The 144,179-nt window shown below is 38.0% G+C and overlaps 2 protein-coding genes and 1 long non-coding RNA gene across 6 annotated transcripts; all 3 read left to right on the top strand.

Annotated features, from left to right (window-relative positions):
- Positions 1 to 51,356: 51,356 nt before the first annotated feature.
- On the top strand, positions 51,357 to 121,576 carry LOC104220734 (probable inactive ATP-dependent zinc metalloprotease FTSHI 5, chloroplastic). Of its 2 annotated transcripts, XR_011406781.1 has the most exons (20): positions 51,357 to 52,480; positions 53,038 to 53,509; positions 59,120 to 59,320; positions 59,403 to 59,696; positions 59,796 to 60,065; positions 68,886 to 68,975; positions 69,059 to 69,190; positions 83,132 to 83,305; positions 83,788 to 83,909; positions 93,149 to 93,350; positions 95,836 to 95,964; positions 99,348 to 99,530; positions 102,382 to 102,501; positions 111,465 to 111,650; positions 111,747 to 111,821; positions 112,298 to 112,357; positions 116,966 to 117,073; positions 118,376 to 118,453; positions 120,966 to 121,139; positions 121,503 to 121,576. XR_011406781.1 is itself a non-coding variant. In XM_070172024.1 (19 exons), the coding sequence occupies exons 1-19, from the start codon at positions 51,534 to 51,536 to the stop codon at positions 121,035 to 121,037; spliced, it is 3,915 nt and encodes a 1,304-aa protein (XP_070028125.1). In that variant the 5' UTR covers positions 51,357 to 51,533; the 3' UTR covers positions 121,038 to 121,576. The 2 variants fall into 2 exon arrangements, 1 of the variants encoding a protein (XP_070028125.1); XM_070172024.1 differs by having other exon boundaries at positions 120,966 to 121,576.
- Positions 121,577 to 128,344: 6,768 nt separating this feature from the next.
- On the top strand, positions 128,345 to 137,431 carry LOC104220733 (G-type lectin S-receptor-like serine/threonine-protein kinase At4g27290). 3 transcript variants are annotated; one of them, XM_070172026.1, is made up of 8 exons: positions 128,345 to 128,458; positions 133,909 to 135,099; positions 135,271 to 135,450; positions 135,554 to 135,732; positions 135,953 to 136,163; positions 136,257 to 136,494; positions 136,578 to 136,728; positions 136,808 to 137,431. In XM_070172026.1, the coding sequence occupies exons 1-8, from the start codon at positions 128,434 to 128,436 to the stop codon at positions 137,096 to 137,098; spliced, it is 2,466 nt and encodes an 821-aa protein (XP_070028127.1). In that variant the 5' UTR covers positions 128,345 to 128,433; the 3' UTR covers positions 137,099 to 137,431. The 3 variants fall into 3 exon arrangements, with proteins under 3 accessions (XP_070028127.1, XP_009769963.1, XP_009769962.1); XM_009771661.2 differs by lacking the exon at positions 128,345 to 128,458 and having other exon boundaries at positions 133,418 to 135,099; positions 135,575 to 135,732; XM_009771660.2 differs by lacking the exon at positions 128,345 to 128,458 and having other exon boundaries at positions 133,418 to 135,099.
- A 3,448-nt stretch (positions 137,432 to 140,879) lies between these two features.
- LOC104220732 (uncharacterized) lies at positions 140,880 to 142,198 on the top strand. Its single transcript, XR_709575.2, has 3 exons — positions 140,880 to 141,482; positions 141,604 to 141,665; positions 141,942 to 142,198. It is a non-coding gene; the product is annotated as an uncharacterized lncRNA (long non-coding RNA).
- Positions 142,199 to 144,179: the final 1,981 nt, after the last annotated feature.

Here is a 144,179-nt window from a genome sequence, read left to right as displayed (position 1 = left end):
ATCCGAACATGCGCCCAAGTCCGAGATCATCATATGAATCTATTGGTACCCTCAAATATCAATTCCAAGGTCATTTACTTAAAATTCAAACCTTCGTTAACTCTTCCAACTCAAAGCTTCCAAATTGAGGATTTTCCTTCTGAATCATCTTCGAACTTCCCGAAATCTAATTTCGACTAGCGTACAAGTCATAAAACATGAAGTGAAGCTACCTAAGGCCTCAAACTGCCGAACGATGTACTAGAGCTCAAAATGACCAATCATGTAGTTACGGTGATGATACCCCTACCCCTTTCCTAAAGCTTATACAGTTACACTTTTAGCTTGATGATTATAACACTTTCATTTTGAAATAATATGACTCCCTGTTGAATGTCCCCTGAATATGTTCTTGTGATCTTGCACTCATCTTGATTCTTCAATACTTTTGCTTGCCCCTCATAGCCATGTACATGTCTATGTTGTCCTTAGAACTTCATTGAGCTTACATGGATAAACCAGGCCTAACTTGTGAAAGTTAAATAAACCTTCTATTGCCACTGTTTGAGTATAACGTCATGCTTTATTCTCCAAAAAGATTAATATGAAGTTGAAAACTCTTAGAAAGAATTAATCGTGTCATGGACTTTAGAGTAAAACATGACTGTTAGCTTAAGATTATGTTAATACTCTTTTAGAGGTTAAATCTGAGTTATGAATCTGTAAACTTTGTTAATATCTTTGAGAAGTCCTAATTATAGTTACTTTGTATCTCTGCTAGTGATTAAAAAGTGTTAGACTTAGTAATAGATAGTCTTAATTCGTTAATTACACATTATTTATACTAATATCTACTATCGATTTTTATGAAGTCTTTTGGATCAAAACAGCTTTAGCAAAAGGCGATTATCCTCTCTTTTCAAATATCAAAAGTGGAATCTAAAATTAGTCTTCTAAACTGCGCCTTTATACAAAATTAAATAAATGTCGTCACCTAGTTAAAAGGGGCTTCCAACGATTTCTTTCAAAAATGAAGTTTGAGAACCAAGGTATATCTTAAACCTTATTTATCACAATGTTTTACTTCACTAGAGTTACACAAATAGCCATGATCATTTAAATACAAAGTGTTTACAACTTAACCCTATCTCATATGTTTTATAAACACAAACATTATGTGCAATATCCTAAACTCTTCTCAATTATATATATATATATATATATATATATATATATATATATATATATATATATATATATATATACAAACATTGTCTCAAAACTTTTCTAAATTTATGTCCTTTAAAAACCTCGCACCCTCTTTTCAAGTAATAAGTTTTAAATAGATATATTGTATGACGCATCTCTAACACTAATTAAGTGGAGTATAAACAACTAACCTTTTAAACCTAGTCTAAGTCCTATGGAGCTGTAACGACTCGGCCGGTCGTTTCATGAGTTTTAGTCTCGTTCTCCCCATTTATGCTTCTTTATATGTTGTTCAGCTATATTTCATCATATCGTGTTGGTTGTTCTGTGTTCGGAATGGTCATGAAGTGAAATGAGACACTTAGTCTCTTATTTGGAAGTTTAAGTTGGACAAGTCAACCGTATGTTGACTTATGTGTAGGAGTTCTCAGATGTGAATTATGACGGTTCGAATAGCTTCGTTAGGTGATTTTGGAGCGTGTTCGGAATGTAATTTAGAGGTCTGTGGTAGATTTAGGCTTGAATTGGCGAAATTTAAAATTTGGCATTTTCCGACCGGTAGTGGAAATCTTGATATCATGGTAAGAATGGAATTCCGAAAAATGGAGTAGGTCCGTTGTGTCATTTGTGACGTGTGTGCAAAATTTCAGGTCATTCGGATGAAGTTTGATAGGTTTTTGGATCGGTTGCGAAATTCGGAAGTTTGGAAATCCTTAGGCTTGAACCAGAGGATGATTTGGTGTTTCATCGTTGTTTTGAGTGTTCCGAGGGTTGGTATGAGTTTGAATGATGATATGTGACTTGTTCGTATTTTTAGTTGAGGTCCAGGGGCCTCGAGATGAATTCGGAAGGTTGTCGGAAAGATTGGACTTGAAATTGAGCGGCTTTAGTTGTTGCTTCTGTCATATCCGCACGTGCGGATTGGGAACCGTAGGTGCAAAGTCGCAGGTGCGTGAAGGAGACCGCAGATGCGGAAGTTGGCCATCAGAAGAAGAACCGCAGGTACGGTGTGTTGGGAGCATCTACGGGACCGCAGGTGCGATGCCTGGGCGCAGATGCGGCCTTGAGGAATTAATGAAAACCGCAAATGCGGTTTGCAGAAGCGTGATTTGGGTCGCAAGTGCGGAAATGCCTGGGCAGAAGGTATAAATTAAACCCTTCATGAATTTTGCCCATTTCCACCATTTTTTAGACGTGATTAGAGCTTTTGGAGGGTTTTTAAAGAGGGATTCAAGGGAAAACTTGTTGAGGTAAGATTTTTGAACTTAATATTCGTATCTATGGTGAATTTCAGTTGAATCACATGGAAATTGAAGAGATTAGGGGTGAAAAATTGGGAAGTTAGGTCTTGAAATTGGAGAGTTTAAATTGGGAATTTGAGGGGCCATTTGAGGTCCGATTTTGATGATTTTGGTATGTATAGACTCGTGAGAGTTTAAGGATTATAGTGTTGTGATTTTTATTGGATTCTAAGACGTGGGCCCGAGGTCGGATTTGACCAATTTCGGGATTTTGAGTTTAATTTGATAATTTTCGCGTGGGCTTTGTCCCTTTGGCATGTATTGATGATATGATTCTAATTTTGGATAGATTCAGGGTGATTTGAGGTCGAGGCAAGGGTATTGTGGAGTAGATTTTCGTCCGGTTCGAGGTAAGTAATGATTGTAAATCTAGACCTGAGGGTCTGAAACCCTGAAAATTCGTACAATTTTGATAAATGAGGTGACGCACATGCTAGTGACGGGCGTGTGGGTGTGCACCCATAGGGATTGGGACTTGGTACGTCCTATGGAAACTGTAGAGTTGCATATTTTGGTAAACTCTATATTATATATGTGTTTTAGAAATAAATCCATTAGCTTGGATTGAATGCCATGTTTGGGGCCTTGTGTCGAACTGTTTGGACTCTCGGGAGTATTTTACTACTATCCTCACACTGTTTTGATTCGAAAGCATATCCTCAGTCATGATTTTTACCTGTTTATTTTTTATTCAGTTTTGTTCCTCTGTTTTAAATATATGAACACTGTTTAGGCTAAGTTCCCTGATTTTTCACTAAAATGCCCGAGTGGCTGTGAGGTTGAAGACTAAGAGAGGTCGAGGACATGATGGTGAGGATTATATATATATATATATATGGATCAGGATGCACGCTGCAGCGATATGTTAGATCGGGCTACACGCCGAAGCGATATAGTGCTTAGGTTGTAGGAGCTCCTCCGAAGTTTGCACACCCCCAGTGAGCACAGTTGACTATATAATATGGATCGGGTTGCACGTCGCAGTGGTTATTATTATGAGATATCTATTGAGCAGGAGTGCTGAGTGGGAGTACTGATTGCCGAGAGTTGAGTCACGAATGACTGAGAGGCTGCTCGAGGGGCTATATAAATATATATATATGAGCGATGCTTAGTCCGAGGGGCTTGTTTATGAAATTTCTGGTTCACTCTCCTTTATATGGAGCCTCTATTGAAAATGTGTTGAGAAAATGTTTTAAATAACTTTCATTGAAACTGAAATTTTACGAGTTGTTTGGAAATTGAACTACGGATTTGACTTTGATATTTCCATTGAGATTTTATGTTAGATTATGTATATGATTTTAATTCTCATCACTGCACTCAAGCTTTATTTACTTTGGTTACTTACTGAGCTGGCGTACTCACGTTACTCCCTATACCTTGTGTGCAGATCAAGGTACCAGAGCATCAGAGTGAGATCTTTCAGCAGCTTCTGAGTATTTCCAGAGATAGCAAGGTAGTTGTACGGCGTTCACATCCCTGCTTTTCTCCTTCTTATCCTTAGTGTTATTTATTTCAGTCTTTTCTTCTTGTATTGAGTAGACAATATTGGACAGTATCTTAGTGGCTCATGACTAGTGACACCATGATCGAGCGGTGTGGATGTATTTATGTAGCTATTTTCTTCCACGTATTTTGTTAAATTAAATGCAAGACTTGTGTTCATCACAACCAGGGTAGTTTGGGGTCGTGACAAGTTGGTATCAGAGCCTAGGTTTTATAGGTCTCACGGGTCATGAGCCGGTTTAGTAGAGTCTCGCGAATTGGTACGGAGATGTCTGTACTTATCCTCAGGAGGCTGTAGAACCTTTAGGAAAAGCTTCACATTCTTGAAATTCCTGTCGTGCAAATCTGTTGATTCTGGTACTAAACTTCTGTTATTCTATTCTCCCATAGATGGTGAGGACACGTGCTACCGGTCAGGATGGATGACCACCAGTACCACTCATTGGTGCAAATCTGTTGATTCTGGTAATAAACTTCTGTTATTGTATTCATTGATGATATTCTGGTGTACTCGTGTAGTTAGGAGGAGCACGTTGAGCATTTGAGAGTTGTATTGCAGCGGTTGAGGTAGGAGAAGCTTTATACAAAGTTCTCCAAGTGTGAGTTTTGGCTCAGTTCAGTAGCTTTCTTGGGGTACGTGGTGTCCAGTAAGGGTATTCAGGTCTATCCGAAGAAGATAGAGATAGTTCAGAGTTGGCCCAGACCGTCCTCAGCCATAGAGATTCGCAGCTTTCTTAGTTTGGCGGGTTATTACCGTCGGTTCGTTCAGGGATTTTTATATATTGCATCACCCTTAACCAAATTGACACAAAAGGGTGCTCCATTTAGGTGGTCGGATGAGTGTGAGTAGAGTTTTCAGAATCCCAAGACTACCTTGACCACATTTATAGTATTACTTTTGCCATTAGCTTCAGGTTCATATACAGTATATTGCGATACTTCTAGAGTTAGTATTGGATGTGTGTTGATGCAGGGGGTAGAGTGATTGCTTATGCTTTTCGTCAGTTGAAGCCACATGAGAAGAACTACCATGTTCATGACTTGGAGTTAGTTGTCATTGTTCACGCATTGAAGATTTGGAGGCATTATCTCTATGGTGTGTCTTGTGAGGTGTTTACTGATCATCGTAGCCTCCAGCATTTGTTCAAGCAGAAGGATCTCAATTTGAGGCAGCGGAGGTGGTTGGAGATGCTAAAGGATTATGATATCACTATCTTGTACCATCCGGAGAAGGCCAATGTAGCGGCTATTGCCTTGAGTAGGAAAGTGGTGAGTATGGGCAATTTAGCATATATTCATGTTGGGTAGAGACCTCTTGCAGTTGATGTTCAGGCCCTGGACAATCGGTTTGAGAGGTTGGATAATTCGGATCCCAGTCGGGTCTTAGCTTGTGTGGTTTCTTGGTCTTCCTTGTTTGATCGCATCAGAGAGAGCCAGTATGATGATCCTCATTTCCTTGTCCTCAAGGATAGAGTTCAGCAAGACGATGTCAGAGATGTGACTATTGGTGATGACGGAGTATTAAGGATGCAGGGCCGGATATATGTGCCCAATGTGGATGGGCTTCGGGAGTTGATTCTAGAGGAGGCCCATAGCTCGCGGTATTCCATCCATCTGGGTGTCACAAAGATGTATCAGGATTTGAGACAACACTATTGGTAGAGGAGAATGAAGAAGGATATTGTGGGATTTGTAGCCCGGTGTCTCAATTGTCAGCAGGTGAACTATGATCGTCAGAGACCGGATGGCTTGCTTCAGCGGTTATATATTCTAGAGTGGAAGTGGGAGCGGATCACCATGGATTTCGTAGTTGGGCTCCCATGGAATTTGAGGAAGTTCGATATTATTTGGGTGATTATGGATCGGCTGACCAAGTCTGCGCACTTCATTCCTGTGTGTGCTACCTATTCTTCAGAGCGGTTAGCAGAGATTTATATCCAAGAGATTGTTCCCATGCATGGTCTCCCAATTTCTATCATTTCAGATAGAGGTACTCAGTTTACATCACAGTTTTGGAGGGCCGTGCAGTGAGATTTGGGTACTCAGGTTGAGATGAGCACAGTTTTTCACCTTTAGATGGACAGGCAATCCGAGCACACTATTTAGATATTGGAGGACATGTTGTGCGCTTGTGTCATTGATTTTGGGGGTTCATGGGATCAGTTTCTACAGCTCGCAGAGTTTGCATATAACAACAGTTATTAGTCGAGTATTCAGACGGCTCCATATGAGGCTTTGTATGGGAGACGGTGCAGATCTCTAGTAGTTTGGTTTGAGCCAGGAGAGACTAGACTTTTGGGTACAGACTTGGTACAGGATGCTTTGGACAAAGTGAAAGTGATTCAGGAGCGGCTTCGTACAGCACAGTCAAGACAAAAGAGTTATGTTGATAGGAAGGTTCGTGATGTATCTTATATGGTTGGGGAGAAGGTTCTACTAAAGGTTTCACCTATGAAGGATGCTATGAGATTTGGGAAGAAGCGTAAATTGAGTCATCAGTTCATTGAGCCTTTTGAGGTGCTTTGGAGGATTGGGGATGTGGCTTATGAGCTGGCTTTGCCACCTATTTTGGTGAGTGTGCACCGGGTATTTCATGTTTCTATGCTCCTGAAGTATATTGGCGATCTGTCTCATGTTTTGGATTTTAGCACGGTTCAGTTAGACGGTGATTTGACTTATGATGTGGAGCCAGTGGCTATTTTGGAGCGTCAGGTTCGAAAGTTGAGATCAAAGGATATAGCTATAGTGAAAGTGCAGTGGAGAGGTCAGCCCGTGGAGGAGGCTACTTGGGAGACCGAGCGGGAGATGCGGAGCAGATATCCTTACCTATTTGAGGCTTCAGTATGTTGCTTTACTTGTTTGAGGGAAAACGTTTGTTTAAGAGGGGAGGATGTAACGACCCGGCCGGTCGTTTCATGAGTTTCAATCCCGTTCTCCCTATTTCTGCTTCTTTATATATTGTTCAGCTATATTTCATCATATCGTGTTGATTGTTCTGTTCATAATGGTCATGGAGTGAAATGAGACACTTAGTTTCATATTTGAAAGCTTAAGTTGGAAAAGTCAACCGGATGTTGACTTATGTGTAGAAGTTCTCGAATGTGAATTCTGACAGTTCGGATAGCTTCGCTAGGTGATTTTGGACTTAGGAGCATGTTCGGAATGTAATTTGGAGGTTCGTGGTAGATTTAGGCTTGAATTGGCGAAATTAGAAATTTGACATTTTCGGGTCGGCAGTGGAAATCTTGATATCGGGGTCGGAATGGAATTGTGAAAATTGGAGTAGGTTCATTGTGTCATTTGTAACGTGTGTGCAAAATTTCAAGTCATTCGGATGAGGTTTAATAGGTTTTTGGATCGGTTGCGGAATTTGGAAGTTTGGAAATCCTTAGGCTTGAATCCGAGGGTGATTTGGTGTTTTGACGTTGTTTTGAGTGTTCCGAGGGTTGGTATGAGTTTGAATGATGATATGTGACTTTTTCGTATTTTTAGTTGATGTCCCGGGGGCCTCGGGATGAATTCGGAAGGTTGTCGGAAAGATTGGACTTGAAATTGAGCAGCTTCAGCTGCTGCTTCTATCATATCCGCACCTATGGATTGGGGGCCGTAGGTGCGAGGTCGCAGGTGCGTGAAGGAGACCGTAGATGTGGAAGTTGGCTATCAGAAGAAGAACCGCAGGTGCGGTGTGTTGGGCGCATCTGCGGGACCGCAGGTGCGGTGCCTGGGCGCAGATGCGGCCCTGAGGAATTAATGAAAAACCGCAGATACGGTTGTTTTGACCGTAGATGCGGTCTGCAGAAGCGTGATTTGGTCCGCAGGTGCGGAAATGCCTGGGCAAAAGGAATAAATTAAACTCTTCGCGAATTTTGCCCATTTCCACCATTTTTAGACGGGATTAGAGCTTTTGGAGGGTTTTTGAAGAGGGATTCAAGGGGAAACTTGTTGAGGTAAGATTTTTGAACTTAATATTCATATCTATGGTGAATTTCAGTTGATTAAACATGGAAATGGGAGAGATTAGGGGTGAAAAATTGGGAAGTTAGGGCTTGAAATTGAAGAGTTTAAATTGGGGATTTAAGGGGTCATTTGTTGTCCGATTTTGATGATTTTGGTATGTATAGACTCGTGAGAGGTTAAGGATTATAGTGTTGTAATTTTTATCGGATTCTCAAATGTGTTCCCGGTGGTCGGGTTTGGCCAATTTCGGGATTTTGAGTTTAATTTGATAATTTTTGCATGGGCTTTGTTCCTTTGGCAGTATTGATGATATGATTCTGATTTTGGATAGATTCAGGTAAGTAACGATTGTAAATCTAGACCTGAGGGTATGAAACCCAGAAAATTCGTACTATTTTAATAAATGAGGTGATGGGCGTGTGGATGTGCAACCGTAGGGATTGGGACTTGGTCCGTTCTATGGCAGCTGTAGTGTTGCATATTTTTATAAAGTCTATATGATATCTATGTGTTTTAAAAATGAATCTGTTAACTTGGGCTGAATGCCATGTTTGGGGCCTTGTGCCCAACTGTTTGAACCCTCAGAGGTATTTTACTTCTATCCTCACACTGTTTTGATTCGAAAGCATATCATCAGTCATGATTTTTACCTGTTTATTTTTTATTCAGTTTCGTTACTCTGTTTTAATTATATGAACACTGTTTGGCCTGAGGTCCGTGATTTTTCACAAAAATTCCCGAGTGGCTGTGAGGTTGATAACTGAGAGAGGTCGAGGATCTGATGGTGAGGATTATATATATTTATGGATCTAGTTACACGCCGCAACGAGATATATATATATATATAAATATATATATGGATCGGGCTGCACTCCACAGTGATATGTTGGATCGGGGTGCACACCGCAGCGATATAGCGCTTGGGCTGTAGGAGCCCCTCCGGAGTCTGCGCACCCCTAGTGAGCGCAGTCGACTTTATATTACGAATAGGGTTGCACGCCGTAGTGGTTATTATTATGAGATATGTATTGAGTGGGAGTACTGAGTAGGAGTACTGATTGTCGAGAGTTGAGTCACGAGTGGCTAAGTGGCTGCCTGAGGGGCTATATATATATATATATATATGTATATATGAGTGATGCTTAGTCTGAGGGGCTTGTTTATGAAATTTCTAGTTCACTCTCCTTTATATGGATCCTCTATTGAAAATGTGTTGAGCAAATGTTTTAAATAACTTTCATTGAATCTGAAGTTTTACGAGTTGTTTGAAAATTGAACTACGAATTTGACTCTGATATTTCCTTTGAGATTTTATGTTAGATTATGTAAATGATATTAATGCTGGTCACTGCACCCAGACTTTATTTACTTTGGTTACTTACTGAGCTGGCATACTCACGTTACTCCCTGCACCTTGTGTGCAGATTCAGGTGCCAGAGCATCAGAGTGAGAGCTTCCAACACCTTTTGAGTATTTTCGGAGATAGCAAGGTAGTTGCACGGCGTTCGCATCCCTGCCTTTATCCTTCCTATCCTTAGTGTTATTTATTTCAGTCTTTTCTTCTTGTATTGAGTAAACAGTATTGGACAGTATCATAGTAGCTCATGACTAGTGACACCATGATCGGGCGGTGTGGATATATTTACGTACATGTTTTCTTCCGCGTATTTTGTTAAATTAAATGCAAAACTTATGTTCATAACTGATTTGGAAATGAATTCACAAAAGACCATTATGTTATTTGTATTGATTCGGCTTGCTTAGTACTGTGATAGGCGTCATCACGACCGGGGTGGTTTGGGGTCGTGACAGGAGCTACCTCAGGTAGATTTTAAGAGATGCCTAACACCTTCCCCTTAGAAGAACAAGAGTCCTTACACAAAATCTCACTTGTTAGTTGACCAATAGATAATATTACTTTAGTATTTAAATAGGTACCCTAGTATACATTTAAATATTAGGTGGCTTCTCTTTCATAATAATGGAGAAATCACAAGTTGAATCTTATTTTGACTAGTGCAAAATAGGGTACAATATGGGGTGACATGAGATTACTCGTGGGAGTGTGTATGATTAATTTATTAAGATGACGATTTTGGAATGGCACGTTTGAGGACGAATGTATGTTTACGTGGGGGAGACTGTAATGACCTGATCGGCCATTTTGTCTTTCAACATTTCGTTTTGCGATTCCAGACTTCAAGTAAGTTCATTTGATGTTTTATGACTGGCGCACGTAGTTTTTTTTATTTCTGAGGGGTTCGAGAGAGTTATGGAAGAAAAAATTTTAATTTGGAAGCTTTAAGTTGTTGGAGTTCACCAATATTTAACTTTTGCGTAAACGCTCTAAATTGGTGATTTGATGGTTCTATTAGCTTTATATGATAATTTTGGACTTATACACATATTGGGTTTGGGTCTCGAGTAACCCTAGGTAAATTCGGCACTTCAAATCGAAAGTTAGTTATTTGAGTTAGGAACATTTGAAATTCTTGAGTTTTGATGCTTGATTCCTAATTTTGATGTTGTTTTGATGTTTTGAGATAATGAGAAAGTCTGTGTTATGTTTATATACTTGTTTGGATGTTTGGATGGGGTCCCAAGGGGATCGAGTGATTTTCGTGATAGTTTTAAACAATTTTGGAAAGTTATCCATTGTTGGTACTACTGTTGCCGCAATTGCAAATAATAGTCAGCAAATGCAAGGTTCGCATTTGTGAATTTCACCTTGCGGTCTACCTATCACATTTACGATATCTTTGACTTAGGAGGTCCTTTGCAATTGCTAACACTTGTTCGCATTTGAAAGCTACGCAATTGTGAACAAGAGTTCGCAATTACGATATCTGCAGATCGGTTATAAGGGAAGGGTTCCGAGATTAGCTCATTTAATTCCATTCTTGAGACATAGACTTTGTTAAGAGGTGATTCTTTAGAGGATTTTCTTCCCAACTTCTAAGGTTAGTAAATTTAACTTGCTTTGGTTAATTTTCATTATTCCCCATAGATTTTCATCCCTAAATCTAGGATTTAAAAGAGTAAAGATATGGTTTGGGGGCAGTAACTTAAGATTATGTATTTTGGAGATTACCTCGATTTGAGGTAAGATCTTGAAACTAATTATATATTCGAAGTGGGGGTTATGGTTCATCGGAATTTGGTCTCAATTTCAGATTTAGACCATGTGGGCTGGGGTTGACTTTTTGTTGACTTTTGAAATTTTTTCAAAGATTGAACCTTTATTGATTGGAGATGTTTTCTTTAGCATTATTTGACTTTCATAGATGATATTTGGCTAGGTTTTGATCGTTTTAAGGAGTATTTCTAGGAAAAGCACTTATGGACTGTTGAACTTGTTTCGGAATGAGGTAAGTATCTTGCCTAGCTTTATTGAGGAAATTTTTCCTAATAAATAATATTATTTGCTACATGCGAGGTTGATGCATATCCGAGGTGATAATACATATACACACATATACATATACACATACATATACATATACACATACATATACATATACACATACATATACATATACATATACACATACATATACATATGCATATACATATACATATACATATGCATATGTATATGTATATACATATACATATACATATACATATACATATATATATATATATATATATATATATATATATATAGTGTGTGTGTGTGTGTATATGTGTACCAGGTTATCCATGCTCGGGGTAGATGATATATTTCTTTGTGCCTTGGTGAACTTTTTAATCTTCTTGACTGAAATTTCAAGAACTCTTCGAGGCCAGTCTGCGCACCACCAAGCCATCAAACCTGAACTTCCCCAACTCAACCAAGTCACGCAAACCATCAAACCCAAGAGTATTGCCACAGAATGCTGGTGAAGCATTACCACACCAAAAGAACCAGTTACCTTTGTTGTTATGCTGACCCAACACCACCGAGCTGACCCATTTCTTCGAATCCTCCTTGACTTGTTTTCATGTAAACACTTTCTCTTGTCTGTACACAATGATCCTAAGTCAAATCTCGTTACGGAAAACCCTAGCACAAACCATGTTGTCCGAAAATCCATAAACCGTTGGCTCCAAAAATCTCATCACGCACGTTCCGACCTCCGAATGGCTCGAAACTAATCAAAAACAACTCAAATACATCAAACAATGCTAAAGGAACCAATCCCAATCGAAAAAGGTCGAATCTTTAATTAAAAGTCCAAAATCAGCCAAAAAGCCCAACCTGGACCCGTACCTCGGAACCTGACAAAACTCACAAAGTTCGTCAACCCATTCAATTACGAATTCAACCATACTAGTTTCAATCAAATCCAACTCCGAATTGGTGTTCAAAACTCAAAATTTCATATTATGAAACTTTAGGCCAAAAACCTCAATTTCTTCTTTAAAATTCATCAACCAAAAGCTAAAATTGAAGATAGATTCATGAACTATAACCAAACCGAGTAAAGAACACTTACCCCAATTCATATGATGAAAAGAGCCTCGAAAAATTTCCCAATTCCGAGCTCCCCAACTCAAAATATGTTAAATATATAAAACCCTCGTTTTAACATTGTTCTACCACGTTTCTTATGCCAAAAGATCTCGAAACTCACTTTTGATACCTCCAACGGATTCCTTGTGAAATTCTAGTCAAGTTAGGCTCTTGAATCACTCCATTTGACCTTATATTGAAGGAGAAATGTTGGTTTCAATATTTCAAAATTGTGCAAATTTTTAAATACACAACAGTGGCAATTTCGTAATTAATCTGAAAAATATAGCAACTCAAATCTTAGTAAAATGACCATAAAATCCTCATACGATGTTCAAATTTGATGATTCTTTTTGCTATGGCTCCGTAATTACGATACGGATCTAATGCTTCAATAAAAATAGAAATCGGAGCTCATTTGTTCAACGTGGTACCATTTATGCTTGAAGAAACGACATCGAAACATAAGAAAAACGAGCGCAACACAACTCAAACCTATCTGAAACTCACCTGAGCCCCTCGGGACCCCATCTAAACATACCGAAAAGTTCCATATCAGAATAAGGACCTACTCGAGGCCTCAAAACACACATAACAATATCGAAATGACGAAATGCACCTCAAATCAAACTTAATGAACTTTCGAACTTTCGACTTCCAAAAACTCACGCCGAAACATATCAAATCAACTCGGAATGAACCCAAATTTTGCACATAAGTCCTAATACATCATACGGAGCTACTCGTGCTCCTAAACTACTGAGCAAAGTGCAAATGCTCAAAATGACCAATCGGGTCATTATATTCTCCCTTACTTAAACATACGTTCATCCTCGAACGTACCCAGAGTTGTTTCAAAAGCCATCAAATTGCAGTGTAACCTCACTATGCACATTCCTAGTGATGATCCCACGTCACCCTATCCCATATAGATCTGACAACACAACATGATTGAAATTTCTTAATCCAACGTAGCCCATAAGCCTTTGAATCCAATTTTCACATCCAAAATTTTCTATAAGATTAGAATCTCGCATCTACACAATGTATAAGTCGGAACAAGCTGTATCAAGCCATAGACATAACTCAAGATGAAAGGGCATGATATACCATATAACTCAAACACTCATAACGATAACTTCTAATCACAGTAGCTGCTCAAAACAACCCAATACCAGTAATAAACCTCTTATCAAATAGAGTCTCGTTCTAACACCTTCATATACTGCCAATGATGAAAGAAACACACATAAACTCATAACCATTCGTCAGACCAACAAGTTGTGGAACTTCCTCTCTTTTGATAGGAACTATAGCAAATTTCTAAGCCGATCAACATCAATATCCTTCCAAATATACCGCAGTCTGATCCGATAGCACCCATTCTAGGTACGATGACCTCATCCCATCAAACATAATCACTCTAGTGACATGAAACATTAATACAGTCTAAAGCCGCAACTCGTGCAATCCATGCACCAATAAGCAACATTCCAAATGTACTCAATCATGGAAAATGACTTAGACAAAGGAACTATCTCGCAAGCTCAGCAAGTACCGCACCAAGGCAATGCTAAGAACCTAACACACACCGTATAACCAAAACACACGAATCTAACAAAAAGGATCATGTCTCAACAAAACTCCGCTACAATGTGTGACCCATCCAAACGTTGGTCCATATTATGTACCTCGAGCCACCCTGCTCAAAATCAATAACCACACAAAATTCGACATCAAGCACCCGAAGTGCATTACCATAACCTCGGAGAGCAAATAACGCAATACCACAATCAGGAAAGAACATAGCCAACGTGCAATCAATCATGCAATACACAAATACTCATCTCCCTCAAATTCCGTTGTAAAGCTCAAATAGAACCGCACTATATGTGCATATAACCAATGAATCACAACTCCTCATGGCATAGAAGAGTAACTCATAGATCATTTCAGAACACGAATAAGCTCAACAATACCCAAATGACACATCAATCAGCAATAGTAGTATGGCGCCAACCAATCCGACTCAGTGTAGAATACACATCCTAATTAGGCCTACCAATGGACCGCCAAATCAAATCTGGTCACCCACAAATAGATAAATAATCCTCCGAAAGTCCACAATGATTGAATCATAACACTGTCGCGCCCCCTTTTTTCCTCAATCGGAAATCGGGTTTAGGACATTTTGGATATGGGACAACTCTTTTATTTTAGAAAAGGGTTTTGCAATTTTGAAGAGTCTCCACCTAATGATTTAGGGTGCATTAGAACACCTATAGGGTTCATTTCTAACTATGTTTGATAACCAGAGATTGGGTAAGGGCTTAAAATTATCCCAATAGAAAGGTGTTAGGCACCCCTCAGGATCCACTAGTATGGTTCCCAGCCAAACAGTTTTTGTGAATTTATACCATTAGCAAACAAGCAAGTATTGGCTCAAATAGCAGGGAATTTATGTTTAAATACACAAGTGTTTGAGAAAACAATTAATGAAAAACAAGACTTTAAAAAAGGAATTAAAATCTAAGCATATAAGGGGAGGGGGTCCTAGGTTAGTTCATAATATGGATCACGTCAATGCAATACCCGGTATGATACTCCTCAAAGAGGGGTTACACGTGGCATTAATGCACCAATCATCATATCCATATCTACCCTTTCTCGCCCTGTAAAGGTAATTAAAGCGTAGGTTGGTCTCGACCCCTATTGCATGTTGTTACCTGTCCCTTCCTATCAGTCCCGGAGGAATTCAGGACTCCTATCCTATAAGAAGAAGGTTCTAGGTAGACCCTCAGGTTTAAAGACAAAATACTAAGCGGCATACAAGAACACATAGGACGGCATTTAAAGGGGAAAACACAGAAAAACCGATAGAAGGCTCAGGTATACCTCCACAAATAATGCACATAGACAGCATGACTCATACATAATTAAAGTCTGAATTTAAATCCGCATGGCATCTAAGTGATAACAGCAGAACCAGATTTATTACATGACTTAGAAAAGAAGTCTAAATCAAGCTTGCCTACTGATTTTAACATACTGTCAGTTAAACAAGGACAATTCTATTTTTATTTAAGCAATTACCTAAGGCTTGTCTAGGCGTAAAGTAATGTGCAGCAGTTATTACGAATTATTAAAAGACAGTTTAGAAATTATTTTAACCTAGGAGCATGTTGTTCTAGTTGATACGAATGCAGAGATTATTACCAGTTATTTTAAATAGGATAATCAAGTGTGAAACTGTTTTTACCTCTTTTATAATTAGTAGTTTACACTAAATGTGAATGCAAGTACGAATGATATCCTAAAACATGGTATCTAAGATGCATGTATAATGCAGAATTCCTAGAGCAGGGTTTCTAAATGCACATGGCAGGATTGCAGAATTTCCTAAGAGCAGGATTTCTAAATGCACATGGCAACATAGAACATAACAATAAAGTACTAATTATTAGCAGATTTTAACACATGATTTTGTAAGGGTGCACATGCTGAAACAATAAACATGAGACCTAAGAGCATGATTTCTAATGCATGTATGAACCCTAAGCATGGTTTCTATTGAGCAACTAGGAATGTAAACCTAATAACATGTTTTCTACCCCTTAACAACTATAGCATGCATATTTACCCCATCCCTTTTCCCTAGCCAACCCCAATACTTGTTTATAACAAATTATTATAGACCAACATTGAAATGAATTACATAATGAAAATAAGAAGTTACACTATAGGAAGCCTGATTAGGACTTCCTCTCTGAGTTATGTAAAAAACCACCTCAAGTGCCAATGTTGTCCCATGGCCTTTCTCATATATAAGTGTGTCAGAGTTCCCTAAGGACCTCAAGGGATCCTGAGTAGTGCTCATACCCAAATTGTATAACTAAGACAGAATAAGTGCAGTGTGGAAAGGCCAGCTTTTATGTGTCCAATGTTCTCGGGCTATGACAAGGGTCCCAAGGCAAGGCTCACATAAAAAGGGTAGGACCTAGTAGTCTAAGAGTATATGTGAGAGTGCTTGACATAGATTTAAAAGGGTTAAGTTGGAAAACAGTTTTAAATAGGATGTTTGAAATAAGTTTGCAAAACAACCGAAGAGTTGCTTAGGGAAAAAAATAGTTTTGAAAGGAGAAGGGAATAGGGGCAGCAACAACTTGGAATAGACCAGCACACACAGAACAAATCCAAAGAATAGTATCATTCCAACATTCAAAGGCAGGGAAGTAAGGGGTTGGGGACATAGAGGACCCAAGTCAGAAACACATGAACATGGATAAGAAGAGAAGCATATTGACCAACATGCACAAAGAACAAATAGGGACTAATTTTTGAACACAAACAATTACTTCAAAGAGTTAATAAGGGAATCATGCTTAAAATTAGAAGAGTAATAAGATATAGGGATAGGGTATGGGAGTAGTCATGCAGGGGCTTATTGCACAAAATCAGTCATGACTTAGTGTTAATAAAATACATTAGGAGACATACTAGTTGAGAGATATAAACAAGAACAAGTAGACATGTTGATTACATTTGAACAAGAGGGGGCAGAACTTTAAGCATGCGGAGTAAAGAAATAAACAAGAAATGCAATTAAACAATATGAGCCATTAAGTCAGTGCAAAAAGATACAGGGATTGACAAACAATGAAGCACATAGAGTTGAGTTTCAAAATTGAACTAGAAATATACCAGTTGAGGAAGTAAAGTGCAGAAAATTAAAGCAAGTAGAGTTCCACAGCCTAGCCTTGGCTTTCAGCCGGCTAGACAAGCAGTAGCACAAGTAGTAGAGAAAGAAGAGAGAGTTTCAGTGTGTATGTGTGTGTTCTAAACTGTTGTTCGTATCTTGTTAATGAAAGGCTGAGGGTATTTATAGCTTTGAAAATAGGTAGAAAATAAGGTAAAAAGTAAAGGTTTAGCACAAATATGGAAGTAATCACAATTAGAATCCAATTTAGTACAAGTACTCCCCTTCAATCAAGGACTTACAGCTTAAACAGATACTAACAGGGATAACTAAGGAAAGAAAATTAGTTGAGAAAGGTTGGTTTTTGACATATAAGGGGTAGTAAAAGTATAGAGTATATGATTAAGTCCAAGTACAGAACATACTAATTTGAGGAAAGGATTCAGCAAGAATGAAGCACCACAGCAAGTAAGAGAATGGAATCAATCAACTTAAACAAACAAGTAAAATTTTAGGGGTTTATAAGAAAACCTTGCAATCAAACCATAAATTAAGGGAATTAGGATCAATCAAGAGGGATTCATGATTATGCACTTCGACATATAAATAGAGAAGAATGAATAGGCATATCAGACATGCAAGGTCAGCCATATCGACAAAAAGAAGTAAAAGATGAACAAACTAGATGAACACAATCATACAGAAGTGACACGAGGAGGCTAAGGACTTAGTGGTAAAATGAACCAACTCGAAGCATGGTAATCAATAGAAACTTAGCAGAGTCAAGTAGTCATGGATAACACTTAGAACCAGAGTGAAGAAACCAATCTGACACACAGCAACAGGTAAAGAATATCAGGCTAACACACAGAGACGAGTAAAGAAAGTCTTTAAAACTCACAGTAACAAGTGAAGAAAATCTTTTAAGAAATTAGGGTTTTTAACAAAGTTGAGTTAAAAGCGGTAAGAACTTAGAATCGATCAAGATAAACAAAGAAAAGGGTCTAATCATAAAGAAATCGAGACAGGTATACATACAAATCAAATAAACAAAGACAGTTCCAGAATCCTAGATAAAACCAAAATAATTAGGATTTTCTACACGATGAATCAAGTAGAAGAAAAAATATAAACAAACCGTTTAAACATAGTAAAATCAAATGATAATACTAAAAACAGAGGAGAAGTGATTTTAAAAGGGTTGAGAAACCCTAATCTTGAAGACGAAGAGTCATTTTGGAAAAAATCGGGAAAAACCTTTGAGAAAAACATCAAAACTCACAATATACACAGATCTAAGAGAAATCAAAAAATATTTAGGGTTAGGGTTTCGAAGAACCCAGAGAAGGTGAGAAAACCTTAAAATATTACCGGTTTTAACCGGAAAAGTCATAGATCTTACTCGAATGGCCATGGATGGTCGGAAAATGGCATGAGAAACCATGGGAGGCGTGTGAACCGCCTCTGGTTCACTTTAAGGCCTCAAAACGATGACACATGTTCAAGAGGGAGCATAAGGCTGGTAGGTGGTGAGACCACCGTGGATTCAGGCAGGGAAATGGCCGAAGAGGGTGGATAAGGTTCATCGGAGAGGAGGGGAGAGGATAAGGTTCTAGAGAGAACCATAGATAGAGAGAGAGATATAAGAGACCGGTTGAGAAAGAATAAGAGGGGGAAATGAGAGATGGGGGTAGTCTTTAGGGTTTAATTTAGGAAGGAGGAATGGGGACCGTTGATCTGAATGATCAATGGTCAAGATTGAATGAGGTAGGTGGGTCGGGTATGGCTTGGGTTTGGGCTTTGGTCCGGTGGGGTTTTTAATTGGGTTGGGAATTGGGGTTTGATTTAGGCTACAATTGAAAATACAAATGGGTTGTTATTTAAATAGCCAGTTTTCCACTTTTAATTTGTAAAAAATAGTAAATAGTTTCTAAAAAAATAAATTTAAGTGCTAAAATGATTTACAATACATAATTAGCAATTTAAAAATATAGGATCCAATTTTATGCATATAAAACATAATTAAATCTTAAAAGGGCTAATATTGCAATTATGTGCAATTTAGCTTTAAAAATACTATATGTAATTATAAAAAATATATAAAAATTATCTTAGCCATATTTTGGTATAAATATAAAAATCCGATAGGTGAATATCAATATAATAATTTTGGGAATAATTATTGGGGATTTTATGGATAAAAGGGGAGAAAATAAGTCAATTTAAAACCTTTAGAACTACGGAAAAAAAATAAAACCCTTGGACATGCTTATATATACATGTACATGCTATTTTGAAGGTGTTATTCATTTTGAAAAAAATATAGGGAAAAATTGGGTATCGACATCTGCCCCTCTTTACCCGGGAAGGATGAAAGAGTTTTAGGATAAAGAAATGATGGCCAATTTTGACCGAGCGAAATGGTTTGAAGAGGTCAGGCCACACCCTGGCTTCTGAGCTGTCTACATATCCCTGGTTTCACAGGAATCAGGTTGTATGTAGTCAGGATCCATCGGCGGAGTATACCAATAAAGTGATTCCAAGAACGGACGCAACGTCTATGGCCGAGTGAGTGAGCGATTTACGGGAATGGTTGGGTTTGATATGGCTGAGGGAACTAGAGTAGGATAACTCCTACTGGGGTAGCCGTTGCTCGCCGGCTTACCTGCAAATAGAAATAATACAAGCGTATACTTTGCATAAATTTAAACATGATGCAAATTCCCGTCGGACCATGAAAGTTGTCTTCGAACGATGAGGATGATGTCCTTAGACCATGATGTCTTGGGCCATGAAGCGGATGATGCAGGATTCGCAGGCCATGAAATGATGTTCTCGGGCTATGAGGATGGTGACTCCGAACCATGATGCCTTTGAATAATGATATGCAAGAGATTGAAAGAGATCCTCAGGCCATGACATGGTGTTCTCGGGCTATGAATATGGTGCCTCCGAACGATGATGCCTTTGAATGAGTTGGCGATATTTCAGCCCATGAAGGATGCAGTAGTATGATGTGGACAAGACAGAGCTTAGTCTTGCAAATTGAAGGGCAGAGCTTAGCCCGTAAGAAAAGCGAGATAAAGAGTTCTTGAGATAGCGCTCAGTTTCGAAGAAAATTAGAGGTAGAGCTTAGCCTCGGAAGGTAGAATGATAACCTTATACAATGCAGATGCAGATGGAGACAACGTTTAGTCTCGGAAGGCAGAATGGTAGCCTTATGCAAAGATGCGAATGCAGATAGAGGTAGAGCTTAACCTCGGAAGGCAGAATGGTAGCCTTATGCGGAAATGCAGATGGAGACAGCATTTAGTCTCGGAAGGCAGAATGGTAGTCTAATGCAAATTTGAGGGCAGAATAGTAGCCTTATGCAATGTAGATGCAGATGGAGGTAGAGCTTAACCTCGGAAGGCAGAATGGTAGCCTTATGCAGATTGGAAGGCAGAATAGTAGCCTTATGCAATGCAGGATGCAGATGAAGGCAACGTTTAGTCTCGGAAGGCAGAATGGTAGCCTTATGCAAGTTGGAAGGTAGAATAGTAGCCTTATGCAATACAGATGCAGATGGAGGTAGAGCTTAACCTCAGAAGGCAGAATGATAGCCTTATGCAATGCAAAATGTAGATGGAGACAACATTTAGTCTCGGAAGGCAAAATGGTAGCCTTATGCAAGAAATAAAATAACAAATGACAGTAGAGCTTTTCTTAGCTGATAGCAGATTGTGGCGTCATGATTATTGGGAGCATTGTGACATACGGGACATCACTGGTGTGTGCTGATAGAAAATGTTGGCAATTGCAACGGTTTTGAGAATCGTATTCTTGAACAATGTTTGTCCCATGGGCATACAGTATGTTTAATGATTTCGCGATCCTAGTACCTGCATCCAAAGAAAAATCATGAGTTGTAAGGGGGGGAAGGTTAGCTCGTATCCCCGCTGGCTTTTGCTTGACTCGTTCGGCTTTGATCTGGTGATATCGTTTGTATCATTGGGGTATCATTGCTAAACAAAGCACTTTCAATAATAATCATGAATGATTTTGTAAAGTATGACATAAGTGTATAATAAAAAATAGCTTTTAGATGAACCGACAACTGTGACGTAGCTTGGGACATGGCGACCTCTCCCGCTGTGGAATTTTGAGGATCCTCCTCAAAATTCTACCCCAGTTTGATGGGTTGACGTTTCTGACTGCTGCTCGTACGGTGATCGGCTAAAATTACTTCAAAATTTTGAGGGTCCTCATCAAAATTCTGCCCCAGTTTCTAATTGCAGGGGGAAATAAAATTTTTATTGCATTGTGACCGAACCCATAAGGCTGCCTATGTATCCCCTCTTAAACAGGAATTAGGTCATGTGTAGTTCAATTTACATCATATAAGGAAAGCATAGAGATTACACATAGTAACGCTTGACTACATCTGAATTGATCGGCTTTGGCCAAACTTCTCCGTCCATTTCTGCAAGTATGAGGGCTCCTCCTGTCAAAACTCGGTGAACTATGTATGGACCCTGCCAGTTGGGAGAGAACTTCCCTTTGGCTTTATCTTGATACGGAAGAATTTTCTTTAACACCAGCTGCCCCAGTGTGAATTGTCTTGGCTTGACTTTTTTGTTGAAGGCTCTGGACATTCTGTTCTGGTAGAGTTGACCATGGCAAACTACGTTCATTCTCTTTCCGTCTATAAGGGCTAGTTGCTCATAGCGACTTTTTACCCACTCTGTGTCGTCGAGCTCAGCTTCTTGTATGATCCTTAGGGAAGGAATCTCTACCTTAGCGGGAATGACAGTCTCTGTACTGTAAACCAGCATATAGAGGGTTGCCCTGGTTGATGTGCGAACTGTGGTGCGATACCCCAGAAGAGAAAATGATAACTTCTTATGCCATTGTTTATGCTTCTCTATCATTTTCCTCAATATCTTCTTGATATTATTGTTGGCGGCTTCTACAGCTCCATTCATCTAAGACTTGTAGGCTGTGGAATTCTTGTGTTTGATCTTGAAAGTTTCGCACATAGCTTTCATCAAGTCGCTATTGAGGTTGGAGCCATTATCAGTAATGATTGACTATGGAATCCCAAATCGACAAACAATGCGGTCGCGAACAAAGTCTGTCATGACTTTCTTAGTCACTTCTCTATAAGATGTTGCTTCGACCCATTTGGTGAAGTAGTCGATGGCCACTAGGATAAATCTGTGTCCGTTGGAAGTAGCAGGCTCGACTGGTCCAATAACATCCATTCCTGAGGCGGTGAACGGCCATGGTGGGCTTGTTGTGTGAAGCTCGCTTGGAGGTACCTTTATCATGTCTACATGTATCTTACAGTGGTGGCATTTCCGGACATGCTGGATGCAGTCCGTTTCCATAGTCATCCAAAAGTAACCAGTCCGGAGTATCTTCTTTGCTAAGACAAAACTGTTTATATGTGGACCACAGGTCCCGGTATGAATTTCCTCTAGTAGCCTGGATGCTTCATTTGCGTCGACACATCTTAATAATCCTAAATCGGGAGTCCTACTAGGATTCCTCTGCTATGAAAGAAATTGTTGGATAATCTCTGAAGTGTGCGTTTCTGAGTAGGATTTGCAAGTTCTAGGTACTCTCGTTTTGCTAAATATTCCTTGATATCATAAAACCAAGGCTTTTCATCTGCTTCCTCTTCGACATGGGCACAGTAAGCTGGCTGATGATGGATTTTCACTAGAATGGGATCAATAAAATTCTTGTCTGGATGTTGTATCATAGATGATAGGGTATCCAATGCATCGGTGAACTCATTCTGGACTCTGGGAACATGCTGGAATTCTGTCTTTGTGTACCTCTTTCTCAATTCTTGTACATGATACAGATACGGGAGTATCTTGGAGTTCTTGGTTGTCCATTCTCCTCGTACCTGATGTATAAGTAAGTCTGAATCTCCAATCACCGGTAGCTCTTGAACGTTCATGTCAATGGACATTTTGAGTCCTAAGATGCAGGCTTCATACTCGGCCATATTGTTGGTGCAGGGGAACCTGAGTTTGGCAGACACCATATAATGCTGACCGATTTCTGATATTAGGACTGTTCCTATGCCAACTCCTTTGAAGTTTGTTGCTCTATCGAAGAACATTCTCCTACCGTCATAGGATTCCACAATGTCTTCTCCTATGAATGATACCTCTTCATCAGGAAAATACGTTTTCAAGGGTTCGTATCCTCCATCCACGGGGTTTTCAGCAAGGTGGTCCACTAGTGCATGTCCCCTTGACTGCTTTCTGAGTTACGTAAACAATGTCGAACTCACTCAACAGGATTTGCCACTTGGCTAGCTTGCCAGTGGGCATGGGCTTCTGAAATATATACTTCAAGGGATCCATCCTCGATATGAGATATGTAGTATAGGCGCAGAAGTAATGTCTCAGCTTCTGAGCTACCCAAGTCAAAGCACAGCAGGTGCATTCCAATAGAAAATATCGAGCCTCGTACGGGGTGAACTTCTTACTGAGATAATAAATTGCTTGATCCTTCCTCCCTATTTCATTATGCTGCCCCAGAACGCAGCCGAAAGCTCTATCTAACACTGCAAGGTAGTGTAATAAGGGTCTACCTGGATCGGGCAGGACTAGGACTAGTGGTGTTGATAGGTACTCCTTGATTTTGTCGAAGGCCTTTTGGCAGTCATCAGTACATTTGGTGGCGGCGTCCTTCTTCAACATCTTAAAGATTGGCTCACAGATAACTGTAGACTGTGCTATGAATCGGCTGTTGTAGTTAAGCCTCCCCAAGAAACTCATCACATCCTTCTTGTTCTTTGGCGGTGGTAGTTCTTGAATGGATTTGACTTTTGATGGATCCAGTTCTATTCCTCGACGACTCACAATAAACCCCAGCAATTTCCCAGCAGGAACCCCAAATGCACACTTTGACGGGGTTCAGTTTCAGGTTGTACCTCCGCAGTCTATTGAAGAACTTCTTTAGATCTTTCATGTGGTCAGTGGACTTCTTGGATTTGATAATAGCATCGTCCAAATATACCTCTATCTCCTTGTGTATCATATCATGGAAGATAGTAGTCATAGCCCTCATGTAGGTGGCCCCTGCATTCTTCAGGCCGAATGGCATCATCTTGTAACAGTAAACTCCCCACGGCATAATGAAAGTCGTTTTCTCAGCGTCTTCTTCATCCATCCAGATCTGATGATAACCAGCGAAGCAATCTACGAATGATTGTAACTCATGCTTGGCGCAATTGTCAATCAGGATGTGTATATTTGGAAAAGGGAAGTCATCTTTTGGACTGGCCCGGTTGAGATCCCGGTAGTCGACACAGACTCTAACCTTCCCATCCTTCTTTGGTACTGGCACAATGTTGGCTAACCATGTTGGGTATTCTAGTACCTTGAGAACTTTAGCTTTGATGTGCTTGTTGACTTCTTCCTTGATTTTCAAACTCATATCAAGCTTGAACTTTCTGAGCTTCTGCTTTACTGGTGGACACATTGGATCGGTTGGCAGTTCGTACTCAGACCAGTCATGTCATCATACGACCAGGCGAATATGTCCTTATACTCCTTTAAAAATTCTGTATATTCTTTCTTCTTTGGTGGCGATAGGTGAACGTTGATTCGTGTTTCCTTGACGCTTTCTGCATCTCCCAGGTTGACAATTTGTGTCTCGTCCAGGTTGGGCTTAGGTCTGTTCTCAAAGTTCTCAACTTCTTTGACAATCTCGTTAGGTATGTCATCTTTCTCTAAATTAATGTTCGTTTGTTGCGTTGTCTCATTGCATGTCACAGTCATTAGTTCATCAAGACAAGTAATAGTAATGTTGTATAGGTAGAGTAAAGAGAGAAAATAACAGCAATAAATATTAATTCATAAGAAAAATCAAAAATTCTTTTGATAGATTGAATAATGGTTTTGAACATCGAAGATCTTATTGCGGAAGTTGAAGAATGCAAAAAGAAAATCATTTAGTAAATAAAACAGGAAATAATGCTTGTTTTAGCCTTGGTACCCCGAGGCTCGTCGGGCTTTGGTTGTTCTGATGGTCCAATTCTTGAGATGTGCCCCTCTGCTCACAGCCTGTATGGAAGGGCCTTCCTCCCCCTCCTCCTTGAGAATAACGCAACAATCCATATCATTGTCCTCTAGAAACCTTCCATTTTATTCTTGCCTTTAATGGGACTAAGAAGAGGAGTGGGTGGAGGGCCCCTGGATCTTGTGAAATAAGATGATGATGCCAGAGTGAACGAACTAACCTTTGGGGAGGGGAATAATAAAAACAAAAATAAAACAACGGTAATCAAGTCAGTGAGGATTATAAAAAAATATTATAGTATTTAAACACATAGTGCGGGAATGTAAAGCGTGTCCTAATTTGGGAACTTCTTTGTGCCCGAGGTAGGCCTAGCGACAAATTGATTTGGAGAACTTAGAATGCTAAATGCCTCATTTTATTGATAAAAATAGACGAATCCCAAAATGACACTAAATAAACAAGAAATAAAAGTCACTAATGGCCATTGGCCTTATTACATTCATAAAGCGAAAAAGTAAATTCCTATCTATTTGGTCCCAGAAGGACCTTCCTCAGGTTGAATGCTCTCATTGATCAAATCCTCCAGTTCGCGTAGGCTCACCAGTAAAAATGCCTTTGCCAAATGTTCTCCTTCATTTCCCTCAGCGTTCTGGCAGTCGATGACTTTCTTCCTCACCTTTCCCTCCAATTCCAACAGACTGCATTCTAGATATTCCAATTTTTTGCTAGCTTTGGCGGACCTCTCTTTCCACTCATTGATTTGGTCATTCGATGGAAGACTCCTCCACCAGTCTAGCAAGAGTGGGGGTGTGCTAACCATACAGAAGCTGGGACCTCGTTCTTCATTTCTGCAAAACAAAAAAGTTAAGACCATACCCCCACCAGACTCGACTATTTAACATCAACAATTAGCATGAAGCATTTAGTTCTCCAAATAAATGCACAGAACGTGTGGGGGTATGCTAACCATACCGAAGTTGGGGACCTCGTTCTTCATTTCTGCAAAACAAAAAGGTTAAGACCATACCCCCACCAGACTCGACTATTTAACATCAACAATTAGCATGAAGCATTTAGTTCTCCAAATAAATGCACAGAACGTGATGATGTCCGTTTGGGTTTAGAGAAATTTAGTGGACTTTTGGACAATGCTATCTTAAAAAATCATTATGTGGACAACATAACTGATCCGTCTAGGTTTGACCATGATGCATGCACAATTTAAACAGAGTAAGGTTTCTATAGGGTTTTAGACTGGTACCCTTGAGCGGACAACTCAAGGGGGAAGGCACGGAACTGTCGATTGCACCGCTGATCGACTAGTTTTACCGCAAATATGTCTTTCCGAATTTAGGGGGTAATGATATAGGAAGAGCACAACCGCTCATCAAGCGTTACTATAGTATTTATTTGGCATGAGTGGAGAATGATGTTGAGCATGATTATGCAATAATTAAAAGTACGTTGACATGTATTTGCACGTTAAGAAAGCGATAAATACAACAATTTCATAATTTAAAGCAGTTATAAAGGAAGGAAACAAAAAGATATGGCAGTTTTGCTTTTGAAGAAGAGATTAAATGCTTAAAGGAATTAAATAATTGCACATATTTACAAAAACGGTATAAAATGGTAAAAGCCTAAATATCCCCAGCAGAGTCTCCATGCTATCGCACCCCCTTTTTCCTCAATCGGAAATCGGGTTTAGGACATTTTTGGATATGGGACAACTCTTTCCTTTTGGAAAAAGGTTTTGCAATTTTGAAGAGTCGCCACCTAATGATTTAAGGTGCATTAGGACACCTATATGGTTTGTTTCTAACTATGTTTGATAACCAGAGATTGGGTAAGGGCTTGAAATTATCCCAAGGGGAAGATGTTAGGCACCTCTCAGGATCCACTAGTGTGGTTCCCAGCCATACAGTTTTTGTGAATTTGTACCATTAGCAAACAAGCAAGTATTGGCTCAAATACCAAGGAATTTAAGTTTAAATACACAAGTATTTGAGAAAACAATTAATGAAAAACAAGACTTTAAAAAAAAAGGAATTACAATCTAAGCATAAAAGGGGAGGGGGTCCTACGTTTGTTCATAATATGGATAACGTCAATGCAATAACCGGTATGACACTCCTCAAAGAGGGGCTACACGTGGCATTAATACACCGGTCATCATATCCATATCTACCCTTTCCCGTCCCGTGAAGGTAATTAAAGCGTAGGTTGGTCTTGACCCCTATTGCATGATGTTACTAGTCCCTTCCTATCAGACCCGGAGGAATTTAGGACTCCTATCTTATAAGAAGGAGGTTCTAGGCAGACCCTCAGGTTTAAAGGCTAAATACTAAGCGGCATATAAGAATACATAGGACGTCATTTAAAGGGGAAAACACAGAAAACAGACAGAAGAACAAATAGGGACTGATTTTAGAATACAAACAATTACTTCAAAGAGTTAATAAGGGAATCATGCTTAAAATTAGAAGAGTAATAAGACATAGGGACAGGGTATGGGAGTAGCTATGCAGGGGCTTATTGCACATAATCAGTCATGATTTAGTGTTAATCAAATACATTAGGAGACATACTAGTTGAGAGACATAAACAAGAACAAGTAGACATGCTGATTACATTTGAACAAGAGGGGGCAGAACTTTAAGCATGTGGAGTAAGCAATAAACAAGAAATGCAATTAAACAACATGAGCCATTAAGTCAGTGCAGAAAGAGACAGGGATTGACAAACAATGAAGCACATAGAGTTGAGTTTCAGAATTGAATTAGAAATATACCAGTTGAGGAAGCAAAGTGCAAAGAAGTAAAGCAAGTAGAGTTCCACAGCCTAGCTTTGGCTTTCAGCAGGCTAGACAAGCAGTAGCACAAGTAGTAGAGAAAGAAGAGAGAGTTTGAGTGTGTATGTGTGTGTTCTGAACTGTTGTTCGTGTCTTGTTAATGAAAGACTGAGGGTATTTATAGCTTTGAAAATAGGTAGAAAATAAGGTAACAAGTAAAGGTTTAGCACAAATATGGAAGTAATCACAATTAGAATCCAATTAATACAAGTACTCCCCTTCAATCAAGGACTTACAGCTTAAACAGATACTAACAGGGATAACTAAGGAAAGAAAATCAGTTGAGAAAGGTTGGTTTTTACCATATAATGGATAGTAAAAGTATAGAGTATATGATTGAGTCCAAGTACAGAATATACTAATTTGAGGAAAGGATTCAGCAAGAATGAAGCACCACAGCAAGTAAGAGAATGGAATCAATCAACTTAAACAAACGAGTAAAATTTTAAGGGTTTATAAGAAAACCTTGCAATCAAACCATAACATAAGGGAATCAGGATCAATCAAGAGGGAGTCATGATTCTGCACTTCGACATATAAATAGAGAAGAATGAATAGGCATATCAGACATGCAAGGTCAGCCATATCGACAAAAAAAAAAGCAAGAGATGAACAAACTAGGTGAACACAATCATACAGAAGTGACACGAGTAGGCTAAGGACTCAGTGGTAAAAAGAACCCACTCGAAGCATGGTAATCAACAGAAACTTAGCAGAGTCAAGTAGTCATGGCTAACACATAGAACCAGAGTGAAGAAACCAATCTGACACACAGCAACAAGTAAAGAAGATCAGGCCAACATGCAGAGACAAGTAAAGAAAGTCTTTAAAACTCATAGTAACAAGTGAAGAAAATCTGTAAGAAATTAGGGTTTTTAACAAAGTTGAGTTAAAAGAGATAAGAACTTAGAATCAGTCAAGATAAACAAAGAAAAGGGTCCAATCATAAAGAAATCGAGATAGGTATACATACAAATCAAATAAACAAAGACAGTTTCAGAACCCCGGATAAAACCAAAATAATTAGGGTTTTCTACATGATGAATCAGGTAGAAGAAAAAACATAAACAAACCATTTAAACATAGTAAAATCAAATGATAATACTGAAAAACAAAGGAGGAGTGATTTTAAAAGGGTTGAGAAACCCTAATCTTGAAGACGAAGAGTCATTTTGGAAAAAATCGGGAAAAACCTTTGAGGAAAACATCAAAAACTCACAATATACACAGATCTAAGAGAAATCGAAAATCTTTAGGGTTAGGGTTTCGGAGAACCCAGAGAAGGCGAGAAAACCTTAAAATATTACCAGTTTTGATCGGAAAAGTCATAGATCTTACTCGAATGGCCATGGATGGCCGGAAAATGGCATGAGAAACCATGGGAGGCGAGTGAACCACCTCTGGTTCACTTGAAGGCCTCAAAACGATGACACATATTTAAGAGGGAGCCATAAGGCTAGTATGTGGTGAAACCACCATGGATTCAGGCAAGAAAATGGTTGGAGAGGGTGGATAAGATTCATCGGAGAGGAGGGGGGAGGAGAAGGTTCTAGAGAGAACCAGAGATAGAGAGAGAGAAATGAGAGACCGGTTGAGAAAGAATGAGAGGAGGAAATGAGAGATGGGGGTAGTATTTTGGGTTTAATTTAGGAAGGGGGGAATGGGGATCGTTGATCTAAATGATCAACGGTCAAGATTGAATGAGGTAGGTGGGTCGGGTATGGCTTGGGTTTGGGCTTGGGTCCGGTGGATTTTTTAATTGGGTTGGGAATTGGGGTTTGATTTAGGATACAATTGAAATACAAATGGGTTGTTATTTAAATAGCCAGTTTTTCCCCTTTTAATTTATATAAAATAGTAAATAGCTTCTGAAAAAATAAATTTAAAGTGCTAAATGATTTACAATACATAATTAGCAATTTAAAAATACAGGATTCAATTTTATGCGTATAAAACATAATTAAATCTTAAAAGGGCTAATATTGCAATTATGTGCAATTTAGCTTTAAAAATACTATATGTAATTATAAAAAATATATAAAAATTACCTTAGTCATATTTTGGCATAAATATAGAAATCCAATAGGTGAATTATCAATATAATAATTTTGGAAATAATTATTGGGGATTTTATGGAAAAAAATGGAGAAAATAAGTCAATTTAAAACCTTTAAAACAACGGAAAAATAATAAAACCCTTGGACATGCTTATATATACATATACATGCTATTTTGAAGGTATTTTGCATTTTTAAAAAAATATAGAAAAAAATTGGGTAGCAACAAACACATATTATCACCTGGCTAGCTTCGACCACACTTCATAGTCCACAACCTGCAACAATCTGCTCCTGAGAGCTCCCAGTCTCTAAATCCATAGAACACATGAATCACCATATCTAATCCCAACTCCACCGTTGAATGTCTAACACATCTCTCATACATGATCATCACACGAGGAATACTTCTATAATTCTTCTGTGCCACAAAGCAAAATTTGAACACCAACAGTCGATCAACTAGGAGAGTGCTGCAATACCAATAAAGTATCCATAAATCAAAATACATACCCCCTTCTGAAATGTATACTCTCATCAAGCAATACCAAATAGTAATGTTATTTACCTAGTCATCTGAAATTGTCCATGTTGCCTAAGGACTCATGACCTCCCCTTCAAAACTGAACTGTGATCTTATACATGCAAATCTCAATCCTACACAACACACCGCATATACTATGCCATCATACGAAAAATACGAGAACTTCATAATCCACTCCGAGTCACAAGCAACTACTCACTCAATTAGCCAAGAACTTTTCATTTGATTTCATCTGGAGAAAATCACTATACATCACATGCTCCTCACGCCAGTAGAAAATATACATCTCAAATCGTGGTAGAAACACTACAAAAAAAACTGGATTTAGCTACGAACGTCATCGCTAATCTGTCGCTAAAATGCTCGTTGTTAGAAGAATCTTTTGATAATCCGTCGCTAAATGAGATTAGCGAAGGATTTTTCTGTTTAGCTACAGATTTTGTCCGTCGCTAAACCCTGGTTTTTTTAGTAGTGAAACCATCGAGAACTCTCTAAAACCCATTTGCATATAACCAAACCATCAAAACTGAATCTCTCTAACTCAACCAAGCCACGCATGCCACCAAAACCCAAGAATACTGCCACAAAACACTTGTAGAAACTCACTACCTCATATGGACCAAAAGAGCCAATTGCATCCATTACCATGCCGATCCAACCTACTACCAAGCTATCCTATTTATCCTAGTTCCTTCTTAATTATCTTCAAATTGATACTTCTCATTGCCATAATACCACAATCCTCAACCAAGACTCACCACACTATATCCTAGCATAAACCACACCGCCCTAAGGCTCATAAGCCGTTGAATGATCTCTTAATCACCCCACCACAACCGAGTTACCCACTCTAAAGAGACTTTCTGCGAATCTAAAGTCATTACTTTCGCCTTCCTGATACTGATATGTAGAATCCATAATATAGAAACACCACAAGTCCTGACATCCTCCAATATGAATCTCAGTTTCTAGCTAAATGCACATCCTGAAGATTCCCAATTGCCATGCTCAAATCTTGAATTCATTTGAACCATTCTCAAGTGTCTTACAATCTGCTCAAATCTCAATTAGACTGACCAAATAGACTGAACGACCGGTGCCCCATTAGCACTCCAATACATAAGGAAGTAACTCCACCTTAATGCAACCAAATATATTCCTGCTCCATACACATTACATCCTTCACCAATAATAACTCAAATCGTTCTGTGATTCTCATATAGTCATAAATTTTACCCAGAATTTCCTTTACTCAAGTCATCCTTGATCTCACCCTCTGCAGAACATAACTCATTCACAAGTATACCTCAAATCGAAACCAATACAACATATAACCGTGAAATCAACTTATCAATAGCGGACTCCCTCACTTGGCTCAAAGCCATAGATCAAAATATACCATAACTCCCAATGCACATACTTTATTATGCCATAATATCGCAGTGAGATTCAACCAAATCCTCCATAAATTCATGCAACACAAACCATATAATACCTCAAATCATTTGCAAATCTCGTATTCATCCTCGTAACAGTCAAGCCCACCCTCATAAGCGATCTAAACTCAAATTGCAACACATATTTCACTGGTAAAATAGAACTCCCAACAAACAATCATAGGGATCACACAAACCTCAGGATATCCCGCAGGAGAAATCCCACCTGCTTTGCCTCAAACCGACCTCTCTCTATACCCTTCCACGGTCATAAACATTACACAATCACTTAATCTTCCTGAGTCTGAACTCATATAGCAACATGAAATCTACTTCACTCCTCAACTAATCAACATGAAAAGACCCTTCAACATACCCATAACTCGGGTCTATACATTAAATCAATATGGAAATCAAGCACCAAGTAGTTCTTTCTACACTCTACGTAGACCCTTCTCGTCACATTCAACCATATGAACACATCTCGCAATCACATCATACTCATCACGTAGCCATCTAGCCATAAATACTACAAATAGGGCCACTACCGGACATATAAATCCAAAAGCGCGTGCTCATACAATCAACACCTCTGTGCCCAAACTACAGTCGAAACCCAGCCTCAAGTCCTCCAGACTGGCCCATCAGCAGCATACCAAAATTACATCTCGCACCTCTTCCATGGAATCACAAGTCGTCGATGTACAACTGATACTGAACGCTCACAGGCGCATACGAATGCATGAAAGGAATTCAAAGAGTCACGATTCAAGCTGAATAAATGCCGCACGATAAGAAAAGAAAGATGGGAAGTATATCCTAAATGTTCTGTAGCCTCTCGAAGATAGATATGGACGTCATCATACCGATCTGCAAGACTCTACTAGACACTTGTTCATGACTTGTAGAACCTATGAACCTAGAGCTCTGATACCAACTTGTCACGACCCAAAATCCACCAGTCGTGATGGCACCTAACCCAACCTACTAGTTAAGCCAATTAACAATTTTCCAGTTTATTTAACTTAATAAAATAATTAAATAAGAGAATTATCTAAATCTTATCATTTCCTAAGGACTGGTAGTACAAATCATGAGCTTCTATGAATGGAGTTTACAAAGCAACAATGGAACAATTACATAGTATGTTTGAAAAGTACATAAATAGAATTTTATAGTCTAAGGCTACCGTGAACAAGAGGCAGCTACAGCAGGAACGCGGGTACGCCTTCAAATCCAGCAACCATCGAACGTAGCAACATCGGCATCCGGGATCTGCACGTATTGTGCAGGAAGTGCAGTATGAGTACAACCGATCCCATGAACTCAAAAAGTAACAAACCTAACATCAAGTTGAAAGCGGTGATGAGCTAACACAAGATCGGGTCCAAAGCCAATATTTCCACAACAGTTCATAACAACATAAATGCAAGTATAAAAGAGATATCTCAAAATTAAAATACTCATCTCGTTCACAGTTCCAGAAAATGGTCATGCTTTTCAAATATCTCAGTGAAAGAAAATCCTAGATCTCTTACCAAAAATGCCAAAAGTATGAGTAAGTTTGAAAGCTGTAATTTTCCAAATATCCTTTCCACAATAAATAAAATGTTTCATTTTCTTTCCAAATAACAAGTATAAAGTACCTCTCCATACCCACATATCAATATATATAATAACTCATGAATGACGTGATACTATATAGCATGAGGAAGAATGCATCTCTATGCCTGGCTTTCATGTATGCATGTGAATGCTATGTATCTCAGAGATGAAACATGTACTCACACTCTCAGAGTACTCAATCTCATTACCTTGCATCCTCTCTTACTAAGCTCAATACTCAGCACACTAAATCGCTCAGCGCTGTATAATAACTATTGTGGTGTGCATCCTGATCCTAGATATATAGAGAGTGATGACTGAGTGAGGTATATATTGTTGCGGCATGCAGCCCGATCCATATATATATTTATATCCTCACAATGAGGCCCTCGGTCTCACTCAGTCATCACTCTCTCAAGTCTCGCTCACGGGCTCAAAATGTCATGACTAGTCAGACAACAATGATATGATGCATCAACAACAAAAATTGAGACTAAGATACGATATGAATGCATGAATATGACTGAGTACAAAATATCAATAGAAATCAGTGAGATGACAGCAAAAAATAACCACTTTGGGTACAAACAATATCAGCATAAAGTCTAAACATGATATTTAGCATGATTTACATATCAATTACTTTATCACATGATGAAAATACAAATATCAACAAAATAGGGCCACTATACAGGGCCATGGGAACAACAGAGTCCCATTTCACAGGGTGCATGCCCACACGCCCGTCACCTAGCATGTGTGTTACCTCAATACCAATCATATAATACATAGTTCGGGGTTTCATACCCTCAGCACTAAGTTTAGAAGAGTTACTTATCTTAAACAAGCCAATTTCGACACCGAGCAAGCCAAGTGATGCTCCAAAAATCCCATCACGCGCGTTCCGACCTCCGAATGGATCGAAACAAATCAAAAACAACTCAAATACATCAAACAATGCTAAAGGAACCAATCCCAATCGAAAAAGGTCAAATCTTTAATCAAAAGTCCAAAATCGGCCAAAAAGCCCAACCCAGGACCGCACCTGACAAAACTCACAAAATCCGTCAACTCATTCAATTACGAGTTCAACCATACTAGTTTCAATTAAATCCGACTCCGAATTGGTGTTCAAAACTCAAAAATTCATATTATGAAACTTTAAGCCAAAATCCCCAATTTCTTCTTTAAAATCCATAAATCAAAAGCTAAAATCGAAGATAGATTCATGAAATATAACCAAAACCGAGTAGAGAACACTTACCCCAATTCATATGCTGAAAAGCGCCTAGAAAAATTGCCCAATTTGGAGCTCCCCAACTCAAAATATGTTAAATGCATAAAACCCTCATTTTATCATTGTTTTGCCTCGTTTCTTGTGCCAAAAGATCTCGAACTCACTTTTGATACCCTCAATGGATTTCTTGTAAAATTATAGTCAAGTTAGGCTCTTGAATCACTCCATTTGACCTTATATTGAAGGAGATATATTAGTTTCAATATTTGAAAATAGTGCAGATTTTTAAATACGCAACAGTGGCAATTTCGTAATTAATCTGAAAAATATGGCAACCCGATTCTAAGTAAAATGACCATAAAATCCTCATACGATGTCCAAATTTGACGATTCTTTTTACTATGGCTCCGTAATTACGATACAAATCTAATGTTTCAATAAAAATAGAAATCAGAGCTCATTTATTCAATATGGTACCATTTATGCTTGAAGAAACGACGTCGAAACATAAGAAAAACAAGCGCAACACAATCCAAACCTATCTGAAACTCACCTGAACCCCTCGGGACCCCGTCTAAACATACCAAAAAGTTCCATATCATAATAAGGACCTACTCGAGGCCTCAAAACACACATAACAATATCGAAACGACGAAATGCACCTCAAATCAAACTTAATGAACTTTCGAACTTTTGACTTCAAAAAACTCACGCCAAAACATATCAAATCAACTCGGATGAACCCAAATTTTGCACACAAGTCCTAATACATCATACGGAGCTACTCGTGCCCCCAAACTACCGAGCGAAGTGTAAATGCTCAAAACGACCGGTCGGGTCATTACAAGTGGTTCCTAATAGTTTCGTAGCCTCTCAAAGATAAGTACAAATGTCTCCGTACCGATTTGCAAGACTCTACTAAACTTGTTTATGACTCATAGCACCTATGAACCTAGAGCTCGGATACCAACTTGTCACAACCCAAATTTCCAATCTTAGGATGTCGTGATGGCACCTACTCTCTAAGACTAGGTAAGCCTAACACATGCTGATTTAATAACAGAATTGAACTAATTAATCATTAATCACAAACCATTAAATGACACATATAGCCAAAGGAGGCCAATAGTTATACATTTCCCAAATCGGTAGTACAGAATCATAAGCACTACTAAAACATACTAAAATTTCTAAACACAATAATGTTTTGAATTACAATTAAATAGTAGTTGACTCTGAGGCCTGCGAACAACAAGTAGGTATAACTTGAAGTCTCTCGTTGTGAAGACGCAACTCTCGACAACACAATCAAAATACCTGGATCTGCACAAAAATATGCAGAAGCATAGCATGAGTACACCACAATGGTACCCAGTAACTACCAAGCCTAACATCGGTAGAGTAGTGACGAGGCCAAGTCAAGACACCTACTAGACATAGAAACCTCTTCAAGATATACATAAGCTAACAATGGAAAGAAAATCAATGTAAAACCAATGGTAGAAAAATTATTGATTTACAACCAATAATGAAGTACTAGAAACATAAATGGCAGCAAGTAGTAAACAAGTAATAAAGAAACAACATAATCCGAACACCGATGACATGTAAATGAACTCAAATAAGGAAAAACGGACGACAACTCAAATAATCAAATCGGTTCCCATGTGTGAGCTTACAAAAAGAATTACTCCGAGGCACCACACATCATAAACCACAAGTCATGGACCACAATTTTTAAATCCTACACATATGGCACCTCGTGCCCACAATAACAATCATATTCGTATGGCAAAGCCCACGTGCTACCATGTATTTTGCAACCATTATAAATATCAATTTAGATGAACAAAAGATATATTTAAACACCATAAAATATAATAACAATCTTGAATAAAATAAGGTGTCAAATAAAATAATGAATTTATTTTAGAAATCAAGAAAAGTAAAAAAATTATACAATTTGTATGAAACAAAGTATAAGATGGTTTAGTTTAGAAATCAACAAAATTGAGTAGAAGTGTCATTTTTAAACAAAACAAAAGATAAATTAACGAATTAAATATAGAATTTGTTAAGAAAAAATGTGATAATAATTTTAAGTAAAGTAAATATCTAACAGAGTGACAATTAACTATAATTTAAAAATCCAATTATAGTGAAAGTGCGATAACCGTTTAGAATAATAAGGCATCGAGTGAGATAACGAGTTCTATCTTAAGAGGCACACATAATAAAGCATGTTAATAATCATTTTGTTTAAACCATTATGTTACCAACAACTCAACAGAATATGATATAGTGACTCCATACAATTAAATGCACATTGACAATCAATTCACCAAGTTATAATGGAGGCATAGATTGGCATGTTAAAACAACACAACAAATCACGTAGAATGCAAGACTCACAGAAGAAACCACAGTCGTTCCAACACCAAGATAACAATGAATAACCAAACACAATCAAAATGCGGATGAATGAGTGAAGGAAGAACGACGACCGTTCAAATCAACAAGTTGTTCCAACATGGAATGTATAATGAAAATCACAACCGAGGTTCCCCTCGTATTCATATTTTACAATTTCAATCATAATCTTTTCTTATACTGCCACGTGAGCCTTACATTTGAAATAGGTTTTGAAAATAGTTTTTCCGAAATAGCTACACGCACTTTAGCCCACATTATGATGACGCGTGGCTTCACGTAATTCCCTTACAAGCAACACGCACATAAGTCATATCTTATACCACCACATGCACATTAACCCCAAGTCTCATACCGCCTCTTGCGCGTCAATAACACATCACAATAATAACTCACACCATAAGTGCCCATATATCACAACTTGCCAACAATCAACAATATCAATATTTCCACAACGATAGCCCATGGCTACACCAGAACGGGTACAAGGATATCAACAATAATAATGAATGTAAAATGCTCAACAAGGAAGAGGTTTCACAATAACAATTTTGCCTCAACGTGAAAACGACTTTCACAACTTCAACACTAATAACTCAACAATGAGAGAGATAATGTATAACCACAATATTAGACAAGAATAACTCACAATGGAAGAGATAAGATAGAGCAATAACTTCAAAGAATGGAAATCAACAATGAAAGAGATAACATAAACAATAACTTCAAATAATGGTAATCGACAATGAAAGAGGTAACATGAACAATAACTAAAAATAATGGTAATCAACAATGAAAGAGGTAACATGAACAATAACTTCAAATAATGATAATCAACAATGAACGAGATAGCATGTAACAATAAAAGAGGCAACAAGTTCAACTAAAGCATAAGAGCAATTTATCAATTAAAATGTAGAATGAGTGTTAACGAAATCATTCAAGGCATGTAAGGATAGACTAACACAAATAAGAATAGATTAACTATGAGAATTTAGAACATGATATGGCATTTCAATTAAGGCATGGAAATAGTTTAAGTAGCCTAAACTGGTCAAATACCACATATAACCTATGTACCCACTCGTCACCTTGCGTACGCGGCTTTCACATAGCACAAATGAATTAATCAATACCAATCCTACAAATTTTTGGCAAGATATTTACCTCAACTTGGCCAACTCAACCCTTCAAAATAGCTTTTCCCCTAAAATTCGCCTCCACACGGCTCAAATCTAACCAAAAATGACTTAATAACATCAAACAATGCAAGAGAAACCAATTGCAATAATGTGACGACCCGGTCGGCCGTCTTAAGAATTAATGCCCTGATCCCCTATTAACTGCTTTCCCTAAGTTTAATTCTGCTAATTTGATTCGCCGGGATGTTCGGTAGTGAGTTTCGGAGAGTTTTGAGACACTTAGTCCCTAAATGAGAGCTTAAGTGTTGGAAAATTGACCGTAGTCGGAATAGTGTGAAGACAGCCTCGGAATGGAAATCTGATGGTTCCGTTAGCTCCGTTGGGTGATTTTGGGGTTGGGAGCGTGTTCGAATAGTGTTTTGGAGGTCCGTAACTCATTTAGGCTTGAAATGCCGAAGGTTGAATTTTTGAAGTTTCCAATTCGATAGTGAGATTTTGATACGAGGGTCGGAATGGAATTCCAGAAGTTGCAGTAGTTCCGTCATGTCATTTGGGATGTGTGTGCAAAGTTTCAGGTCATTCGGATGTGGTTTAGTTAGGTGTTTGATCGAAAGCGTATTTGGAGGAAATTGGAGTTCTTAGGCTTAAATCCTTGATTAATTCGAGTTCCTGATGTTGTTTTAGGTGTTTTATGGATTGGTACAAGTTTGAATAAGGTATTAGATGATGTTGGCGCTTTTGGTTGAGGTCCTGAGGGCCTCGGGATGATTTCGGATGGTTGACGGGAAGGTTGAAGAAGTGTTGCAGCAGCTGTAGCATTGTTGCTTCTGATATTTTCGCATCTGCAGCTTGGGGACCGCAGATGCGGCGCCGCAGATACGGCTAAGGAGACCGCATAAGCAGATTTTGGTTTGTTCAGCAAGTTCCGCAGATACGGTGGATATTCCACAGAAGCGGAACCGCAACTGCAAGTGGGAGACCGCAGGTGCGAAAAATTGGCCATTTAATGAAACTCGCAGATGTGACACTTGTTCCGCAGAAGCGGGACCGCAGTCTGCAAATGTGGAAATCGCTGTCCAGAACATATAAATAGTTGCCTTTGCGAAATTTGGCTATTCTTCCACCATTTTCATCCGGGTTTGGAGCTTTTGAGAGGGATTTTTGAGGAAAACAAAGGGAAATCGATTGGAGGTAATGTCCTTGACTTCATAACTCATTTTTATGTGATTAAAGACCTAATTAATGGTGAAAAATTTGGGAAAAGGGGTAATTAGGGCTTGAGTTTAAGAGACCTTTGATTGAGGATTTGAGGGGTCATTTGGACTTCGATTTCAGTGTTCTTGTTATGTACAAACTCGTGAGAGTACGAGGTTTCTGAAAACATAAATTTCACCTGATTCTGAGACGTTGGATTGAGGGGCATTTTGGTTATTTTACATAATTTCGCGTATTATCTTAGAATTTAATTGTAGAATCAGTTACTTGAAGTGTTATATACATTATGCAATTGAATTGAATAGATTTGGGCCATTTGGAGTCGAGTACTCGTGGCAAAGACGCAGTGTTGGGTTGATTTTGAGCCGGTTCGAGGTAAGTAACTTGTCTAACCTTGTGTGGGGGACCTTCCCCTTAGGATTGGTATATTTGGTAATTGAAATGCCTTGTGCGTAAGGTGACGAGTGTGTACTTGTGCTAATTGTTGGAAATCGGGTTTTCTTAAGTAATTACTAGTATGTTTCCTTTCTTGTTTCTACTTCTTGCACTATTAAGCTTGTTGTTAGCTTAGGAAAGCATGTCTAAGTGACTTAATTTGCTTTATTTGATTCAACCTGCCTTACTTAAATTCTGTGCAGCATGCTAGGCTAGAATCACTTGTTGCCTTAATATGAAATTTTGTCATTTCTGGATATCTTCCTGTTGTTGTTGTGTATTTATTTTGGGACTACGGATGTGGGATTCGGTAGCTCTCCCTTGTCTGCTTACTTTGGGACTACGGGTTAGATTCCCGATATATCCCCCTGCACATTTACTTTGAGACTACGGGGTAGATTCCCTGTAGATCCCCCTGCACAGTTATATGGAACTACGGGAATGCACCAAGTAGATTCCCCCAGTACTGGGTACGGATCGGGATTCCGGTATATCCCCGCGCATTGATAGTTAGACTACGGGATGAGATCCCGAGAGATCCTTCGGACATATATATGATGGACTACTGGACGGTATCCCGGGATATCCACTGGACAGTTGTAATTGGGACCACAAAACGGTATCCTGGAAGGCACCCCGGTTGTTATCTCTATGTTGAGTTGTATTTCTTTCCGTGGCTTGTTTTGTCTTTGATCTAGTTGTTGTTATTCTGTCAATTCTATGTTATTTCGTACTGTTGCACTTATTTATACGGTTTTATTCCATACTGTTAACCCTCATATTGTATTTCACCTCAGTAGGGCCCTGACTTTCCTCGTCACAACCCAACCGAGGTTAGGCTTGGCACTTACTGAGTACCGCTGTGGTGTACTCATGCCCCTTCTACGCATGTTTTTCATGTGCAGATCCAGGTACCGCTGATCAGGCCTACTATTGTTGAGGGAGGCGACTGCGTAGAGTTGTATATGATGGACTACTGGACGGTATCCCGGGATATCCACTGGACAGTTGTAATTGGGACCACAAGACGGTATCCTGGAAGGCACCCCGGTTGTTATCTCTATGTTGAGTTGTATTTCTTTCCGTGGCTTGTTTTGTCTTTGATCTAGTTGTTGTTATTCTGTCAATTCTATGTTATTTCGTACTGTTGCACTTATTTATACGGTTTTATTCCATACTGTTAACCCTCATATTGTATTTCACCTCAGTAGGGCCCTGACTTTCCTCGTCACAACCCAACCGAGGTTAGGCTTGGCACTTACTGAGTACCGCTGTGGTGTACTCATGCCCCTTCTACGCATGTTTTTCATGTGCAGATCCAGGTACCGCTGATCAGGCCTACTATTGTTGAGGGAGGCGACTGCGTAGAGACTACGAGGTACATCTGCCGTGTCCGCAAACCAAGAAGTCCCTTTCTATTCCTGCCTTTAGTATTTAGCCCTTCTACACTTTTCTGTTCTTTATTAGAAATTCCGGAGTTAGAGCTATATAGTTTTTCTTTCGTAGCTTGTGATTCATGGGTTTTCGAGTCTTGAATTTATGTTTGGTGTTGAGAGTTAAGCATGGAATATGCCAAGCGGCACATTTACACACTGTTATTGCTTTATTCTATATTTAAATTGTTTTACTTCCGCTAGTTTGGTTATCTTCTGCAAATTTAGACTTACCTAGTCGTAGAGACTAGGTGCCATCACGATGGTTCACGGAGGGCGAACCGGGGTCGTGACAAATAAATAAAATTATGATCTTTACATTTTCCCCTAAAAGTCAATGCCGGTCCCGCCTTGGATTTTGAATCCAAGCTTACCCGAGCAAAACCCTAACCAGTACAAGCTCACACGAATAAAAACTGACTCAATCGGAGTCCGATAGCTCAACCAATTCGCCAATATTTCACTCTTGGGTGTTCATAACCCAAGAGTCCAACCCACACTAGTTGGGTCCCATATCGCCCAAAATACTCTTTCAAAACTCGCCAAATTCGAGTATGTTGTTCTCCTAATATAGGAGAACAGGACCCCAAAATGAATCGAAAAATAAATGCCTCTAACTCATTTTCAATTTTTTAAAATTTAGAACATAATCCTAGGTCTTGATTTAAAGAATTAAATGAGTTTTCAATTAAAATCATGGATTAAAGCTTAAACCAAGTGAATGAATCAAACAAAAATACTTAGATTATGGTTTAGACCTTACCCCATGGAAGAAACATGAAGAACATCCTTGAATTCTCCCAATCCCAAACTTTCAAGATGAAAAAAACTCCAACAACATTAATAGCCAAAAACATCATGCTATTCTGCCTCGTTTCTTATGTCAAATGATCCTGAAACTCATTTTTGATGCCTTCAATAGATTCCTCATGAAATTCCATTCAAGTTAGGCTTTTGAATCACTATATTTGACCTTATAATAAAGGAGATATGTTGGTTTCAATATTTGCAAATAGTACAGATTTTTAAATACGAATTCATTGGCAATTTCGTAATTAATCTGGAAAAAATATGGCAACCCAATTCTTAATAAAATGGCCATAATTCCTCATACGATGTCGAAACTTGATGATTTCAGTTGTTATGATTCCAAAATTATGATACAGATATAATAGTTTAGTCGAAACACGAATCAAAGGCCATTTTCTAAATTGGTAACCTTTATGCTCAAATCGACGTTGAAATCGAAAACAATCACCATGCAACCCAAACTTATCCAAAACTCATCAGAATTTAACCAAACTTTGTGGACATGTCCAAAGTCATCATACAAGCTTATCAGTCTTTTTTGCCACATCATGTATAACGGGAATTGATCCCCATCCGCTGCTGGGGGGTAGATGGAATAATTAAAGTTTGATTTCGAGTCCGTTTACTCAAAAGTCAAACCTTGATCAACTCTTCCAACTTAAAGCTTCTAAAATGACAATCATTCTTTCAAATCAATCCCCAAACCACTTAAAAACTGAAACTAACCATACACGCAAGTCATAATATGAAGCTAATCAAAGTCTCAAACTACTGAATAAAACACTAAAGCTTAGAACGACCGCTCGGGTCGCTACAACCCTAGAAAGTTTTGAGCTTATTTTCCGAATGCTAGCAATTTGAAGAATAAGAGAATTTTTAAGTTTGACTCGTAGTTGACTCTGGTGATATTCGGTTTTGAATGTTGTTCTAAAAGTTGGAACGGGTTTATTTGTTTGTTTTCGAACTTGTGTGTAAAGTTTAGACATAATCCAGTGGTTAGGCTTGAATCGGACAGGTGTTTGGAAGTTTGAAAGTTATTAAGCTTAAGAGAGGTTCAACTTGTGGTTTGATCTTTGATTTGTTGATGTGATGTTTATAGTATGTGTTTGGAGGATTTAGATAGGTCCGGGTAGTATTTATGGACTTATTGGTATAATTGGACGGGGTCTCGGGTGGCTAGGGCGAGTTTCGGACCACCCAGAGTATGTTTGGAGTTGGCTAATGTGCTGGTTCTGATGTTGATCGCGTTCACAAGTGGAGTTTCGTGTTCGGGATGAAGGATTTGGAGCTGAGAAGGATTATTCGCATTTGTGCCGCCATCGTGTTCGCGATGGCTTGTGGCTTTGTTCTTTGCTTTTGCGTTTGGAGGGTCACATTCGTGAAGAGGAGTTGGGAGTTGGGGGCTTTTGCCTCCGCATTTGCAAGGGCTTAGTCGGGTTCGATAAGAGGCTAACTGTAAGGCCTCGTGAAAATTTCTACCCAAAACCCAAAAATTCGTAGTGCCAAGTTAGGAATATGTGTTAGAAATTGGTAAAATTCTTTCAGACCCTTTGGACTGATCTGTGCATTAAAAAGTTAAGGAATAATGCTTTCCAGAAAAGTGTGTTTCCGCGGTCCATTATGCTGTCGCATAATAGCTATGCAGACCGCATAGTCGCCGCAGAGTCAGACAGTTTGATGGTTAATTTTGAGGTCAACTATGCGATTGCATAATCAATATTCGGGTTGCATAGTCATCGCATAATCCCCTTGGAATTTTTGCGAGGGGCAGTTCTACGGTGCATTATGCGACCGCAGAACAAGTATGCGGACCGCATTCTTGCCGCTTACCCAGACAGTTTGTTCAGGTTTTTGGGACTATTTTTGCGGTCCATTCTGCGGGCCACATGTCCATTATGCAATCGCAGAGTGTGTCGGGGCTCCTATTTTCTAACTTTTAAAACCCGACCCCATCCCATTATACCCCTTTTAAGATATTCTACTGCAAAAAGAGTGAGAGAGGAAGTTCTAAAGAGAGAGGGTGATCTTCAACAATTCCCCACTCAATCCTTGCCTAAGCCCTTGAAGATTATCAAGAACAGCTGCTAGGCCTTCACCACAAGAGGTAAGAACTTGAGCCCTAACCTTTGGGTTCGAAATTCACACTAAAATATGTAAATAGCAAGTGGGTTCATAGGTATAAAAATGGATTTTCTTGCATGCATGAGTGATACTGGGGTATGGGAAGATTGTGAGTTAAAAAGATAGCAATTGGGGTGTAAGGTGATGAAAATCTCTCACAAAAGGGTCATAAAATCACAATGCACACTCAGTGCTTGATAATATGCTTAAATGAGCTAGAATATTAATCATGTCTCTAATTCTTGGTTCAATTTGTAATTTTCATAAAATAGATTAAAGTTGCTAAGAGTCCCGGGATTTTGTAAGAGTTTAAGGAAAGCTCTATTGAGGTATGTATGGCTAAAACCCCCTCTTATTAGAAATTGAGCTCCGTTGGTGTTTACGCAAATGTGGTAAGACTATAATTGGTTGATGTATTGATTGTTATTTCACATGAATTGGTTTGCAATTATATATATAGATATACATGAAGGGTGTGACTCAATGTGTGCAATGTACTACTCCTGATATTTAGAGATGTGCCAAGAATATGAACCATATGTTGAAATGCTTAGGCTACAAGCCAAGATTAAAATTGAGATTGTCATGCCAACTATGTGAAGTCTTACTTATGCTTACAATTTGAATTGCTTTTGTATGTGTTTATGATCCCAAATTGCAAGGTTAACATTGAAAATAGAAACGATGTAATAATTGTGGCCCTAAGTGCCTATAAATTCATATATATGAAATAAAGATTGAAACGAGATGATTAATGAGAAAGGAACAACGCCTCAGTAAGGCGGCCTACCCGATCGGACCATGATCGGACGCCATGCCGCATTGAATTTTGGAAAAGGAGAATGAGATTGTGATTTGAGGTACATGTCTCAATTGAGGAAATATAGCCGATCGGGTCGTGATCGGACTCCGCTCAAGAAAGCGGTGGTATTATGATTGATGATGAACAGTATGAAATGCCCCAAACTAAAGCTATAGAAATTATGTGAAAGTTATATGATTCTTTTATTCAATGATGTGGTGTTCGGTTAAAGCTTTCGATTGTCCCTTGTGATTTCCTTGTTCTTGTATAATAGTTCTTTCTAATGAGATGGTGTTTAGTTATACATACTAGTACTATTCTATGGTACTAACGTCCCTTTTACCGGGGGTGCTACATTTTTGAATGAATGTAGGTGGCTCCATATCAGATAGTGCCGATCGCGCGTAGCGGAGTACCCTCCTCTCAAAGTCTTGGTGAGCCCCTTTTTCCTTCAAGGGGTTATGTTGTACATCTTTTGTTGTAGACTTCCACTTTTGAGGTATAGCCGGGGCCTTATTGTCGGCGTTGTCATCATTGTCTTTTGTATCCTTAGAGGCTCCGTAGATGTTTGTGTGGGTTATGTACGAGTGTTGGATGGGTCTATGAACTATGTTTTAGTTCTAAACTCTTGTTTCTCTAAATTGTAACTGTATGGAATCTTGGAACTTAACTACGGTTTAACGTTGTGGTATAAGATGAACCAACAATGTTGAATGTACAACCTTTCCTATTGTCTAAATAAACGAAAGCATGGTTTTCTTAATCATATTGAGTTGGGTAGAAAGTGTTCGATAAGGCTTGCTCAGTTGGGTTCACTCGATTGAGCGCCGGTCGCGCCTCCCGAGGTTGGGGCGTGACACTAATAGGGAAGGGTTGCATTAATGAGACGGGCTTTGCGTCCGGGAAGAGGAATTTCAAGCAGAAGCATTTTTTTGTTTTGTGCATGCAAGGTATGGACCGCTCTTGGGAAGAGTACTCATGAACAGAATATCTAAGTTTTGTATTTCGGGATATTAGTCCATTCTCGTATTTTGAACCGTAGACTTGGAGATGGGCGATTTTGCTTGGAGATTTTCACACAAGACTTTGGGGTAAGTGATTTTTACTTATTTTTAATATTATTTTTAAAATCTACATGCATTAATAACACCTAAAACATGGATTTTGAGGTAAATTTAGGGGGGTTTCTCACAACTTAAAAGAGGAAAAATTAAGGATTTGAGCTAAAATTTGGACTTGGATTTGAAAACGAAATACATATTTGGACTCGTAGGGTTATGGGTAGTTGGGATCTACTCCTTGACTCGATTTTTATCATATAAACCCGAGTTAACTTTTATTGACTTTTGGGGGGTTGATCAAAGATTGAAACTTTATTGTTTGAAATTGATTCTTATGACCTTGTTTGATGTTTTTTAGTTGTATTTGACTAGATTCGAGACAGTTAGAGGTGGTTTCTAAGGGAAAGGTGATTTTTGAAGGTTGATTTGGGCTTGCTAAGGTAAGTTTCTTGTCTAATCTTGTGTGAGGGAATAACCCTTAGGATTTGACCCTATTTGTCTAATTGTAATGTGTGAAAAGCAACGTGTATGCGAGTGACAAGTGTATATGCGTGTGCTATGTGTGATTTATGACCCGATTAGACTTTGATCTTCTATTATGCCTTATTTTGATTGTGTGCTCTATGATATATGTTTAATTGTTTGTATGACTACGTAAACTTATCCTTTCATACTAGAGATCATGTTTAGGATTATTATCTCCTAATTAGCCAAGATGGGCAATTATGAAATTATTGGTATAACTGATTTAGCCGTAGTCATATCTCACATCTTGAGCACATATCCACACTTTATTATTGTTATTATTATTATTATGTCCTTGTGCACCTTATTGATGAATTGTCAGCATAGGTCTCTTTATGATAAATTGGTATCTTATATTGTTATGATTATAGCACATATGAACATATTGAGCGGATTAGTTTGGTGTTGGCACGAGGTCTCTTCCATGCACATATTGTGGTGTTGTGGCACAAGGTCTTTGCCGTGCAACTATAATGATAGTGTTACTGTTTTGCATGAGTATATTATATTGTGCAACGTGTGGATTTGGATCCACCCCTAGGTTTGCCCTCTTATGTTTCTTTCTTAATGGCGTACACGAAGATTATGGTAAATTGACTAATGTTGGTGGATTCTAATATAGAATCCGATGATGGAGAATTTTAAGCATAAATGTGGAAGCTTTGACCATGCAAGTGAATCCTTTATGCCTTATTAGGCATTTTGTGAGCTTTTATGTTGAATTTTAACATGCTACTATATGCCTCTATTATTTGTAGATGACTCGATTGTCAAGGTTGATTTATCTATAATGAGTTGATATCTCTTGGTTTGGTAGTGATGCTATTACATCTTGTTATATTCTTGTTGTGAGTATTATAATTGCACAGATTCTTGATTAGTGAGTATAACGTGATTTTAACCTCGTCACTACTCCACCAAAGTTGGTCTTGATACTTACTAAGTACACGTTATCCCGTACTCATATTACGCTTCTGCACATTTTGTGTAGATTCGGACGTTGGCAGTAGCGGATCTTAGGAGTGAGCATTGTTTGCTAATAGAGAGGATTTAAGGTAGTGTTGCATGATCATTGCAAACCCTTAGAGTCACCTTCCTTTATCTTCATACTATTATTCATATATTTAGACAATATTTTACTATTGAGACATCTCCTTATATTCGGTTGTAAAGCTCATGACTCTATACTACCTGGTTTTGAGAATTTGATATTATGGTATTTGTGTATTAGCTATTGTTGAAGATTTATTTCGCTATTTATGTTATTTTGGCCATGTTATATCTTGTTTCGCTGTTTTGCATCTTTATTTCATGTTGGCTTACCTAGTCCAAGTCTTATATTGGGGGTAATATATATGCGAGGTGACGAGCGTATATGTGTGCACCGTGGTTATTTATGATCCCAGTAGATCTCAGGTTATTATATGCCTTCTTTAGCTATCGTGCTTCTTTGATATCGCATTTTCTCAATTTGTATGACTACGTGAGTTGTTATTCATGCTAGAGATCATATCTAGGCTATTTGCTTATTTGTTGAGGCGTGATAGGGCTATTTTTGCTATGTTGAGCTATTTGCCTTAGCCATAGTCATACTTTTCAGTCATGATATTATATCCATGTGTTATATCTCTATCTCTATATAGTTTTTATATATTATCTCACATGTTGTTGGTATCCTTGTGCGGGACACGAGTTTGAGTTGAAAGGTAACACGTTGGTATATTTCGTGTGGTATATTGAATTATATTTCTGTGAGATGTTGGCATACCGAGACTTGAGCAGATTGATAACTGATCTTGAGTAATAAAGTCGTGTTGATATTGATAGTGAGGTGACATGTACGCTAGTCCCCATAAGAGGTGACGCGTATACTAGGCCCCATATTGGGCTGAGTGATATTGACCGTTGACTTAGATCTGATCAATACTTGGACTAGGATCTGCCTCTCTAGAGTCAGGTGATAACCCATGTTACTTTGCCCCCGGAGTAATATGTGCTTAGTGAAGGGCTTATGCCTCGTACAGTGCTGATTGTGTGTGTGTGTGTATGATACAATCCAAGGGCAATTTGCCAGGCATCGTGAGAGTGCTAAGAGTATGATTAAGGGATACTTGTGTTAGACACTATGAATGTGCTGAGTTTGTGTCTATGTGATGATTTAACCGTGGAATTATTGATTTGGCATGTATATTTGATATGCAGGTATAAAGTTATGTTTTTCTCATGCTATTTGGTGTTTGATGTCTCCACTTGATGTTTAAGCTTGAAAACCATAGTTTATCTTGATAAATCTCTGTCTGAGTGTTTTATATGGAAAAAGCTGATGCCTTAACTGATATTCCTGAAAAGCATGTCTATTTCTCTTTTATTGTTTTAGAGTTGAAGATGTTATTATCTGAGCTACTTCTCCCTTATATGCTTTTATTCTGCTGTTATTGTTGTTGTTGGCTGTGGAAAGTAAGCAACGGACCTTGGCAGGATTGTCACTACTTTCATCCCGATGTTAGGTTTGCTGCTTATTGAATGCATGGGGTCGCTTGTACTTATACTATACTCTACACTTCATATGTAGATCATTGATCGTGGTAGTTGCCCGTGAACCGGATCCGGACTAGTTGGAGATTTCGAGGTAGCACTTCTATTTCGTTCGCAGGCCTTGAAGTTCCTTTCTTTATTTCATGTTATCACTGTTTAGTCTTTTCGGACAATGTTATATTTGACTCAGACTTTGTATTTACTTATTCTATAGAGCTCATGTACTTGGTGACCCAGATTTTGGGACGATTTTCAGTTATATCGCTATTTTGACTTCATTTATTTACATTAATCTGTAGTTGAGACTACTTAATACTGTTATTGAAATTTATTTATACGTATTGGTTGTTGGTTTGTCTAGCAAGCAGTGTTAGGCGCCATCGCGACTCCGATAGAATTTCGAGTCGTGACAACTTTATATTGTCCCTTACCATTTTTTTTGGTAGGAGCTATAAGGCCAATCACTTCATTACCAAATATCTAAAAAATCAAAATATTAAAATCTTAAATTTGTGTTATTTAACAAATCGTAATAAAAGTATTTGGTGTTATGTTTTATTTATTTTTAGTATTAGGTTATAAGGATCTATGGGGCATGATTTCTTTCTTTGTTGAACTAGCAAAATGGGATTAATATTGATCGTTTTTGGAAACTTATTTTTTTTAAATTTATATTAAAACCCAAACACATTGTTTCAATGCATAACAATTATGTGATTTTTTTAACGGCAAAGGGCTAAATATATCCCTTTACTTTCAAATATTGTTTGTTTGTACCCTTCGTTATACTACTGGGTTATCCATACCCCTACCATCATACTTTGGAACAAAAATACCTCTATTGTCATACTTTGAAACAAAAATACCCCATATTGTCATACTTTGAAACAAAAATACCCCTATTTTGGATGGAGTGCCACGTGACAACACTAGATTAAAACGACCCATTTCTTTTTTTTACCCGATCCGTTTTTAAAAAAACCCACAACCCAACCCCTATTTTCATTTTTTTCCATTTTTTTTTTTTTAAATTTCATTTTTTTAAAAACGAAAATATTTTGTTAAAAAACAAAACAAAATAAATTCTGTTTTTACAAATTTGTTTTTCCAGTTTTTACAATACAAAATTCTTTAAAAAAACTGAAAAAATGAAAAAAAAATTCAAAAACGAAAATATTTTGTTGAAAATAATGTTTTCAGTTTTTAAAAAACGAAAATATTTTGTTATAAATAAAGGATTTTTTTATAAGGTATATGAAATTTTATTTAACATATGAAATGAAAAAGAAGGTAGAGAGTGGTGTGTGTGTGTGTGGGGGGGGGGGTTATTTTGGGTAATATAGCAAAATTAATGTGTATAAATATGGGGATAAAAAGAGATAAAACAAAAAAAAATATTTTCGTTTTATAACAAAATATTTTCGTTTTTTAAAAACTGAAAACATTATTTTTTCAGTTTTTTAAAAGAATTTTGTATTGTAAAAACTGGAAAAACAAATTTGTAAAAACAGATTTTTTTGTTTTGTTTCTTAACAAAATATTTTCGTTTTTTAAACACTGAAATTTAAAAAAAAAAAACTAGAAAAAAATGAAAATAGGGGTCGGGTTGTGGGTTTTTTAAAAATGGATCGGGTAAAAAAATGGGTCGTTTTAATCTGGTGTTGCCACGTGACACTCCATCCAAAACAGGGGTATTTTTGTTTCAAAGTATGACAATAGGGGTATTTTTGTTCCAAAGTATGACGGTAGAGGTATGGATAACCCAATAGTATAACGAAGGGTACAAGTAAATAATATTTGAAAGTAGAGTGGGTATATTTAGCCCTTTTCCGTTTTTTTAATAATTGTATACTCATTAAAGTAAATAGAAAAAGTTCAAAAAGGGAAAGAAAAAGAGGAAAAAAAGAAGGATAATTTGCAAAAAAGAGGAGAAGAATGGAGGGGGAAGAAAAAATATGAGCACCCTTTTGCTGTAATCCCCAATTAACTTTGCTCGCCGGCTCTTTCTCTGGTTAAAACCCCAGCGGTCTTATCCTTCTTCTTCAACTTTCTCAGAAATGGTACTACTCTCCCAATTTCATGCGCTATAACACCAACGTCTTAGCCTTCATCACCGCCCTATTATGTATACTACTGCTACTACTACTCCATTCTTCACTTCCCCTACTCCTCAAAATCCATTCTTCTATCGCCCTAATAACCGAATCCGCTTGAAAAAATTTCCTATTAAATCTTCCTGTGAAGGAGATAAACCCAAAAATTCTCTTCCACTTCCTATAACTTCAGCTCCAGCTAGACTTCTTCTAGAGTGTTCTATCACCAAAAAAGACACAATTATACCAGATAGGTATAATGATGACCAAAATCCTCTGAAACCCATTGTAAAGCCTTTAGTCTACACATTATTCTCTATTGCTTTTGCATTCTGCCCCATTCTAGGATTTCAATTGCCTCCTGCTATCGCTGCTCCGCCCGCCGCAGCTGAGCTGATTAACAAAACAAAAAAGAAAGGTAGTAGTAAAGGGGAAGAGAAGGATGGCACTAGACATGTATATTCACATTGTACTAAGAGATTGTTAGAGACGGTCTCGGGTTTGCTTAAAGTGATAGAGAAGGTGAAGTCCGGTAAAGAGGATGTAAAATGTGTGGAGGGAAAGCTAAAAGATGTGAAGATGAAGAGGAAGGAGTTGCAAGAGGAGATCATGAACGGTCTCTATGTGGAACTGAGATTATTAAATGGAGAAAAAGGCGTGTTGGTCAAGCGTTCAGAGGAGATTATTGATGTAGTGCTGAAGATTAAGAGGGAGGAGGAAAGTTTATTGAAGAAGGCTAAGGGCAATGAAGATGCAGTAGTAAAGGGAAAAGCTGCGATATTGGATGAGGACGTGAGACAGAGTGAGGAGGAATATAATGGATTGTGGGAAAGGATTGCTGAGATAGATGATGAGATTATGAGGAGAGAAACACTTGCATTGAGCATTGCTGCGAGGGAGCTTGCATCTATTGAGAGGGAGTGTGAAATCTTGGTCAAGGAGTTTCTAAGGAAAATGAGGCTGGAAAGTATCACGAGGTAAGACAATATTGAAATTTTAGGTCTTTGCTACAAGTAATGATAGCAAAGCAGCTGTGCTTCTTTTAATCTAACACCTGATATTGGCATGAATTTGGCATGGAGCTCTTTTGTTTTATCTGTGCACTCAGGTTCAGGGAAAATCTGGGATGCAACTGCCCCTGTGCACGTACTAATTTAGTTGGCACCTAAAACATATAGCTCTGTTGTGAACTGATTGTTTTTTCTTTCTTTTGAGGATTTAACCTTGTAAATTGTTCTGGTGTTTTCCTGGAATACCTCATCTAGACATTTTATTGCTTAGTTTGCTATTATATTAGCTAGAATTTAAGTCCATCTCCAATTTTACTTGTTCCCTGGTCAGCTATTCTACTTTATGCTGGTGACTAAATAGTTGACATTTAGCACGTTATTCTTGTAGGCTGTAGATATCCTTTTGTTCTTTAGAAGAGGTTAGTTTTGTCTAATACTATTTGTAACAAAACTTGCTATCTGATATTGTTTGTGAACTATATTGTTCCAATCATTTAATATACTTGTGTTCTATGTGTTTGCAGTGTGCCTAAAAACTCTCTCACCAAGCTTTCTAGATCTGAGATAAAAGAAGAGCTGCAAACTGCCCAAAGACAATTATTAGAGCAGATAACTCTACCCAGTGTTTTGGAAAATGAAGAGAATGTACTCCTTTTTGATCAAGACTCTATGGTATTTGCTCAGCGAATAGAACAAACACTTAAGAACTCCAGAGAGATGCAACAGAGTCTCGACAGTCGTATTAAGAAAAAATTGAACAGATATGGTGATGAAAAACGTTTTGTTGTAAACACGCCAGTGGATGAAGTTGTTAAGGGTTTCCCTGAGATTGAATTAAAGTGGATGTTTGGAAACAGGGAGGTCGTAGTTCCAAAGGCCGTTAGCCTCCATTTGCATCATGGTTGGAAGAAATGGCGTGAGGATGTTAAAGTAGAGCTCAAGAGGGATTTGCTGGAGAATGTTGAGCATGGTAAAAAGTACATGGCTGAAAAACAGGTAAGTTTTGCTGAAATGCTTAGATATGCCTGCTTATGTTAGGTAGTGCAATCATCCGCTTCTACTTTTGCCTTTCTATTACTATCAGTTTGATAATTTATCATTAAATTGATCATCTTGGAATTCCTCTTGTGGCTCATCGCAATCCATAGCTTATCTTTTCCTCTGTAGTAAGAGTTACTTTGTATCTAATTAGCTAGTGTTTCTCAGTAACTGTTTGTCTCATATCTTGGCTTCGATTTTGTGATCTTGAAGTGTGAGACTCTACATAAGTGAGGGGTTGGTACATTATAGATTGTGGGGTTGTGGTCTCATGTCTAAATAGGTGCCTGTTAGGTTGGATGATTTTCCCTAATAAAGTTCACTTCTACTCTAGGGATAGCTGTTTTTCCTGCCAAAACTGCTGTATTGGGTATCAGCAATCAGGAGAGAACATGAAATACTGCACCTTTAGAACTTGTATTAACCGATTTCATGGTCTAATCTTGAATGCTCCATTATGTGCCCCAATGAGGATAGACAGAAGAGCAGTCTAAAAAAAATAAGGATAGGCAGAAGAGAATCACATCACCAGTTATTTTTATGCTCTGGAGCAACTTATAATCAGGTTTCAGTGGTAGAATTAGCTGAATATATGGATACTAACCTATGCCTATGCCATCCGGCCCTCTCCCCAGAGGAGAAATAAAACCTAGCTCATTAGGAATGCTTACAGGTTACATTTGTCTTAGCATGAGATCCTTCTGTTTTTAATTTTCCTGTTTGTTGGGCTGAGGGTGGGGACTGCATTCTATGAGATCATATAAATGTGCTCAGAGTGTGACTGGTACATGCTGAGGATCAATCTATAGGAATTTTCTAGTCCTTTTTAAAGATAAATGATGCTCCTGCAAAACACCAATTGACAGAACTAGAATTGCCGACGACAATAGTTCATTTTTTTTTTCATTTTGTTACAGGATTTTTGGGGCTTTTGTTCCTTTGATATTTCACTTAGATAACTCTACAAACCAGGTTTCTTCATTTTGACTAAGTTCACCCTCTAAACCATTGAAGAATCCGTTGTTGTGCGCTAAAAGGTACTTACAAATTTTTGCATCAAGAACCCTCTTTGTAGAGAACCATATTATTTTGTGGATTCGCTGCAATTCGGTGTACAGCTTGCCTATAGGGTTTCCCTAGTTATTTTATTTGCCTTATATGGAAAAAATGAACGTAGCTCAAGAAGGGGAAAAGAAACTTTGCTCTTTTGTTATGACGACTATTAAGTGTTTATGATTACTATTTAACTTGCAATAGACTTTGAACTGTTTATTTTTTAGTTTTTAAATCGGTAAAGATAACTTCTATTTTCTCTGTCCCAATTTATGTGTCATACTTTCTGTTTTAGTCTGTGCCGAAAAGAATGTCATACTTCCTTATTTAGAAATAATTTGACTTTAAAGTTTTTATTTACCCTTAATGAGATGATTTATAGCTGTACATATATCTATGGTTTTTTGATAAGGTAAATTGTATTAATCAAAAGGGAGAGAACTCCCGTATACAAGAAGTATACCAAAAAGTAGAGAATTTACATTAGATCATGATTCTCTACAAAAGACGCCCAATCTTCTATACAAATAGGGGCTATAAGAGTGCCTATGGCTTATTTTAAACCACAAGTTTAAAAAATTTTCACTTCTTTCTTAAACTTCGTGTCCAATCAAACACCACCACATAAATTGGGACAAATGGAGTATATTAAGAACCAACATTGTCATACGGGTACTACTAGGAAACATAAAAACAAGGCAAAATGAGCTCTTTACAAATTATGCAACGAGCAAATGAAGTTAAACATGGTGGTAGGGTCAGAGACATTTATATCAGCCATGTTACACCAAAAATTAAGCCCCCAAAAAATGTGTTTGACATGTATAATAGTTTTCTTTTTGTCGTCAAACAACCTTCTATTTCTTGCTTTCTAGATGCACCATAGCTGGAATAGTCTTCCATTTGTTGTTCGAAGAGCATTGTGTACCTTTCCCGTGCCATCACGGCAAAAATGATACGACTTTTTTGGGCATACACCAATCAATTCCCAAGATGTTAAGAATAAAATCCCAATTTTTTTTGGTAATTTGTAATGGAGGAAGAGATGGGTGTTCAATATGCTCTTCACATAAGAGACATCTGGTACAAAGCTGCAGCCCTTTTCTGCTGGTTGCTTTGCATGAGACAAGCCTCTTTGGCCACCAACCAAGAGAGGCACTTCACCTTGAAAGGCTAAACCTTTCCAAATGATCTTCTAAGGCCATATGACATTCTGAGGGGATGTATGAGTAGATATAGAGTACAAGAACTAATAGAGAAGTTGCTTTTTGGATGCCCATTAAAGATAATCAGAGTTGAAAGAAACCAGAGGATATATGCTTAAACTTAGAATGTCTAATAAGGATAGGTACCTGTATAATTCCCAATTATTTAGATTCCTTTCGACAAACCAGCCATTGCCAAATATCATGCCAAAATCTTGTGCTCCTACCATCGCTTACATTTAGAATAAAGTTCACAAAGGAAAATTCCCATTTGGCTCTAATTTTTGTTTCCCCATACCAAGTGGGGGAGGGGGAGGAACATATTTGGATATTCAGGGATTGAGAAGTCCATAATTAGTGCATATTACGACTCTCTAAAGAGCATTTTCTTCTTGATTGTACCTCTAAATCCACTTGCAGATCAAACTGTTGCGTTGTTAAGTGCCTTCAATTCTCTAACCCCCAACCTTCCTAGTTTCTTGCTTTTTGTGACGGTCTTCCACTCAGCCAAATTGTAAGCCTTCTTTTCTCGATAATCTGGCCATAGGAAATTTCTCTGTATTATATCTAACTCCCTAGAGGCCTTTTGAGGCATAAGAAATAAATCCGTGATACTACCATAATATATATGGGTATAGTATCTGACACACGGTAAATGAGAACTAAGTTACCTCCCAATGAAAGATATTAATGTTCCAGTTTGGCAATTTCTTATTCGAATGAATAGTTGGTAAGATTTAACAAACTACTTGCCATTACATTTCAAGCATTTTGAATGACCTGCTTGTGATATTCTTAGTGCTGGTGGGTATAGAAAGAGGTAGTAGTTAATTAATAGATATGTTGAGCTAGAAGGTTGTCTAGGTCCCATACAGGCTATTACAAGTTGTTGGCTCCTATCATCTTTGTCCCAATAAATACCATTGCCAGATTAGCCATGCAACTTCATCCTATTAATTGAAGATGCTCCATTTTAAAATTTCTCCGAGAAGGGATGGGGGAGCTATTTTAAAGAGGTCAGGAAAAGCCATGTTCTATTTACTTAATGGAGAAAGAAAATTGAATTTCAGGATATTTGGGGAGCTTTTGAGCCTCGAGATCCTTATTGGGTTTTTGCATCTAGTAATTGGTGTCATCAATTATTTCATGACTTATATAATGGAAGTTTGTTGCCGTAATCTTTTGGTTCTATTTGATACTTTTAAAACTTTGTATGAAGAACTGGAGGCCAAAGGTGGGGATAGGAAGTTGTACAGGTTGCTAAGGTGAGAGAAAGCAAATTCCGCGACCTGGACCAAGTGAAGTGCATCAAAGATGAGGACGGCAAAGTATTGGTGGAAGAGACACTTATAAGACGAAGATAGCAGGCATACTTCCATAAGCTCTTGTAGGAACATTGTGTTAGGTGATTTGGAGCACTTTGAGAGTCATCGAGATTTTGGATATTGTAGGCGTATTAAAGTTGAGGAGGTTGTGGGGGCTATACGCAAGATGAGCAGGGGTAGAGCAGACGAATTTCAGTGGAGTTTTGGAAGTACGCGGGCAAGGAAGGTGTGGAGTGACTTACTAGGTTGTTTAATGTCATTTTTAGGACGAAGAAGATGTCTGAAGAATAGAGGTGGAGTATGATATTTCCCTTCTACAGAACAAGGGCGATATCCAAAATTGCAATAACTATAGGGATAACAAGCTGCTAAACCATACTATGAAAGTTTGGGAGAGGATGGTGGAAGCGAGGGTGAGGATGAATGTGTCTATTTTCGAGAACCAGTTTAGATTTATGACTGGGAGTTCGACTATGGAAGCAATTCACCTCGTTAGGAGATTGGTGGAGCAGTATAGAGAGAGGAAGAGGGACCTTCATATGATGTTCATCGACCTAGAAAAAACATATGACAAAGTCCCGGGGAGGTCTTATAGAGATGTCTGGCCTCCAGACGTGTTCCTGTTACTTACATTAGGGTGATTAAGGACATGTATGATGAAGCCAAGACTCAGGTAAGAACGGTGGGTGGGGACTGAGAACACTTCCAAGTTGAGATGGGGTTACATCATGAATCAACTCTTAGTCCTTTTTATTTGCTTTGGCGATGGACGTTTTGACACATCACATTCAAGGGGAGGTGCTATGGTGGATGTTGTTTGCTGATGATATATTACTGATTGACGAGACGCGAGGTGGGGTTAACGCAAGGTTGGAGGTTTAGAGACAAACCCTAGAGTCAAAAGGTTTCAAGTTGAGCAGGATCAAGATGGAATACTTGGAGTGCAAGTTCAACGACGTGACTCATGAGGCGAATGTGGACGTGAAGCTTGACTCACACGTCATCCCCATGAAAGCTAGTTTTATGTACCTTCAGTAATCTAAGATAATGAGGAGACTGATGATGACGTCACATATCATATTGGAGCGAGGTGGATGGAATGGAGGCTCGCATTCGGTGTTTTGTGTGACAAGAATTTACCTCTGAGACAAATGTAAGTTCTGCAGTACAATGATTAGATCGACTATGTTGTATGGGGTAGAGTGTTGGCGTGTAAAGAAATTCCACTTCTAGAAGATGAAAGTGGTAGAAATGAGAATGGTGAGATGGATGTGTGGGCATACTAGGAGAGATAAAATTAGGAAAGAAGATATTGAGGACAAGATGTGAGTGGTCTCCATGGAGGACAAGATGCGGGAAGTGAGGTTGAGATAGTTCAGGCATGTGAACAGAGGGGACACAACTGCCCTAGTTAGTAGATGCGAGAAGTTGGTCGTGGTGGGTATAAGCAGAGGTAGAGGTAGGCCAAATAAGTTGTGGGAGGAGGTGATTAGGTAGGACTTGGCGCAACTTCAGTTAACCGAGGACATGACCCTTGGTAGGAGGGTGTAAAGGTCGAGGATTAGGGCAGAAGGTTAGTAGATAGTTGAGCGTTTTTCTTTGCCATACCATTAGCATTATTGATCTTGTATTCCCTTATGCTTAGTTTTCTATTACCACATGTTCTGGTTTTTTAATACTATCCCTAGTCTTGCCTCTTTCGCTTCGATTTATCTATTATCATGTTGTTGGTATTGCTTGCTGATATTGCTTTTTTCTCATATTTTCTCGTGCGGAGGATCTATCGGAAACAACCTCTTTACCCTCACAAAGGTAGATGTAAGGTCTGCATGCACTCTACCCTTCCCAGATCCCACTTGTGGGATTTCACTGGGTTTGTTTGTTTTTTGTTGTTGTTGTTGCTCATTGCTTGTCTTAGTGCAAGATACCATGCCCTCTCGTAAGGTGGAATTTTTTTAATAATTATTTTCAAATGCTTATTATAGGAAAGGATCCTCCTGGATCGGGATAGAGTGGTGGCAAAATCATGGTACAATGAAGAAAGAAATAGGTGGGAGATGGATCCTGTGGCTGTTCCCTATGCTGTGTCCAAGAAGCTTCTTGAGAGTGCTAGAATCAGACATGACTGGGCTGCCATGTATGTTATGTTGAAGGGAGATGACAAAGAGTATTATGTTGATATCAAGGTATGATGCTCTATCTGCAGTGATTTCTCTTTCTGATGTAAATATCTGTCATTGGTTTTTAACCTCATCATTTTTATTCCAGGAATATGATATGATTTATGAAGATTTTGGAGGTTTTGATGCCTTGTACCTGAGAATGCTTGCTTCAGGTATCCCAACTGTGGTTCAGCTGATGTGGATTCCTTTCTCAGAACTGGACTTCCGCCAACAATTTCTCTTGGTCACAAGACTCTGTCTTCAATGTCTAAATGGATTGTGGACTCTGAGAATTGTTTCTCGCGGAAGAGACTGGATTGTGGAGAAAGTTAGAAACATAAATGATGACATCATGATGATGATTGTTTTCCCTACTGTGGAATTTGTCATCCCTTATCGGGTATTTATATAGCTTTCAACTTGACCCTGTTGATTGTTTAATCTTCCTTCTTGTTTATTAACCGTGTTTTCAAAGCAGTCTCTTGCTGTTGTGGTGTAGGTGAGGATGCGGCTGGGTATGGCTTGGCCAGAGTATGTCGATCAATCTGTTGCCTCAACTTGGTACTTGAAATGGCAATCTGAGGCTGAAATGAGTTTCAGATCAAGAAAAACAGATGAATTGCAGTGGTATCTCTGGTTCTTGATTAGAACTGCAATATATGGCTATGTATTGTATTGGGTGATACGCTTTATGAAGAGGAAAATTCCGCAGCTTCTTGGTTATGGACCTTTAAGGAGAAACCCCAACTTACGGAAGCTGCAGAGAGTGGTATAATTACCTCCTCTACTCATTTATATATCTAGTGTCTAGACAAATGTATGTTTCTGTTTATGCATAGTACAACTTCTTTGCTATGTTTATCTTAGTTATTACTCCCCCATTGATCTCTCCAGTTTATGTGACCCTATTTCTCTTTAGTCTGTTTAAAGAACATGTCCACTTTTAATTTTCTCATTTTACCCGTAACGAGAATCTTTTATAGCCACACAAATGTTATGGCATGTTTAAAACCACAAGTTTCAAAAGCCTTATAGCCGCACAAATGTTTTGGCATGTTTAATACAACAAGTTTTAAAAGTCTTCATTTCTTTCTTAAACCCCGTGCCCAATCAATTAGGGTCATAAAATGAAACAGAAGGAGTAGTATCTTTACTGCAAAAACTGTCATTTCTGTGCTGCTTAGTACCCTCTCCAAACATCATGCTGTCAATGCCTTTCTGTTCTATTTTAGTGGTGCTTTGCAAAAACTTATAGGCAATGAACTTTACTTTATTATTTTATATATATGTATATGTATATGTATATGTGTATATATGTTGGTGGAAGAGGCATGTATTAGGCGCAGGTGACGGACATACTTCCATAGACTCCTGAACGAGGATGGGGACAAGAGCATTGTGCTCGGGGAGTTGGAGAACTCAGAAAGCCAGCGAGATTTAAGGTTTTGTAGGCGTATTAAGATTGGAGAAGTTGAGGAGGCCATGCGGAAGATGAGTAGGGGTTGGACGACCGGACCAGACGGGATTTTGGTGGAATTTTGGAAGGACGTAGGCCGGGCAGGCTTGGAGTGGCTTAGTGGCTTACTGGATTGTTTAATGTCATTTTTAGGACAAAGCGAATGCCTGAAGAATGGAGGTGGAGTGTGATGGTCTCATTGTACAAGAACAAGGGTGTTGTCCAGAATTGCACCAACTATAGGGGTATCAAGCTGCTGAGTCACACCATGACAATTTGGGAGAGGGTAGTGGAGAGGAGGGTGAGAAGGAGTGTGTCTATTTCGGAGAATCAGTTCGGATTCATGCTGGGGCGGTCGACTACAGAAGCCATCCATCTTGTGAGGAGGTTGGTGGAACAATATAGGGAGAGGAAGAAGGACTTGCATATGGTGTTCATTGAGTTAGAAAAAGCATGCGACAAAGTCCCTAAGGAGGTTCTATGGAGATGTTTGGAGGTTAGCGACGTTCCAATAATGTTCATTAGGGTGATTGAGGACATGTACGATAGAGCTAAGACTCGGGTGAGGACCGTGGGTGGTGATTCAGATTATTTTCAAGTGGAGGGATTGCATCTTGATCAAAGTAGCCCAATTTTATTTGCCCTAGCGATGGATGTGCTGACGTGTAACATCCGGGGGGGAATGCCATGTGTATGTTATTTGCATATGATATAGTGCTTATTGACGAGACGCGCGACGGGGTTAATGCTAAGCTGGTGTTGTGGCGACAGACCCTGGAGTCTAAATGTTTCAAGTTGAGCAGGACAAAAACAGAATACTTGGAGTGTAAGTTCCGTGTCAGGACGTGTTAGAGATAGCTATGTAATTGTCCCACATTGGAATAGTAGTATCCTCTTTGTATAGAGTAGCTATAAATAGCACCTCTTGTATTGCATCACATACAATATATCAACATATATCATATTTTCTCCCGTGCCTTCTCATACGGTATCAGAGCTATCGTGAGAGATTTATCGCTGTGCATAAATTCCAGCGATTCCGGGAAGTAAAATCAGTCACCAGAACCCTTTTTTCCGGCGACTTTCAAAGTTGTTTTGCGTCTGCTTTGTCTCGGTCAGTGTTGTGCACAAAATCCAACACTACCACAAGAGTAGTCACTGTCCGGCGACCAAGTCCCAGTGAAAATCTCCGGCGGTACTGTAGCTGTCCAAAGAAAATTTTCCGGCGAAGTTCCAACGTTGCGTGGGCCACCTTCCGGCCATTTTTTGGCGACGACTCTTCAGGACAGATTATTTCCCTTGCAATTCCGAGCCTACCCATCCAGGTTACACCAAATTCCGACCACTTTTTTATTTTTCGGCGTGAATAGTGATTTCAAAAAAAAAAATGGACTTCCGACCATTTTTTGAAAAAGTTCCTTCAGAACAGTTGGGTCTTCTGGTAATTCCGATCCTACCCCTACTGTTTTTATTTCATTCCGACCACTTTGAATATTTTCCGGCTGCAACAGTAACTTTCCAACTGCTACAGTAGTTTACTATTCTGGTTCAGTGTTCCTTACTCTATTTTCAGTGGATTACAGTTGATTATTTCTCTTATTTGGTAATAATTTACAAGATGTCTTTGGGAATTGATGTTTTTGGGTCTAAAAGCATGAGTTCTGGAAACTCTAATGTTATGATTACCTCGGAACCTTTAATGGGAGGTTCAAACTACTTAGCTTGGGCTTCATCTGTCGAGTTGTGGTGTAAAGGTCAAGGTGTGCAAGATCATCTGATTAAACAGTCTAGCGAAGGAGATGAAAAGGCGATAGCGCTTTGGGCAAAAATTGATGCTCAATTATGTAGCATCTTGTGGCGTTCTATTGATTCTAAGTTGATGCCTTTGTTTCGGCCATTCCAGACATGTTATTTGGTTTGGGCAAAGGCTCGTACGTTATACACTAATGATATATCTCGCTTCTATGATGTGATATCACGGATGACAAACTTAAAGAAGCAAGAATTAGATATGTCTACTTACTTGGGTCAGGTACAGGCAGTCATGGAGGAATTTGAGACATTGATGCCAGTTTCTGCTAGTGTGTCAAAACAACAAGAGCAGCGACAGAAAATGTTTCTAGTTCTTACACTCGCTGGACTTCCTCATGATCTTGATTCAGTACGAGACCAGATTTTGGCGAGTCCGACTGTCCCTACAGTTGATGAATTATTCTCTCGATTACTTCGCCTTGCTGCAGCACCAAGTCACCCAGTGATTTCATCACAGATACTTGATTCCTCTGTTCTTGCATCCCAGACAGTGGATGTTCGGGCATCTCAAGCTATGGAGAATAGACGAGGAGGCGGTCGTTTTGGGAGATCTAGACCCAAGTGTTCTTATTGTCACAAACTTGGACACACTCGCGAAATGTGTTATTCCTTAAATGGCCGTCCACCCAAAAATGCCTACGTTGCTCAGAGCGAGACTACAGGTAACCAGGGCTTTTCTGTATCTAAAGAAGAATATAATGAGCTCCTTCAGTATCGAGCAAGTAAGCAAACATCTCCACAAGTAGCCTCAGTTGCCCAGACTGACACTCCTATTGCTGGTAATTCTTTTGCTTGTGTTTCCCAGTCTAGTACTCTTGGACCATGGGTCATGGACTCAGGCGCTTCTGATCATATCTCTGGTAATAAATCACTTTTGTCGAATATTGTATATTCACAGTCTCTTCCTACTGTTACTTTAGCCAATGGATGTCAAACTAAGGCACAAGGAGTTGGACAAGCCAACCCATTGTCTTCTATCACCCTAGATTCCGTTCTTTATGTTCCTGGTTGTCCTTTTAGTCTTGCATCTGTTAGTCGTTTGACTCGTGCCCTCAATTGTGGTATATATTTTATTGATGATTCTTTTATTATGCAGGACCGCAGTACGGGACGGACAATTGGTACAGGTCGTGAATCAGAAGGTCTTTACTACCTTAACTCGCTCAGTCCTTCCACAACATGTCTAGTTACAGATCCTCCAGATCTAATCCACAGACGTTTAGGACATCCGAGTTTATCCAAACTTCAAAAGATGGTGCCTAGTTTATCCAGTTTGTCTAGATTAGATTGTGAGTCGTGTCAGCTTGGGAAACATACCCGAGCTTCCTTTACGCGTAGTGTTGAGAGTCATGCAGAGTCTGTTTTCTCCTTGGTTCATTCTGATATATGGGGTCCTAGTAGAGTCAGTTCAACCTTGGGATTTCGTTATTTTGTTAGCTTTATTGATGATTACTCAAGATGTACTTGGCTTTTCTTAATGAAAGATCGTTCTGAGTTATTCTCTATATTCCAGAGTTTTTGTGCTGAAATCAAAAACCAATTTGGTGTCTCTATCCGCATTTTTCGCAGTGATAATGCCTTAGAATATGTATCTTCTCAGTTTCAGCAGTTTATGTCTTCTCATGGAATTATTCATCAGACATCTTGTCCTTATACCCCTCAGCAAAATGGGGTTGCAGAAAGAAAGAATAGGCACCTTATTGAGACTGCTCGCACACTTCTAATTGAGTCTCGTGTTCCGCTGCGTTTTTGGGGCGATGCAGTTCTCACAGCTTGTTATTTGATTAATAGGATGCCTTCATCTCCCATCAAGGGTCAGATTCCACATTCAATATTGTTTCCCCAGTCAGCCTTATACCCTCTTCCACCTCGGGTTTTTGGGAGCACATGTTTTGTTCATAACTTAGCCCCGGGGAAAGATAAGTTAGCTCCTCGTGCTCTCAAGTGTGTCTTCCTTGGTTATTCTCGTGTTCAGAAGGGATATCGTTGTTATTCACCTGATCTTCATAGGTACCTTATGTCAGCTGACGTCACATTTTTCGAGTCTAAACCTTTCTTCACAACTGATGTCACTTCTGCTGACCGCCATGACATATATGAGGTCTTACCTATACCGACCTTTGAGGAGTTTAGTAATCCTCCTCCACCTTCAACCACAGAGGTTTCACCCATACCAACTTTTGAGGAGTCCAGTGTTATCCCTCCTAGTTCCCCAGCCACAGGAACACCACTCTTGACTTATCATCGTCGTTTGCGCCCTACATCAGGCCCATCTGGTTCTCGTCCTGCACCTGACACGGCTCCTACTGCGGATCCTGCTCCTAGTACACCGATTGCACTTCGAAAAGGTATACGGACCACACTAAACCCTAATCCTCATTATGTTGGTTTGAGTTATCATCGTCTGTCATCTCCCCATTATGCTTTTATATCTTCATTGTCCTCGGTTTCCATCCCTAAGTCTACAGGTGAAGCATTGTCTCATCCAGGATGGCGACAGGCTATGAGTGACGAGATGTCTGCTTTACATACAAGTGGTACATGGGAGCTTGTTCCTCTTCCTTCAGGTAAATCTACCGTTGGTTGTCGTTGGGTTTATGCAGTCAAAGTTGGTCCCGATGGCCAGATTGATCGACTTAAGGCACGTCTTGTTGCCAAAGGATACACTCAAATATTTGGGCTAGATTACAGTGATACCTTCTCTCCAGTGGCTAAAGTGGCATCAGTTCGCCTTTTTCTATCCATGGCTGCAGTTCGTCATTGGCCCCTCTATCAGTTGGACATTAAGAATGCCTTTCTTCATGGTGATCTTGAGGATGAGGTTTATATGGAGCAACCACCTGGTTTTATTGCTCAGGGGGAGTCTCGTGGCCTTGTATGTCGCTTGCGTCGGTCACTTTATGGTCTAAAGCAGTCTCCTCGAGCCTGGTTTGGTAAGTTCAGCACGGTTATCCAGGAGTTTGGCATGACTCGTAGTGAAGCTGATCACTCTGTGTTTTATTGCCACTCTGCTTCAAGTCTATGTATTTATCTGGTAGTCTATGTTGATGATATTGTTATTACGGGCAATGATCAGGATGGTATTACTAATCTGAAGCAGCATCTCTTCCAGCACTTTCAAACTAAGGATCTAGGCAGATTGAAGTACTTTCTAGGTATTGAGGTTGCTCAATCTAGCTCAGGTATTGTTATTTCTCAAAGGAAATATGTGTTAGACATTCTTGAGGAAACAGGGATGACAGGTTGCAGACCTGTTGACACGCCGATGGATCCGAATTCTAAACTTCTGCCTGGACAGGGGGAGCCGCTTAGCGATCCTGCAAGCTATAGGCGGCTGGTTGGTAAATTAAATTATCTCACAGTGACTAGGCCCGACATTTCTTATCCTGTGAGTGTTGTAAGTCAGTTTATGAATTCTCCCTGTGATAGTCATTGGGATGCAGTTGTCCGCATTATCCGGTATATAAAATCGGCTCCAGGTAAAGGATTACTGTTTGAGGATCGAGGTCATGAGCAGATCGTTGGGTACTCGGATGCTGATTGGGCAGGATCACCTTCTGATAGACGTTCTACGTCTGGATATTGTGTTTTAGTAGGAGGAAATTTGGTGTCCTGGAAAAGTAAGAAACAAAATGTAGTTGCTCGGTCTAGTGCAGAAGCAGAATACCGAGCAATGGCTATGGCAACATGTGAACTAGTCTGGACCAAACAATTGCTCAAGGAGTTGAAATTTGGTGAAATCAGTCGGATGGAACTTGTGTGCGATAATCAAGCTGCACTTCATATTGCATCAAATCCGGTGTTTCATGAGAGAACTAAACACATTGAAATTGATTGTCACTTCGTCAGAGAAAAGATACTCTCAGGAGATATTACTACGAAGTTTGTGAGATCGAATGATCAACTTGCAGATATTTTCACCAAGTCCCTCACTAGTCCTCGCATTGATTATATATGTAACAAGCTCGGTACATATGATTTATATGCTCCGGCTTGAGCGGGAGTGTTAGAGATAGCTATGTAATTGTCCCACACCGGAATAGGAGTAGTATCCCCTTTGTATAGAGTAGCTATAAATAACACCTCTTGTATTGCATCACATACAATATATCAACATATATCATATTTTCTCCCGTGCCTTCTCACAGGACGCATGAAGCAGAAGTGGACGTGAAGCTTGATACCTAAGTCATCCCCAAGAGAGATATTTTCAAATATCTTGGGTCTATATTACAGAGTAACGGGGAGGTTGACGAGGATGTCACACACTGTATAAGAGCGGGATGGTTGAAATGGAGGCTTGCTTCTAGTGTTTTGTGTGATAGGAATGTGCCACCTAGACTTAAGGGCAAGTTCTACAAAGTGGTAGTTAGACCGGCCATGTTGTATGGAGCCGAGTGTTGGCCAGTCAAGAAATCTCATGCCCAGAAGATGAAAGTAGCATAAATGAGGATGTTGCGATGGATGTGTGGGCGTACCACAAAAGATAAGATTAGGAATGAATATATTAGGGACAAAGTGGGTGTGGCTCCCGTGGGAATTAAGGCTGAGATGGTTTGGTCATGTGAAGAGAAGGGACGCTGATGCCCCGGTTAGGAGGTGCGAGAGGTTGCCCGTGGCGAGTCAGAGGAGGGGTAGAGGGAGGCCTAAGAAGAACTGAGGTGAGGTGATTAGGCAGGACATAGTTCTGCTCCAGCTTGTCGAGGATTTGACCCTCGATAGGAAGGTGTGGAGATCGAAAATTAGGGTGGTGGGTTGATAGACAGTCTAGAGTTTTGCCTTGTCTTACCAGTAGTAGTAGTACTAGTTGGGTACCTTCCTATTCCTAGTCCCTTGTTTCTATACGGTATGTCAGTATTAGCAGTAGGATTGGTACTATTCTTGTAGTTTCATATCCCTAGATCTCTATCATTATTCGTTGTATTATTTGCTTACACTCTCTTATTTCACTGTTGTTGCTATTTTTTCTCTATTGCTCCATTTTTTACGTTCTTGAATGGAGGGTCTTTCGGAAACAACCTCTCTACCTTCATAGGTAGGGGTAAGGTCTGCGTACACACTACCTTCCCCATACCCCACTTGTGAAATTTCACTGGGTTGTTGTTGTTGTTGCTGTATATATATACACACACATGTTTATATACATGTTTACAGTGCTTTTATCAAGGGATTTTGTTTGATCTTTCTTCATTAGATGTTACTTGGATGTTGTTGAAGCCTGAATTGAATTGTAAAATATGTTAGTTCCAAATTTCGGGCTCCAATGTGGAGAAAAACCTAGTTTGTGTAAATGACGTGCTGCTGATATATAGAGCCCGTTTGGATTGGCTTGTTTTAAGTGCTTTTAAGCTAAAATAGCTTTTAAGTCATTGTAGTGTTTGGATAAAGTAAAAAAGTGCTTTTAAGCACTTGGTTTTAAGCTAAAATGACAAAAACAAGTCAAAAGCAAGAAGTTAGAATTCCTAACTTATGGCTTAAAAGCTATTTTGGCTTAAAAGTCACTTAAAACAAGCCCATCCAAACGGGCTCATAGAGTGCTAAAAGAAAAGAAAGACGGTAGACAAGTTGTTTGGGGTCTTTTGTTTCAATGATAGGATAAGAGCCTATTATAGTCAAATAATTGAAATATAAGAATGTATTATGGATGCATGAAATGTGGTGGGACAAATAGGGATTTTGATAAAAGGTTTCCATACAGTGTTTTGTTCATGTGATTAAGGGCGAAATAGATGTGACATTGAGTTTTTGATGAGAAGCAATGCAGCAAATACTCTAGAATTTTGATTCTAAGGGCCTTTCTTTTTGTTTGGCTTATCAAAATCGTTTCTGAATATTAAAATTGATCTTTAGAGAATTTGGTTAAGATAATTAGTTTTGTTACTTTTAACGAAACTAAAAGTTGTAAATGACAGAAAGTATTCTGGATTTTGTTAGCTCCCTATACAGCTTATTGTGAAAATACTTTTGTATATTTGTAAACTGCACTTTCTTGGTGCAAATTTTGAATAAGATGAACCTGACTTTAAGAAAAACAAAGTAGCTTGATTGAAGTAATTTTTTGTTATTAGCTCTAAAAATTGATTTTTGGTATGATGTTTGTATATTTGTAGACTAGCTCAGATCTTTCTTTTTGCTGCTAAAGGTTTTACGATTCAGGATATTCTTGGTCCAAGGATAATTTCCTTGAAGGATTGTATGTGGTCAACTTATATGTTTCTGCATGAATCATTGCTAGATAACAGCTTACAAGTAATTGTTACTTCTTGCAATAATTTCGTATAAGTCAAGTTTATGCATAATAATTGTTATACTTTGCTGCAGAAAGCATATTTTAGATTTAGGACGAGGAGAATAAAGCTAAAGAAGAAGGCAGGTGTTGATCCAATCAGTACTGCTTTTGATCAGATGAAGGTTTGCACTTTTGTTCTTTAACCAAGACAATGCCTTGGTATACTTACTTTCGGTGATCAATTCTCCTTTTCTCTGTTTCCCAGAGGGTGAAGAATCCCCCTATACGTTTGAATGACTTTGCAAGCATTGATTCTATGAGAGAAGAAATTAATGAAGTCGTAGCATTTTTGCAAAACCCTCGTGCTTTTCAAGAAATGGGAGCTCGCGCCCCTCGGGTATGTTACTGCAACTCTGTTTGATTGAAGCAGAATTTCTTAGTTTAAGATAGGTGTGAATATGTTTTTCTTTAAGAGGTTTGATTCCTTACTGGTGCATTTTTGTTTAGATCAATGTGACTGATTAAAAAGGCACTTCCACTATGTGCCTACTACTTGACAGTTATACATGCATATACTAATAATTTAAGGGCCTTCGCTTTCCTATGAAGAATTCAGTCATATGGTTGTTTAAATATCTTATGCACCAATAAACGATAAACCTGTGTGAAAGAATGATGTTGATGGAGGAACTATTTTCTGGTGTTTAAAATGAACTAGTCTTATGATACGCGCGTTGTAACATAGGTAAAGGAGTAAAAAGTTTTTAGAATTTATATAAAAATATTATGTTTGAGTTATAAAATAAAAATATAAATTCATGTGGAATAAGGAATATTGGTTCGATATAGTCAACTCAATAAGGAATGAAACTGCCATAGTCCTCAATCATCAAAAGATAATTAAAAAATGAACAGACAAAATACAAATACTGGGGAAGGTTTAAAGAAAATCAAAAGATCATTTATAAAAAGGATATTTGTCCAAAGTGTTTGGTTGGGGTGGGCAATTAATTCTATATTTTGTGTTTTTTAAATCTTCACGGCAGAGAAAGCTGTCTAATAACACAAAATATTAAATTCCCAATATCTTAATTACCAACTGAAATATGTTATTGTGCTAAAAGTCACAAATAAATGATAGAATACAATTACTTGTATATACAATTACCATTTATTTATACTAATTTCAGTATATAATGTGAGTATTTATTATTACTTTAAATATAAGTATTACTATTATTTTCAAAACATTGGCATGTCATAGTAATCTTGTTTACAGATATTTTCTTACTCGTCCTAATATGTGTATTAGTTTGGTTTTACATTGTATAGTAATCTTCAATTTTGAAAGTATAAAATTAGATCTAAATTTTCATTAGTAATTTTGTAATGTATGTTTATGTACACTTTTTTTTTTGATAAGGTAAATTGTATTAATCAAAAGGGATAGAACTCCCATATACAGGAAGTATACCAAAAAGTAGAGAATTTACCTCAGAACATGATTCTCTACAAAAGACGCCCAATCTTCTATACAAGTAGGGGCTATATGAGTGCACCAAAAAGCGATTAAAGATAAAAAACTATTCTTAAGATGTGAAAAAATAGATTTAATCCCCTCAAAAGCTTTCCTATTTTTCTCCCCCCAAACTATCCACATAAGAGCTAACGGGGCGAACTTCCACGCCTTTTGCTTTCTTCTTCTACGGAAACCTACCCAACTATATAACATTTCTTTTACGGTGCTTGGCATCACCCATTGAACACCAAAAAGGTTCAGAATCGCCCTCCACAAAGCTGAGGACACAGGGCAATGCAACAAAAGATGATCAACTTCTTCCCCTGAGCTTTTACACATATAGCACCATCTAACAAGTGTAATTCCTCTCTTTCGCAGATTCTCAGCAGTCAAAATTACTCCTCTCGCTGCTAGCCATGCAAAAAAGCACATCTTCGTGGGCGCCTTAGGAATCCAGATCGAGGAGTGTGGAAAAGAGGCCTCCTCTCTCACCAACATACTCTGGTAAAAGGACTTTACGGTGAACAAACCATCGCCACGCAAACCCCATCTCCAAGAATCACAAGATGGCTGGGGCATGTCTTGCCCATATAGCAGTGTCAATAAATCTTGGAGCTCCGCAATCTCCCAATCTTGCATGTTCTTTCTAAATGAGAGGTCCCATACTACCCCCCCTTCATGCTCCTTACGAATCTGTTGGACCATCAATTCCTTCTGGTTTGGAACCCTGAAGACGTGGGGGAAGGAGACCCTCAGAGTTTCCTCTCCACACCACCTATGATTCCAAAAGCTGATTCTCCTTCCATCTCCCATCCTGTAAGTGATGTTACCACTGAAGGATTCATGATACTCCTCCACATGCCACACCCGAAAGGTGTTGTGATTGCCTTGGTCCTCCAACCCCCTCCCGTGGAATCGTACTTTTCTACTATGACCTCCCTCCATAGAGCATGTTCTTCTACCCCGAATCTCCACAGCCATTTCCCCAACAAAGCTCCGTTGAATACCCTAAGATCTTTTACTCTAAGTCCACCCCACTTCTTTGGGGAAGTGACTGTCTGCCAATTCACTAGATGATACTTTCTAGTTCCATCTGCCGCATCCCAAAGAAAATTCCTTTGAAGCCGCTCCAGTTTTTCCGTGATGCTCACAGGAGCTTGCAACAGGGACAGGTAATAGGTGCGCATACTCGATAAAGTGCTTTTGATAAGCACTTCCTTTCCGCCTTTTGACAACTACCGTTTCTGCCAGCTTGCTAATCTTTTTTCAACCCTTTCGATCACTGGATTCCAAACCATAGTATCCTTATGCGAAGCGCTCAATGGGAGACCCAGGTAAGTAGTGGGAAAGGAGCCCACCTTACATCTAAGAACATAAGGCAAAACATCAATGTTAGCAACCTCACCCACCGCGAAAATTTCACACTTGCCGAGGTTGATTTTGAGACCTGATACTATCTGAAACCACTGCAGGACCTGCTTCAGGTAGGTCAACTTATCCATATCGGTAACACAGAAAACCAGGGTGTCATCCGCAAAAAGCAAATTAGAGACTCTTCGGGCACTGGGCACTAGGCACCCCGATCGGAGCTGAGAATCCTCTCAAGAAGCCTCCGGCCGCCGCACGATCCATCATTTTACTCAGAGCATCCATCACTAGAATAAATAGCATGGGGGATAGGGGGTCTCCTTGCCTGAGACCCCTGGAGCTGCCAAAGAAACCACACGGACTACCATTAACCAGGACAGTGAATCTGACTAAGGAAATACAGAACTTGATCCATCCCCTCCATCTTGCCCCAAACCCTATCCGCATTATAATGAAATCCAGGAACTCCCAATTGACATGGTCGAAAGCCTTCTCAAGGTCCAACTTGCATAGTAAGTCGGGATCTCTATTTTTCCTTCTAGTGTCTACAAGTTCATTTGCCACCAAAGCGGCATCCAGGATCTGCCTACCTTCCACAAACGCATTCTGGGAGGACGAAACGGACACGTCAAGAACCTTCTTGAGTCTGTTGGAAAGCACTTTAGAAATAATCTTTTAAAAACCCTCAGGGGTTGGCCTGGTGGCAATTGACTTGAGCCTTGGGGTTTGCTCCCCTTTCAGGTCTCAAGTTCGAAACCCACTGGGTGCAAACAATTTCTGCGGGCCATCGGACTGGGTAAAACTTGAATTAACCGTGGTGCACTTGCGGGAAACTCCTTGCCGAGGGCCTGTGCACCCCCGGGATTAGTCGGGTCTCTTAGAGACTCGGACACCCGGTGCAAATCAAAAAAAAAAAATCTTGTAAATGCTTCCCACGAGACTAATAGGCCTGTAGTCTCTGATACAAGATGCACCTTCTTTCTTAGGCACAATAGTAATAAAAGTAGCATTGATACTTCTCTCGAAAACACCATTCACATAGAAGTATTCAATGGTTTCCATCAACTCCCCCTTGATGGTGTCCCAACAGAGTTGGAAGAAGGCTAAGGAGAAACCATCAGGGCCGGGGGCCTTATCACCAGCACAACTCGACACAGCCTCGTGCACCTCCTCCTCCTCGAAAGCCCTTTCTAGCCACTCACTGTCTCCCTCCCCTCTATGTGGTTGAACTCTATTCCCCCCAAAGTCGACCTCCAACTAACTTCCTCTTTGTATAAGTTCTCATAAAACCCCACTATCGCCCCTTTTACCTCCTCTTCTCCCTCAATCCTCACCCTATCCACAACTAAGGACTCTATGAAGTTTCTCCTTCGACTTGCAACCGCCACTCTATGGAAAAATTTGGTATTCGAATCCCCCTCCTTTAACTATATCGTCCTCAATTTTTGCCGCCAACTAGTCTCCTGAGCTATTACTAACTCGACTATTTCCTTCTTAACCCCCCCCAATCTCTCTTTCTCAGATTCATCTAACTCCCTCGCCCCTTCCCCTCTCTCTAGTTCCCCCAATTCATGCATAAGCTCCCTCATTTTAACCTCTAACCTCCCAAAAACCTCCTTATTCCACCTAATAATATCTTCCTTGAGCAATTTAAGTTTCTGCGAAAGACGGAATGAAGGTGTCCCTGATACCCCGTAACTTGTCCACCATTCTTTCACCTTGTCACCAAATCCTGGCACCTTCAACCACATGTTCTCGAATCGGAAGGTACCACACACCCCCCTCCCTCTGCATCCATCTAGCAAGATAGGCAAATGATCCGAAGTCAGCCTAGGTAAAGGAATCTGCAGCACATTCGGCACCGGCTCATCCCAGGAGGGCGATATCAGAAATCTATCAAGTCTAGACCTTGAGTTGGAATCCTCCGCTCTGACCCAAGTAAACCTTTCCCCTGACAGAGGAAGATCAATGAGAAAGTGATCATTGATGAAGTCAGACAAGTCCTCCATGGCCCTCGAAATCAGACTACACCCTAATTTCTCCTTCAGGAATTTAATAGTGTTAAAGTTTCCCCCTAGAACCCATGGAATGTCCCATTCCCCCATCATATTGGCCAGTTCCTCCCAGAAGAATACCTTGGACCCTTCTCCTACCGGTCCGTACACTCCCCCAAATCCCCACTCCACCCCACTAACTCTATCTTTGACAAGAGTTGCTAAAGAAAAAACTCCCTTCTTAATTTCCTTTACCTCCAAGCTTCTATCATCCCACATTAGAAGAATGCCCTCGGCACTTTCCGCTGCTGAAACCCAGTCATATTTTACCCAACTACCTCTCCAGACACTCCTCACAATCACATCCGACACAACTTCTATTTTTGTCTCCTGAAAGCAAACTAGGTTAGCACCCCACTCTCTAACTCCCACTTTGATGATGGCCCTTTTGTTTGGGTCATTCATCCCCCTCACATTCCATGAAAGAATCTTAAGTTCCATAAGAAACAATATCCCCCTTCTCCCCACCCCCTCTAATCGAGCTCACTTCCTCCCTGTCACACACCCGACCCCTTCTCTGGTACACCGCTACATCCCCTAAATTATTTTGCTTAACACCTTGGCCCAACTCTCTCCCTGCACCATCATTAAAAGATTGTTGCTTAATCTCCCTCAACAGTTCTAACACCCCATCTTCCTTCCCTTCAAAAGAAACACCTAGAAACTTCCCAAAGTTTAGTAGTTTATCCTATGGGTGTTTATCGGGCGGGCTGGGACGGGCTGAACGGGAAAACCCCAGCCCGTTCGGTTAGCGGGCGGGCTGTTAGCGGGTTGGGGATACGGGCTCTTAGTGGGCTTTGTTTTTTCGGGGTTTTGTGGGGCCGTACTAGTTATGGCTCAAACGGGCTCGGGGCGGGCGGGGCTCTAGTTTTTTTCTTTTTTCTTTTTTAATTTAAATTTTCTTTTTCTTATTCAATGTTATTGATAGTTAAGTATTTGCAAACTTTTAAGGTTTAGAATTAAACTTTGAAGTTTAAAGTTTTAAATTTGAAATTTGTATTTTAAAATTATAAAATTGAAATTAGAAAGTAAGTGGCTACAAAAAATTATTTAATAAGAGTATAAGAATAGGCAATGTAAGGAACAAACTCCGAAGGCTTTCATTTATATTTTTAATACTTCAAATTAATTTGCAAGTTCTTTTTTTATTTTTTTATTTTTGAATTTTTGAACTTGCAAATTAAAACTTAAAAGTTTACAATAATTTATAAAAAATAAGAAATAGTACATCACATGCTTTGCATCATTTTTATAAGTTCTTCCATGTCAACATGAGGTTCTTGGTTTCCGGCATTGGTTGAATTGGAACCATAAACCATTATATCTCCAATTTCTTGGTCATCCTCTCCGTCTACCTCGTCACGCCCTTGATTTCGCCGTTCTGATCTTATCCAATCTCTGAAGCACACTAGAATTTCCAAAGCGTTGCTGCCCAATGAATGACGGGTATCTCCTAGCTGCTGCCTTGCTTGGCTAAATGCGCTCTCTGATGCGACTGTTGAAATCGGCACATTTAGCACGTCTCGAGCCATGGCCGAAAGAACAGGAAATTGATTTGAGTTGCTCCTCCACCAACCCAGCGGTAGAAAATCCTTTGTGAGGGCCCCTGGTGACTTTTGCAAGTAGAATTGTAGTTCATCAATATTCCTGCTACTGGTTTGTTGATGCTCTCCTAGTGTAGACCAAATCTGATAATCTTGAACACAATCATCATCATCCATAGTTGTTCCAGATGTTGAAGGATTAGTTGAAGGAATATTTGCATCTACAACCGAAGAAGCATCAACAATGTTAGCATAATAATTATATAAAGTTTGTAAATGTGTGTGTAGCTCAGAAATACAAGTGTCAATATCAGGAGTTTCAGTTGGGCCAATATCCATATAAGTATATAAAGCTCTAATTAATTGGCGACACTTTATCATTTTGACAGTAGGGTTTAAAATAGCACCAATTAGGTAAATATAGGGAATTGGGTAGAAATACTTTTTAAACTTATCTAGCATAGATTCAACAACAGTAGCATATCCTTCTTTCTGCTTCAAATTATGTAGTAAAAGAGAAATTTCAGCAATATGAACTAAACCATTTGAAATGGTAGGATAATAAGCTCCAGAAAACTCAAGTGTAGCCACATAAAATTTTTGTAAAAATTGTATAACATCATGAATGACTTCCCAAGTTCTAGATGTTAACAAACGGTTAGGATCAGTACAATGAGAATTAGCAACTTCAGTTATAGGCATTCTATATTTATAACATCTTAAGAACAAATAAGTATAATTCCACCTAGTAACTATTTCTTCAGGCATGAGTCTTTGGTTTTAGTCCATAGTGTACACATTTTTCCTTAAATGCATTTAATCTAGCACTTCTATTATTTCCTTGAATTACACCAACAGCTCTCCTAACTAAAGTAATTTCATCTCTAAATAATTCAAGGCCACTCTTCACAATCAAGTTATAAATATGACATGCACATCTAATATGAAATATTTCAGGAATTGGTGGGTGTAGATGCAATTTTAATATTGTAATAGCAGCAGTGTTGTTTGAAGCATTATCAAATGTCATACACAACTTTTTCTGCAAGATTATAAAATATAGCAACTTCATGTATAGTATTACTTATAAATGCACCAATATGACTTTGATCTTCATCATATTTAAAAGCAATAATACGTTTTTCATACAAAAATTATCATCTATCCAATGACATGTAACAGTCAAATAATCATTTCCATTCACAGCACGACCAATATCAGAAGTAAGAGAAACTTTACAAGGAAGACTTGCGAACAAATAACGTATATATGTCTGATATTGTCCAAAAAGCCTAAAGATATCAGCTCTATAAGTACTTCTAGGAATACTTTTAAACATAGGGTTATAAATTCTTTGAATATAAGTAACAAAATACGGTGAAGAAGCAAAACTAAAAGGTAAACAACCTAAAACAATCATTTTACTAATTCTTCCCGATCTTTCTTAATATCGTATTTCCCAAATAACCCACCAGTACTCAGGTTAAGTCTTTGTTGCCCAGATAACTCATCTACTCCCCAATCAAGAGGGTGTTTCTCTTCCATATGCCTACGAAGTTGACCCGTTCCTGCTCCTTTACCGGGCTCATGTTTATAATGTTCACTACAAATTTTACATTTTACATAATATTTTTGATCTTCTAGTCTTTCAAAAAACATCCAACACTTGCTTCTTAATCGTCGATTCTTCTTAATAGGGAGAGGAGGCCTACTTGTTGCACTCCTAACATTTTGAGTTTGACTAGCATTACCAGGTGTAGGTGGTGGTGTTTCAAGATTATCGGGTGATTGAATATCATCTAACAAAGCATCTAAATCATCATCTACACCATAATTTTCTTGCATTCGCTCATAATCTACATTTAAATTTTCAGGTGAACTTTCAGAAATATGTGTAAAGCTACTAGAAGAACCAACACCACCTCTTGTTCTTTTTGAAGTTTTCTTACTACCACCTCTACTAGTGCACGCTTTTTTGGCCGCTCTAAGTAAATCCATTATATAAATTAAAGTAAGAAATTAAATTAAGAAACTAAATTAATAATTCTAAATAATAAAATAAGTGTACACCAAATAAGAGAAAGAGATGGAACGAGTGTACCGGGATTCCTTATGCCGCACTAATTTTGAATTTTTGATATCAAAATTCAAACTTCAATTGATAGACCGAAACTTGATAGTTGATAATACTTGAATACTTGATAATTGATACCACACTTCACTTGAATAATTGATATTTGATAATAATAATTTTGTAATGGCTAAACTAAATAATTGATGAAACTTGAAATAATAAATAATTGGGAATTTGAGATTTGAGAATTTAAGAACTATAATATCAAGAGAGACTTGAGACTTGAGAGAGAATTAGAGTAGTAAGAGAGTGAATTGTGAGAAAAAATGAAGAAGAAGGGGCTATCTATAGATTTTAAAAGGTTAAAAAAGTAATTTTGCAATTATTAGGGTGGGAGGGCTATATTTTTAATTGTGGGGGGGGGGGGCGAAATTGGCCACTTTTGCAATTTCTGGTCGTTCCACGGTCCAATTAAATTAAAAAAAATAAAATTCCAACGGTAACTGGGTTGCTAACGTGCTGCAACCCGTGTTCAGCCCGTTAAGACATTTCGGGTTCAACGGGTTAGGGCGACTGTTAAGCTAAACGTGAACGTCCACAACCCGTCCCCCTAAACAACCTGTCCCAACCCGTCCATTGATGAAGAGTAGCGGGCTGATCCAGGTTGAAGCGGGCTGAAAAACGGGTCAGCGCGGCCCGATTAACACCCATAGTTTATCCTCTATCCAGAAAGACATATCCCCTCCTCCCATCCGTGACGAAATTGGACAGGCGTCTTATATATGAACCCTTTCCTTGCTCCTTCCGGAGGAATACATGACCATATCATTGCTAGCAATAGGAACTTTAGGTACCGAAAGGATCTCACCATTTCCTTGAGGGGTATCAACCTCTGAATTAAGCACCCCGCTGTTATAGGAATGACCAGAAACACCAGTAGGGTAGCCTGAAGGAGGAAAACATGGAACTCTTGGCGGCATCTTAACTGGGAGTACTGGTCCGACACTAACATCAGTTGGTGCATGCTCAACAATCTTCCCAGAAGAAGAAGAAGCTTGAAGTGTAGCCTCAATACAACTAAGCCCAGGAGCAACTGAGGGAGCGATCGAGTTGGGCCCATCAGAGGCAGGAGGCCGTGGAATAACATCACCATCTATAGCCGGTGCTGCCCCTGAAGCAGCGGCCATCGAAGAGGGGCGCAGGGCACTAGAGCTCGGTGAAGAAATACCACTGTGTGTAGCACCATTGACAGAAGAAGAAGGAAGAACGACTGTTCCCATATACTTAGGAGCCTTATCAGACGCAACTTGAAACAATCTGGGCCCCTTAGGATCAATTCTAATAGAATTGGGAAAAGTTACTGGGCCCATGTGAGGAGGCCAGGCCTATACTTGCTGAAATCTTGCCTGGCCCTAGGATAATTAGAAGAGGACCGGCCCATTCTGTCTTTCCAGCCCGCATCAATAACCCATTCACGTCTTTTCCTCCTGTTGAAATTTTGTCTTCTTCTCCCAAAATCAAACCTCCCGTCTCTTCTCGATCTAATGTCTGACTCCGGCTTAGTCCATTGATCCGGTGAGCCCTCCCCTCTCCTCAGAGACTAGTTTCCCCACCCCTCCATTCTATTTGACCTTCCCTTTTCTTCCGCCACTATCTCAGGCATAAAGATAGAGCGAAATTCAGGACTCAACCAAACCCTGTAACTCAAGTAGCCATCTTCCACCACAGTGGAGACAGGGATTTTGCCCCCTTTCCTCACCACAATACTCACTCGCGAGAGATCGTGTAAGCTGCAAGCGACATCAATAAAACCCCACAGATATCCCCAATCTTCTTGAATAATTCAAGACACCAAAGATGCACCGGGAGACCCACCATGTTGACCACCAATGATTCGCCGGTGAAACGAGGGTTTAGACACCCATCGTGCTCCACCCATCTGTCTAGCTTTAAGAAGTTCCCATCGAACCACCTATTTCCTCTTACAAGAATTTCGGAAGCTTGAGACTCGTCGACAAAGCGAAAGAGATATTGTGTGTCCCCCAGTTGCGATATTTTCAGCCCGTCCTTGACGTTCCATGCCCCTGCTGCCCAGTTCCTAACAGCCTCTGGAGAACCAACCCATTTGGAGAAAGACCCAATCAGACAAGATCTCAAGAAGCCCTTGCGCATGAGAGTGTGCTCCTCAGATAGCGAGAAATGCGGCTCTTGCCCTACGTCAAGCTTTTGATGGCATCTTCCCCCAAGTTCTAGGGTTGGCCAAGAGACAGCTTTGATGAAGGACATGTTTTACAATTTTCTAGATTCTAGAGAGAAGTAAGAGTTTCTCTCTGTAGAATCCATCATATTCTAGATGTGACTGTCCCAAAAAATGAGGTGAGAAACGACCGGAAAAACCTCAAAGGTTAGAAAAATCAATAGTCACAGTGGGTGGAAAACAGAACATAGGAAGGGAAGAGCTTTTCTGGTACTGAACAACGGAAACAGACGCCGGATTCTGGTGTTTAATGGCCGGAAAAAAGAAAAAGTCTTCAGATTTTGGTGAAGCTGAGACGGGAAGGCTCGGAAAAGCCTCGAGAAGAGGTTGTCAGAAGAAAGAAAATTGAAAAAGTCACTGGAAGATGCCACACGCGCCGGCGCGTGGCTAGATCTCGCCGGAAAATCCGGCGCGTTAACGGCGTGTGAGGGCGCGTGAGATGTCAGATGCCGACAGACTTTACTGGGGTTTGGACGCGGGAAGCATATCTTGGTGGGGGTGGTGGAGTCTTAGGAAGAAGAAGAGGGTTGGGAAGTCCATCATCTGTTGTAGCAGTGTTAGAGTTGGGAAGTTCGAAACCCTTCAGATCATAACTACTCAGTTATATTGTAAGTAGTACACATAGCTGATAAGAAGATAAGAGAATGTTGTTTAAGATGGTTTTGCGATATCCTACATACACCTCCATATATCCACAGTAAGTTTATATGCTCTCTTCATGAAAATTAAGTTCGAGGAAGAAAGCAGAATACAAAGCTTTTGCATGTTCTTTTTATATACACTTTATCACATACATATAGGAAAAAGGTTAGTTACTTTATACAATCTAAATAAGGAAAAGTTTTATAAGTAAAAAATTTATTTTATTTTAAATTTCTAAATAAGAGTTTTTATAGCCAAAATTTTAGTAGATTTCAAAGTCCTAAATACTAGGAAAATAGTTACATTACAATTTTGTCTAATGTAAAGTCTATTTTCAAGGGGTAAAAAATGCGAATGACATTTCGCTAAGGGCTTCGTGGTTTTAATATATTATAGATGTTATGGTTCTCTCAACAATAATCATAATCTCTCTGGTCCTACAAGAATGGTTCTTGCTGTATTTTGAAGTCAATTTGTGTATTCAGTTAAGTTCAGTGGCTTTCTATGTGCAGAGTCAAAGTCACGTGTTAACTTGACATCAAGTTAACTGCAAATTGGTGTAGATCTCCGATATATCACTTTTTGACTCCAATTCATCCTTTAAGTCTTGATGTATTATGTTACAACTAATGCAATAGGCTCATAAGTGACATCAAAGACGAAACAAGAAGATGGATAGGTAAAATTCTTCCTTGGCCCAGTTGTTGGTTTTGGTTGTTCCTGACTGGTGTGGCTATCTCAGGCTCTCTTACGTTAGTAGTGTAATCACATACTGGAAAAGAGTAATTCCGATTTTAAGAGTAACAATGCATAGTCTCTCTGTCCTAATTTATGTGATGGTATTTCCTTTTTACTCCGTCCCGAAAAGAATGACACTGTGAAACAAGAAGAGAAGAGAATTTGGGAAATAGATTGCTTGATTATTCACTCAAACTATTGGGTTTAAATAATCTTTACAAGAAACAGAAAAAGCAAAGAAAATAATTATTTCCTACAAAATCTCCTAATAACTTAATTACAGGGATTTGGGATTCTTTCCATATTTACATTGTATCTGTATTTGACATATTTAACACTCTCTCAAGCTGGGGCTTACATATCGTATACTCCTAGGTTGCCACAAATGATGTTAATTCTGGACCCTCAGAGTGATTTTGTGAAAACATCTGCCAACTAGTCTTTTGTTGACAAACCTTGTGACAATGCATCCAGATTCAATTTTCTGTCCAATCAAATGAAGTGATGATCTTTTTTGGTTTTGTTTTGTTTTTTGCCGAGACTTTAAGGCTCAAAATAGGCTAAAGTTCTCAATTGCAGGAGTTGCGAGAAATGGCCCAATTGCATGCTCTAGCCAGCTTATTGCACACTCTAGCCATTGTTTAGTTATGTAGTGGCTAATTTTATAATTAGGAGCTAGCTACTATCATAGTAGCATAGCCATCATTTCTCCTTTAGACTTTGATGATGAGAGACATGATGTCTCTTTATTTCCTTTTATGTATTTCTGTATTTATGCATTTATATTTATCTTAATTGTTTCCTTCAATTTGAGCTTAATTAATGTGTAGATTGTGAGTGTTTAGTAGTGAATTAATGCACTGCTTGATTAACTTTGTCCAGGAATTTGCAAGAGTCCTGATCTCTTGAGGATTTCCATAGTTTAGGTGCTTCATTAATTGTTCTTTGAGTTGATTAGGCTTTCTTTCGTCTAATTAATTCTAGATCCTAATTAACTTCTATATTTGATTCCTTGTTGAATTTCCTTATCCATGTTTCCGTCCTTGTTTGTTATCATCTTGGTATCAAGATGATATGAATCTATGTCAAGAACATGGATATGAAAAACAGGAAAGAAAATAAGGATACAAGATCGACACAAGCAAGCAATGAAGTAACAGACAATGATTAGATGAGAAGATTCCTAATTATTTTCTATCAGAATCAAGAACAAACACCTAGGCAATTTGGATCCTGAAGAAAAATGCTTCCTCTTGCAAATCCAAGGGCAAGTCAAAAGGCAACATTGGGGTTTTCACCAATCACCATAAATCTCTCACAAAACTAATCGCTCACAAGCTAAAACTTAATATCCTCAAATTAAAGAAAGAAATTAAGATAAGCATAAATACGGAAAAGGAAATAAAGAGACATCATTTCTTTCATCATCCAATCTAAGGAGAAATGAGGGCTGAGCTACTCCTTATAATAGCTAGCTCCTAATTATAAAATTAGCCACTACTTAACTAAATTATGACTAAAGTGTGTAATTAAGCCGGCTAGAGCAAGCAATTGAGCCATTTCTTGCAAATCCACCACTTGAATCTCTAATTTAGCCTATTGTGAGCCTTCAAGTCTTCTTGGCAAGATCTTGTAAGCCTCCATAAGCTTGGCCATGTTACAGTTGTCATAAAATTGTTGACATTTGGTAACTTTTGCTACTTCTAGGACAAACAGAAAAAGGAGAGAACAAAAAGCATCTAATTTCAGAATTGAATTTGGTTATTGTGCACCAATTTTACAGGACATTCTTTTGGCAATCCTCATTTTTAATAAAGTAAAAAGAACGAAAGAACTTGCAGAGTTTGTCAAAGTGATCTAATTACGTCGATGAACGTCATGTTATTGCTATATTGTACCATAATGAGTAATATATGGCCAATCTTCTGTACGATTAACAATGGTTCTTGTAAAAGGTTACCACCATATCATGTTGTGGGATGTATTGATATAATTACCAGCACATCATCCCAATCACAAAAAACCACTGTAGCATTGTTTGTGTATGCGTGGGTGAATATGGATGCGTATCCACAACACATGTTAAAGCTAAAACGATGCTTTATGCTTGCACTAAGTTCTATTTCATGTGTGATATGACAGGGAGTTCTTATTGTAGGGGAGAGAGGAACTGGAAAGACATCCCTAGCACTAGCAATTGCAGCAGAAGCTAAGGTGCCTCTTGTTGAAGTTAAAGCCCAGCAGTTAGAGGCTGGTTTATGGGTTGGCCAAAGTGCATCAAATGTTAGAGAGCTGTTTCAAACAGCACGTGATCTGGTCAGTCTGGTTTCTTTGTGTATTGCCTCTCCTAACAATTTCCAAATACCTGGTTATGGTGTCCATCTGCAACTTCTTGCCGTTATTCTAAAAAAGAAAAAGAAAAGGGTCTTGTTGAAATTGGCTGCTGATATAGCACGGATAATGAATAAAGACACATCTCTCTTTGCACGAACTGACAAAAGCTGATTGATTTTGTTTGTGTGCATGTTTTCATTGAACGGAAATCAAGTAAAACATGGCTTATCTTGAACTGCAACTCATTATTAATATTATGCAAGAGATAATAAGAAAGTTTGCAAAAGCTTACCGGGGTGGAACCTTTTTGTGGCTTAATCTTATGATTTTTACTTGACTGACTGAGTGAAAAGCCAACACTGCTGGAGGAGTAATATAGAGTATGATTTCAAGGAACACATCTGGTGCATTCTTCAGAGCTGTTTTTCTGTGGTGATATCTGCTTACTTCATTATCCTGTTCAGGCCCCTGTAATCATATTTGTGGAGGATTTTGACCTCTTTGCTGGAGTCAGAGGGAAGTTTATCCACACTAAAAAGCAGGACCATGAAGCCTTCATCAATCAACTCTTGGTGGAACTTGATGGGTAAGTGTATTCTCATGTTTTTAAAAAGTTTAGATATTGCAGCAACAGACAAGCATCATGTTGATGTAAATCATACCTCAGGCAAATGGCATCATATAGCTATTGTTGAGTTACCCAGCTCTTCTTATATAATAGTTATGTCTACTTTTGTTGTGGTCTTGTGGAGGGGAGAAGGTAGGGCTAATATGAGCACCCAGGGCTTTGATTCAGTGGTAAGACGCAATATTGTATGTGTGGATAGAGCACACGTTATCTTCACGAGGAGCCTAACATTCAAGTGGGAGCAGGGTAAGGGGAGCCATACTTCCTCGAGTTTTAAACTTGTGGGTCAACTGATGTTGGGGTAGCCGTCCATAGGAGATTTCTCGGCCGTCATACGGAAAATAGGGGTGGATATGATTTACTAGCTGTCAATTCTTCTAGGAAGAGCTTTTATTATTTTGTAATTGTTCTAAATTTTCAACTTTATCTTCTTTTACATTGTTGAGTTGTATCTACCATCTCATATAACATTTTAAAATATTAAAAAAATTAATTTGTTTATATTAGGCTTGCCATACGGTTTCTCATGTGCGAACCTTGTAGATTTTGAGAATAAGAAAATGTTTCTTGTATTTCTGTATGTGTTTATATCACATGAGCAAGTGAATTTATACAAAGCTCCTAATGCTTATTAAGGAAATAAAATAAATCTATACAATCAATGCAGCTATCAAATCAAATCTCCTGAAATCATGCTAATCAACAATCTTCGAAATATAATTAAATCTTCTTGAATCATGCTAATTAACACTCTCCCTCAAGTTGGTCCATGATGCAAGATCAAGAATGCTAAAAATTCATGAAATTCAAGAAGCGAAGAATCCATCCAAGATTAGGATTTCTTTTCCTTAAAGATTAAGATTTGTTATTTCTTATTTCCTAGTAATTTAATTCTTGTTTTAGTAGGATTATAGTTGTAGTTCTAGTCAAACTAGAATTGTTAGTTGGTATCCCATTCTTACTAGAATTCTTTTTCCTATTTTAGTTAGGATAGATTTTCTTAGCCTTATTCTTATACTAGTCTAATTAGGATTAGTTTTCCTTAACCTTACCAATTTTACTCATTGTAAGGCCTATTTAAAGGGCTTAATATGCTGAAAATAAACATTGGTGATTAGTTTTTCTAAGCTATAGCTTCAAAAACGTGATTTACTTTTTATTTCATTGTTCTTCCTTTATTCAACGCTTCTTGCAATCTTGCGGGATTGGGGAACGTGTGGGTGAGGTTTATTTCCATCTTACATTCTTCTAACGTGAGTTTGAAGAACGCTTTCGCTAGTTTTGTGAAAAACTTTAGCGGGGTGCTTTTGTTTTTCTCTTTTCTTTGTACTTGAGAGGTGCAAAACCTTGAAAGTACATCAATTTGGTATCAGAGCTCATGTTCCAGGTCCGAATTCTTGATTTGCTACTTTATTCATCGTGTCACCAAACAAGAAAATACCAAGTTCAGGATCCTTTTCAAGATCCTCTTCAATGGATCTTCAATTACAAGTTCATAAATTAAGAATTAGAATCCTTGAACGAGACAACGAAGAAATTAAAGTGCAGCTAAATAACTTGAAGGAATCAATGGAGAATCTGACTAAATTAGTTGAAGGTTTGGTGTTTCAATATCAACTACCAACTCCGCCACAACGCCTACAACCGCCACATCTACCACTTCTATATCCACCAATTCATTCACAAACAACTGAAGAGGTTGAAGCTGACCAAGGCACAAGAGAACCAAGGCACTATGCCCATTATGATAAATATTCAGATAATCAGGGGCGTGAAGAAGACAAAGCTGATAAAGACCAATATCAAAGAGACGAGGAATATGCATTAGATCCAAAACTTGAGGAATTACCACCAAAGTTTTATGACGATCCATTGGATTATCCAGCCATATGTGTTGTTGACTTTTCACCGTCCAGAGATGCTCAACACAATATTGACTTGATTGTTGACTCAATCAATCCAAACAAGGCAACATATTGCGTTAATTCTAAAGTTCATAGAAATATGCTAGAACAAGAGGAAAAATTACCTATAAAGGAGTGGGTAATGGAGAGTTTGAGACCAGATATTGGAGAGACAAGATGTCTTAACGTCATAAGTATATATGACTATCATCAAAGTGTCTGTTGGTGTATGAGCGATGCAATTGATGCATTCCCAAGAAGAGCGTTGATCTCCATGCTTAACTCAAAGCTAGACATGGAGTTAGTTAAGTCTATACCAATAACTTCATATCGTAAGTTGAAGTTTGAGAGTCCATATTGAAAGATTACATGGAGAAGACTTGGTAGAAAGTTGAAACATAGAAAGTGGGGTTTAGTTCGACCATATGCCAAATTTGCTTATAACGTGAAGAAGCTCTATGATAAACTAGCAAAATGTAACTTAAAACCTGGTGAGCATTGGGTCCCCATTTTTTCCCCTTGGGTCTCCGTTCTTACTATAGCAAATCTTGCGCCATCTATGGAAGCTGTTAGACTCGAGGACGAGTCTTTTTCAACCAGGGGAGAATGATGCAAGATCAAGAATGCTAAAAATTCATGAAATTCAAGAAGCGAAGAATCCATCCAAGATTAGGATTTCTTTTCCTTAAAGATTAAGATTTGTTATTTCTTATTTCCTAGTAATTTAATTCTTGTTTTAGTAGGATTATATTTGTAGTTCTAGTCAAACTAGAATTGTTAGTTGGTATCCCATTCTTACTAGAATTCTTTTTCCTATTTTAGTTAGGATAGATTTTCTTAGCCTTATTCTTATTCTAGTCTAATTAGGATTAGTTTTCCTTAACCTTACCAATTTTACTCATTGTAAGGCCTATTTAAAGGGCTTAATATGCTGAAAATAAACATTGGTGATTAGTTTTTCTAAGCTATTGCTTCAAAAACGTGATTTACTTTTTATTTCATTGTTCTTCCTTTATTCAACGCTTCTTGCAATCTTGCGGGATTGGGGAACGTGTGGGTGAGGTTTATTTCCATCTTACATTCTTCTAACGTGAGTTTGAAGAACGCTTTCGCTAGTTTTGTGAAAAACTTTAGCGGGGTGCTTTTGTTTTTCTCTCTTCTTTGTACTTGAGAGGTGCAAAACCTTGAAAGTACATCAGTCCAAATATGTCGCACATGCCCAACTTGCAACTCAATGTATGGAAAGTTCGCTTGTTGAGACCTTTGGTACTGTTTTTCCGATGACACATGAAACAAACTCAAGACACCAGTTATAACTTTTTCTTTGATGAAGTGTCAGTCAATTTTCACATGCTTTGTTCGGTCATACTGGACTAGGTTATGAGCTGATGGCAGCCTTATTGTTAGATTACAAGGAATGTTTTCCTTTTTCAGACAGTCTCAATTCCTCTAATAGCTTTTGTAGCCAAAGCAGTTCTCAAACACCCTAGGCCATTGCTCTGTATTCTGCCTCTGCACTTGATCTAGCAACTACATTTTGCTTCTTACTTCTCCAAGTAACCAAGTTTCCTCCTACAAGCATACAATAACCAGATTTAAATCTTCTGTCATCTAGAGATCCAGCCCAATCCACGTCTGTAAAGGTTTCTATTTGGAGGTGATCATGTCTGGAGAAAAGTAGACCTTTCCCGGGAGCCGACTTCAGATACTGCAAAATGTAAAAGACAACTTGCATGTGAGGATCTCAGGGATCATGCTTGAAGTGACTCACCAGGCTAACTGAATATGTTATGTCTGGTCTAGTGTGAGAGAGATAAATGAGTCTTCCAACCAACCTCTAATATCTTTCCTTATCAACTGACTCTCTAGCTCCGCTTTGTAACTTGTGATTGCTTTCGATGGGCGATTCCGCGGATCTGCAACTTGTCATAGCAGTTTCTTTCAAGAGATCCAGAATATACTTCCATTTGGGAAATAAAGATTCCTCTTTTTGATCTAGCAACCTCAATTCCCAAGAAAGACTACAATTTCCTTAACCCTTGATCTCAAATTCATGCCAAAAATTTCTTCAATTGGTCCATTTCCTCTTTGTCATTTTCTGTCATTATTATGCTATCAACATAAAATATGAGAAGAGTGAGTTTACCCGTTTGATGAAGTGATCAATATTGCTTTGTTGGTAACCGAAAGAGATCATTTTTTTTTGATGAAGTAAGGGAATTTCATTAAATGGCATCAAGGAGATGCATAGCAAAAATTACAACATAAAGGTAATGTCTGCTCATATACAAAAAAACTTACAAAAACTTACAGGACAACTAAGGAGCAGACAAAATCCAGAAATAGTTCAACACTAGTTACAGGGGCCTAATTGAATCAACTAAATAAGTTAATTAAACAAGTGGCTTTAAGAGTGTGGTTGGGAGTTGAAATCCCATCAAAACATCTACGGTTCCTTTCATTCCAAATACTCCACAAAATAGCACCAAGTACCATGGACCAAGTCTTTTTGATGGATTTCCCAACTCTCCAAGAACACCAACTCTTATAAGCTTCCTTGACACTATTTGGCATAACCCACGCAAGTCCAAAAACTGATAAAAACATACTCCAAATATCAGTTGCTACTGAACAATGCAAAAAAAGATGCCTCACACTCTCAGATTCCATCTGGCACATATAACATCTATTCACAATCGGTATACTCCTTCTGCTAAGATTGTCTTGAGTAAGACAAGCTTCATACAATGTTGTCCACATAAAGCCACCTACTTTTGTAGGTAGTTTGGTTTTCCATATAAGCTTCCAAGGCCATTTGTTGATCAATTCCTAGTTAGAGCATAGATTGTCATATCCTCTTTTGACAGTATAGGTTCTCTCTTTTGATTCACCCCATTCCAACCTATCCTGCACCTGGGAATTGACATTAGCACCTGATAATTTATTGAGCAAACCCAACAGATCATCCAACTCCCAATCTTGGATGTCCCTTTTGAAATGTGGAGCCCAAGCACTATTTTGCCAAACATGTGAGATAGTTGCATCTTTATTACTAGCAAGTAAAAATAAAGCTGGAAATTCATCTTTCAAGGTCTCTGTTCCTAGCCATTTATCTTTCCAGAAAGATATATGAGCCTCGTTCCCTAGCTTGAGTGATGACTTGGCTTGAATTCTCCCCAAAGCTTTGAAATGTGTTTCCGGGGCCTGAACCATGTGGAGCTCTCCCCTGCCTAGTGCACCAGTTGTTTGCCACCCCATACTTTGCTTGAATTACTGTTTTCCATAGCCCCGAACTTTCCATGTTGTACCTCCAATGCCATTTCATCAATAAACTCTTATTATGCAACGCAAGATCCTTTATTCCTAGCCCTCCATGGTTCTTAGGAAGAATAACTCTTGACCATTTAACTAGATGGAACTTGTGAGTGTTACTGTTGCCTTCCTATAAAATATCTCTTCTTAATTGATCAAGTTTCCTTTGTACCTTAGCTGGGATTGGGAATAAGGACATGAAATATGTTGGTATACTATCTAGCACATTATTGATGAGTGTAAGTCTGCCTCCAAATGATAGGTATTGCATTTTCCAGGAAGGCAGTTTCCTTTCAAATTTTCAATCACTCCATTCCAGATACCTTGAGACTTGTATCTAGCTCCCAATGGGAGCCCCAGATATGATGTAGGGAAAGATCCTACTTTACAGTACATAACCTCTGCAAGCTCATCCGGATTTGGGACTGTATTAACCGGATAGATGGTGCTTTTCAGCATGTTCATGTGTAGGCCTGAAATAGCTTCAAAGATCATCAGCGTGAGATTATGATATAGAACTTGTGATTTTTCAGCTCCGCAAAAAATCAGAGTGTCGTCTGCATATAGCAGATGCGACAGTATCACAGAATTGCCCTCTTCATTGCCCACCTTAAAACCCTCTAGCCAATGGAGCTGGTTAGCTTTGTCTAACATTTTGCTTAGGCCTTCCATAGCAAGAATGAACAAAAAAGGTGACAGTGGATCTCCCTGTCTGAGGCCTTTTTGGGGAGAGAAAAACCCAACAGGTCCACCATTGATTAGAATTGAGTACTTCACTGTGGTAATACAAAATTTAATCCATCTAATCCAGCGTTCTCCAAATCTCATCTTCCTGATATATTAATCAAGTACGCCCAATTGAGTTGGTCAAATGCCTTTTCAATGTCAAGTTTGAAAAGTAGACCAGGTTGCCCAAACTTCATCTTCCAACCTAATATTTCATTGGCTATTAGAGCTGCATTAGTGATCTTCCTTGATTTGATGAAAGCATTTTGATGTCCTGAAACTAGCTTCCCTATCACCCCGAAAGAGATCATTGCTTTGCTGAATCTGTCAAACCAAGCGATGGGGGATTGCTTCAGTCCGTATAAGACTTTCTTCAATCTGCATACCTTTCCTTGACTTTGGGCAATATCAAATCCAGGAGGAATCTCCATATACACTTCTTCTGCTAAGTCTTCATGAAGAAATGCATTTTTTACATCAAACTGTTGCAAGTCCCAATCAACATTAGCTGCACAAGACAAAAGAATTCTAATAATGTTGATCTTAGCAACAGGAGCAAATGTCTCTTGGTATTCCCCTCCATAAGTCTGAGTAAATCCCTTAGCCACCAATCTTGCTTTAAATCTTTCAATTGAGCCATCGGCTTTGGGTTTCACAATGAAGACCCATTTGCAGCAAACCAACTTCTTGTCTGGTGGTGAAGTGACAAGTTCCAAGTCTTATTTTTTGAGAAGGCCTTCATTATTTCAGTAATTGCTTGCTTCCATTTAGGATCTGCAAAAACTTCCCTCAAATTCTGGGGAATAGACACAGAAGAAATAGACAAGGCAAAATCTCTATAGAAGGGAGACAAAGAATTATAGGAGACAAAATTAGATAAAGGGTGTTTGGTGGTGCAATATCCGACTCCTTTTTTGTGAGCAATAGGCACATCTAACTCATTAGAAAATGTAAATAACTCTGAAGATTTTGAGAAGAAGAAAAGGCTTATTGTATTTATGTGTATGTTTACATCCCATGAGCAAGGTAATTTGTACAAAGCTCCTAATGCTAATTAATATACAATCAATCCAGCTATCAAATCAAATCAAATAAAATCAGAATAAAATTAGTTCTCCTAAATATAATCAAATCTCCTGAAATCATGCTAATCAACACTCCTAAATCAAGTCTCCTTGAATCATGCTAATCAACAAGCTCACCAGTAGAACAAGGTTCAGCTTCGGTAGATTGCATGATGGCTTATTCGGTTTTATTTCTCCTTGAGTAAGTTTTCAAATCAGGCCTATCCAAACACCCAATAGTCTCTGCCTGAATTCTTTCTCCAATTTCTCTTTCCCATGTGACAATGTCATCAAGAGATCCAATAATGGTACTAGGTAGAATCACCTCTTCCTCCTTGCTGCTCTCCCCCTGAAGAGGTGATGATGTAATACTTAAATAGGGCTCAGATTTTCGAAAGTTGTATCCATGCTAACGAAAGGTCTCCTAGAGAGAGGATGATAACATTTGTGTGTTGGGAGTGTACCCAATAAAAACACTTTATAGCTCTAGGATCAAGTTTCATAGAATTCCTAGTGTGGACAAAGCAAACACACCCAAACACCTTTGGAGGAAAAATATATTCATTCTTACTCTTTAAAGCTTCCAGAGAATTTTGAAAGTCGAGGGTTTTAAGTGGCATTCTGTTAATAAGATAGGCAACCACCAGAATAGCATCCTCCTAGTTAGATTTTGGTTGATGCATGGTGAACATAAGAGATCTTGCTACTTCTAATAAATGCCTATTTTTTCTTTCCGTGACTCCATTTTGTGCACTAGTATGAGGACAACTAGTCTGATGAATGATCCCATTGGATTCCAAATGAGCACCAAATCTTTTATCCATATATTCGTTGCCATTGTCAGTTCTGAAGATTTTTATTTTGGCATCTTACTGAGTTTTATGAAATGATTAAAAACAAGAGAAAACTTCATTTTTGGCTTTTAACAAATGTACCCAAGTCATCTTAGTGCAGCAATCAATGAAAGTAACAAACCTAATTCTCCTGAAATCATGTTAATCAACAATCTCCTAAAGATAATCAAATCTCCTTGAATTATGCTAATCGACAAACCTAATTCTTTTTCTTGAGCCCTGGTGAGACTCGAACGTAGGGCCTCTGCCACTTTGATACCAATTGAATTGTGGCTACCATATAATTTAAAGTTTAAACCATTACAGAAGGAACATGACAACCTATTTGGTTTAGGTTTGCAGCATACACCTACAATGAGGTATGTCCATTCTCTTGGGTGATTATCTTCGCCAATTTCATGCCAAAAAGTTAGATGGAGTTCAGATTTTGTATTCCAAGTAAGCAACCTACAATGATGAGCGAAACAATGCCTTGCCCTTGTAAAAGTAACTTTAATATTCATCTAGCTATGTGAAGTTCTCCATTGAATTTCCTTAAAACAAATTGTAATAAGAAGTAAACATTCTAATTCATATAACGAGTGTTCTTACATTGGTCATTACTCCCTTTTCTAGTCTTCTTATCATTACATCATATTAAGACATAATGTTCTTTTTCTTTTTTCATCATCATCCTGCTTTAGTGTCTTCCTTGTTTTCTCTGTGCCGGTGAAATGCATTCTTCATCACTTTTAGATATAATAATGCAGTTTATACTCAGGTCGAGTCTCACGTGGATTAATGGTGTTGTCTGTGGTCCCTCACCTCATGAGCTAGTTGGAAAATACATTCTGTGTCTTCCTTGTTTTCTCTGTGCCGGTGAAATGCATTCTGTGGCTTCCTTGATATTTTGGAATATCAGGCTAATCCACACTCATATTAGTAAATTCATGGCCCTGTTGGTGCTCAGAGGATTTTAAAAAAAATTCTATTCAATTGTCTGCAAAACTTGCAGGCCTGTAAGTGGTGCCACTATGATTTAAGGAAATACCAGCAGGAAATAAACTTGTCACACTTGATCTTGCTTAGGACAAACAAATTTTGATCTCCTTATTTGTTGTAGTAATAGTTTTTAAATAATATATCCAAAACGTTTATGCTGCAAGCAAGGACATAAGTTTTGTGGTTTATTTTGTTCTTCTAGGATTCTCACATATTGTAAATTGTAACTAGGACATACTTCAGGTCATTGTTACCTTGTAATTGGTCAAAGCATAATCTAAGTTGATTGAAATAAATAATAAATGCATCTTCATGTTTAGTTTCTTACTGTTCTCTCATACCATCTTATGTTGCAGGTTTGAAAAACAGGATGGTGTGGTCTTGATGGCTACTACTAGAAATCTCAAGCAAATCGATGAGGCGTTGCAACGCCCTGGTCGGATGGATAGGATATTCCGTCTTCAGCGGCCTACTCAAGCAGAAAGAGAAAAGATACTTACGATAGCTGCAAAAGGAACTATGGATGAAGAACTTATAGATTTTGTAGATTGGAGAAAGGTGCACTTATTTGGTCTGCAGACTCTACTCTTGTAGAGCTCATCAATTATCATTTTTGTCAGAGAATCATATAGGCCTGCCCTTCAAGTTTATTGAATTAAAGAGAAGCTCAGGCTACTTCAAACTCTGAAAGCAGTTTTTTCTTTTTTTTGATAAGTAAACTCTAGAAGCAATTCTTATACTCCTCCGTTCCAGTTTATGTGAACCTATTTCCTTTTTGGTTCGTTCAAAAAAGAATGACCCCTTTCTAAATTTGAAAATAATTTAGCTTAAACTTACAATTCTACCCTTAATGAGAAGCTTTTATAACCACATAAATACTCTGGGCCACTTTTTGACTTGTTTAGGACCACAAATTCCAAAAGTCTTTATTTTTTCTTAAACTCCGTGCCCGTTTAAACAGGTTCCACATAAATTGGAATGGAGGGAGTAGCTTGTTTGGCCAAGCTGGAAAAATTAGCTTATTTTGAGAAGCGTTTTTTCTCAAAAATGCTTTTTTCAAAAGTACTTTTGGTGAGAAGCAGTTTGTGTTTGGCTAATTAATTTGAAAATCAATTCTGAGCAACAACTAAGGTTTGGCCAAGCTTTTAAAAATTGCTTCTAAGTGTATTTTTCTCAAAAGTGCTATTGAATTGTCCGACATCGATGGGATTTGAGGTCCTTGGTCTCCTTATATGGTCTTGGATAATCCTCACCTCATAAGCTAGTTTTGGGATTGAGTTAGGCCCAAGGTTCATTTATCAGGTTCATCCCAATTATGTTACCGATGTTGAGCCCCCATTTATGTTGTCCACGCTCCAGTTTGCAGGCCTGAGCGTGAGGGGGAGGGGTGTTGAGTTGTCCCACATCGGTGGGATTTGAAGTTCTTGGTCTCCTTAGATGGTCTTGGGTAATCCTCATCTCATAAGCTGGCTTTTGGGGTTGAGTTAGGCTCAAGGTTCATTTATCAAGTGCTTTTCAAAAAAGTGTTTTTGGAGAGAACCTACTTTTTTCTGCTTCTACTTAAAAAACACTTTTTTTGTCTTCTAAAAGCTTGGCAAACACTTCAACTTTGAAAAAAACGCACTTCTTTTTATAAAAAAAAGTGCTTTTGGCTTTGGATAAGTTTGGCTAAACCGGCTATTAGACAGCTCCTTACTAATTTGAAAAGTTTCTTGATCATATGGGGCATGAGAATCAACCTAGATCATGTATGGGGATGAATGATGTGTATTCTAAATTCTGTTGACTTGGATACCTGATTATCTGAACTAGAAATGATTTCAATTTTGTGGAAGTCTGTCAACAACGATAATTTAAACCTAGTTTGGTAGTTTTGCGTGATTTGTATTAAAAATTTCAGTGTCACAACTTAGTGATTGTGAGAATTAATAACTCCGAAAATTATATTATTGATATATTGACAATAATACATATAATACATATTCTACTGCATATGGGATTAAGGTTATTTACATATTGAACTAACAAACTACACTCCCCTCAAGCCGATGCATATAAATCATATGTACCGAGCTTGTTACATATATAACTAATACGAGAACCAGTGAGGGACTTGGTGAAAATATCAACAAGCTGATCACTCTACTTCACAAATTTTGTAGCAATATCTCCTGTGAGTATTTTTTCTCTGACAAAGTGACAGTCAGTCTCAATGTGTTTAGTCCTTTCATGGAACACCAGATTTGATGCAATATGAAGGGCAGCTTGGTTATCGCACACAAGTTCCATCTGACTGATTTCACCAAATTTCAACTCCTTGAGCAATTGTTTGATCCAAATTACCTCACAAGTTGCCATAGCCATTGCTCGATATTCTGCTTCTGCACTAGACCAAGCAACTACATTCTGTTTCTTGCTCTTCCAAGACACCAAATTGTCTCCTACTAAAACACAAATCCAGACGTAGAACGTCTATCATAAGGTGATCCTGCCCGATCAACATCTGAGTATCCAACGATCTGCTCATGACCTCGATCCTCAAACAATAACCCTTTGCCTGGAGCCGGTTTTATATACCCGAAGGATGCAGACAACTGCATCCCAATGACTATCACAGTGAGAATCCATAAACTGACTTACAACACTCACAGGAAAGGAAATGTCAGGTCTAGTCACTGTGAGATAATTTAATTTACCAACCAGCCGCCTATATCTTGTAGGGTCGCTAAGCGGCTCCCCCTGTCCTGGCAGAAGTATAGAATTCGGATCCATCGGAGTGTCAACAGGTCTACCGCCTGTGATTCCTGTCTCCTCAAGAATGTATAAGGCATACTTCCGCTGTGAGATCACAATACCTGAGCTAGACTGATAACTCCTAAAATTAACAGTGATAATTTGCAAATCTTATGTTGATTATGCTTTGCTTTCTTCTGCTGTTCTCAACTTGTTTAGAAGTTATTGTTGTTATATGTTAAATGCAGAGCAGAAGAGCTTTGTCAAATTTAGTACTGATATTTTATAAAACTGCTACTTTGCCTAACAGGTCGCAGAGAAAACAGCTCTTTTGCGTCCAAGTGAACTAAAACTTGTTCCCGTGGCCTTGGAAGGTAGTGCCTTTCGAAGCAAATTCCTGGACATAGATGAGCTTATGACCTACTGCAGCTGGTTTGCGGTAATTACTGCCAATACCAGCTAATTTACTGCACTGTATCAGCATGTACTTCAAGCTCCTTTCCTGCATATTTATCTGTGCACACTTCCTCTTCCACTATTGGTTGTTATGCTTCTGTAATTAGGATTTATCTTTTTCACTTTGGGGAGTCAAATGTTAGTCCACTGCATGTTTTACTATAACTTGCCTAGTACTGCCTCCATGGCATTTTGTTTTTGCTTTGCATGCCAATACAGTTTATAAATTACTCCTTATGTAACAAGGGTACATTAAGTGCACTAATTACTCCTTATGTAAAATAGGGCGTATTATGTGCACTTTAACGATGGGTAGGCATCAAGGGAAAAAGCTGAAATGCAATTGAATCATTTTTTTTAATCAAGAATGTAATTGGAATTTTTTTTTTTTGATAGATAAAATAATTTTATTAATGATGGGGAAACACCCATATAAAAGATTATACCAAAAAGTAAAATAGAATATAATGAAAAGATATGGTTGATTGGGGTCACTGGACTAGGGCTTCGGCAGTCGGAATTTGGATGTGGTGACAAGGAATCACTGGCCAACCTCCAAGGAGAAGAGATCTGCTTTGGAAGATGGACAGACAAGGCTTCACACATCCGACATGTGGATCTGATGCATCGACGGCGTTGGAACTTTGGGAGGCTACTTGACAACACATGGAGGTGAGTATCCTGAAGTGGTTTGTTGGGGTTTGCTCGCCGCAGGTCGAAAGGCATTGTGGTCATGTTGCTACCCTAACTCCATCCCTTTTCCCCTGCAACCCCCTATACCCACCTCATTACCCCCAGCTAAGTCCAACTGAAGCATCTCTTTCTAGTTTCTAACTCCAACATGGAGTTTGACAACTGCCCCCAGTTATTGCCCTTAAAGGCTGTCCTCGAAGCTCCTTCTTCATCCCTCCCTTTCTAGTTTCTACAATCCTAATACCTTCTTTCTCCTTGTATTTACCTGATTTTGTGACCCCATAAGGCACACCTCCCTATTAAGATTGCTAGCAAACACATTAGGAGCTTGCTGCCTAGGTTGTGGCCTGAAGGAAGAAGAACCCAGGTCTTACAACCTTCCCCTAGGGGTTCGCTGCCCTTCTTTCGCTTTCATATCTTGTTTATTCGAAGTTTTATCTCAAGCTTCAGGCAACTTGTGAAATTCTGTGGCTTCAGAAAAGCACGGGTTGTTCGTCCTTCCTCTAGGGGTTTGCTCCCCGTTGTTCCCTTTTCATTCGTGTTTTTTAGAAGTTTCCTGCTTTCTCGAGCTTCAGGCAGCTCTCTCATGGAGTTTTCTGGTGGTTTCAGCGTTCAAATCCTGTTGCCTGTCCTTTCTCATTCCCCTTCAGTTTAAAGTGTTTTGCCAGTCAGTTTTTATAGTTGTTAGCAGTATGACCCGTTTTTATTAGTGAAACGCCTGCATCGAGAAGTATTACTAAAGCCATTTTTATTATATCAGTATTAATTCAGCCATTTTCATTGGATCTTCAGATAATTAAGCTTTCTATACTTGAATGTGAAGGGATCCAGAAGTAGAGAGAACACGATTTTCCATTTTGAGGAAGTAAAGTACTTAAACATGAAATAAAAACAGCACTGCTTAGTGAAAGAACTTTCTAATATGAGACAGCTAACAGTTGGTGTATTTGGATTGAAAGAAATAGCAGTTGTTTTGATGGTATTTCAACTCCTAGAAGTCACCTGAAAGCTAAATGTTTGGTTAACCTTTTTAGTTGGGTGAAACTTTCCCCTGTAAATAACTCTAATATGTTACTGGATTTTGTCAGCTCCTTAGCCATATGATAGTTTTTTTGGTATTAGAGCTGACATTTTCCCTCTTTTGTAATCTGTGCATCTTAGTGATGCCTTTTAATGACATTTCACTTACCTTGTCCAAAAAAAAGGAGAGACCGCTAACAGTATCCTGAAATAGGCTGTGAGAGTATATTCCAGGTATGGTAGTTAAGTCATGGGATATGATTGTTGGAATCATGCAAATATTTCATTTGATTGGAGCTCCTGAACAAAATGCATACTCTTATTTGTTGTCCAAGACTACCCAGTAAAAGAGAATAAACTTGGCAAATTATGAGCATCTGTTTTCTATCCTAATAACCATGAAATACATAGTTTAGAGGACCAGTATATCTGAGTCTGGATAGAAACACATTATGCTTTGGGTCATTGCTTGAAAAAGTAATTTCTCCCATCTTCTTGCTTCGGGGGTGTGAATTGCATAGGTTGTTGCCTATTGTTTCTAAATCACGACATTATGTGTACTCTTGAATAATTTTGACTGGCTAAAATTTCAAATTTTGCAGCTATTGGACTGATTTATGAAAATATGCAATCTAGCCTAAAGGTTTTTGATAACCACGACATCCAGTGTATGGTATGGAGAAAACTATAAAAAGCATCTATAAAAGGATGTCAATTAGCTTCGCCTCCATATTCTAACGCACATTCCGTTAGACAAGACTGATTTTTGATCTAATGTTCACTCCCTATAATATGAGATACTTTATTCATTCATCTATTTGTTGTCCATTGTTCACTTTCCTGAGCAGCTCAGCTCTTTGCACATAGTGGTCATGGTAATACTTTGAATAATGTTGCAAATATAGGGCTTGAACTTCTTGTTAACACATTATCTCCAGTGAATAATTATTCTAAAAGCTGGTGACTAATTGGGCTTTTTACATCTTGAAATGAAATCTGATGGTGTCTATAAAGGTTGTGGTAGTAACATTCTCGCTTATCTAACGTATAAAGCCTGCTGCATCAGAATTGGCTCCAGCTGCCTAGGAGTCTCATGACATTATGTTAGAACTGAAAGCTCATAATTAAAGGCAAATAAGAAACGATGATATCCGCGTCTACTGAGAGAAATAGAAAAGGGGAAAGATGAGATTACCATGGATCTCGTTGCTCTTTTCTAGACTAGACGTGTATTTGAAGATTCTGAGAATTTCAAGAACATGGTCAAAGGGCACATCCATGACATCGTCATTCTGGTGATGATATACATCTAAAATCCCGAACTTCATGAGAACAAATCTCTTAAAATCAATTTCGTAAAAACCAATCTTATGATGAAAAAATCAATCACTGCTACATTGAGCGATTTACAAAGGATTGGGAAGCTGAACTTGATGAAGTTTCTCTGTAAAATATAGAGTTTCACCATGTTCAGTTACCATGGGCTGATTTTCAATACACTTGTTTTCTTCAATTGTTATGTATATACTGCATAACATCTCTCAAATGCTTCATCACTGAGATTCTCCGCATACAAAAAAGAAGAATTTTTTACTTTTGTCCTCTTCACTAGCCATTTTTCTCAACTGGATAATTGGGTTTGCTGTTCTGCAGACCTTCAGCAGCCTTGTCCCGAAATGGTTAAGGAAGACCAAAGCTGTAAAGCAATTAAGCAGAATGCTGGTGAATCATCTTGGATTGACATTAACGAAAGAGGATCTAGAAAATGTTGTTGATCTGATGGAGCCTTATGGTCAAATAAGCAATGGAATCGAATTGCTAAATCCACCTCTTGATGTAAGCATTCCCATTTTTATTTCCTTTATCAGTATGCATTTTTTGATGAATGATTAGACATCCTGTACGCTGCTACTGTATTTCCTTGACCCCAGTTAGGTGTAAAGCTATACTTATGCTTCCTGTTTATTGTCTTTTCATTTATAAGTTCAGTTTTTATATCATATATTTTTTGTTCGAGTGATGATTGTTCCTCTTGATATACTAGGAAATGAAACCTTTCCCTAGATCATAATATCCTTCCACTATATTGGAATTGCACAACCTTTTTTGTCATTACCGTTTCGTCTTTTCTAGATCATTAGGGCATTTCTCCTGGAATTATTTTTGTTGGATTCTCAGTTTCCGTCTGATCACGTAAGCTGATTATAAGAATGTAACAAGTAGAGAAGCCTCTAACAACGATCATATACGTAAAGTTTAATGAATCGTCTGTACAAGGCTGCTGTATCATGGGAAATCCATGAAAGTTAGGGCAAACAAGGAAAGGAAGAGCAAAGTTTCGCAAGGTGGAAGGGAAGCCTTCCAATTGCTCCTTAATGCCCATGCATGAGTACATGTTGGGCTATTTTCCTGGTGCTGCCCCCTTGGTTGCCACTCCCTTCACTTTCCAAAACTGGAGCAGCTGTTTTGCTGCAGCCAGCAGCACTATCCAAAAAGTGATTCAACGGCATATAAAACCGAGTTTTCTGTGCTGGTACATGTGATTTTGAGAACTCTTGATGTACTTTCAAGGTTTTGCACCTCTCAAGCACAAAGAAGAGAGAAAAACAAAAGCACCCCCCTAAAGTTTTTCACAAAACTAGCGGAAGCGTTCTTCAAACTCACGTTAGAAGAATATAAGATGAAAAGAAACCTCACACACACGTTCTTCAATCCCGCAAGATTGCAAGAAGCGTTGAATAAAGGAAGAACAACGAAATAAAAGCAAATCACATTTTTGAAGTAAGAGCTTAAAAAAACTAATCACCCATGTTTATTTTCAGCATATTAAGTCCTATAAATAGGTCTTACAATGAGTAAAATTGATAAGATGAAAAACTTATCCTAACTAAACTAGAATAAGAATAAAGTTAAGAAAAGCCTATTCTAACTAAAATAGGAAAAGGAATTTTAGTAGGAATAGAATACCAACTAATAATCCTAGTTTGACTAGAACTACAAATATAATCATACTAAAAGAGGAAATAAGAAATCCTAATCTTAATTGGATTCTTGGACTTCTTGAATTTCTTGGATTCTGCGCTTTCTTGATCTTGCATCTACTCTCCACCTTGATATTACAAAATTGTCAATTTTCTGTTCTCTTTATGATGCACATGATCTTGTCTTATTGATTTGTGAACATCAAAAGACACTCTTTATCATAGGTGATTTTATTGGAGCTCTAAAAAAGCTAGTGAATCATCTCTACATGATGGAATATCGTGTGTGCTATATGTATAAACATTAATCACTTCGTTAAGAAATGCAGAATTCTCTTTTCCTTCAAACACCAAGTAAGTCCTTTTAATGGACGACGTTACTTGAGGGACCAAACTCTATGCTCTTTGATTCACATTTCTCCTCCATCTCTATAGAAGATAATCATATTTTCTCTAGGTCCTCTATTGTTTTGTATATGCGGTTTCCCATAACATCAATAGAATTATGACAATCACAAAATGGTTGTTGAACACCCCTTGGCATCATCCTTTGATGAATTCCTTTGGCACTTTGCAGGGGTATACTGAATAGTAAAACTTAGAAAGATTTGAGAAATGATATTAACCTTCTAAGTCAATCACCTTTATACCAACCAAATGCTACTTTTTTGAACCTCTAGGTTCCAACCCTTCTGAAATTCTAGAGCAGATAAATTCTTTTGCCAGTGAAGCAAGAATACAGAAAGGGACATAGTAGGTAGGTAAACAAGTTAAGGTGCTTGTAAAATAGTGACAGCTTTACCTCCTTTGGACTTATATTTTTTCTGCCAGAAGTCCATTTATTCTTAAGTTTATGAAGTAATGGATTTCACACCTGAACATCTTTGAGGCAGCAAAGGAAGATCAAAATAGATGGGTGGGATTTAACTCAGCTTGAACCCATGGATTGTTTAAGTGGTTAAACTGCACTTCCCAACTTGGATGATGTCACATTCATTTTAGATTAACCAGCCTCAAGACTGTTTGCTACTAGCAGTATACTCTTATCTGTTCATTTTCAACAGCATCACACAACAAGTAAGGTATCATATTTGAGGAGGTGAGCTTTTGCTAGACTTAGCCTGCCCATGTCCTGGTTGGAGGCCCTTCAGATATTCACCTTCTGCTGCTTTATCTAGGGTTATGTTTCCCATCACAAAGACAGAGGCATAAGTGATATTTCATCATCACTAAAACCCCTAGAGTTTTCAAAGAAAAAGAGTAGACTATTAATGGAGATTGAGAATCTGACAATAGATATGCAGTACTAATCCAGCTTCTCCATTTTTCTTGGAACCCATCTTTCGATCAATGAACTCCGTTTGTGTGACACATTACCCTTTTTCCAAGTCTATTACCAGCACTTTCATTCAATTCTCTCGAACCAGTTAGTTCAGTAGCAATTAAAACTACATCAAGAATCTGCCTCTCATCAATAAAAGCATTTCAAGCGCCAGGGATTTCAAGTGCATGCTTCAGTCTCGTTGTTAGTAGTTCAGTAACTTTGTGAACTACTGGCAAAAAAGATTAACCAGCTCTATAATTTGTAGAGCTGAGTTATCTTTAGTTAATAGTGATTAACTAAAACTGCCTATACTGAAAGCATCTTTATTGTCTCTTCATGTGAGATACAACATGAAATTGACTGTTCATTTGATTTTTTGTAGTGGACAATGGAAACAAAGTTTCCGCATGCTGTTTGGGCTGCCGGTCGGAGTTTAATTGCTCTTCTTCTACCAAACTTCGATATTGTGGATAATCTGTGGCTCGAGCCTTTCTCGTGGGAGGTACCATATTCTGTTTCTTCGTTAGAAGTAGCTTTTTTAAAGTATGATTGTAGTTATATCTTTGTCATTTTTCTTAAAAGAGAAAGCAAGAGAAACTTATCGGACTGATGTTATTGATCTATGAGAGAAGTGATGGTTCTACAGAGTAAGACTGTAAGAGTCGCACTAAGTGTCACAAAAAGAAAATAAGTTATCAGTCAGCACTTGAATTATGGTGGCCAACCTTTTTTTTTGTTTGTTCTACACAAATTTTACTTTGGAACCAGATCGGAGATCACAGATTAATTAGGAGAGCTTTTTTTTTTTGTTTGTTTGACAAAAAGGTAACAGAAGTTATAAACTTCAGCACAAATGTAGTGCTGGAGGCTAAATTTACAAAACAAAGGACAGCTCCAGTTCATCATTGATTCTTCTTACAAGAATTCTAAAGCTTCTAAAATAGAGACTGAATCAGCTGTATAAGTTTCATTACACCAAAAATGAAAAAGTAAAATGCAATTCATCTTGTTCTTCTGGGTAGAACTATATCTATCTTCAAAACATGTTGGGTTTCTTTCCTCCCAGATAGTCCACCATGTGCATGCATGGATTAATTTCCATCTGTCTTGTGTCTGACACTGTTCTAACATGCCGACAACTCCCTCGTTGATCTTGGCATTATCCATGTAATGCCTATCACGTTTAGGAAAAGCTGCCTAAGTTGATCAGTTATTCCACAATGCAAAAACAAATGGCTGCCGTCTCTAGTTTCTTCCCACACAAATTACATTTTGAACATAGATTAATCCCCCTTCTCTTTAAATTTCCTGTGTCAGGCAAGCTTCTTTTGCTACCAGGCCACACATAACAGGCCACCTTATATGGAATTTTAGTTTTCCAGACATGTTTCTATGACCACCAATTAGCTTGCTGGCCATTATGGATCAAAGCATCATATGCAGATTTGTTATCAATTATCAATACCTGGTGATTCTAGTGATTAGAAAAATGTCATCTACATATGTAATATTTACTGCAATATCTGTTCATTGCCTGAAGATGTGGTTTGTTTCATCAGAATTAGTGCTAAGCTCTTACAAGAATATGTTCAATTGTTTGGTATAGGTTCTCTACTTTTTGGTATACTTGTATACATGAGTTTTCTTCTCCCAACTTTAATGAAATCATTTACTTTTCTTGTTAAAAGAACAAGGTTATTTACTTTATCAAAGAAAAAAAGGGGAGTACGTTCAGTTGCTCACTACTCAGTAACTACACTCCTATCAGCTGAGCATTTTATTCTCTTAACTTCTGCCTCCAAAAATAGAAGGAAAAGGGAATAGAAATTTTCTACTATTCTCTACATTTTTCTTAATTTACTGTTTATTTTTATTTTCGCCTTCGCATCAAGAAGCAATCCTTGAGCCTTTGAGTTCTAGTTGGGTGAATATGTTGTTATGTTGTGCTTTTCTTTAAGGTACATAATACTCCCTTTCTCTCATTTTATGTGACACACGATTTTCTAATAAGTCTTTCTTTATTTCTTGAACTTCGTGCATAGTCAAATACCGTCACATAAAATGGGACTGAGAGAGTGTAACTTGATGATTACGTTCTTGGACATTTTCCATACATGTGAGTTTCAATAATTGGTTTACTCGTTTGGATGAATATGGAGAGAGAGTTGTGATAAATTAATGAACTTAGAAGGATGAATATAAATTGTCAACTTAATGTTTATGTATTTTTGAATGTCCGGTTATACAAGATTAGATAAGATTAAAAATGATCACATTCGCCAGAAGCTTCAAGTAGCACGCATTGAGGATAAAATGAGAGAGGTCGCTGAGATGGTTTGGCCATATCTTTCTTTGATAAGGTAAATGGTATTACTAAAAAAAAATGGGAAAGCTCCCGTATACAAAAGGTATACCAAAAAATAGAGAATCTACAACAAAGTATGATTTTCTACGGAAAACACTCAATCATCTATACAAGTGGGAATTTCAAGGAGCACCAAAAAGCAATCAAAGACAAAGGCTATTCCTCGAGTGTACAAAATCATTTTCAATTCCCTCAAAGCTTTCTTATTTCTCTCTCCATACAACCTGTATAAGAGTTAACGGGGCAACCTTCCACGCCTTTAGTCTTCTTCTACTATGTCTACCAGCCTACATGTGCAATACATCTCTAACAGTACCTGACATCACCCATTGTGCAACAAAATAATTCAGGACCAACCTCCACAAACCTGATACCACTCTACAATGCACCACTAGATGATCAACTTCTTTATCCGAACGTTTGCACACGTAGCACCAAATGACATAGGTAATGCTTCTCTTATATATATTCTCAGCTGTTAGAATTGCTCCCGCCAACCATGCAAAAAAGCACACCTTCCTAGGTGCCCTAGCAATCCATATTGATAAATGTGGAAAGCGCGTCTCTTCTCACACCAGCAAACTCTGGTAGAAAGATTTGGCTGTGAACAAACCATCACTTCTTAGCGCCCATCTCCATGGGTCATTGTTAAAGTGAGGTCTGATTTGCTTGTGAAGTAACTCCACTAACCTTTGAAACTCTCCCAGCTCCCTGTCTTGCAGATTTCTCCTAAACGTGAGATCCCAAAGTACTTCCCCTTCATACTCCCTATGAATCTGATGGAATGTCATCTCCTTTTGGTTCGAAACTTCTGTACAAATTAGGGAATGAAATCCCCAAGGAGTCTTTCCCGCACCATTTGTGATTCCAAAAGTTAATTCTTCTCCCATCCCCAACCCTAAAGATGATCATTGATGTCCTCCCACCCCTTCATTATGCTCCTCCACATGCTACACCCAAATGGAACTGTAATAGTTCTAGTTCTCCATCGCCTTCCATAAAATTATACTTCTCAACTACTACCTCCCTCCATAAGGCGAGCTCCTCCATCCCAAGTCTCCATGATCATTTTTCCGATAGAGCTCTATTGAACACCCTAAGATCTTTCACCCTAGTCCACCCCACTTTGGTGTTGTAACAACCTCCCAATTTACCAGGTGGATCTTTTCGGTTTCCGGTGCCATCTGCCGCATCCCATATAAAATTTATTTGAAGCCTTCTCATTTTTCCTGTGAGAGTCACTGGTGCTTGCAACAAAGAACAATAGTAAGTGGGAATACTTGATAAATTGCTTTTAGTGAGTACATCTTTTCCTTCAACAAGTATCGTTTTGGCCCTGCTAATCTCCGTTCAACCCTTTCAATAACAGGATTCCACACTGCGAGATCCTTATTTGAAGCACACAGAGGCAAGCCCAAGTATGTAGTAGCCCAGTAGGTAAAGAAGAGTCCACCTTACCATTAATACTTGTGCTAGTTCTTCAATGTTGTCTACCTCGCCTACTAGGAAAATCTCACACTTGATGATGTTGATTTTGAGACCTGGCACGATCTGAAACCACTTAGGAACTTGTTTCAAGTATGTCAGCCGGTTAATATCTGCATCACAAAAAAATAGCCAATGTGTCATCTACAAAGAGCAAGTTTGAAACCCTTACAGTACTATGCTCCCTAGTCAAAGCCGTGAAACCCCTCAAATAACCACCACCCACTGCCCTATCCGTTATCTTACTTAGAGCTTCCATCACCAGAATAAATAGCATAAAGGATAAGGGGTCCCCTTGTCTGAGGCCCCTCGAGCTACCAAAAAGCCACACAGGCTACCATTGACAAGAACAAAGAATCTGACAGTGGAAATGCAAACCTTGATCCATCTTCTCCGTCTTTCACTGAATCCCATCTTCACCATTAAAAGATCCAGAAACTCCCAATTAACAAGATCAAAAGCCTTCTCAAGTTTTCCTTTTTTCCTTCTAGAGTCCACAACTTCATTTGCCATCAAAGCTGCATCCAAGATCTGTCTCTTTTCCACAAACACATTAGGTGAGGTTGACACCGATGCAGATATGGACCACATGACAAGGTAGACCTATAATTACATGGAAAGAAGTTGTTTAGACCTACAAATTCTTGGAACCAGTGTAGACTTAGCTAAAAATAGGAATAATGGAAGATAACGATCCATATAGGTGAAGCTTACTAGTTAGGGTCTTAGGGATACGCTTTAAATGTTACTATTTTTCTTTTATATAAAACTTATTTTCACTATTATTATTTTATTTTTGGCATGATGATGATACGAGTTGAGCTTGAAGAAAGAAGTGAGAATTCATATTGCCGACCTCGACTTTGTTTGGGACAGAGGTGTTGTTGTTGTTGTTGTAATTGTGAGAAGGCACGGGAGAAAATATGATATATTGATATTGTATGTACAATACAATACAAGAGGTCCTTATTTATAGCTATACTATACAAGGACATACTACTCCTATTCCAATGTAGGACAAGGCTACATTATGTACATATCTAACACTCTTCCTCAAGCCGGTGCATACACATCATATGTACCGAGCTTGTTACACATGTAACTAATACGAGAACCAGTAAGAGACTTAGTGAAAATATCTGCTAGTTGATCATTCGACTTTACAAACTTTGTAACAATATCTCCTGAAAGTATTTTTTCTCTGACAAAGTGACAGTCGATCTCAATGTGTTTAGTCCTCTCATGGAACACCGAATTTGACGTAATCTAAAGAGCAGCTTGGTTATCACACACTAGTTCCATCCTGCTGATTTCTCCAAACTTTAACTCCTTGAGCAACTGCTTGACCCAAACTAACTCACACGTTGCCATAGCCATGGCCCGATATTCTGCTTCGGCGCTAGATCGAGCAACTACATTTTGTTTCTTGCTCTTCCACGAGAACAAATTACTTCCTACTAGAACACAATATCCAGATGTAGATCGTCTATCAGAAGGTGATCTTGCCCAATCAGCATCTGTGTACCCAATAATTTGCTCGTGGCCTCGATCCTCGAATAGTAATCCTTTGCCTGGAGCTGACTTCTGACTTTATATACCAAAGAATACGAACAACTGCATCCCAGTGACTATTATAGGGAGAATCCATAAACTGACTTACAACACTCACCGGAAAAGAAATGTCAGGTCTAGTCACAGAGGTAATTCAATTTTCCAACCAACCTCCTATATCTCGTAGGGTCTCTAAGAGGCTCCCCCTACCCAGGCAGAAGCATAGCATTCGGATCCATATGAGAGTCAATAGGTCTGCAACCCATCATTCCAGTCTCCTCAAGAATGTCTAAGGCATACTTCCGCTGTGAAATAACAGTACCTGAGCTAGACTGAGCGACCTCAATACCTAGAAAATACTTCAGTTTGCCCAGATCCTTAGTTTGGAAGTACTGAAAGAGATCTCGCTTTAGATTAGTAATACCATCCTGATCGTTGCCAGTAATAACAATATCATCAAGATAAACCACCAGATAAATACATAGATTCGGAGCAGAATGCTGATAAAGCACAGAGTGATTAGCCTCACTACTAGTCATGCCGAACTCCTGAATAATTGTGCTGAACTTACCAAACCAGGCTCGAGGAGACTGTTTCAAACCATATAGTGACCTGCGCAATCTGCATACACAACCACTAAACTCCCCTGAGCAACAAAACCAGGTGGTTGCTCCATATAAACTTCCTCGTCAAGATCACCGTGGAGAAAAGCATTCTTAATGTCTAACTGATAAAGAGGCCAATGACGTACAACAACCATGGACAAAAAAAGACGAACAAATGCTACTTTAGCCACGGGAGAGAAAGTATCACTATAATCAAGCCCAAAAATTCTGAGTATATCCTTTTGGAACAAGATGAGCCTTAAGCCGATCAGCCTGGCCATCTGGGCCGACTTTGACTTCATAAACCCAACGACAACCAACAGTAGACTTACCTACAGGAAGAGGAACAAGCTCCCAAGTGTCGCTCGCATGTAAAGCAGACATCTCGTCAATCATAGCCTGTCGCCATCCAGGATGAGATAGTGCCTCACCTGTAGACTTAGGAATAGAAACAGTGGATAAAGAAAATATAAAAGCATAATGAGGTGACGACAGACGATGATAACTTAGACCAACATTAGTGGGGATTAGGATTAAGTATGAACTGTACACCTTTGCGGAGTGCAATTGGTTGACTATGAGGAGACAAGTCTGCAGTAGGTGCAGAATCTGATGCAGGACGTGAATCACCTAGGCCTGATGCTGGATGTGGACAGCGATGATAAGCCAAGAGTGGCAGAGCTGCAGAAGGTTGAACTGGATTATGTGGAGGAACTGGAGCTATAGATGGTGGAACGGGAGCTATATAGGTGGTGGAGCTGGAGATGTAGAGGAAGATGGATGGGAGATAGTGACTGAATCTCCAAAAGAAGAGATTGGTAGTACCTCAGAAATATCTAAGTGATTACCTGGACCTATGAAGTATGATTGAGTTTCAAAGAAGGTAACATCAACGGACATAAGGTACCGCTGGAGGTCAGGAGAATAGCATCGATACCCCTTTTGCGTTCTCGAGAAACCAAGAAATACGCACTTAAGAGCACGAGGAGCTAACTTATCTGTTCCTGGAGTAGGTTATGGACAAAACAAGTGCTTCTAAAGACACAGGATGGAAGAGAGAACAAAGGTAAATGGGGAAACATAACAGAGAATGGAACTTGGTTCTAGATAGCTGAAGATGGCATACGATTAATAAGATAGCAGGATGTAAGAAATGCATCCCCAAAAACGCAACGGAGCATGAGATTGTATGAGTAGGGTACGAGCAGTTTCAATAAGATGTCTATTCTTTCTTTCAGCTACCCCATTTTGTTGAGATGTGTACGGACAAGATGTTTGATGAATAATCCCATGAGATTTCATAAACTGCTGAAATGGGAAAGACAAATGCTCTCGGGCATTATCACTACGAAATGTGCGAATAGAAACCCCAAATTGATTTTGAATTTCAGCGTGAAAGGTTTGGAAAATAGAAAACAACTCTGATCGATTTTTTATCAAAAATATCCAGGTGCACCTAGAATGAAATTAACAAAGTAGCGGAATCCTAAGGTAGAACTGACCCGACTAGGACCCCAAACATCTGAATGGACTAAAGTAAAAGGTGACTGCTCGATTATCAATACGTCGAGGGAAATGAGAGCGAGTGTGCTTACCAAGCTGACAAGACTCACACTCTAGAGCTGACAAGTGAGATAAACCAAGTACCATTTTCTGAAGTTTTGACAAAATAGGATGTCCCAACCGTTTATGTAATAAATCTGGTGAATCATTAACAGGACAAGTTGTTGAAGGAAGACAAGATGTGAGTCCATGTGATTTAGCAAGAATAAGGTAATAAAGTCCATTTGATTCACGCCCGGTACCAATGATCCGCCCTGTACTGCGTTCCTGTATAAAAACATGGTCATCAAGAAATAAAACGGCACATTTAAGTGATTTGGCTAGGCGACTAACAACTATGAGATTAAAAGGACTATTAGGCACATAAAGAACTGAATTTAAAGGTAAAGAAGGAATTGGGCTTGCTTGACCTATTGCAGTTGCCATAGTTTGAGACCCATTGGCCATTGTGACTCTTGGAAGAGATTGAGAATACGAAATAGTAGTGAAAAGAGATTTGTTACCAGAAATATGATCTGATGCACTTGAATCAATGACCCAAGGCTCAGAGGATGAAGATTGAGAGACACAAGTCATGCTATTACCTGTTTGAACAACGGAAGCTATCTCAGAAGATGTCTGCTTACCTGCTATTGTACTAAAGAAACTCAAAATAATCCGCTAAAGAAACCATCCGACTATTCGAAGTATCGGTTCCCATGTCGCTACAACTAATAGTAGTAGGGTTAACTTGAAATAGTGAAAATTAGTAACTCCTTTGGGAAAACTGAAGAAATCGCTAAGAAAACACTCTTTACAGCAGGAAAACAGAACACTGTTCTGTGCCGGAAAACACTGTTCAGCCAGAAATACTGTAGCTCTCGGAATATTCCTGTAGCAGCCGGAAAAAATTCAAAGTGGTCGGAATGAAATAAAAACAATGGGGTAGGATCGGAATTACCAGACGACCCAATTGTTCAGAAGAAACTTTTTCAAAAAATGGCCGGAAGTTCACTTTTGAAATCACTGTTCACGCCGGAAAAATATAAATGTGGTCGGAATTTGATTTAACCTGGATGGGTAGGCTCAGAATTGCAAGGGGAACAATCTGTCCTGAAGAATCGTCACCAAAAAATGGCCGCAAGGTGGCCCACGCGACGTCGGAACTTCGCCGGAAAATTTTCTTCCGACTGCTACACTACCGCCGGAGATTTTCACTGGGGTTTGGTCGCCAGACTGTGACTACTCTTGTGGTAGTGTTGGATTTTGCACAACACTAACCGAGACAAAGCAGACGCAAAATAACTTTGAAAAGTCGCCGGAAAAAAGGGTTTCGGTGACTGATTTTACTTCCAGGAATCGCTGGAATTTATGCACAGCGATAAATCTCTCACGATAGCTCTGATACCATGTGAGAAGGCACGGGAAAAAATATGATATATTGATATTGTGTGTTCAATACAATACAAGAGGTCCTTATTTATAGCTATACTATACAAGGACATGCTACTCCTATTCTAATGTGGGACAGGACTATATTATGTACATATCTAACAGTAATGCTTATGTACTTTCTTTTTACCCTTGTAAGACTGGAGCATATTTAGTACTGAAACCCTCTTTGGGGGTTTATCTATCCGCATTATCCTCCCTGCTTTTTCAAGTAACAAATCTCCTTTGCTGCCCCTGTGGTTTGATCAGTCTTCCATAAGGTTGGGTGAGTTGTACGCTGACACTCCCATTAACTCCTTATGTATTTTTTCCCTATACCTTTTGGTGATTTCTCATAGTGACACATAGAGGTGTGCTTACAGCTAATGTTCCTACCTAAACCCATGAAAGATTGCCTCATTGGATGTGTGTTTGGTCTGTCCCGAAGATGTTGACTTTTACAAAGTTTGGGCCTGCTGATTTCAGGGAATTGGGTGTACTAAGATCACCAAAGCTAAAAATGAAGGTTCTATCAGTGGGAATGTTGAATCAAGATCATATCTTGAAAAAAGACTAGTTTTTTGCTTTGGTTCTTATGTTGCGGCGCAGCTATTGCTTCCATTTGGGGAAGAAAACATTCTTTCTTCATCAGAGCTGAAGCAGGCACAAGAGGTTGTAACATTCTCTTCTTGCCCTCTTGAACTGTAATTCTCTCATATACTCTGCTGTGGATACTGGGACCTAATAATTCATAGTATTTTGTGACAGATAGCTACAAGGATGGTGATTCAATATGGTTGGGGCCCCGATGATAGTCTTACGATTTACCATCATGGCAATTCGGTATTTACCTTTGTTTTCCCCATCTTATTCTTGACTGCATGATCTTTTATTTCATTCAAAGATATTTCCCCTTTGTATCTTCACTAAAGTTTGATATCCCATAGTTTTCATGAACCATTTCTCTTTCCTAAGACATTAACATATTAATTGAATGTTACAAGTTAGTTTGTGAGCCACATCACTTTGTTTGCTATAATGACCTTGGCTGCAAACAGTTAGGGGTGGAACCAAACCATAAGATAATTCACCTCGACGCTAATGGGTGAACCACATCTCTGCCACGAAAATATCTTGCCAAAAAGATTTTCACATGGAAATGGGAGCCCAAATGTATATATATGTGTGCATGTTAAAATATTTGTCAAACATAAGTAACTGATTAACGCTGTATATCTTGGTGCGTGACTAATTTGCTCTTTTTTCATTGATATATTTTTGTCTCATTGTCTTCTTTTTCGTGTTGCTGCTCTGAATAGGTCACAGCTTTGAGTATGGGAAACCATTTTGAATATGAGATGGCTGCAAAAGTGGAAAAGGTATAAAGCCACCTATTGAGTATTCTCCTTGATCGTTTTGATTGATGATATGAAACATTATTTTCTTGTTATCTGAGAATTCTATGTGCAAATTTTTCTTGCTTCAATGGAACTGTGGGCCAGAAATGGTACTTAATCTTTGTAATAAATACAAATATCCAGAGTCAGTTTTTTGAAGAGCTATCTTTTTGGCCTCTTCTTACAGCTCCCACCATCTGGCTTGACTTCAGCTAAACTCTACATGTAGTAGTCGTAGTGTGTGCTTGGGCTTATTATCAGAAGGGTTTAACATCTTTGATAAGAAATAAGAGAAAAGATTGGGAGAATGTGTGAAAACAAAGGTTAGGTTCAGGTATTTGGATAAATGTATATATAGGACACTCATATCACACTATTGTATTTGCACGTTTATCTAGGTAGAAGTTTAACCAAGTACACCCATAACACTATTCCTTGTTTGGTTGCATGCGTGTTATATGCATCAGGCTTGTTGCTTATGCAGCTAATCCAGTGGCTTATAAGTGACTTGTTGATTATTTTTGTCAGTTGATCATTTGGTTTAGCCAGTTGGTTTTTTGGTTTTACAATTTTATTTTGTATAGTGTTGGCCTAAGATGAATTTAAATGGAGATACATGATATTTGGGGATCCATATGGCCAACCCTAACTTGTTTGGGATTGAGGCATACTTGTTATTGTTGGTCATTTGTTTTATGAATCTAGGGTCAATGTTTTCTTTTCTCTACCAAAATGACAGTTGATTTTGATATGTTTGGTTCTCTAAAAACATCTTTATATAGCATTTGTCGCAAATATGCAGTGCAACTTGATTACCACTAAGAAATTATCAGGGTATTTCGTGGATCTCTATTCTTCGAGTAGTTGAATATATTGGAGTATTACTTGGTTTATTAGACATGCTCAAGCTACCAGGGTGTACAACCGTAGAGGCAAGGATGATTTATAGCCTGAATGTAATTGTGTTTGTTTGTTACTCTTTTCGTTTCAATTTATGTGTCTTAGTTTAACTAGGCACGAAGTTTAAGGAAGTAAAGAATACTTTTAAACCTTGTGATCTTAAACTAAAGATGTGTATAATGTACCAAAATATCCTTGAATCTTGTGGTATTAATAATGTCACGTAGAAAGTTGGAGTTAAAGAGTTACTAAATATAGTAAGAGACATTCTTTTTGAAACACTCAAAAAAGAAAAGTAAGACACATAAATTGAAAAGAAGGGAGTAATTACTATGTTTATGTATTTACATTACTGTCCCTAGTAATTATAGAATGGTTATTTTGTGTTATTTATATTAGAAAGAAAGAAGGAAGGGGTTCAATGGTTTAGTCAACTAGAAATCACATTATAAAAGCAAGAGATGTCATTTGTGTATAGGGCACGAGCCTTTTCCCAAACTAAAAAGCAGGTCTAGGATGGATGAAACAAAGGCATCATTTTAGAATCAATAGTGTTCCATAAGAGGCTAGACAATTGAGCATCGATCATTTCCCATTCTGCTCGAACTTTCTCTTCAATATACATAGCTTGTTTAATTAGGTGATCTTGAATGCCTTGTCTTTTGCACTATATGAAATCAAAGGAGTTCTTTTGCACTATCTTGAATGCCTTGTCTTTTGCATCTGATCCAAGCGACATTTTCGATGAATCAAAGGAGTTCTTTCACCAAAATATGAAATCAGGGGAAAGCACCATCGTAGCTCGGTATGTCCAAGGGTTAATAAGCGGATTGAGTCAGCTTTTGAGTTAGTTCATCCTGATGTTTGAGGACAATGTCTCGTTATTTCCAAAACTGGCATAAGTATTTTGTTACCTTTGTGAATGATTTCTCTCGAATGACTTGCATTTATTTTATGAAGAGCCGCTCTGAAGTGTTTACTCACTTTTTTGCCTTTTATGCTGAAGTCAACTCAATTTAATGCTTCAGTACGGATTCTCTAGAGTGATAACGCTAAAGAATACATGTCAAAACTATTTTAGTCCTACTGAGACAACATGTTATTCTCCATCAGTCTACATGTGTTGATGCACAGTCTTAAAATGGAGATGCTGAGAGGAAGAATAGGCATCTACTTGAGACAGCTCGGTTACTTTTGTCTCAAATGAAGGTCCCTAAACGGTTTTGGGCCGATGCGATCTCTACTGCTTGTCTTCTGATTAATCACCTGCCATCTACAGTGCTTGTTGGTAATACGCCTTACAATGTTCTTTTTCTAAATAAGTCACTATTTCCAGCGGAACCTATGGTATTTGGAAGCACATGTTATGTTCGAGATGTTCAACTATTTGTTACCAAATTGGATCCGAAGGCATTGAAATGTGTCTTCTTGGGCTATTCTCGCCTTCAGAAGGGATATTTGTGTTATTCTACTGAACTTGGCAAGTATCTAGTGTCAACTGATGTGGTATTTTCGGAGATTACACCATTGCTCTATGCACCTCCAATTTGTACAAGTCAAGGGAGAAAGATGAATGGCTAGTCTATCAGGTTACCCATGCTTTGACACAACAATCAGATGATGTTCCTCCATCACTTAGTTCTTCTATTGAGCATCAATCGACTATTATACGGTCACCACCTACTCCGTCTGCATTAGCAAGATCGCCAATTGTTCAAGTTTACTCGAGGAGGCGAGACCAATAATACATGTCCTGCACCAGTTCCTTCATCATCAGATCCCCCTTCGCCTGAACCTTCAGAGAACGTTGACCTTCCTATTGCTCTTAGCAAATATACATGAAATTGCAAATCCACATATTTCATTGCTAATTTTGTTTCCTATGACCACTTATCCTCTACGTCTAGATCTGTGATTGCTTCTCTAGACTCCATCTCTATACCCAAAACAGTGAATGAGGCTTTGAATCATCCTGTATGGTCGATACAATGCTTGAGGAAATACATGCCTTAGAGGATAATCACACGTGGGATTTGGTGAATTTACCCAAGGGAAAGAAACCAGTGGGATGTTAGTGGGTCTTTATAGTTAAAGAATCCAGATGGTTCTGTGCCAAGACTTGAGGCCAGACTTGTGGCTAAAGGGTATGCTCAGACTTATGGGGTGGATTATTCAGACACTTTCTCCCAGTTGCCAAACTCACTTCTGTCTGCTTGTTTATTTCTTTAGTCGCTTCTCAAAATTGGCCTTTACATCAGTTGGATATCAATAATGCTTTCCTTCATGGTGATCTTCAAGAGGAAGTGTATATGGAGCAACCACCAGGTTTTGTTGCCCAGGGGGAGTGTGGGAAAGTCTATCATTTGAAGAAGTCCTTATATGGCTTGAAGTAGAGTCCTCGGGCTTGGTTTGGCAAGTTCAGTGAGGCAGTTCAGGAGTTTGGGATGAAACTGAGCAAATGTGATCATTCAGTCTTCTACTAGCCTCGTTGTATATGTTGATGACATTGTCATCACAGGAAGTGATTATGCGGGAATCTCTTCCGTTAAGTTTATCCTACATGCTAGGTTTCGTACAAAGGATTTGGGCCAGTTGAAATACTTTTTAGGAGTAGAAGTAAATAGAAGAAAGAAGGGAATTTTTTTGTCTCAAAGAAAGTATATTCTTGACCTACTTTCAGAAACTAGAAAGTTGACAGCCAAACCGTGCACTACTCCAATGGTTCCCAATGTGCATCTAATGAAAGATGATGGTGATCCTTTTAATGATCCAGAGAGATATAGGAGGTTAGTTGGAAAGTTAAACTACCTCACGGTGACTTGTCCAGATATTTCTTTTGCGGTGAGTGTTGTTAGCCAGTTCATGTCCGCGCCTACGGTCAAACATTGGGAAGCTTTGGAACATATTCTATGTTATTTGAAAGGAGCTCCTGGACTTAAGCATATTGTACTAGCAATCTCGGCCATACTCGTGTTGAGTGTTTTGCTGATGCTGCTTGGGCTGGATCTAAAATTGATAGAAGATCTACTACAGGATGTTGTGTTTTTGTTGGCGGTAATCTGATATCATGGAGGAGAAAGAAGCAAAATGGTGTATCTCGATCCAGTGCAGAATCTGAGTATAGAGCTATGTTACAGTCTATGTCTGAGATTATGTGGATACATCACCTTTTAACTGAAATTGGGTTGAACTATTATACTCCAGCAAAATTCAGGTGTGATAATCAAGATGCTCTTCATATTGCCTCAAATCCGGTGTATCATAAAGAAACTAAACGCCTTGAGGTTGACTGTCATTTCATTCGTGAGAAGATTCAAGAAAACTTGATTTCCACCGGCTATGTGAAGACGGGGGAGCAACTAGCTGATTTGTTCACCAAGGCGTTGAGTGGAACTCGAATTGATTACCTTTGTAGCAAGCTCGGCATGATCAATATCTATGCTCCAGCTTGAGGGGGAGTGTTAAAGATTGAATGTAGTCATATTCGTTGTTATATACATGATAGCATAACTAAGGGATTTGATAGCATATCTGTAAAATTTTCCTTTTTTGATTCTTTCCATAGTTAGGATTCTGTACATGTATATATACTGATTACTTCATGGAATAAGACATAAACTATTTTCCCATACCTTGTTCGATAACAAGGTCCTTAATTCAATAATTGTCTGCCTTGATTTTTTGGCGCAGATATACTATATGGCTTATGATAAAGCAAAACAAATGCTACAGAGAAATCGAGAAGTGCTAGAGAAGATTGTAGAGGACCTGCTCAAGTATGAAATCTTGACAAGAAAGGTAAGTTGATGCAGATATATGTGTTTGAAATTGCAAACACTAAGTTAAAATAAAATCATCTGAAATTCCTCCTTTTTTAAACTTAGTTCTTCATGGTGCCTCTGGGTCTTAATAGTTTGAGGTTTTTGGTTGGGATAGCACTTTGGCATTCTATTTTGCATGAACAAGGTTTTCTGTAATTCTTGTGATCTTGCTTTGCCCTTTGCAAATCACAAAATCTAAGTGAGTCCTCAGTGATTAAATAAAACCAGACCTGCTTAAATTCCTAAACTTATAATTCCTGGATAAAGCTGTAGAAATAGAAGAAGAGAAGACAAATATCTTATTGCATTGGTAGTTAACAGCATACAAGGAGGCTCCTCAGCTAGGAGCTTTGATTTGGAATTCCAAATTATTCTGTTAAAATCACTAAAACGATTCTATACAAATATACAAATTTTCACTGATTCTCTTAACTTTAAATATGCCCCTTCAAATTGTTGACGAGTCGCCCAAATTGTTTCACGAAATAGTGAGCAATCACAGGAAGAAAAATGGTGCTGATGTTTTACCCCTCCAAAATTGCTGGTAATTGCATAGTTAAGGAAAATGTTTCTTGTAGCACACACAGAAGGGAATTAATCTGAGACACCAAAAAGTGGTACGGTAATATAATTAGTGTAGTTTGCATTGGTGTGTAAATCGTAACGAGAATGTTTCCGGAGCATCAACACAAAAAGATCCTGGAGAAGTCGTCAGAAGAATAACGTCTTACGATCACTCACACAAAGGAGTGGTTCCATTGGAATGGTTACCAGAAAGAGGCAACAATATTAAAATATATAATGAATTATAAGCTCTGGTCAAGTAAGAATGCAGCACATTGAAAATTGTGACTTTCCCCATTGAAATTCAGTATTGTGTAAAAATTCTTGGGAAGTATCTATATTTCAAGTTTGCCTCAATTGTTTAACAGGAGTACTAGCTTTCGTCCATTTTCAGTGGCTATTGGAGAGTAGGATTAATACATTGCCCTTTCACTATGACATTTTGAGTGATGTCGTACCAACCCTAAGTCCTCAACATATCTTCATACATTATTCATAATTCGTGTTTTCTCCCTGTATACTTTCTCCATATGATTTTTTTTCCAATATCAACTAGGGTAGGATTATCCCAAGGGTCTTTTACAATATATTCTGAGAGGAGTTGTACCAAGTAGCAACCCTCAGTACTTTACTCAATTTTGTGTTCATTTCTTGTTTACTGACTTTCTCTACGTGATGTTTCTTTTAATTGTCACTATTCTTCTTTAACTTGCAGGATCTGGAGAGAATTCTTGCTGACAGTGATGGGCTGCGTGAAAAAGAACCATTCTTTCTTTCGAAAGCAAATAATGAGGTACTGATTCTCAATCCTATGGGACAAGGGATGTATAAATTTGGGGCCCGTTTGGGTTAGCTGAATAAGAGCAGCAAGGGCTTAAAAACACTTTTTAAGTGCGGGAGCTGTTTTTATGAATATGTAGTTACGTGTTTGGATAAAAATACTGAATCTGAAAACAAGCAGTGATGCGTTTGGCGAAAAAGTGTCGTTAAGCGCTTTTTCTGTTAAAATTACTGAAATGTCCTTAAATCTGTTAATATTAAAAATATTGTTTTTAAAGAATTTTCTCTAAAAGTTTTAGAAATGTTTGTGTTTAGATTTTTTTTTTTTGATAATTAGTGTTTGTTATTCTTTACTACTAACAAGTTTGTTTTTTGTTTGGTAAAAGGAAATAGAGTCTCTAACTCCCAAAAAAAAAAAAAAAAAAAGATTTTCAAGAAAACTAAAAGAAAAATTATTTGTGAAACTTGCTACTAACAAAGGAGGATTTTTTTTTTTTAAAAAAAAGGGACTCAATCCTGAATCCGTGTCCCTTTGAAGACCATCTGAAATTGCATTGAACGATCGTAATTTCAAAAGCTCCACCAAATCTCAACTAGCACAATTATCTTTTTCGATTGCATAAATAAAATGAGATCCTTATAGAAGCTTTAACTTTTTGAGAGTTTCAAGAATATCAACGAAAAGACGAATACTCTATATGATGGTTGCTTTCTAACTAACGCACAGAAAACAAAAACAGTGTGAAGATAGGTTACACACACCACTGGTTTATGCCATAGAGATAGCCATGGAAGTCAAAGATGAAAACTTGTGGAGGAATGAAGAAGAAACGAAACTAGTAGAGTTGGGGCCTTTCGTTATGTAGGGTTCTTTTGGAAATTATGGAAAAGTGTAAGGAATAAAAAAGGTAAAATCATTGGTCAAACAAAAACAACTTTTAAGCCAAAAAGCGTTGGGGTTGCCCAGCTTATGGCTTTTGGCTTGTTTTAAGCACTTTTACAACTTGCCAAACACTGAAAAGAGCTTAAGTGATAGAGATTACACGGAGTTAACCTCGGGCTGACCTAACCACAAACAAAAAGAGACTCCCTGGACTGGCTAGATTTCCTAAATAAATGTGGAGAAATTGCCATCAGACATGCTTGAAGAAACAGCTGAATGATGCTAGGTTAATTTCTGACTAAGTTGCTAATAAATGTCTATTAATGGACTAAATAAACCTGAGAAGTAGTTCAATGAAGAAATATCATCTATTATACTTGAGCAATCCAGATGCTTGCTTTGATGTAAAATACCTAGAGGACACTATTGAAATAAAGTAATTGTTGAAGACATAATTAAGTAAATAAAAGTGTGTTCTCCCTTACGGCTTAAGCTTTTAGATGAGATGGTCACACACTTCAACATGGTATCAGAACCAGGAAGAGTTTCTGGGTTCGAGTCTCTCCACCACCAAATATCAAAAAGAATTTTTACGTGTTTGGCTCGTAAAAAAGATTCAAGCCTGCACGTGAGGAGGTGTGTTGAAGACATAATTAAGTAAATAAAAGTATGTTCTCTGTAACAGCTTAAGCTTTTAGATGAGATGGTCACCCACTTTGACAGTAATACTAGTTAGTTTGAGATCCTATGTTATAGGTTAACGCAATAAGAGATAGTGATATACAATGAGCTTAAAGACATCTCTGATCTGCATACAACAAACAATGGTGGATTGCAAAGTTAAGCAAAATTTCTTGAAAGAGAAAAGACAAATCTTCTACTCACTAAGCCTAAGTTACTGCCAAAAATATTCTTGATAAGTATTGTGCAAGGCTTCCAGTGTTCGGTGAATATCTTTTGCTGGTTCCTCCATAACTTCTTATCCTATTTTTGGAGAATGCTGAAATTTTGTTCTTTTTGCAATTTGGATTACCATGCTGGAAGAGCATTCCTGCTTTAACCTGACAGCTGGCAGTTATGCTTCTCTTTTCTGTATACCAATTATCTTCAGCTTATAAGAAAACTATAGCGTAAACTTACGGTCATGTACATTGTTTCTTTCCCAAGTGTGGGAGCTGAGAGAATTTAAGTTGAGATAATTGGCCACCACAAAGCATTAGTTGGTGCTTGATGATAATTGATAAGTTCTGAACCTGTAGAGTTAGGCATGAGAAAATAGTGCTAAACAGTTCATCTACAAATTTCAAGGCCAATGGATGAGCTGAAGGTTGAGAGTTGCCTCATCATTTGAGAGCCACAAGATACTGAAGATTTGTGACTGTTTGGTCTGTTAATGGATATGTTCTCTGCTTCTTTTCACTTGAGGCACAATTTCTTTAGTACCTGTGAGCTGATCAAGAATTGAGCTACCCATTGAAAAACTAAACTAACCTACAGAGCTTTTCTATGCTTGGTGTACACAATCTAGATGTCTCAGAAACTTCAGCTCGGAATTTCCTTCATCTATGTGCATGATTTCGCTGCTTATAACCAATCCTTCTCTTTTGTATGCCAAATTTACAGAAAGCTTTTACCTGTGCAGCCTGTGCTAGATAATTTCCTCGAAGAAAACGGGAAAGCTTCATCAATGGCATTTCTAACAGCTGCAAATTAAATAGGAATGCCACATATCACCTTCTGGCACGCTCATGCTTGCAGTTGTCCACCGTCTGATTTGGATATTTTAGCACATGCATTTCTTTAGCCATTTATCAATGTAAGATGTTTTTTTCCCTCCTTTTTAGTTTTTTTTTTTAATCTCTTTATTTGTTCATTTATGTTTTCTTTCTTTTTATTTTATTTATCTTTTGCTCTGCCTCTTCATGAGGAATAAGAAGAGGGTTTGGAGAAAAAGTAAATAGGGGTATGTACTGGATCGGGCAGTACTACAGTTTGTAGATTCAGGTTGAGAAGAGATGGCATCCATTTTTCCTTCTCATCTTGGATGAGATTTTGTTTATTTTCTTAATATATATTTTGCTAATTTTATTCTAGGAAAAGTTTTTTAGTACTAGTAAGAATCTTTTTGCCTTGCTCTGTACACAATTACTTGAGCTGATAAATTACTGTCAGTTTCTAGGGTTTGGAAAGCAATGTCACCAGAATTCTATTGAAATGCATTGATTTTTAGAAAATCTGTCAGTTGTTTACTAATTCTTTCATAGTGATCTGAATACAAGTTTTGAACCTTTGAAATCGAATTTTCATTTTAAGCATTGACCAAACAATAAAGCCCCAAGAAATCCAAAAACTCCAACAATAGTTCTAATCTTTCATACGAATGTGAAAACATTCTCTGGTATGCCTTTGAACAAGCTCTTCCACCAATCACATTTGTTTTGCTTAATAAAAAGAATTGAAATTTCATTTCTGATCTTCTAAACTCCAATAACACTCATCACCTTTCACTGATTCTTGAAGAATATTAAACATTTCTTTTAAGAAGATGAGAGGAGAAGTGATCACGTCCAACAATGCCTCCTAAGAAGTTTGGCGGTCCTTACAAATATAATCTGGTTTACAAGTCCGGAGTCGAATCCCATAGGGAATTAACCTACTAATCTTAACCACTAGTTCCGCAAGAATTCAAGTACTCAACCTTTAGAAATGGTAAATAATGTTTTGAGTGTTTACTAAAGGCAAGGTAATTAAAAAGCTGTAATTTTAATACTATCAAGGCAAATGTTGTAGACAAGATTGGAAAGGTCTAGGGTTACGATTTCCCCTCTCGTCGGAATCCTCCCTGCCACGTCTCATATAAATTCGCCTAGATATTCTCTATCGATCGTGAACACTTTAGGTGTCGTAATTCTTTTTCGAGCAAATACAACAATTTACTAGACGTATTCTTTCGAACTACGCTAGCTGGCACTAGTTTACCACTCACTAAGATCGCACCAAGGTTTCGTTATTCTTAATCTCACCTTTAAACCCTCCGTATTGATTATTCATATACGTTAGGAGTGATGTTGGTCAACAACTACATAAATGGGTACCCTTTTTTAAGCAATACACACTAATTAGGCACAATCAATTGTGGGCCCTTCAATCAACAACAACGAAAATATAGTTGAACAAGTAGAGAAATCAAGGCAAATTTATATTAAACGTAGTGGAAAATCATCCTCCAATAGGTTCCATCAAACCTTCGATTAGAAAGTTTAGCTACTTATAACCATACTAACAATCATGATAATAATTGAAGGCATTAAAATACAGATTAAGGAAGAACGAAACAGAAAATTCTTGTGATTCGTCGCCTCCAAGTATTGTCGTAGCCTTCTTGTCTCTTCAATAATGTCTAACCCCCAAGAAATAGGTTTAGAACCCCTTTTATACATGTTGGGGGCGTGTAGGGTCGAAACTGCCATGTCCTTGCTGAATTAGGATGAAATTCGCCGTTAGCCATCTCGCTTGGCGCCTGGCGCCAACCTGGACACTGAATTTTTCCACTTCTGTGATATTTTGCCATTGGCGTTTTAGTTGGTGCCTGGTGCCAACCTGGGTACCAAAATTATACTCCCTCCAAATGCTTCTGTTTTTACTTCACTTTGCATGCAAGCTTACCAAATCACTTCAAATTGACTCCTACATATATAAACACCATTATTAAGCTCGTGTCACAAATATTTACACCAAAGTTAACAAGATTGAGGTACAATGCAAGGCAAATTACATGCAAAATATGGATCTTTAGCCTAACATCACCACCCCACACTTAAGCTCTTGCTTGTCCTCGAGCAACCTAAAACCTTGCTAACCGAACAATGCATGCAAGACATCATACAATGGAGGAACCTTTGGTAATTCAACACACTACACTTATGACTAGGGTTGATATCAACAATTAAGCCCTTGCATACGCATTCATACCTTTCCCAACTTTCACATGCCGGAATATAAATGACAAATTAAAAATACTCAAACAATCTACCCATAATCATCCAACCTCAAAGACCGACTCATCGCCAATAAGCACTCTCAACTCATGCACTCACCCAACCAAAGATGTTTAATAATGTCACTTATCCGCACGGAATCATGTGCCTCACCAAAGAATAAGAGGATATTTCGTCCACACATTCAAATATGCATTCGAATATAATTTAAGGACATCACATATATGAATAAAGAACCACTCACTCTAACAAAGAAATTCATGTGCATTCCATAGTTGTACATAGGCTTGCCCGTAGTGTATATCCTCACTAATCTAAGCTCGTAAAGTCTAAGATCAATTAGGCCTTTACGGGTTGTAATGTAGGCTAAGGGACGTGTAAGATATATTTAGGTATAGTGACTAACCCTCCTAAGCACTTTAATACACTACACTTAACTTTCAAATACAGACTTTTCATGACCAAATCTAGTAATGCCACGAAACCATATACAACTTGGCCCTTCTTCTTTAAGCACAACTATGCATTCACTATCCCAGATCACGATGAATAGGAGGTGTATTTTCTATATATATTTTTTTTCTCTTTTTTTTCAACACTCTCCATAAATTTAGGTTGCCCGACTAATGATCTTCCAAACATCCATGCACCTTTTGGTCTTTCCACTCAAAAGCTACCCAACTCTCACCTTACTCTTCTAGCGACTTAAGTGCTTTCGGACGTAAAGGTTCGAAAAGATTTAATTAAGAACAAAATGGGAATCAACTTGTAATGTGGGTGCCAAAGAAAAAGCTTATAGGCTCAAATAGGCTATCTAAGGATAATTTTATTTATGGTGGAATAATAGCTCAATGGACAATCAAAGAAACGCCTACCTCATCTCCTAGACTCAAAAGCTTACTTATGTCGCTTCGACTAACACACATGACAAGTTCTAGACAAACACAAGATAGCACAGAATATGATCAAAACCTCACATCACATGATGCACATGACTCCAGTCGGGACGGTTTCATTCCAACTCTCAAATTTAAGCAAAGTAATCACAAAGTCAAAAAGTATTAAGCAATAAAGCACTACATGAATAATGAGTCAACTAACTGAGAGAAAGCGTTACAGACAGGCTATTCATTCTTTCACGTCATCAATTTCCATCAAAACATGTTAGGAAGATAATTTGCATGCTAAGGCCTAAGTATGCTGATATCAAACAGGTCAAAGGCACATAAGAGCACTCAAGTTTTCTTCCCTCGGTTTCCTAAAACATGAAAAAAATAAAAACTACCTAATTCAAGTTACATCCCTTGGAAAAGAACCGGTGCCAAAAGAAAAATCAAGAGGGATTATTACTACGACTAACTAAAAAAACTATTTTTGGAATTATTTTTTTATTGTACTTTAATCCCTCAAGAAAACTGTACAAGAGATCAATCGTCAGGAAAAGTCTAATTTTTTTATTTTGTTAAAATAACATATTAAAATATCTTAGAAAATCACTCAGACAATCTCCTCACCCCACACTTAAAATTATGCATTGTCCCCAATGCACACCATAAATAACAAGAGGGTGAAAGAAACTCCCTGGTAGGCCAAAGGCCGAAGCATCAGCAACTCATGGGATATTCAGACTCCTCCCAAGCCTGATTCTTCATGTGGGTACCTCACACTTAGTTCAAACCATTTTGTTTGTTTTTGCTTTCTTCCAATGGATTTATGTTCCATGTTCATACACCTACAAAATAAATAAATAAACAAAACAAAATGACATTACAAGAATAATAAATTAAAAAATATAAAGAAATTAAAAAAAAAAAAAAGCAGTAAAGTTGGGTTGCCTCCCAACAAACGTCCGATTTAACGTTGCGACACGACGTGAATCAATTTTACCACTTTTCTCTCCACTTGGAAGATATGTATTGGGCACCTACCTTGGAATCAAGCTTGTGACCACGAGCGACGGGGGGTGATAAGTAAATGCTCAAGCCAAACATCATTTTCTTCGCTTTGCATTTCTTGGCTCTCTTTGGAGGGATGTCATTTTGCGTTTGTAAATATGCAAATTGTAGGATGTATGGCTCTTGTCTTTATTCTTTACACTCCCATATGGACTCACACAGCTTACTTCCCATATCACCATGAAATTTCAAAGTTGAAAAATGCTTAGAATGTGCAATCAAGCCTTCAAATGGCCACTTTTTCCGGATTTTGACATCCTCTTTTTCCCTCTAACTAGAGTCATTTTCGACCATCTTTCCAACTACATCGGTTGACTCTAATTTCATATTTTCTTGTCATCCCCAACTCCAATTCCAACTCAGCTTTCGACCTTCCGCATTTACGGCCTCACCCTCGCACCTGCGGACCCGCCTCTGCAGAAACCTCATCACAGAAGCGCTTCTGCTTTTGCGAAAAATTCTCTACATCTGCAAACCGAGCACAACCTGCCTAGATTCGCTATTGCAGCTCCATGTAAGCATTTGCGGACCTACACATGCGGCCATCCCTTCGCAGGTGCGAAAGCGCCACAGATCAGAAAAACAGCAATAATGTACTAAGTCCGAAAATGAATCCGAAAACTATCCAAAACACACCCCGGACCCCGTCCAATCATTCCAACCAATCCCAAGACATAATATGAATCTACTCAAAGCCTCAAATCAAATAAAACAATTTCAAAATCACGAATCGCACTACGATTCAAGCCTAAGGAACTAATGTATTTTCAACTTCTAAAACTCATGCCGAACCATATCAAATCAACCCGAAATGACCTTAAATTTTACATGCAAGTCTCAAGTGACACAACGGACCTATTCTAACTCCCGGAACCACAATCCAAACTTGATATCAATAAAGTCAACTCCTGGTCAAACCTACAAACTTCCAAAACTTCAACTTTCTAACTTTCGCGAAAAGCACTAAATCAACCTACGAACCACCAAATCCACAATTGGACTTAAGCCCAAGTCAAAATCACCATACGAGCTATTGGAACCATCAAAACTTTATTTCGAAGTTGTCTACATAAAAGTCAAACTCCGATCAACTCTTTCAACTTAAGTTTCCAACCTTCAGACTATGTGTCCCAATTTACTCCGAAACTTCCTCGCAACCAAATCAACCATCCCGGCAAGTCACGTAACCAGAATTGCACATATATAAAACATTAAATAGGGAAAACATGCCTAAAAATACTCAAAACGACCGGCCGGATCATTAGACTAATAGTGCTTATATTGGTGCAACAGATATAATAGTTGTACTTTGAGTATGAACTGGTCTCACAAATATATGGTGTTCCTGATATATTAGGATACATAAACACGTAAAGTGATTTGAAACTGACTTTTTTTTATTTCTAAAGAAAATCTAATAATTTTGATTTCATCAATAAATATAATTAACTTTATATGTTAATTTTTATCTCATCCAACTCAATAAATTTATAAACAAATCATTTATACATTCATTTTACATATACAATACCGCGTGAAGCGTGGCTAAATTTAGTACTCTTTTCGCTATTTTTATTTGTCTACTATTGACTTTGCATATTTCTTAAAAATAATATTTTATCATAATACCCATATTAATTACGGGATAATCTTAATAGATTGGGACACCTAGTCTGAAGTTTACTACAAGAAATGATAGTGCCGTAGCCATAATCGTTTAAGTAACATCTAATGTTTTGATTTTCACGATGCAGTTGCCGTTTGAATAAAGAACTAAAGTTGCGAGACAAAAATAACATGAGAACTTGCTTTCACACCAGCAATAGCGAAGCCAATTGTCGACACCGAGTATATAAAAGAAGTTGAAAAAGCTAGTCGAGATTTCGGCGCTCTGATCTCCAACAAAAATTGTGCCCTTATCATTCGATTAGCGTACACACACTTTCTCTCCCTCCTCCATTCTTTGAATAAAATTATTTGGGTTCAACTTTTAAAATTTTAGCGTTCAATCAATTATATTTTTTAAAATTATAAGTTCATAGCTATTTTTGCATTTTCACATATAAATTTTTACTCCGCATCCAAAATTATGAGTTTAATTCAACCTGTTATTCGCACATTCCATCCACCTCTGCTTCTAAATATATTTTTCATTTTTCCTTGTCTATTTTAGCAAATCAATAGAATTTTTTTTTCTTATTTTACCCTTGTCATTAATTATTTATTTCCCAAGTTATTTCTCAATACTTTTTGAAATGATATCATTATTATGTGTAAAGTTGTAAAATATATATTTTATTTGTTTTTCTTAAAGGAATTGTAAAGTCAAAAGTAAACAACTAAAAATGAACACATGGAGTAGAAATTAATTTTAATTTGCAACTAAGAACTCCGGGAACACTCCATGAATTTCTCCTAGAGTTCGAACGACACATTTCAAACTGTGTTTCTGTATTTTAGATAAAGATATTTTTGTCCAAATTTTATTTTCGCATTAACAAAGTGGGTATTTCTCAATATATATATATATATATATATATATATTAAAAGTGGGAAGCCCTTAAGACAAAAGTTGAATTACTAAGATACCCTTCTAATTAACTTAAATACCCTATTAATAAAAATTTAAAAATAACTAAGGGCAAATAGCCTACGTACCCCTTCATGAAGGGTCACAAGCCACAATTATTAGATGCATAACCCCTTTTAAATGCAATGTTAAAATATTTTTTTGTTTACCCTAAGAGTCCCAATTAATAACCTAAGGCCTTGTCCGAACAATCGCAACGCTTCACATTCAAAAGAAGCACGTATGGAGGCTCTTCACAGGATTTCAACTTTTCCTCACTACTTACAAATTTAGATCCTTTTTAAAGCACAACCATAAAATTCTGATTCATCCATTATTTTTTTATAATTTCTTCCACTATTCTTTCATCTTCCGTAAAGATAATCTTTTAATGAGTGTCTTCAACATTGAATATATGAAAACTAATTATCATGTCTGCCAGATGATAACTCTTCAATAATGCAAGACTAACTTGGATATCCTATTGTGAAATTAAAACGTGAGCAATGAGTCAGTGGCATAAACTTTCAAGCAACCAAAGGAATTGACAAAAATTTGGTTACGTAATATCATCAATCTACCTTCCAAATGGTCGCCGTTTCGAATATAATAGGTAATCATTTTAATTTAATTATTTTTCTTTTCATATAGATATTTCAATATGAGACTTTATAGATTTTTCTTTCAAAAGTTTTTGTCGTTATACCATAGATAAAACATGAGTACTCTTAACCAATAATGCATCCTTTTTAGTAATATATGAAAAAATCCTTGATAGGGAACGCTTCCCGAATGAGGCCCTACGCGGCGCGAATCCAGATATAGTTTGACTCCAATGCAAGTATCGGAAACCGGGTGGGAAACCAAAAAAAAAACTTTTTTTATGTATTTTTTATTTTTTCTCACTTGTGTTACATATCCTTCTCTTTTAACTTTCAAACCTAGAATGATATGCTTTGTCCACAAAAAAAATTGGCATCGATGTAATAAATTTTTTCTTCTGCAGGAGGATAGATTATCCTCTAAAGTTTATTATTTTTCCTCTCATCTATTAGTTTTAAAACACAACACAAACACACACACTATTATACTCCTACAACTTTTATTTTAGCTTAATTTTCCTCTAAAGTAAAGTTTATTATTTAATTAATTTCATGTTAATCACCATTTATATTTTGATACATAAAATTATTACGCATATTGGAACTTAAAATATTTTAGTATTACTTTGAATTTAAGCACAATTCTTTAGTGTGTACTATGTAAAAAATTAACGTGCTACAAAAATTGCTTGCTCTTTAATCACTCAATGAGTCATTGCAATTCAAAGTAATTTTCACCAGTAAGCTTTCCTCTTTTATAGAAGGACCTATAATATTATAAAGTTGATACTTTCTTTTGTAAAAGACCTAAAAAAACTTTTATTTTTCCTCTAAAGTAAAGTTGGATATGGTAAGTTTATTATTTCCAACAAATACACATTATTATGCTTCTACTCATGAGTTGCCCGTCTTAATATATTTGTTATAACTTTAAACCTCATCATTTTTTCTTAATTAGTTGAAGAGGGAATCTTTCAATCAAAAGGTGCGACTTACATTGTACAATTACTTTCTTTTTGTTTAGTCTTAGATGATAGTATGGAGTAAGGAACACCGCACGTAAAATTCTAATCAGTTTTTAATTAATGTTGATATTTTATTTTGTATTTATTGTTGAGGTTTTGGTACGGAATTTGAACAAATTATTTTTTAGATCTTTATTCCTTATATGGTCACTCAATTTATGAGAACACCCTATCAAAGTCAGTTTTGTTTCTTTTAGAACAACAAAATCATTCAACAATTGCATTTTGGCTCAGCAAATAAATACTATATATTTTGACATGCCATGTATATTAAAATTTTATTTTTATTGATACAACTCATTTAATCCATAACCCAAATTTCTAATAAACTTATATAGTGACTTCTTTTTGTAAATCTATATGAGTAATTTATATTCAAGTTATCTATATAACTAATTCAGTAAATCAGACAATATACCTTTGGGGGTGGGGTGGGGGTGGGTGAGTTGAGTTTTAATATGGCACGACATGTCAAAATGTATAGTTTTTATTTTCTGAGCCAAAATGCAATAGTTGGTTTTGTAGTCCTAAAAAAAGTAAAGTAACTTTGATAGGATGTTCCCATAAGTTGGCTGACCATCCAAAGAATTTACTCATTAAATATTTTAATTTTGTAAAAATATTTTGGGTGAATTATGATTAGATGCATGGTCATTTTATTTTGATTAAATGATTAATTTATTTGAGAAGCATCTAGATGATTAGAGCACATCAATATGGGGGATAACTTTTCACAATTTTAATGGTATCATTAGATTTATCTTTATATTTGGGAGGATTGTAATGTTGGATTGGCGAGATAGCATATTTGTATTACCTATTTTACTTTGACTTCTCCTTCTAGATCGAAAATACTTTTTGAACTCTTGAAAATAAGTACTTGATTACACACTTTAGGTAAGTGAATATATTTTTTATTTTAAAATTGTAATAGTAGATCTAAACCCACAATTTTAGAAATCTAATATATAGACTCAACGCGAAGAATCTTAAAAGGTTAAGCTATATAGTTTAAATCATGAATTCGTCTTTACTTAATTATAAGCTGGCCAAACTGTCTTATAAGCAGATTTTGACTTATTTACACTTTGGTAAAAAACTAAAGTGCTTATAAGCCAAGTCTTTATAACCTTATATCAGCCAAAAGTAATAATAAACTATGCTATCCTTTTATTTCTTTTAAATTCTCAAATTACCTTTCAACAAATAAAACTTCCTCTCCGATCCATATTTATCATTCTTTTTTTTTCTTAATATACTTTTAAATGTATAATTTTCGTAAAAATATTAAGAGTATTTCAATTATTTTAATAAAAGGAACAACTTATAAGTAATTATCTTACTAAATACATCAATTGTGTATTACCCGTTTTAATATTTCTATCCAAGCAAGTAGCTACTTATTATAAGTGAATTTCAACACATAAAAAAATTTCAGGCATCTAAAGCTTATCTATGTACAATTATCAGCTAATCTAAATAGGCTCTAAGTAAGTGGTTCACGTGCAACGCACGTATCGAGAAACTAGTTATTATAAAAGTGAGAACCTCAAAAGTTAAAAGTTAAATTACTAAAATTTCCTTCAAAATAACATATTTAGGTATGGAATAATAATATTTAAATAACATTTAAATAAAAGAATAAAAATCTAATAAAGTGCCTCCTTTAAAAGTTGTGTTCTTTCAAAGGGTGATTACAAGTATTGTAGTAAAAATAGCACGGTGTAGCCAGTTTTCGGACTAGTCATTCAAAAATAGTCAGCGTTTACGAAGTCAATGAAAAATAGCCACTATTTTGCTGCAACAGAGACCGGTCCAGCATAATATACTGGAGTTCGGTGCACCTGTGTATGAACTCCAGCATATTATGCTGGACCGGTATACTTTGCTGACTCCAGTATAATATACTGGAGACTGGAGCACCGGTGCTCCAAACTCCAGTATATTATACTGGACAATTATACTTGCTGGAACTCCAGTATATTATGCTGGAGTTCTAGTGTACTTATGCTGGAACTCCATCATATTATGCTAGTGTATTTTTCAGGTTTTGAACAGTGTTTTCGCTCAGATTTATCTTTACATGAAAAGTGGCTAAATTTCGATTACTTTTAAAATTGGGCTATTTTTGAACGACCGGTTGTAAATCTGGCTATTTTTGAATTTCTCCCAATATTGTACCCCTTCTTTTGTAACTAACCTTTCATGAACTATCCCTTCGTACGCTTCTTGTAAAACTTAAAAGGAATGAAATCTAGAGTATATTTTTGGCCTCCCTACCTGACTCCAAATAATTAATTGGTGGCATTGGCATTGCAAATCTTCAATAATGCTTCTTGATAAAACATTTTGGTAGTCTTTGTTTAATTACTACCTTTCCAAGTGACCTCAATAACTAACGTTGAAGAGAAGTAATGGCTAATTTGGTATCCCTTTCAACATTTTCTTGCACTATTTTAAATTTTCATTATTTGTGGTCCATTCTAACCCAAGAATAATCTTCTTTTCCTTTTCTCATCACTTTAATTCATGCATCAGCCATCACAAGTTGATGCCCAAATATACATGATTTATAGTTGCTGTAAAGGCATTTTTCCTTGTGTAGCATAAGTCATCTAAGATTTCTTTAGAAAAAATACTTACTTGGAGTCTTTGATACAACAGAATCATATAATTACCATGGTAGTAGCGACTCTAATTTTTATCCATCTATTTATATAAGAATTTTTTTTATCGTTATACGGTACGGATTCGTTGAAATATAATTTTGGAGTACAAAGGAATTCTATAAATATTCTATAATATACTTCTTGGGTTATTAATTTGGCTTTAAAAAGAAAGGCAAAATTATTTAAATATTTTGATTCCAACAATCAACCTGATTTACAAAAGCAATTAATTATTTTCATAATCATGCTCATGCTGCCACATGACTTTTTTACGTATTCCCGTTGATTTTTTTTTTTACTACACTGTCAATTCATATAGTGAGTATGAATGAAACACTATTTATTTTCTTTTATTCAGCCTTGTCGTGACTTTCTTATTTTATCTTCGGCACATATATTATCTATATGTTGTTGCTTATTGATTTGTTGGATTATTTTGGCATTGTATGTGGTTAAAAAAGATACAAGTGTATTTCTTTTTTTGTGCATGTCTGTAATTAATTTTATTTATGAGCATTAGCTACTTTTTATGTGTTAAATGAAAGTAACTTACATTATTTGGTATCCGCGGAAGTATAATTTTGGTTTTTCCTTTGCATATGCTTATTTAGTTAGCGTCCATAATTACATCCACATAAGTTTCTTGTTTAATTAATTTATTTTCTTGGTCTATTTTGAAGATTAAAAAAATATATATGTATGATCTTTGTATGATTATTTTCATGCATTTGTTCACGTGAAAGAAAAAGATATCAAAATAATCATTAGTATTAAATATGTAAAGGAATGCAAATATACAAAAAAAAAAAATTTAAAAAAAGTATATGAACAAGTTACAAACTCTAGAACGACATGTCCAACTCTCATAATTTTTAAGGTAACGGTCGGATCAAGCACCTTGATTAATAGTATGTGTGTGTCGTTACTAATTATCAAATAATTCTTACTTTTGTAATTATAAAGCACAAGAAGATGTTTATAGGTGGAACAAAATATAGGAGCGGACCGAAGTTCTTTATTTATTGAATTAGCTAAATAGATTTAACAACCATCATTTTCATTACTTGTACATTTGTCATTATCTTTTTTTTTTCCTTGTCTCAAATACATTTTTAAAAGCTATAGTAATATTTATGCCTTTTTTGAAGAAAAAAAAATACATTCATTGAGTTGCGATACACGCTGTGCCGAGAAAGTAGTTACATTTCAAATTGGAGCTAAATATTAAGAAGCATTCCAACAACTAAGGATCCCACCCACTTTTAACTATTCTCTTTCATCATTCATTTAAGAGAGTTGACCTTTTATTGATACATAGAGAAGAATATTACATTTGACCTTTTCTTTGTATGACCTGGCCATTTTTCAAAGGTTGAAGAAATATCTCACCATATGAAATGGAATTACTGAAAAAAGAAAACAAGGAGAATGATTGTTGCATAATTTTTCCTTATAACAGCAACTTTTCTCTTTTAAAAAAACAACGTTGCAGCAAGGAAAATTCTTGGTGCCGGGTACTGAGACTTACATATTTTTTAAGTCAGAATCGTCCCCAGTCAAGTCTTGTTATTTTTTCAAGTCCGCACACTTTGACAACAACTTGGTCTCAGCGGAAAAATAATTGCATTTAGTCATCTAATAACCCCATGAGCTAAGGCAAAGATTAGATTTTAATTGAATTCTGAAAAGTAGAAGCACAAGAAGCAATGGAAGCCATAAATATTCATTTCTTCTTGTTTTTCATATTGATTCTTTATGGTGCTGCAGATACCATACCAGTAGATCAGCCTTTAACAGATGGAAACACCATTATTTCATCAGGTGGAAAGTTTGAGTTGGGATTTTTCTCCCCTGGCACATCCAGGAAAAGGTACATCGGAATATGGTTCAGCAAAGTTTCTATACAGACAGTGGTATGGGTTGCTAATGGAGACAGTCCACTCAATGACAGAAATGGTATGCTGAATTTTACTAGGCAAGGAATTCTTACTCTTCTTAATGGTTCTGGCCATGTCATTTGGTCCTCCAATGCTACCAGGTATGCGCAAAATTCAACAGCGCAGCTTCTTGATTCAGGTAATCTTGTTGTTCGAGATGCAACTGTGAATTACTTGTGGCAGAGTTTTGATTATCCCACTGACACATCTTTGCCTGGAATGGAGGTTGGAATCGATCTTAAGACTGGTTTTCGTCGTTCCCTCTGGTCATGGAAGAGCACAAATGACCCTTCCAGGGGTGAGTTTACTTGGACATTCGATCCTCATGGATTCCCACAGCCATTTATCATGAACGGTTCCATTGAACGCCACAGGTTTGGACCATGGAATGGTCTAGGATTTGCTAGTGCACCATCTCGGCTACCAAGTCCTGGTTATAAATATACATATGTATCCAATCCTGAGAAAATATCTATCATGTATGAGCTCACAGACAGCTCTATCTTTGCAAGGGTAGTAATGCAACTAGATGGGGTTCTACAGCTTTCATTATGGAATAATCAAACACAGAATTGGGATAATTACTTTGGTAGCGCACCAGCAGATGACTGTGACATTTACAGTCGGTGTCACGGATATAGTTTGTGCAATAATGGCAACTCTTCAATCTGCAGCTGTTTGGATCAGTTTGAACCCAAAAACCCAACAGAATGGGCAAGGGAAAATTGGTCAAGTGGCTGTGTTAGAAAGACAACATTGAATTGTCAAAAGAAAGTTAAATTCTTGAAGTATCCAGGCATCAAATTGCCAGACACTCGTTTTTCCTGGTACAATCAAGGAGTGAATCTTAGTACATGCGAGGAATTGTGCTTGAGAAACTGTTCGTGTGCCGCATATGCAAATCCAGACATAACAGGGACAAATGAAGGCTGCTTGCTTTGGTTTGATGAGCTGATCGACATCAGAGATCTTGGTGCTAGTGGGCAAGATATCTATATAAAGTTGGACTCTTCCCAGTCAGGTACAAGTCTCTGCTACTTTACTTGTGCATGTAAGGCTGTAAAGAAAGCTACATAAATATCATAAAATGTGCAAGCTGAGGCCTGAGGTTTTTCAACGTCATTTAAAATTAACAAAAAACAATAAATATTTCCTACTTATGAAACTCAGATGAATTTATTTGAATCCTCAGAGAACTCCAGCGTAGAGAAAGTAAAGAAATTGAGGATCAGCTTGCCGTTGGCAGCATCGATTCTTCTCTTGGCATTATGTTTGATCTTGTACATAAAGCAAAAGAAGAAGAAGAAGAAGAAGAAGAAGAAGAAGAAGAAGGATCAGGATCAGGATCAGGATCAGATACGCTTTGGCGAAGGTACAGACATTTTTCTACTTCGAAATTTGTGTTATGTGGCTTGAGTAAATGTGCTTTAATTTCTGGATTCATTTAGTCTCAGGAATTTTCTGTTTACGTCCAGTTAAGTCCTTATTTTCATCAGGAAAAGGAAGAAAGATCTCTGAAATGTTCTACACCAATGAAAGTAAAGATGAAGTTCCAGATGTACCATTGTTTGATTTTGCAACCATCTTGGATGCTACCGATAACTTTTCATTGAACAACAAACTTGGAGAGGGTGGTTTTGGTCCTGTTTATAAGGTAACAAAGTTAGGGGCAATTCTTTCTTTTTCCTTCAAAAAAATGCCCAACTACTGCAGGACATTATCTTATGATGGAACATTGACTATCTTAACTTCAAAACATAAGTTTTGGTTAGAAAATTTGTCTCCAATTCTCCTATTCCCTTAAACAACAATGTGATATTAAGTAACCAACATTCTGGAGAAGCTCTTTCATCTAATTGCATGATGATATCTAGGGTATGCTGAAAGAGGGACCAGAAATTGCAGTCAAGAGACTTTCAAGATACTCGACCCAAGGGACTGATGAGTTCATGAATGAAGTTATCTTCATTGCCAAACTCCAGCATCGGAATCTTGTTAAGCTTCTTGGTTGCTGTATTCAAGCAGAAGAAACAATGTTGATTTATGAATACATGCCTAACAGTAGTTTGGATTGGTTCCTTTTTGGTTGGTTCTCACTTTTTTTTATTCCTGTAGCACATTTAGCTTTCATGAATTATCTAGTAAAGAAGTAAAATCATAAGCTTTCGATTTCTGCAGATAGAGATCGGAGCTTACTACTTGATTGGCCTAAGTGCTTCCATATTATTAATGGAATTGTGCGAGGACTTCTCTATCTTCATCAAGACTCAAGATTGCGGATAATCCACAGAGATCTTAAACCTAGCAATGTGTTGTTAGATATTGATATGAACCCAAAGATATCTGACTTTGGAACGGCAAGAAGTTTCGGAGGAAATGAGACTGGAGCAAGGACAACCAGAGTGGTTGGAACATAGTAAAGATCTTTAGACCAATAATGAGCAAATTCCTCTTCACTAAAAAGCTACTCACTTTCTTTTGTTTAATATTGTCCTGCAGTGGCTACATGTCTCCAGAGTATGCAGCAGAAGGAAAATTTTCAGTGAAATCAGATGTATATAGCTTTGGAGTTCTGGTACTGGAGATTTTAAGCGGGAAGAGAAATAGAGGGTTCTTCCATCCAGACCATCACCATAATCTTTTGGGACATGTATAAACTCTTCCTGTCTATCTTAAAACTCATGTTGGTAAAACTTATAGCATCTAACCGCATGATATCAAATGTTCAGGTGTGGATCCTCTTCAGAGAAGGCAGGAGTTTGGAACTAATAAATGCACATCTAAGGGAGTCAAGCAACCTGTCTCAAGTGCAAAGATCATTCCATGTAGGTCTATTGTGCGTGCAGCACTGTCCAGAAGATAGGCCTACTATGGCATCAGTTCTGCTGATGTTGTCTAGTGACATTCCATTGCCCTTACCTAAAGAGCCAGGTTTTTTTACTAAAGCTTACAGTTCATCTAGCACACAAGGCGAAAGTTCTGTAAATGAAATAAGCATCACAATGTTGGATGCTAGATAGGAGATCACTGTTTGCTTCCAGAGGCGTTATTTACTCAAGAGCATCCGGTTGGTCAACTTAATAAAGAATTTTGTGTCCAATAGCAATGTGTCCTTTGTCCAGTATAGTGTTTCACGGGGGGAATCCATCGTCTGTAGGATTCTTTCATAAAAATTGCAAAAGGGATATGTTGCTGCCATTTTGAAAGGATTAAGAAGCACCCAAGTAAAAGTAATGTCTAAACCTCCTGCTCTGATTGGCACAAAGCACAAGAGAGATGGTCAAATGTGAACAAGTTCTTTTTTAGTCTATTCTGCACTCAAGGAAAAAATCTATATATTTCCTTTTCGCTCAGACCTGCCTGATTTTGAAATCTGTTAGTGCTGTAGTTAACTTTGCATCTGATTTCTTGATACTAAACATTCAAGTTAGTCCCCTACCTCTTCGGGAAGGTTATGTTATTCCATGAAATTTGAAAGGTTGTGTGACTTTTCATGAAAGGATTTATCTGCTGAAAGACAACCTTAATAAAGATAAGACTGGACATGAGTGGATGTCTTTGTTGGTCCATAAATAATATGACTTATCCATCTTTCAATGAGAAGAAGTTTACCAGATATTATTTTCAGAATTACAAAAGGAATTCCAAACTTTAGAAAAGAACTTGTGAATTGTTGATAACAACTTTTGAAGGGAAAAGATTATTAAACCAGACTGTGAAATGTGGCTGGAAAGTGAAAACTAGTGCTTCCAAGTTCTTTGTAACAACATGGATAAAGAAAAGTTTAGTTTCTTGGAGTCTAGGAAATTCGTTCTGGCTCCTTTTTTTCATTCGAAAAACAATTTATAGAATTAACGAAACCCAGCACAATCCCACACAGTGGAGTCTGGGGAGAGTAATGTGTACGCAGACCTTACCCCTACCTTACGAAGGAAGAGAGGTTGTTTCCAACTGGAAAATTTTACTAAGCATGTATATATAATTAAAATGCAAAAACAGAAACTGGTTAACTATAGTAAAAGTGACACCACTTGACACTAATAGCTATGTGGCACATTTGGTCAAGCGCTGCTTCCTCTTTTAGAGATGTCATGGGATCGAAACTAGGCAGCTTCACTTCATGTCATAAAATTTTTAATGCATCATATTCCAAGTTGTTTGGCTATTTTTTCTTCTTTATTTCTCCTTTCATTTTATCTCTCGGCATAAAATTGATTAAGAATGATTTGTGGAATCAAATGAATGATGAATTTTTTGTGTGATTTTCTGGTTCTTTATGAAAAGAATATTTAATATTATTCTTAATGAGGTTAGTTTGAATACATTTCTAATTAAAAATGAAAATTCATCGATAAGAGTTGTAGTAATATACATGAGTTGTGTTCTATTTATACGATTTGAATGATATTTTTTTTAATATGGTGTTGCTACAAGTGCATTGTTATTTGCTCACTATTTAAAATTGTGACAGCGCTTACGAAAAATCTTGCATACACCACTGCCCACCATTAGAGTCAACGGAGAGGTAGGAAACAGGGGTAATATGATCACATCGATTGGACGTAGGAGGGTTTACGATTTTACACAGTGATGAAGTTTGTGAAGATATGAAGGCTTTATTGAGGAGGTATAAAGAAGGGTGGATAATGGCAGTGCGGAGATTTCTCCATAATGTTCTTATCATGGAAGGAACAGCCAGTGGTGTAGGCTAATATATAGTAGCCTTAGATCACCAATGGGTTGTATTGTGTAACTACCAGATATGTTGTTTTGAGTACTAACCCCATTTTCTGTATTTCAAGACTTTTCATAGCTCAATTTAATGATTTATGACTTGCGTGCATGGTCAGTATTGATTTTCGGAAAGTTTATTTGTGAATTTTGAATAAAATGTGATTTTTGACTTTAAAAAAGACTAGAGTTGACCACGGTCAATATTTTTGGTAAACGACCTCGAATTGATATTTTGACATTCTGGTAGGTTCGTATGATGATTTTTGACTTGTACGCATGTTTGGTTGGGGTCCCGGGGTGATCTAAGGTCATTTCAGTGTGTTATGTGAAAAATTGAAAAAATGGGTTTTGAACTTGAAAATCTTGAGTTTTAATTATCGATTCTTGCCTTTTGATGTTATTTTGATCATTTGAGCTAGTGAGCAAGTTTGTATGATGTTATTACACTTGTTTAGATGTTTGAATTGGAGCCCGAGGGGCTCGGGTGAGTTTCGGATACGTTGCAGATAGTTTTGGCTTAGTTGAGAAATTGATGGTGTTTAGGGTCTGCAGGTCTTGCATTTGCGATGACCTGTTCGCAAATGCGAGCTTCGCTTTTGCGAAGTCAGACTAGCATTTTTTATGTGGGATTGGCACTGGGAACTTCACTTTTGCGAAGGTGGGGTTCACGTATTTGCGACTAATGTGTCGCATTTGCGACACTAGGATGTAGGAAGGCAGCTTCGCAAATGTGAAGCTTGGTTCGCTTTTTTGAGGCAGGGGACATTTGCAATTGTGAAGGTGTTGTCACATTTGCAACATCTGCTGGCTCAGAAATTGTTCGCTTTTGTAAAAATTGCAATTGCGATGTCTGTAGCTGAGTAAAAGTTGGGGATTTCGAAACTTAGCTCATTTTACACCATTTTTTAAACTTAGACTTCATAGAGGCGGTTTTTAGAAACCAATTTCTTCCAAACTTCATAGGTTAGTAACTTTAACTTATTTTCATTCAATTTTCATTACTTTTTCATGAATTTTATTATCAAATCTAAGGTGTCAAGAGTAGAAATTGAATTTTTTTAGATAGAATTTAGGGATTTTATAAAATTAATGTCAAATTTTGAAACAAATCACATATCCGGGCTCGCGGATGAATGAGTAATCGAGATTTGGCCTTAATTTCAGATTTCGATTAGGTGGGCCCGGGTTGACTTCTTATTGACTTTTTCAATTATGTTAAAGATTGCACCTTTATCGTACGAGGTTAGTTTCTAAATCTTGTTTTGACTTGTTTGAACAATAATTAACTAGATTCGAGTGGTTTGAAGGCTTCTTCCAAAGGAAAATCCGTGTTTGATTGTTGATTGAGTTCCGAAAAGAGTTAAGTGTCGTAGTTACATGTCTTCAATTGTTACTTGCTCCCACTTAATCATGCCTTTATTTATTGTCCGTATTTTCTTGTTATATGCTCTTATATGTTATTAGATAGATGTTTTTACCTGTCTCATTTTTTTGTTTACTTATTCGTCTTCACTTGCTTCCAACTCACTCTACTATGTTATATTGGATTATCTTAGAGGATTTATGCATTTTAGTTCCCTTTTTAAGTTACGTTGTGATGTTAGTCGTAGTTGGTTGTTATATGTGTGTGTGTGTGAATGGAGTTGTACGCCGTAACAGTGTTATTTATATGTGGATCGGGTGATACATCATAACAGTATTATTATATATGTGGATCGAGTTACACGCTGCAACGGTATTGGTATTGATATGTGGATCGAGATGCGTGCCGCAACGATAAGGATGAATTATGATCATTCTTGGTTGTTTTATCCCGCTACCGTATTGTTGTGTAAGACTGTGATTTGGATGATATTCTGGGGCCCTCTGTCATTTATTTTTCGGAAAAGGGTCAAATATATTCATGTACTATCGAAAATAATTTAAATATACCCTTCGTTTGAGTATCTGGTCAATTATATCCTTACCGTTATACTATTGCACTAATTTACCCCTAATTTAGATGGAGAGACACGTGACAACCTAAAAAATAAATAACACACCCCCAATTTTGAATATCTGATTCTCTTTACAAACACATCCTTAATTGGAACCATACCCGACCCATTTTCCTCTAAATTCTCTTTAATTTTTCTTTCTTTTTTTTTCTTTACATCCTTGTCTTTCTTCTACACTTCCAAATCAATGCTTTCAATCGATGTTAAACCCTGAGTACTTTCAGTCACAAATCAATTAATCTCCCAAACTAGTTCCTTCCACCAGTTCGAATCTCAGGAGCTATAGTGATAGAGCTCCAAAATTTCTTTTCTCAATTTTCAAATCAGTAGTCGCTTTCAATTTTATCAGTACAGTAACCAAATTGTAGCTCAAGCAGACAATTCCAATTTCAAACCCAAATGAGTTTCAAGTTCAAGTGTGATTCCCATATTGTCAATCACGGGTACAAATTTTGGGTGCAAACTCCCAACAGCAACGGCCCAATGGATTAAATAATCAAGCAATTAAAAATTTTCTATGCGCTACATATATGTTGCTTGCGTACATAAAACCCCCAACTTTAGCTCCTAATCACCCATGGACATGAAAGGCAAATTGGAGTTGAAATTGGCTTTAAAAACGCCACTGTTTCCATGAAGCCTACAAACTTTACCCCAAATGCACTAATAGTGTGTGAGTTATTCTTTTTTATCTTTTCCTTGTAAATGTTTGCCATTCGCTTCCCGATGTACCATTTTACTTCTTTCTTAATGTTCACTTTCCAAATCTTAATCAAGGAAGTGTTTGGATACAGGCGTGATTTCGACCTCTATCCTTCCGTCTAAATTAGGGGCAAATCAGTCAAATAGTATAACGGTAAGGATATAATTGACCACATACTCAAACAAAGGATATGTTTAAACTATTTTAAATAGTATAAGGGTATATTTGACTCTTTTTCGTTAATTTTTTATTTTGTTTATCATGTAGTTATTCATTTCCCTATTTCATTATTGCTTTCCTGCTTATTATTCATACAGGTTTTTAGTGAGTGACTTGTCATAGCCTCATCACTACCTCATCGAGGTTAGGCTCAGCACTTATTAAGTATATAGGGTCAGTTGTACTTATACTATACTTTTGCATTTTTAGTGCAGATTCCGATGTTGGTCTCAGCGGTGTTCGATGGTGATTGCTCGGACTCTTCTTCCAGAAGACTTGAGATAGTACTACATGGCGTTCGCAGATCCTTAAGTCCCCTTTCCTATCTTTATTACTATTTACTTTGTATCAGACATTTTTGTATTTCATTTCAGACCTTATCTGTAGTATTCTAGTTGCTCATGTACTTGTGATACCAGTTTTTGGGAATAGTCTTAGACATCGATAGTTTCAGATTTATGACACAATTCAGGATGTTTTAGTCTTAATTTCTTATTATCGTGTTTCTAAATTGTTAAACTTCTTAATTATTGTGCTAATATTGGCTTGCTAGCAAGCAGATGTTAGGCACCATCACGGTCCCATGATTGAGATTTTGGATCGTGATAAGTTGGTATTAGAGCTCTAGGTTGCGTAGGTCTCATGAATCATGAGCAAGCTTAGTAGAGTCTTGAGGATCGGTACACAAACGTCTGTACTTATCTTCTAGAGGCTATAAGGCTTTAGGAAACTTCACTTTCTTTCTTTCTCTATCGTGTGACTTTGTTCTATCATAAGTATGAATGTTTTCTTCTCTTATTCTCTCATATATAGTGAGGACGTGTATGTCATCCGCAATGGATCAGGAGTCGGATCCCAAATTGCAACCACTACCAGGGGTAGGGGTAGGGGGTCAGAGCTAGAGGTAGGGGTAGATCTCAGCCTAAAGCACATGCAGCGGCACCCATTGTGGAGCCTCGGACAGAGTAGGATGAGGAGATCCCAGCTCCGATAGAGTCAGTAAGACCAGCTTAGGTCCAAGAGGGTTTTATTGCTATCCCTGTACATCAGGACACCTTAGTCCGCATGGTTGGCCTCATGGAGAATATAGCTCAAGGCGGTGTGTTTTTTGTGGCACTAGCCATTTCTAAGGACAGGGAAGAGCTCAATCTCCCACTACTCATACTCCAGAGCAGATGACTCCTGATTATCAGACCCCAGCAGTGCTACCAATTAGGGTGGTTTGACCTATTGTTGCTACATAGCCCGGGATGAGACCTGCGATGTCGGCTAATGAGTTGAAGAGGTTGGATAGGTTCACCAAGTTGTATTCTCCTCACTTTAGCGGTGCACATTTAGAGGACCCCTAGGACTTCTTGGACCGCCATGAGATTTTGTTCAACATGGGGATAGTGGGGTCCAACAGAGTTGATTTCACTGTATTTCAAATGCATGGTTCTGCCAAAGGTGGTGGCAGGTGTATGAGTAGGGAAGGCCAACGGGAACACCTCCTCTCAAATGGGCTCAGTTCTCACAGTTGTTCTTAGAGAAGTTTATTCCTTTAGCTCAGAGAGAGGAGTTGCGCAGTCGGTTGGAGCGTCTACAGTAGGGTAGCATGGCCGTCACTCAATATAATACAAGATTTGTGGATTTGTCTCACCATGCAGCTATCTTAATCCCAAATGAAAGGGAGAAGGTGCGGAGGTTCATCGAGGGTCTTAAATATAGCATCAGACTTTAGATATTCAAAGAGACCGAGTCTAAGATTTCTTTCAATCAGGTAGTGGAGATAACCATGAGGATTGAGAGCATTAGAGGCCATGCAAAAAAGACGACCTCTAACAAGAGGCCCCGTCATTTTGGAGGATTCAGTGGTGTCTCGTCTAGAGTCAGAGGTTCCTTTGGTAGAGGCCATCCTATTAGGTCGGTTCAGTTAGCCCAGCAGGTCACACATGGTACTTCTGGCAGTCGTAGTACTTATGGACCTTATTCCGAGCAGCTAGCATTTATTTCACCTTTAGCTCTCATTAGTGCACCGCCGATTCAGAGCTATTACAATAATTGATCGAGTCGTCAGGGTCGGTCTCAGATTTAGCAACCACATCAGCTGAGAGGATGTTTTGAGTGTGCAGGTCATCTCAGGAAGTATTGTCCAAGGTTTCAGGGCAACATGTCACAGCAGGGTACCCGTGCCATGATTCTGGAACCAGTTACTTTACCAACCGCTCTGCTAGCTAGAGGCGGGGGTTAGGTAACCCGAGGTGGAGGCCAATCAGTTAGAGGTGGAGGCCAGCTAGTTAGAGTTCGTCCTAGGGGTGGAGGACAGGTCGGTGGGGCTCAGCCCCGATGTTATGCATTTCTGACTAGACCCAAGGCGGAGTTGTCTGATGCAATTATTACTGGTATTATCTCAGTTTGTTATAGATATACTTCCGTGTTGTTTGATCCGTGTTCTACATATTCTTATGT

The sequence above is a fragment of the Nicotiana sylvestris genome, chromosome 4, assembly GCF_000393655.2.
Source record: "Nicotiana sylvestris chromosome 4, ASM39365v2, whole genome shotgun sequence".
Taxonomy (NCBI): domain Eukaryota; kingdom Viridiplantae; phylum Streptophyta; class Magnoliopsida; order Solanales; family Solanaceae; genus Nicotiana; species Nicotiana sylvestris.
Note: the sequence above shows the minus strand (reverse complement) of the source record. Positions and strands in the feature narration are given on the sequence as shown.

Bases quoted from the DNA above. Each gene is read 5' to 3' on its own strand.
- LOC104220733 (XM_009771660.2), top strand. From the start codon at position 133,848: ATGGAAGCCATAAATATTCATTTCTTCTTGTTTTTCATATTGATTCTT. The intron at 135,100-135,270 runs GTACAAGTCTCT...TTGAATCCTCAG, and splicing joins GTTGGACTCTTCCCAGTCAG to AGAACTCCAGCGTAGAGAAA. The intron at 136,729-136,807 runs GTATAAACTCTT...TCAAATGTTCAG, and splicing joins ACCATAATCTTTTGGGACAT to GTGTGGATCCTCTTCAGAGA.
- LOC104220734 (XM_070172024.1), top strand. From the start codon at position 51,534: ATGTATACTACTGCTACTACTACTCCATTCTTCACTTCCCCTACTCCT. The intron at 59,697-59,795 runs GTATTTATATAG...GTTGTGGTGTAG, and splicing joins AATTTGTCATCCCTTATCGG to GTGAGGATGCGGCTGGGTAT. The intron at 99,531-102,381 runs GTAAGCATTCCC...GATTTTTTGTAG, and splicing joins TGCTAAATCCACCTCTTGAT to TGGACAATGGAAACAAAGTT.